The following is a 132,801-nucleotide window of genomic DNA, read 5'->3' as shown; positions in this document are numbered from 1 at the left end:
GGACTACATTAAAACTCCCACGCCTGCCCTATTAAAGGAAATATCAGTTCTTAGATCAACGTTGGACTCTCTCCTAACACAGGACGCTGAAAAGAAAATGGGATTTGTCAGACAAAAGCTATATGAACATGGCGATAAGCCAGGAAAGTATTTGGCGTACCTAGCTAAAAAGAGAGCTGACTCACAGTCAATTGCTACTATTACTGATTCGGATGGCAATCATTTATATGAAAATAAATTGATAAATGACTAATTTAAGAAATTTTATGCAAATCTTTATGCCTCAGAACTTCCAAATGACGCACCCAAATTAATGGAGAACTTATTTTCTAAGATTGAGCTCCCTACTATCTCAGAAGAACAGAGGTCTCTCCTTAATGCCCCTATTACCGAGGAAGAGATAATGTTCGCAATTAAGAATCTGCAAAACGGTAAGGCCCCAGGACCAGACGGGTTTGGTAGTGAATTCTATAAAGAGTTTCATGGCCTGATCCTTGAGCCATTGCGTGATATGTTTAACCACTCATTTTCAAATGACCAGCTCCTTCAAACGCTGAGGGAAGCCAACATATCACTTATTCTCAAAAAGGGAAAATGTCCAGAGTCTTGTTCCTCGTACAGACCAATTTCCCTTCTGAATGTGGATAGAAAATTACTTTCTAAAATTCTAGCCACAAGATTAGAGGACTCACTGCCACTAATTGTGAAAGGAGACCAAACTGGCTTCATTAAGGGCCGTAAGTCGTGCAACAATGTCAGGCGGCTTCTTAATGTAATTCAAGCCTACCAACAAAGTGCTAGGGATGGTCTTGTGCTCTCCCTAGATGCTGAGAAAGCATTTGATCGTGTGGAGTGGTCTTACCTACTCTTTGCTCTAAATAAATTTGGTCTAGGGGACAACTTTATAAAATGGGTGAAAGTTCTATATGAGGATCCTCAGGCTGCTGTCCTGGGCTAAGGTCAAATAGCTTCTCTATATACAGAGGTACCAGACAGGGCTGCCCTTTGTCCCCCCTCCTATTTGCACTCGCTATGGAGCCACTGGCCGAGGCCATCAGGGTAACGCCTGCTATACAGGGGCTGCTCATTGGTGATGTTCACCATAAAATAAGCTTGTATGCTGATGATGTCCTGATATTCATCTCTAATCCCGAGACCTCAACTACATCTCTTATTAATATTATTCAATTATTCAGCGAATTCTCAGGCTACAAGATTAACTTAACTAAATCAGAGGCTATGCCACTTGGTAGCCTTCACTCTGTACCTAATACTTCTCCCCCCTTCCCTTTTAAATGGTCTCCCTCAGGCTTTACGTATCTGGGTATATTTGTAACTCCTAAATTCCAGCAAATGTACAAAGCCAATTTTGTTCCCTTGTTTGATACAATAAGACAGGATCTGGAGCGCTGGAACTCTCTCCCGATTTCTTGGTTGGGTAGAATATCCCTCTTGAAAATGAACATTTTACCTAGACTACTTTACCCAATCCAAATGATCCCAGTATTACTCTCCAATAAGGTAATAAAGGATGTAAATGGATGGCTAAGCTCCTTCATATGGAGTAAACGCAAGCCAAGGCTTAAGATGGCAATATTGCAGCTGCCAAGTTCTATGGGGGGCTTGGATCTGCCCAATATCATGTTCTATCAGTGGTGTGCCCACCTATGTTATATTTCTGATTGGATCACAAACGATGACTCCTCTATTTGGTTAGACATTGAGACTTCTCTTTCAAAATACCCCTTAAAGGATCTTTTATTTTTCAGAAGTTTCAAGTCTGTAGAAGATCACTGCAATAATCCTATTACACTTAACACACTCAAGGTTTGGAGGTCAGTTCAGCGCTTCCTGGGAAGGTCCAAACTAACCTCTGCTCTTACCCCAATTCTTAACAACCCAGATTTTGGTCCAGGATTGCTGGATGCTGGCTTTAACTCTTGGCTTAATAAGGGCATACGCAGACTAAATGACTTATTTGCTGATAAGATTCTATTGTCATTTGAGCAGATGGTGGAGAAATACCGACTCCCAAAGCAGGACTTTTTCCGCTTCCTACAAGTAAGACATTATATTGTGAAGAGCACCACCTTAATTGGTAACCCTGATATGTCTGTCATTGAGAGAATGCTTTTTTTTCCACAAAGGAAAATGTCTGTAAGTCTGTTTTATGATGCTTTAAGGTCCTTTCCTGCTGTCGACACACAGAGGGTGAAACAAGTGTGGGAGAAAGAATTGTCTGTGACTATTGACGAAGAGATGTGGGAGGACATTTGGAGATATGCAAAAACAATATCTATATGTAATCGTACTAGAGCAATCCAATTAAGAATAATACACCGATTGCATATATCCCCAAATCGCAGACATGCCTTTAGCCCCTCTTCCTCTTCTCCTCAGTGTCTTAAATGCAAAACTGATACAGGCACCCTAACACATTGTTTATGGTCATGTACCAAAATACAAAGATACAGGTCTGGTGTTCTACAAGAAATTGAAAAGATCCTAGGGGTTGATCTAGAATTGGACCCAGTTTCTTTACTGTTGGGTCTCCCTAGTAGGCATGTTACTTCTGTGAGTAAGAGGAGGCTTTACAACATCCTTACCTTTGCTGCAAGGAAAAACATCCTTTTACGGTGGATTAGTGATAAGGTTCCTTCTATTAAAGATTGGCATAAGATACTTTTTGAATGGGTGCCTCTGGAATATCTGACATGTACATTGCATTCTAAAACAGATCAGTTCTACAAAGTGTGGGAACCCTATCTAAATTACCTAGAACCTGAGGTATCAGCTATTATGCTGCAAGGATTCTCTTAGAATGGTGGTGATCTATGTATTCAGAATTACACTGTATGTTCCATGTGTGGAACCTAACTTCTTAGTTTAAACCGAGCTTTTTTGTTTAATTTCTGTTTGTAAGTTTGTTTAAAATGTATGTATTGAGAGACGCAATGATGGGGATAGGGTGAGAGAAGCGGGGATAGGAAAATGGTGTGCGTATGTGTGTATATGTGTATGTATATATGTATGCGCAGGTATGTGTAGGCGAGTGCCGTTTTTTTTTTTTTTTTTTTTTGCCTTGTCTCTGTTGTTGTATCTCTTTAATATGGGTGAAAATTGTGAAACTCCAATAAAAATAGTGTTAAAAAAAAAGAAAGTATTTTTTATTTACCTCGAATCTGGAATCCCCCAACAAGCTAGCCAGCTCACTAGCTACTAACTAGTAGTCAGCTAATCATTGCTAGCGGTCACCAGCTAACCTTTAGCTCGGAAAGCTCTCGCCAGTTTGTACAACGCAACTCAAACCAGAGCATACCGGACCTATTTTCTCTCCATATCCCCGGATTCCTACCGCAAGCTCTGGACATTTTCACCTGGATCATCGCAGCTAGCTAGCTGCTATCCGAGTGACTATTCCGGCTAACGTTGGTCCCGAAGCAAGCACAACTTAGCCTAGAGCTAGCCCATGCTAGGCCCTTTCTCCCGGCTAGCTAAAGAGGCCCATCAGCCACTCCTGGGCTACAATACCCGGACCCCTTCTACTGCCGGTACGGGGCACGGAACCCCGCTGATCCTTCATGACTGGACTACTAGGTAATCTGCTCGAGGGAGTACTCAACTGGCCTCTACATCGCGACATCCCCTGAATGCCCATCTGCTAGCCATGGCCCGCTAGCCGTGGCCCGCTAGCTGTCTAGAGCATATTGGACTGTTAATTGTATAGATCCATCAGCCAATTTCTTGGGCCACTACACCTATTTTGCCAATTGGACCTGGACCCCTCTGCTACTCGGAACCCTACTAATCCATCACGACTGGTCTATCGACGTCATCGCACGCGGATGCTAAAACAGGCATTCATCCGTCGAGACGTCCCTCTAAGGCCCTCTGCTAGCTTGCCTCTCTCTAATATCAATATGCCTTGTCCATTACTGTCCTGGTTAGTGATTACTGTCTAATTTCACTGTAGAGCCTCTAGCCCTGCTCAATATGCCTTATACCACCATTTAGTTCCCACCTCCCACATATGCGGTGACATCACCTGGTTTAAATGTCTCCAGAGACAATATCTCTCTTATCATTACTCAATGCCTAGGTTTACTTCCAATGTACTCACATCCTACCATACATTATGCCTTGATCTATTCTATCATGCCCAGAAACCTGCTCCTTTTACTCTCTGTTCTGAATGTAATAGACAACCAGTTCTGATAGCCTTTAGCCTTTAGCCGTACCCTTATCCTCCTCCTCCTCCTCTGTTCCTCTGGTGACATTGAGGTTAATCCAGGCCCTGCAGTGCCTAGCTCCTCTCCTACTCCCCAGGTGCTCTCATTTGTTGACTTCTGTATCCGTAAAAGCCTTGGTTTCATGCATGTTAACATGAGAAGACTCCTCCCTAAGTTTGTTTTATTCACTGCTTTAGCACACTCTGCCAACCCGGATGTCCTAGCCATGTCTGAATCCTGGTTTAGGAAGACCACCAAAAACCCTGAAATTTCCATCCCTAACTATAAAATTTTCCAACAAGATAGAACTGCCAAAGGGGGCGGGGTTTCAATCTACTGCAGAGAGCCTGCAGAGTTCTGTCTTACTATCCAGGTCTGTACCCAAACAATTCGAGCATATACTTTTAAAAATCCACCTTTCCAGAAACAAGTCTCTCACTGTTGCCGCATGCTATAGACCACCCTCTGCCCCCAGCTGTGCCCTGGACACCATATGTGAATTGATTGCCCCCCATTTATCTTCAGAGCTCGTGCTGCTAGGAGACCTAAACTGTGACATGCTTAACACCCCGGCCATCCTACAATATAAGCTTGATGCCCTCAATCTCACACAAATTATCAATGAACCCACCAGGTACAACCTCAAATCGTAAACCCGGGCACCCTCATAGATATCATCCTAACCAACTTGCCCTCCAAATACACCTCTGCTGTTTTCAACCAAGATCTCAGCAATCACTGCCTCATTGCCTGCATCCGTAATGGGTCTGCGACCAAACGACCACCCATCATCACTGTCAAACGCTCCCTAAAACACTTCTGCGAGCAGGCCTTTACAATAACATCCTGTGGTGTTCTGCATTAGCATCGAACTGTGATATGCAACTTTAGAGGGAAGTTAGGAACAAATATACAGAGGCAGCTAAGGCTAGCTTTTTCAAGAAGAAATTTGCATCCTGTAGCACAAACTCAAAAAAGTTCTGAGACACTGTAAAGTCCGTGGAGAATAAGAGCACCTCCTCCCAGCAGCCCACTGCACTGAGGATAGGAAACACTGTCACCACCGATAAATCCACGATAATTGAGAACTTCAATAAGCATTTTTCTACGGCTGCCCATGCTTTCCACCTGGCTACCCCAACCCCGATCAACAGCCCTCCACCTCCCACAGCAACTCGCCCAAGCTTCCCCCATTTCTCCTTCACCCAAACCCAGATAGCTGATGTTCTGAAAGAGCTGCAAAATGTGGACCTCTCCAAATCAGCTGGGCTAGACAATCTGGACCCTTTCTTTCTAAAATTATCTGCAGAAATTCTTGCAACCCCTATTACTAGCCTATTCAACCTCTCTTTCGTATCGTCCGAGATCCCCAAAGATTGGAAAGCTGCTGCGGTCATCCCGCTCTTCAAAGGGGGAGACACTCTAGACCAAAACGATTATAGACCTACATCCATCTTGCACTGCCGTTCTAAAATCTTCGAAAGCCAAGTTAATAACCAGATCACCGACCATTTCGAATCCCAGTGTACCTTCTCCACTATGCAATCTGGTTTCTGATCTGGTCATGGGTGCACCTCAGCAACGCTCAAGGACCAAAAAGATATCATAACCGCCATCGATAAAAGACAGTACTGTGCAGTCGTCTTCATCAACCTGGCCAAGGCTTTCGACTCTGTCAATCACCGCATTCTTACCGGCAGACTCAACAGCGTTGGCTTCTCAAATGACTGCCTCGCCTGGTTCACCAACTACTTCTCAGAGTTCAATGTGTCAAATCGGAGGGCCTGTTGTCCGGACCTATAGCAGTCTCTATGGGAGTGCCACACGGTTCAATTCTCGGGCCGACTCTTTTCTCTGTATATATCAATGATGTCGCTCTTGATTTAGGTGATTCTCTGATCCACCTCTACGCAGACGACACCATTCTGTATACATCTGGCCCTTCTTTGGACACTGTGCTAACAAACCTCCAAACGAGCTTCAATGCCATACAACACTCCTTCCGTGGCCTCCAACTGCTTTTAAATGCTAGTAAAACTAAGTGCATGCTCTTCAACCGATTGCTGCCCGCACCCGCCCGCCTGTCCAGCATCACTATTCTGGACGGTTCTGACCTAGAATATGTGGACAACTACAAATATCTAGGTGTCTGGTTAGACTGTAAACTCTCCTTCCAGACTCATATTAAACATCTCATACTAAATCTAGAATAGGCTTCCTATTTCGCAACAAAGCATCCTTCACTCACGCTGCCAAACATATCCTCGTAAAACTGACCATCCTACCGATCCTCGACTTCAGCGATGTCATTTACAAAATAGCCTCCAACACTCTACTCAACAAATCGGGTGCAGTCTATCACAGTGCCACCCGTTTTGTCACCAAAGCCCCATATACTACCCACCACTGCGACCTGTACGCTCTCGTTGGCTGGCCCTAGCTTCATATTTGTTGCCAAACCTACTGGCTCCAGGTCATCTACAAGTCTCTGCCAGGTAAAGGCCCGCCTTATCTCAGCTCACTGGTCACCATAGCAGCACCCACCCGTAGCACGCGCTCCAGCAGGTCTATCTCACTGGTCATCCCCAGAGCCAATTCTTCCTTTGGCCGCCTCTCCTTCCAGTTCTCTGCTGCCAATGACTGGAATGAACTACAAAAATCTCTGAAACTGGAAACACTTATCTCCCTCACTAGCTTTACGCACCAGCTGTCAGAGCAGCTCACAGATTACTGCACCTGTACATAGCCCATCTATAATTTAGCCCAAACAGCTACCCCTTCCCCTACTGTATTTATTCATTTATTTATCTTGCTCCTTTGCACCCCAGTATCTCTACTTGCACATTCATCTCATGCACATTCTACCATTCCAGTGTTTAATTGCTATATTGTAATTACTTCGCCACCATGGCCTATTTATTGCCTTACCTCCCTTAACCTACCTCATTTGCACATGCTGTATATATACTTTTTCTACTGTATAATTGATTGTATGTTTGTTTTTTCCATGTGTAACTGTGTTTAATGCGTCGAACTGCTTTGCTTTATCTTGGCCAGGTCGCAGTTGCAAATGAGAACTTGTTCTCAACGAGCCTACCTGGTTAAATAAAGGTGAAATATATATTTAAAAATGTACTCCTCCTGCGTATGATAGTTTTTGCCTGCCTCACTAGTGACGCCTTTTGCCTATTCCCTGCCTGTACTTTAGCCTATTGCCTGATCTCCTGGACTACATTACTAGCCTTCTTCCTGCCTGTACTGTTGCCCTTTTGGACCCCCTGTGTAAGACCTTCTGCAGACAAAATAGAGTCGCAATTCAACAGCTCAGACACAAGAGGTATGTGGCAGGGTCTACAGTCAATCACGGATTACAAAAAGAAAACCAGCCCCGTCGCGGACCAGGATGTCTTGCTCCCAGACAGGCTAAATAACCTTTTTGCTCGCTTTGAGGACAATACAGTGCCACTGACACGGCCCGCTACCAAAACCTGCGGGCTCTCCTTCACTGCAGCCGAGGTGAGTAAAACATTTAAACGTGTTAACCCTCGCAAGGCTGCAGGCACAGACGGCATTCCCAGCCGCGTCCTCAGAGCATGCGCAGACCAGCTGGCTGGTGTGTTTACGGACATATTCAATCAACCCTTATCCCAGTCTGCTGTTCCCACATGCTTCAAGAGGGCCACCATTGTTCCTGTTCCCAAGAAAGCTAAGGTAACTGAGCTAAACGACTAACGCCCTGTAGCACTCACTTCCGTCATCATGAAGTGCTTTGAGAGACTAGTCAAGGACCATATCACCTCCACCCTACCGGACACCCTAGACCCACTCCAATTTGCTTACCGACCCAATAGGTCCACAGACGACGCAATCGCAACTACACTGCACACTGCCCTAACCCATCTGGACAAGAGGAATACCTATGTGAGAATGCTGTTCATCGACTACAGCTCAGCATTTAACACCATAGTACCCTCCAAACTCGTCATCAAGCTCGAGACCCGGGGTCTCGACCCCGCCCTGTGCAACTGGGTCCTGGACTTCCTGACGGGCCGCCCCCAGGTTGTGAGGGTAGGTAACAACATCTCCACCCCGCTGATCCTCAACACTGGGGCCCCACAAGGGTGCGTTCTGAGCCCTCTCCTGTACTCCCTGTTCACCCACGACTGCGTGGCCATGCACGCCTCCAACTCAATCATCAAGTTTGCGGATGACACTACAGTGGTAGGCTTGATTACCAACAACGACGAGACGGCCTACAGGGAGGAGGTGAGGGCCCTCGGAGTGTGGTGTCAGGAAAATAACCTCACACTCAACGTCAACAAAACAAAGTAGATGATTGTGGACTTCAGGAAACAGCAGAGGGAGCACCCCCCTATCCACATCGACGGGACAGTAGTGGAGAAGGTGGAAAGTTTTAAGTTCCTCGGTGTACACATCACGGACAAACTGAATTGGTCCACCCACACAGACAGCGTTGTGAAGAAGGCGCAGCAGCGCCTCTTCAACCTCAGGAGGCTGAAGAAATTCGGCTTGTCACCAAAAGCACTCACAAACTTCTACAGATGCACAATCAAGAGCATCCTGTCGGGCTGTATCACCGCCTGGTACGGCAACTGCTCCGCCCACAACCGTAAGGCTCTCCAGAGGGTAGTGAGGTCTGCACAACGCATCACCGGGGGCAAACTACCTGCCCTCCAGGACACCTACACCACCCGATGTCACAGGAAGGCCATAAAGATCATCAAGGACAACAACCACCCAAGCCACTGCCTGTTCACCCCGCTATCATCCAGAAGGCGAGGTCAGTACAGGTGCATCAAAGCAGGGACCGAGAGACTGAAAAACAGCTTCTATCTCAAGGCCATCAGACTGTTAAACAGCCACCACTAACATTTAGCGGCCGCTGCCAACATACTGACTCAACTCCAGCCACTTTAATAATGGGAATTGATGGAAATTATGTAAAAATGTATCACTAGCCACTTTAAACAATGCCACTTAATATAATGTTTACATACCCTACATTACTCATCTCATATGTATATGTATATACTGTACTCTAGATCATCTACTGCATCTTGCCATCTTTATGTAATACATGTATCACTAGCCACTTTAAACTATGCCACTTTATGTTTACATACCCTACATTACTCATCTCATATGTATATACTGTACTCTATACCATCTACTGCATCTTGCCTATGCCGTTCTGTACCATCACTCATTCATATATCTTTATGTACATATTCTTTATCCCTTTACACTTGTGTGTATAAGGTAGTAGTTGTGGAATTGTTAGGTTAGATTACTTGTTGGTTATTACTGCATTGTCGGAACTAGAAGCACAAGCATTTCGCTACACTCGCATTAACATCTGCTGACCAGATTTGCTTTGCCTGCCCCTGCCCCTGGACCCAGCTACCTGCCTCCTCCTGTGGTCCTTTGCCTCCTGTGGTCCTGCGCTTGAAACCAGCTCTCTGTCTCCCCTCGTGTTCATTATAGGTAGCTAGCTAACAGCCATGGAGGAGGGTGAAAGGATAGCCCCAACTGTCAAAGTGAGAGAGAAAGCTATTCTGGATAGTCCAGGTACTTTTGTGTAGTTCCAGTCCCTAGGAAATGAGGACGGAGATAATAGTAACATAATATTCAGTGTGGTCTAATTTGAGTATAATGAAGACGGAGATAATAGTAACATAATATTCAGTGTGGTCTAATTTGAGTATAATGAAGTATGTTTCTTGTGAGGTTTTCAGTCCTCAGATAAAGAGAGCTGTGAAAGCCTGTCTGCAGATTAAGAGGTTCCAATGAAGAGCAGTGGTTCTCAGTCCTGGTCCTGGGGACTCAAAGGGGTGCACATTTTTGTTTTGCCTTAGCACTACACAGCTGATTCAAATGATCAACTCATCATCAAGCTTCAAGTGGTATTTATGTATTCATTTGTGATGTGATCCTTGATATGATCCTGCTATTGTCACATCCTACACATGCACACATGCCTCTATCAATCCAATATTATCATGATGTGTTATAAGGGCTATTATAATTTAGTAATCCACCATGACCTGGTGATGTAAAATTCTAATAATGACATTATCTTCCATATCCTACAGATATCTAAACTGGAGATTCCTTCAAAATGATTGCCTACAGTTACCGTGTAGGGCACTGCAAGATTGGGTGACCAGGGCCATCTGGGACTGCCTCCTGGAGGAATTCTGGTGTGTAAAGGCTACTTGTGTCCTGCATAACTTCATGAGGATGGACACGAGGACCAGGAGTGGATCTGCAGCAAGAGGCAATCTGTGTGCGGGAGATCTTCACCTCCTACTTCTTTGAAGAGGGTGCTGTTCCCTGAAAACACCATAGACTACACTACGCACAACCAAAAGCTCTTTTAAGAGCCATCCACATTGTAATACGTGTATTCTTCCATTTACTTAGCTAGGTCAACTGCAGTTATTCAATTCTCAGTTTCTCTCCCTTTGATTTCTACTTCTCAGGTGAGAGTGCTGTTTAGGAACGTGTGTGATGTCTGTACAAAAACAAAACAGGCTATTTTAAGTCACCCATATTATTAAACAATTAGACAGCCGATATCAATCTGATTGATGGATTGTGTTGTCCAGTAAGCAGGTTCAGGTGTATAACTGTGGCTCCTTCCACCTTCAAAGAATGGGTAAGAGGGCCAACCATGGAGAATAGTAAGACACTTCATTATTTCTATAATTATGCTATATTGTTTGTCCTCATGTGTCTGCATGTTTATCAGCATAAAGGACTCTGCAGCCACTTAGTGTGGACACCAGGTGAGGCCACACACAAATTCCTGTTGAACACTCTCTTTAACTACCTTATTTTCTCAATAACAGTCTCTCTCCTTCACTTCATCCCTCTCTCCCCTTCTCCCTAAATCCTCTAGGTTATATCAGCTGTGTCGGTGAACCCCTCCCGCATCTGAACTGGCTACATAGAGGGCACAGCATGATCAAAAGTGAGAGATCACTTGGTCTGGTCAACAGGAAGTATTATTAAAGAGATGCTTGACAATGAAATGCAGATAGAGATGTAGAAGTCCAAGAGTTAATGATCCAAGTTCAGTTATGCATTTCATCTCCTGATGATTATGATGACTGACAGTGTTAGAATAAAAAAAATACAAGGTTTAAACATGGTATCTGTCTTTCGTCTGCAGGTATATTTTGATGTGAGAGAAGATGCCAACCCAAGTCTCCTCTTCTCTACCTCACCCGCTCTGAAGATAACCTTCGTGCCGACTGGGAGCCCAAGGCTGGTTAGGAGACACCGCTAGAGACACTATGTAATTCTGATGAACTGAGAGAATATTAGCATAGCACTGTGATTCATTAATCATATGCTGTCTTCCCTGCTCCTGTTCTTACCTCTTTCCCTTTTTGTCTTTAACACCTTTCGCCACCTCTTTCTTCCTCTGTTTTTATAATACATACCAAATGTGCAGTGAAGTACAGATTACAATTACAATATTATAATGCATGTATTATGTATTTATAGCACTTGGATAATGAACTTCTTTCAATAAAGTGTTTCACATTATCTACTGGTTGAAATTAAGTCTCTCATTTAATGAAATACTACACCTATCCTGTGTTTATCAGATCAATGCAGATGAAGGAAATTAGATATTGAGATGAACCGGTTTTAGAGTATTTACATGCATAGGAAGTGTAGGGTACTGTTTTCAATTATATTTCTGTATATATGAATTACAAATCAGCCTTTAACTAGTTAAAGCATGTATCTAGTCTACTGCATAGCTACAATGTGTAACCATTGATGTCCCAGGACCAAGATTGGTAAACAGTCACACTCTGATCTGTTTCACCTGTCTTTGTGCTTGTCTCCACCCCCACCAGCTGTCTCCCATCTCTCCTCATTATCATCTGTGTATTTATACCTGGGTTCTCTGTCTGTTGCCAGTTCGTTTTGTTCGTCAAGACTTCCAGCGGTTTTCCCCTTGCTACTGTCTTTTCTATAGTTCCTGTTTTCACATTTTGACCATTCTGCCTGCCTGCTGTCCTGTACCTTGCCCCACTACACTGGATTATTGACCGATACCTGCCCTGACCATTAGACTGCCTTCTGTTCTGTACCTTTTGGACTCTGATCTGGATTACTGACCTCTGCCTGCCCTTGACCTGTCGTTTTGCCTGCCCCTTGTTCTAGTAATAAACCTTTGTTACTTTGACACTGTCTGCATCTGGGTCTTCCCTAAAACGTTATACACTATTGAAGTGTATAATTGTACATGCAGACACAGCATCACTCAAAGACTGGAATTTGATACTCCTGGTATTGGATATGACACTGATGGAGGGATTGTGCGTTCCTGGTGTAACTTGGGCAGTTGTTGTTGCCATCCTGTACCTGTCCCGCAAGTGTGATGTTTGGACGTACCCATCCTGTGCAGGTGTTTTTACACGTGGTCTGCCACTGCGAGGACGATCAGCTGTCCGTCTTGTCTCCCTGTAGCTCTGTCTTAGGCATCTCACAGTACGGACAGTGCAATTTATTGCCCTGGCCACATCTGCAGTCCTCATGCCTCCTTGCAGCATGCCTAAGGCACGTTCACGCAGATGAGCAGGGACCCTGCGCATCTTTCTTTTGGTGTTTTTCAGAGTCAGTAGAAAGGCCTCTTTAGTGTCCTAAGTTTTCATAACTGTGACTTTAATTGCCTACCGTCTGTAAGTTGTTAGTGTCTTAACGACCATTCCACAGGTGCATGTTCATTAATTGTTTATGGTTCATTGAACAAGGATGGGAAACAGTGTTTAAACCCTTTACAATGAAGATGTGAAGTTATTTGGATTTTTACGAATTATCTTTGAAAGACAGGGTCCTGATAAAGGGACGTTTCTTTTTTTGCTGAGTTTATTAAATGTACAGTACAGGCTACAATTCGGGGATCTCATGCCTTGCAATAACTACATGTATATACAACTTGCATCCTTGGTTCAAAGTTATATTATATTCTACTCAATCCATAGGCTTCATTAATGTAATTCATACTGTTTTTAAGTTGATACAGCTGACTATGATAGTTGAGGTTCATAGCTAAATTCTGAATTAATATGTATACCAAACGTTTTAGGGTACATACACAGATCGGCTACATAGCTAGCTACACATCCATAGGCATACGGGTCTTTTTACCCTCCGCTGCACAATAAGCAAGAAAATAGTTAGCTAGCTAAAGTTACGTTACATTGCTTCATCTGCATTGCATGGCAAATATCAGCAAGGCAAGCTTACAAAATTGCACATTACATTTGCAGTAAATGCTTTAGCTGGCTAGATTCTTTACATCCACTGTTTCACAAGATGACAGCCTGGTTTGCTGGTTGTTTCAGGAGTCCCTAAAAAATTAAACAACCAGTTTAACAATTTCATACTCATGTCACAACACCCATAAGCTAGCCAGCTAGCTGGCCGCATGTTAGCTAGTCAGCTAGCTTGATAAATATCGATTTTCGGAAATGAACTTCATGACAAAAAAATATGCATAATCACTTGTCTCTACATTGAGTTTGAGTTTATTTTATTTTTACAGGGACTGTGCACATTAATCAACGTTTCAGTAAAAGTGCCGGTTTTAGCCAGCCGGCTAATTTTCAACCGCAGTCCCTGGGCAGGTTATTAAAAACAATTACAATATAGGCAATCATTGAGCAGTGAGCACACGCAGAGCAACATAGGACAAGCAAGACACAGCATACAGACAGAGCATACAGACAGAGCAACATAGAACAAAAAACAGCAAGACAAAATTCATAAAAGCAACAAAGTGTTTCCACACCTCACAAGCTACAGACAACAGACAACATGGAAAGCGGCAATACACAGCTAGGGATTATGTTCACAAATCTGATTGACCTTTAGCCATGTCTTAATGCATTTTGGGAAAGTGTGATATGTGGTGCAGTTATGTGTGTGCAGGCAGTGCATTCCAGACATGGGAAGCTCTCACAGAGAAAGCGGATTTACTAAAGGTGCTTTTCCTTAAGGGAACTATACAGTCACCTCTCATGGCAGACCTTGTGGATCTGCTGCCATATGTTTGGGTTTTCTGCTTAACAAAAATACGGAGTGGAGGGGGAGCCAGGCCATTTAGGATCTTGAATACAAGAAATGCGTCGGTGTATTGCACAAGATTTTCCCAACTCAGAAGCTCATGCTTTCTGAGGATGTAACAGTGATGATGGCTATTGGGCTTCCTATCAAGCACTTTGAGAGCCTGTTTGTAGACAGACTGAATAGGTTGTAATGTTGTACAGCAAGCTTGGGCCCAACTAGTCAAGCAGTATGTAAAGTGGGGGAGTATCATAGATTTTAAGTACAGTTTTGCTACCTCTGTAGTCAAACAATTTCGTATAAATCCGAAATTAGCTAGGTTGAATTTGGTTATCTGAATTACCTTTTTCACATGCTTTTTAAAAGAGAGGTTGTAATCAAGTATAAAATCAGATACCACCTGGAGCTTCTCCCCCTGACACATAGACATCTGGCTCAGTAGCATCTGTTTCCCTCTTTGTGAAGAACATGCAAGCAGTTTTTTTCACATTGAGATGCAAACACGAGTCACTGAGCCACTTTGTAACCTGGATCATTACAGTAGTGAGTTCTTGTGCAGCTTGTTGTTTGCTCTTTGCATGCACATATATCACTGTATCATCTGCATACATTTGAACTTCAGACCCAGTACAGACAGAAGGCAGATCATTAATGTACAGGCTGAACAGGAGGGGCCCCAGTATTGACCCTTGGGGCACGCCCACATCATAGCTAAGAGTGGGCGACAGCTCATTGCTCACTCTGACACTGAGTTCTGCCTTCAAGGTATGATTTCATCCATCTCAAGGCATCGGGGGAAAAGTTGAACTTGGACAATTTTGTGATGAGAATCTCATGGTTGACAGTATCAAACGCCTTCCTTATGTCCAGAAACACAGCCCAAACAACGCCCCCTTTGTCCCATCTTGGACTTCACATTTTCCAGAAGAAAGCAGTTGGCCGTTTCTCGGGAATGTTTCGCTCTGAAGCCAAACTGCATGGAGTGTAATGTGAAGGGGCTGTTGTTTAGGTGGGCAATCAGTTGTTCTGCTACACACTTTTCAACAACCTTTGACACCACAGGTAGTATACTAATGGGCCTGTAGTTATTCACGTCAGCAGGGTCGCCCGATTTAAAGAAGGCCGTTATTATGGCTGACTTCCATACCCTTGGAAACACCCCGAGACCAATAGATGTGTTGGTGACCTTAGTAATGGGGCCAATGAGTGACATTAACTAACATATTCCTCTCTACTGTAAAGTGTTGCATGATTCGTTATGACGTGATAATTACTTACATTTGCTTCCATCCTAGTATTTTTGTCAGCCATCTGTGCTGAAGAATGTCTCCCGCGTTGGGTCCCATCGCGTCAAATACGTCAAGGAATACACTTTAAATGATTGGTCATCGCCCAACTTTTGGTCAAAAGTTGAACTTTTTCACAGCTTCCCACCAAAGGTCCCCGCCCTCTCCGCTTTCCGTCCATTGAAATGAATGGGAAGTGGTGTTTTACCGCGCGACACTAAGTACTAGTGAACACGGCGCATTATAGTGCAAGTCCTGTATTGTTTTGTGTTGTGTTGTGTAGTGGCTTTGCTGGTGTAACGGCTCTCTTTCGGTGAGTGAGTAGACCAAGGCGCAGCGGGTGATGAATACATAATGACTTTATTTTAAGACGAAGACAGACACGAAATACACTTGACTAAATAAACAAAATAACAAAACGAACTAGACAGACCTAAACTACGAACTTACATGAAACGAAGAACACATGAACAGGAACGACCGAATGAACGAGACGAGACAGTACCGTGTGGTGCAACAAACACAGACACAGCGACAATCACCCACAAACAAACAGTGAGAACAACCTACCTTAATATGACTCTCAATTAGAGGAAAACGCAAAACACCTGCCTCTAATTAAGAGCCATACCAGGCAACCCAAAACCAACATAGAAACAGCAAACATAGACTGCCCACCCAAAACTCACGCCCTGACCATCACACACATACAAAACAACAGAAAACAGGTCAGGAACGTGACAGAACCCCCCCCTCAAGGTGAGAACGCCGGGCGCACCAGCACAAAGTCCAGGGGAGGGTCTGGGTGGGCATCTGACCACGGTGGTGGCTCAGGCTCCGGACGCTGTCCCCACACCACCATAGTCACTCCCCGCTTCTGTATCCCCCTCCCAATGACCACCCTCCAACTAAAACCACCTAAATGAATGGGCAGCACCGGGATAAGGGGCAGCACCGGGATAAGGGGCAGCACCGGGATAAGGGGCGGCAGGTCCTGGCTGAGGAACTCTGGCAGGTCCTGGCTGAGGGACTCTGGCAGGTCCGGGCTGAGGGACTCTGGCAGGTCCGGGCTGAGGGACTCTGGCAGGTCCGGGCTGAGGGACTCTGGCAGGTCCGGGCTGAGGGACTCTGGCAGGTCCGGGCTGAGGGACTCTGGCAGGTCCGGGCTGAGGGACTCTGGCAGGTCCGGGCTGAGGGACTCTGGCAGGTCCGGGCTGAGGGACTCTGGCAGGTCCGGGCTGTAGGGCAGCTCATGACTGTAGGGCAGCTCATGACTGTAGGGCAGCTCATGACTGTAGGGCAGCTCATGACTGTAGGGCAGCTCATGACTGTAGGGCAGCTCACGACTGTAGGGCAGCTCATGACTGTAAGGCAGCTCATGACTGTAGGGCAGCTCATGACTGTAGGGCAGCTCATGACTGTAGGGCAGCTCCTGACTGGCTGGCGGCTCTGGCAGCTCCAGACTGGCTGGCGGCTCTGGCAGCTCCTGACTGGCTGGCGGCTCTGGCAGCTCCTGACTGGCTGGCGGCTCTGGCAGCTCCTGACTGGCTGGCGGCTCTGGCGGTTCCTGACTGACGGACGGCTCTAGCGGCTCCTGACTGACGGACGGCTCTAATGGCTCGGGACAGACGGGCGGCTCTAATGGCTCGTGGCAGACGGATGGCTCAGAAGGCGCTGGGCAGACGGATGGCTCAGAAGGCGCTGGGCAGACGGATGGCTCAGAAGGCGCTGGACAGACGGATGGCTCAGACGGCGCTGGGCAGACAGATGGCTCAGACGGCGCTGGGCAGACAGATGGCTCAGACGGCGCTGGGCAGACAGATGGCTCAGACGGCGCTGGGCAGACAGATGGCTCAGACGGCGCTGGGCAGACAGATGGCTCAGACGGCGTTGGGCAGACAGATGGCTCAGACGGCGCTGGGCAGACAGATGGCTCAGACGGCGCTGGGCAGACAGATGGCTCAGACGGAGCTGGACAGACAGATGGCTCAGACGGCGCTGGGCAGACAGATGGCTCCGACGGCGCTGGGCAGACAGATGGCTCAGACGGCGCTGGGCAGACAGATGGCTCAGACGGAGCTGGGCAGACAGGCAGTGCAGAAGGCGTTGGGCAGACGGCCGACTCTGCCCTGCTGAGGTGCACAGTAGGCCTGGTGCGTGGTGCCGGAACTGGAGGTACCGGGATGACGGCACGCACTTCAAGGCTAGTGCGGGGAGCAGGGACAGGGCACACTGACCTCTCGAAGCGCACTATAGGCCTGGTGCGTGGTACCGGAACTGGAGGTACCGGGCTGAGGGCACGCACCTCAGGGCGAGTGCGGGGAGAAGGAACAGTGCGTACAGGGCTCTGGAGACGCACAGATGGCTTAGTGCGTGGTGCCGGAACTGGAGGCACTGGGCTGGAGACACGCACCATAGGGAGAGTGCGTGGAGGAGGAACAGGGCTCTGGAGACGCACAGGTGGCTTAGTGCGTGGTGCCGGAACTGGTGGTACTGAGCTGGGGCGAGGAGGTAGCGCCGGAAATACCGGACCGTGTAGGCGTACTGGCTCCCTTGAGCACCGAGCCTGCCCAACCTTACCTGGCTGAATGCTCCCCGTCGCCTGACCAGTGCGGGGAGGTGGAATAACCCGCACCGGGCTATGTACAGTGGGGAGAACAAGTATTTGATACACTGCCGATTTTGCAGGTTTTCCTACTTACAAAGCATGTAGAGGTCTGTAATTTTTATCATAGGTACACTTCAACTGTGAGAGACGGAATCTAAAACAAAAATCCAGAAAATCACATTGTATGATTTTTAAATAATTAATTTGCATTTTATTGCATGACATAAGTATTTGATCACCTACCAACCAGTAAGAATTCCGGCTCTCACAGACCTGTTAGTTTTTCTTTAAGAAGCCCTCCTGTTCTCCACTCATTACCTGTATTAACTGCACCTGTTTGAACTCGTTACCTGTATAAAAGACACCTGTCCACACACTCAATCAAACAGATTCCAACCTCTCCACAATGGCCAAGACCAGAGAGCTGTGTAAGGACATCAGGGGTAAAATTGTAGACCTGCACAAGGCTGGGATGGGCTACAGGACAATAGGCAAGCAGCTTGGTGAGAAGGAAACAACTGTTGGCGCAATTATTAGAAAATGGAAGAAGTTCAAGATGACGGTCAATCACCCTCGGTCTGGGGCTCCATGCAAGATTTCACCTCGTGGGGCATCAATGATCATGAGGAAGGTGAGGGATCAGCCCAGAACTACACGGCAGGACCTGGTCAATGACCTGAAGAGAGCTGGGACCACAGTCTCAAAGAAAACCATTAGTAACACACTACGCCGTCATGGATTAAAATCCTGCAGCGCACGCAAGGTCCCCCTGCTTAAGCCAGTGCATGTCCAGGCCTGTCTGAAGTTTGCCAATGACCATCTGGATGATCCAGAGGAGGAATGGGAGAAGGTCATGTGGTCTGATGAGACAAAAATAGAGCTTTTTGGTCTAACTCCACTCGCCGTGTTTGGAGGAAGAAGAAGTATGAGTACAACCCCAAGAACACCATCCCAACCGTGAAGCATGGAGGTGGAAACATCATTCTTTGGGGATGCTTTTCTGCAAAGGGGACAGGACGACTGCACCGTATTGAGGGGAGGATGGATGGGGCCATGTATCGCGAGATCTTGGCCAACAACCTCCTTCCCTCAGTAAGAGCATTGAAGATGGGTCGTGGCTGGGTCTTCCAGCATGACAACGACACAAAGCACACAGCCATGGCAACTAAGGAGTGGCTCCGTAAGAAGCATCTCAAGGTCCTGGAGTGGCCTAGCCAGTCTCCAGACCTGAACCCAATAGAAAATCTTTGGAGGGAGCTGAAAGTCCGTATTGCCCAGCGACAGCCCCGAAACCTGAAGGATCTGGAGAAGATCTGTAGGGAGGAGTGGGCCAAAATCCCTGCTGCAGTGTGTGCAAACCTAGTCAAGAACTACAGGAAACGTATGATCTCTGTAATTGCAAACAAAGGTTTCTGTACCAAATATTAAGTTCTGCTTTTCTGATGTATCAAATACTTATGTCATGCAATAAAATGCACATTAATTACTTAAAAATCATACAATGTGATTTTCTGGATTTTTGTTTTAGATTCCGTCTCTCATAGTTGAAGTGTACCTATGATAAAAATTACAGACCTCTACATGCTTTGTAAGTAGGAAAACCTGCAAAATCGGCAGTGTATCAAATACTTGTTCTCCCCACTGTAGGCGAACCGGGGACACCATGCGTAAGGCTGGTGCCATGTAAGCCGGCCCAAGGAGACGTACTGGTGGCCAGATATGTAGAGCCGGCCTCATGGCACTTGGCTCAATGCTCAATCTAGCCCTACCAGTGCGGGGAGGTGGAATAACCCGCACTGGGCTATGCACCCGTACAGGAGACACCGTGCGCTCTACTGCGTAACACGGCGTCTGCCCGTACTCCCGCTCTCCACGGTTAGCCTGGGAAGTGGGCGCAGGTCTCCTACCTGCCCTCGGCCCACTACCTCTTAACCTCCCCCCAAGAAATTTTAGGGTAGTACTTGCGGGCTTCCAGCCTTGCTTCCGTGCTGCCTCCTCATAACGTCGCCTCTCCGCTTTCGCTGCCTCCAGCTCCGCTTTGGGGCGGCGACACTCCACTGGCTCTGCCCAGGGTCCTTTACCGTCCAGGATCTCTTCCCATGTCCAATCCTCCTTTTCCCACTGCTGCTGTCGTGGCTGTCCGTTAACCCGCTGCTTGATCTGGGTTTGGTGGGTGATTCTGTAACGGCTCTCTTTCGGTGAGTGAGTAGACCAAGGCGCAGCGGGTGATGAATACATAATGACTTTATTTTAAGAAGAAGACAGACACGAAATACACTTGACTAAATAAACAAAATAACAAAACGAACTAGACAGACCTAAACTACGAACTTACATGAAACGAAGAACACATGAACAGGAACGACCGAATGAACGAGACGAGACAGTACCGTGTGGTGCAACAAACACAGACACAGCGACAATCACCCACAAACAAACAGTGAGAACAACCTACCTTAATATGACTCTCAATTAGAGGAAAACGCAAAACACCTGCCTCTAATTAAGAGCCATACCAGGCAACCCAAAACCAACATAGAAACAGCAAACATAGACTGCCCACCCAAAACTCACGCCCTGACCATCACACACATACAAAACAACAGAAAACAGGTCAGGAACGTGACAGCTGGCATGCATCCCACTTTTACATATATTTTTTTGCCCCACGAAGATTTACATGCTAAAATCGCCACTGCATGGCATGAACAATTATTTTCAATTTTTGCAATGTCAAAATTCTTATAAAAGTTCATTCGAGTTGCCTCTTCGTTAATTCTCCTGCACCCACAAAACAACGTCATGTGAAAAAGTAGATTTCAACCTGGGCCTATATTCTCAGAGTTGATTGGGGTTGGGCCGACCTGGTTAATCGTTTGTGCAACATTGTAACCTCCTGGATGTGAGAGACCAACCGTGGCTGTGTGAGAAGTGCTCCTGTATCTCTCACACAACTAGAATGAGATTCACTTTCTAAGATCTCTCACCCCCTCTGGTCTGATAGACATGAGCCTGCAACTTTCATCCCTCCAGCAATGCACTTTATCATTTATTTCCTTATAGAATCCTTTTAGACAAAATGTCCTTGAAGGATTAATACTACCAAGGACACCATCCAACCTGGAACTGAGACAGACCAGACACACCAGATACAACTTCAATTAGCACTGACTTCTGACGTGAGAGGTGTCGAAGCCTTTGAGCTCAACAAATGGCAGGCTACCTCACCCAAATCCAGAGGCCTTGAAGCCCCCTCCTGCTGTTCAGAGACATTCTACTCTACAAAAAATCTGCCTCCAGAAAAAAGCTTCTACCAACTTCCGTTGCCTGCTGCACTGCTGCTTGGATTCCATCTGGCGATCAGTTCACCGTCTTTTTTAAACTGTATTTTATTTCACCTTTATTTAACCAGGTAGGCCAGTTGAGTTCTCATTTACAACTGCGACCTGGCATAGATAAAGCAAAGCAGTGCGACAAAAACAACAACACAGAGTTACACATAAACAAACGTACTGTACAGTCAATAACACAAAATAAAATAAAAATAGAAAAATCTATGTACAGTGTGTGCAAATGTAGAAGAGTAGGGAGGTCGGCAATAAATAGGCCATAGAGGCGAAATAATTTAAATTTAGCATTAATACTGGAGTGATAGATGTGCAGATGATGATGTGCAAGTAAAGATACTCGGGTACAAAAGAGCAAGAGGGTAAGTAATAATATGAGGATGAGGTAGTTGGGTGTGCTATTTACAGATTGGCTGTGTACAGGTACAGTGATCGGTAAGCTGCTCTGACAGCTGATACTTAAAATCAGAGAGGGAGATATAAGACTCCAGCTTCAGAGATTTTTGCAATTAGTTCCAGTCATTGGCAGCAGAGAACTGGAAGGAAAGGCGGCCAAAACAAGTGTTGGTTTTGGGGATGACCATTACAATATACCGGCTGGAGCACATGCTACAGTGATGGTGACCAGCTATGGTGACCAGTGAGCTGAGATAAGGCGGGGCTTTACCTAGCAAATTCTTATAGATGACCTGGAGCCAGTGGGTTTGGCGACGGATATGTAGTGAGGGCCATCCAACGAGAGCATACAGGTCGCAGTGGTGGGTAGTATATGGGGCTTTGGTGAAAAAACAGATGGCACTGTGATAGACTACACCCAGTTTGCTGAGTAGAGTGTTGGGGGCTATTTTGTAAATGACATCGCCGAAGTCAAGGATCGGTAGGATACTCAATTTTATGAGGGTATGTTTGGCAGCGTGAGTGAAGGAGGCTTTGTTGCGAAATAGGAAGCCAATTCTAGATTTTATTTTGACTGGTTGCATCACTGCCTGGTACGGCAATTGCTCGGCCTCTGACCGCAAGGCACTAGAGAGGGTAGTGCGTACGGCCCAGTACATCACTGGGGCTAAGCTGCCTGCCATCCAGGACCTCTACACCAGGCGGTATCAGAGGAACGCCCTAAAAATGGTCAAAGACCTCAGCCACCCCATTCATAGACTGTTCTCTCTACTACCTTATGGCAAGCGGCACCGGAGTGCGAAGTCTAGGACAAAAAGGCTTCTCAACTGTTTTTTCCCCCAAGCCATAAGACTACTGAACAGGTAATCAAATGGCTACCCGGACTATTTGCATTGTGTGTCCCCCCAACCCCTATTTTTTACGCTGCTGCTACTCTCTGTTTATCATATATGCATAGTCACTTTAACTATACATTCATGTACATACTACCTCAATTGGGCCGACCAACCAGTGCTCCCGCACATTGGTTAACCGGGCTATCTGCATTGTGTCCCACCCACCACCCGCCAACCCCTCTTTTACGCTACTGCTACTCTCTGTTCATTATACTGTATATGCATAGTCACGTTAACCATATCTACATGTACATACTACCTCAATCAGGCTGACTAACCGGTGTCTGTATGTTGCATCGCTACTTTTATAGCCTCACTACTGTATATAGCCTGTCTTTTTTCTGTTTTATTTCTTTACCTACCTATTGTTCACCTAATACCTTTTTTGCACTATTGGTTAGAGCCTGTAAGTAAGCATTTCACTGTAAGGTCTACACCTGTTGTATTCGGCGCACGTGACAAATAAACTTTGATTTGAAAACAGTTTTTTGAAATTCTTGCAAAAAAACATTTATTTACATAAGTATTCAGACGCTTTGCTATGAGACTCGAAATTGAACTCAGGTGCATCCTGTTTCCATTGATCATCCTTGTTTGATCATCCTTGTTTCTAAAACTTGGAGTCCAGCTGTGGTAAATTACATTGATTGGACCATATTTGGAAAGGCACACACCTGTCTATATGTGACTCGTTTCAGGAAACTAGACATAAGTCGCGCATCACTACTTCACTGGAGAGACATTTTGAACATAAACATTTTTTTTCTCAAAACTTTTGGCAGAAATGCCTTCTGGGACATGTGAACTTTCATAATAACAACCGTGTATGCCATCTGTAAATACGAATACAATTGTTAAATTACAAGCCTAGATTGTTTTGCCACGGAAAAAGACAGGAATCTTCCCGTTAGCCATGATTGGCTGAGATAATGGGTAGGCTGGACATGCCGAGAGATGAGTTCAGATTGGTCTGTCATGCAGCACGCATCTGTCTATAACATGAGCTGGTCAGTATGTGTAGGTAATCCTTTCTAACGTGGCTTTTATGAAAGATATCATGTAGTAGAACTGCAAAAGAGTTACTCTCCACTTTCTGGAGGACTGTGTTTTGAAATCAGTGGAATGCCCGGTGTAAGTAGAGTATGATAGCTAAGCAGATGTAGAAAATTCTGGCGTTTGATTGCAAATATACACAGGGAGTCAAAAAGAGAACACACAGAAGGCTGTTGTATAAAACACCTGTCTCCGGATTACATCTTCAAACTAAAGGCAACCATGGCATCCGTGACAGAGAGGGAGAAGCGTTCATCCATATATAGGGGTGAGATAGTCTAGCTAACTACATTTTCAGATATTATACATTTCAAATTTAGTCAGAAAGTTGTTTTCATTGTTGTTTTCATTGTAAATGAAAGCGTATTGTTAGAGAGCTAGCTAACATTATCTGGCTAGCTCACTAGCTAACGTTACGTGTATGATCTGTGTAGTAATATTATTCGTATCTCAGAACCATTTGCATTGCTAGTTATTCCCAAATGTTAGCTAGCTAGCTAACATTGAACCTGGTTGGTTAGCTGCAGATTGACGGTGGTAATGCTATGAGTTGGGATTATGGTTTAGCTAGCTAGCTAGCAAGATAGCTAGCTACATGTCTAAACAAGACTCCACTATGCAAGTAACCATTTCACTACTTCTTATGTATCCTGTGCATGTGACAAATAAACTGTTTTATTTGATATATTATGTGTTTACCAGATATGGTAATATAGGATATAACGTTAGGCCAATGGTACAGGGTCCAAGTTCTAAAATTCTCTGGTAGAATGCCCTGCTTTTATTTCGTCACACTCAAAACCATAGGCTATTATCTGTAATTGGTCCAACATTAACTTGTAAATAATGATCTTGTTACTTTCTTGTAATAATGAAGAAAAATTAGCTAAAGTGAAGACGTTGTCATCTATATGATATGGTCATTATTTGAACTGGCTAGCCAGTTAATTTAACATTAGCTAGCTAACAAGCTAGAAATGAACCAAAACATTGTTTAGAAAGTTTATTTTAGTTTTCTGGTTTGCTAGATTGACATATGCTGAATTCATTTTTAAACAGGTGGGTTTATTGGTGTTAAAATACAGTAGTTATGTTATTTTGGACCACCAGGCTGCTGATGTCATGCTGGCTGTGTTTTTTGTGATTAGACTTTTTCATAATGACTAGTTTGATGTCAGACGAAAATAGAATGTTCATGATGTTACCGCGACAACTGTCGATAGACGTAGTATAAACCAGCCTTTAGTCTTGAAATCTTAGGTTGTTTAGTACATGGCCTCACATGAATCCTTAAAGAGATGGGTGAGGCTAAGGGTTAAGAGGGTGTGAACAATGCTGAATGAGTGTAGACATAGAAGAGCTCTCCAGTAGGTTTACCGAAACATTCAAGGGCCATTTTCTAAAAAATGAGGTTCCAAATGTATCAACTTTCAAAGCAGAATTACTATCCCATTGTTCCTCAACTGTAGTGTAAGATATACTATGTTCTAGCTACGAGTCTCTACTTTTATCCAGTGTAAAAAACACAATTTCAAATTTCACTACATATGACCGTATTGAGCCAGTCAGCCACATATTAGGTCCCACGGTTCACAGTGCATGTTTGAGCAAAAACTAAGCTATGAGGTAGAAAGAATTGTCCCTAGAGCTCAGAGACAGGGTTGTGTCGATGCACAGATCTGGGGAAGGGTACCAAAACATTTCTGCAGCATTGAAGGTCCCCAAGAACACAGTGGCCTCCATCATTCTTAAATGGAAGAAGTTTGGAACCACCAAGACTCTTCCTAGAGCTGGCCGCCCGGCCAAACTGAGCAGTCGGGGGAGAAGGGCCTTGGTCAGGAATGTAACCAAGAACCCGATGATCACTCTGACAGAGCTCCAGAGTTCCTCTGTGGAGGTAGAATAACCTTCCAGAGGACAACCAGCTATGCAGCACTCCACCAATCAGGCCTTTATTGTAGTGGCCAGGCAGAAGTCACTCCTCAGTAAAAGGCAAGTGACTGCCCGCTTGGAGTTTGCCAAAAAGCACCTAAAGACTCTCAGACCATGAGCAACAAGATTCTCTGGTCTGATGAAACGAAGATTGAACTCTTTGGCCTGAATGCCAAGCGTCACTTCTGGAGAAAACCTGGCACCATCCCTATGGTGAAGCATGGTGGTGGCAGCATCATGCTGTGGAGATGTTTTTCAGCGGACTAGTCAGGATTGAGGGAAAGATTAACGGAGCAAAGTAAAGAGAGATCTTTGATGAAAACCTACTCCAGAGAGCTCAGGACCTCCGACTGAGGCGAAGGTTCACCCTTCCAACAGGACAACGAACCTAAGCACGCAGCCAAGACAATGCAGGCTTTGGGACAAGTCTCTTAACCTGTCTCACTCCCCCGTTCCGCTAGCGGAACTCCTCCCACATTCCACTGAAAAGGCAGAGCGCGAAATTCAAAAAAATGTTTTTTAGAAATATTTAACTTTCACACATTAACAAGTCCAATACAGCATATGAAAGGTACACATCTTGTGAATCAAGCCAACATGTCCGATTTTTAAAATGTTTTACAGGGAAGACAAAATATGTAAATCTATTAGCTAACCACGTTAGCAAAAGACACCACTTTCTAACACCATCAGTTTTTTACTCCATCACCAGCTATCACTAATTCGACCAAATAAAGATATATATAGCCACTAACCAAGAAACAACTTCATAAGATGACAGTCTGATAACATATTTATTGTATAGCATATGTTTTTTTTGAAAAATGTGCATATTTATGGTATAAATCATAAATTACATTTCAGCTACAATCAGAAATTGCACCGAAAGCAGCCATAACATTTACAGACACCAACGTCAAATACCTAATTACTCCTCATAAAACATTTCTGAGAAATACATACTGTGCAGCAATTGAAAAACAGGATTCTTGTGATTCCAGACAATATTTCCAATTTATTAAATGTTTTACAGCGAAAACAAAATGTAGCGCTATATTAGCATAGCCACGCCAGCCAGACACACTTGGGCGCGCACGACCAGTTGACATGCACGACAGATATATGAAATAACATTATAAATTGGGTCTTACTTTTGCTGATCTTTCATCAGAATGTTGATCAAGGTGTCCTTAGTCCAGATGAGTCGTTCTTTCCATTCAGAATGGCAACTTTCCCTCTTCATTTAGCATGGGTACTAGTCGAGTGGCACGGATCTCTCCAACGTAAACAAAGTCACAGAACGGAACACGGCAAAACTCCCGAAAGAATTCAAATAATCTGATTAAACTATATTGAAAAAACATACATTACGATGATATGGTCTCATTTATCAAATCAAATCCGAGCCGGAGATAGTTGACGTCCGAAACGGCAGCAAAACAAAACACAATCTCTCTTCCAAGTCGCGCGCTTCAGACTTCCGGAAATGGACGGTCACGTCAAAGAAATAGGTCTTATTTCACGTCAGAACAAGATAAACACAAAATTTCTCCTCTGACGTCCTCTTGACACCCAGAGGAAGGCGTATGAGGTGTGTTTCGGGTCATACGTGGCATGACCATGTATAGGCAGAGCGTTGAAGCGAGCATAGACATCTTGCATTCTACTTCCTGGTCAGGGAAAGTGCTGCCAAATGACTTCTGTTCCACTCAGAGAAAAAATTCAAATGTTTTTAGAAACTAGAGGTTGTTTTCTATCCAATAGTAATAATAATATGCATATTGTACTAGCAAGAATTGAGTACGAGGCCATTTAAATTGCATACGATTTTTCCCCGAAGTGAAAACAGCACCCCCTGGTCCTCATCAGGTTTTAATGTCCAATCTAGAGCCCGGACTTGAACCCAATCGAACATCTCTGGAGAGACTCAAAAATAGCTGTGCAGCGACACTCTCCATCCAAGCTGACAGAGCTTGAGAGAATCTGCAGAGAAGAATGGGAGAGACTCCCCAAATACAGGTGTGCCACGAAGACTCGAGGCTGTTATCGCTGCCAAATGTGCTTCGACAAAGTACTGAGTAAAGGGGCTGAATAATTACGTAAATGTGATATGTAAATGTGAACATTTTCTAAAAAACAGTTTTTGCTTTGTCATTTAAGGGGTATTGTTTGTACATTGATGAGGGAAAAAAACAATATCACTCATTTTAGAATAAGGCTTTTGGAAAAAGTGAAGGGGTCTGAATACTTTTCTTATCCTTCCAGTGACTAATTTACTGTATTCTAATAGGCTTAAAGCTGCGCCAGTAAGCGGAAATACTCCCTTAAAATGCAAATGGCACAAACTGATATTTGGATTTGTTCCTTCGCTCAAAGTCTGCTCTACTATAATGATATGAGGATGTCCAAATATTGTTAAACTCCAAGCTCTTCCCGGGCAGATGATGCGCTCTGATAAGTAAGCAGAGAGGAAAGACGATTCACAGAACATACAGGCAGAGGTAGTCGAACACACCTGCACTCCTGCCCCTGGGAAGATGTTCAGACACATGAGAATTCAAAGCAGCATCAAATGTAGGCTTACTGTAGCATCTTATTCAGTAACATTTTATAGAAGATATCATAAATATAAATTTTACGCTTACATTTTTTTTTTTAAACAATCATACCACTTTTCTAAGCCAGTCTCCATTCAGTAATAAGAGACTCAAACTCTTGACCCAACTCAAACTCTTGACCCAATGAAGGCCGTTATTCACTATTCTGGACACATTAGCTGATGGTGTTTCGTTAAAGCCAACAGGTATAAAAACACAAATTGTAAAAAAATATATTAAAAAAAAGCTAAATGAAAGTAACGTATTAAAATACTTTTGATAATCTCAAAACAACATCAAGAATGGTATGGTTTGAATAATTTTGATAGTTTCAAAACAAAAATCAAGAAAAAAACGAATTATAAAGGCATCCCACCTGAGACCTAATCTTTCCACAGAGCCATCTCAGGAATCATCAGGTAAAGGACTTCCTGTCAGTGTCACGTTCCTGACCTTGTTTTCCTTTTGTATAGTTGTGTTTAGTGGGCCAGGACGTGAGCTGGGTGGGCAGTCTGTGTTTGTTCTATGTTAAGTGTCAGGTTTAATTGACCTTGTATGGCTCTCAATCAGAGGCAGGTGTTTTACGTTTTCCTCTGATTGAGAACCATATATAGGGAGGTTGTTTCACATTGTTTGTTGTGGGTGGTTGTATCGCGTGTCTGTATTCGTTACCACACGGGACTGTTTCGTTTGTCGTTCATGTATGTAGTCTGTTCCTGTTCGTGCGTTCTTCGTCTATTGTAAGTTCTCAAGTCAGGTCTGTCTACATCGTTTATTTGTTTTGTAGTCTGTTAAAGTGTTTGTGTTTCGTCTTACTTTATTAAAACTCATTATGTCATCATTCCTCGCTGCACATTGGTCTTCTGATCCCTCTCTCCTCGCCCGAGGAGGAGGAAGAGCTAGAGAATCGGTACAGAACCACCCACCAAACAAGGATCAAGCAGCGGGGAGAAGGGCAGCGACAGCAACTGCAGAAATCCCAGGACTCCTGGACATGGGAGGAGATCTTGAACGGAGAAGGACCCTGGGCACAGGCTGGGGAGTATCGCCGCCCCAAAGCTGAGCTGGAGAAAGCGAAAGCTGAGCTGCGGAGATATGAGGAGGCAGCAAGGCAGCGCGACAGGTACAAGAGGCAGCCCCATAATTTTTTGAGGGGGGGGCTAGAGAGGTGTGTGGCTAAGCCAGGTAGCAGACCTGAGCGCACTCCTCGTGCTTATTATAAGCAACGCGTCACTGGTCAGGCACCGTGTTAAGCGCACGGTGTCGCCAGTGCGTGCCCATAGCCCGGTGTGCTATAGGGCAGCCCCCCGAAAGTGTCGTGTGAGTGTGGGCATCCAGCCGGGGCGTATTGTGCCTGCTCAGCGTGTCTGGTCTCCGGTACGCAGTTTCGGTCCAGGGTATCCTGCGCCGGCTCTGCATACTGTGTCTCCGGGGCGCTGGGAGGGTGCAGTGCGTCCTATGCCTACGCTTCGCTCGTACCGGGCAAATGTGGGAGTGGAGCCTAAGGGAGAGGTGCGCGTAGTAGGCACTAGATCTCCAGTGCTCATCCACAGCCCGGTTCAACCTGTGCCTGCACTCTGGAGGGTACGGGCTGGAGTAGTTCTCCAGCCTGGGGGAGTGGTGCCAAGGCTGCGCACCAGAGCTCCAGTGCTCCCTCACAGCCCGGTCCTTCAGGTGCCTTTTAACATCAAGCCTCCTGTAGGTCTCTCCAGCCTGGTGGGTCCTGTGGCAGCCCCACGCACCAGGCTGTCTCTCCGTCTCCTCCCTACAGGTCTGCCAGTCTGCCCAGAACTGCCCGTCTGTCCCGAGCTGTCAGAGCTGCCCGTTTGTCCCGAGCCGTCAGAGCTGGCCGTCTGCCCAGCGGCGCCTGAACTGCCCGTCTGCCCAACGCCGTCTGAACTGTCCGTCTGCCAAGCGCCGCATGAACTGCCCGTCTGGACTGAGCCTTCAAAGCCGCCCGTCTGCCATGAGCCTGCAAAGCCGCCCGTCTGCCATGAGCCTTCAGAGCCGTCCGCCAGACAGGAGCCGCTAGAGCCTTCCGCCAGACAGGAGCCGCCAGAGCTTTCCGCCAGACAGGAGCAGCCAAAGCCTTCCGCCAGACAGGATCAGCCAGAGCCTTCCGCCAGACAGGATCAGCCAGAGCCTTCCGCCAGACAGGATCAGCCAGAGCCTTCCGCCAGACAGGATCAGCCAGAGCCTTCCGCCAGCCATGACCAGCCAGAGCCTTCCGCCAGCCATGACCAGCCAGAGCCTTCCGCCAGCCATGACCAGCCAGAGCCTTCCGCCAGCCATGACCAGCCAGAGCCTTCCGCCAGCCATGACCAGCCAGAGCCGTCATCCAGCCAGGATCCGCCAGAGCCGTCATCCAGCCAGGATCCGCCAGAGCCGTCATCCAGCCAGGATCCGCCAGAGCCGTCATCCAGCCAGGATCCGCCAGAGCCGTCAACCAGCCAGGATCCGCCAGAGCCGTCATCCAGCCAGGATCCGCCAGAGCCGTCATCCAGCCAGGATCCGCCAGAGCCGTCATCCAGCCAGGATCCGCCAGAGCCGTCATCCAGTCAGGATCCGCCAGAGCCAGCCAGTCAGGATCCGCCATCCAGTCCGGAGCTGCCGTCCCTCAGCCCGGAGCTGCCGTCCCTCAGCCCGGAGCTGCCGTCCCTCAGTCCGGTGCTGCCCCTTATTCCGGTGCTGCCCCTTATTCCGGTGCTGCCCCTTATTCCGGTGCTGCCCCTTATCCCGGTGATGCCCCTTAATTTAGGTGGGTTTAGTTGGAGGGTGGTCATTGGGAGGGGGATATGGAAGCGGGGAGTGACTATGGTGGGGTGGGGACAGCGTCCGGAGCCGGAGCCGCCACCGTGGACAGATGCCCACCCAAACCCTCCCCTTGAGGTTGAGTTTTGCGGCCGGAGTCCGCATCTTGGGGGGGGGGGGGTAAATGTCACGTTCCTGACCTTGTTTTCCTTTTGTATAGTTGTGTTTAGTGGGTCAGGACGTGAGCTGGGTGGGCAGTCTGTGTTTGTTCTATGTTAAGTGTCAGGTTTAATTGACCTTGTATGGCTCTCAATCAGAGGCAGGTGTTTTACGTTTTCCTCTGATTGAGAACCATATATAGGGAGGTTGTTTCACATTGTTTGTTGTGGGTGGTTGTATCGCGTGTCTGTATTCGTTACCACACGGGACTGTTTCGTTTGTCGTTCATGTATGTAGTCTGTTCCTGTTCGTGCGTTCTTCGTCTATTGTAAGTTCTCAAGTCAGGTCTGTCTACATCGTTTATTTGTTTTGTAGTCTGTTAAAGTGTTTGTTTCGTCTTACTTTATTAAAACTCATTATGTCATCATACCTCGCTGCACATTGGTCTTCTGATCCCTCTCTCCTCTCCTCGTCCGAGGAGGAGGAAGAGCTAGAGAATCGTTACAGTCAGGTCCACCCAGCAGGATGTGGGGTGCTCAGCAACATGGAATGCACACGGGCTTGGGCTGAGAGTGGTTCCATTCTCTACAATAGGCCAGTTAGCTAGCTGTCGCCCCCGCCCTTCCCCGCCCCTTCTTCTGTGGGTTTTATTGGCTGGCATCCAACGTTTTTTTGTGCATTAACGCCACCTATTGCACTGAAGCGCCCCCGCCTATCGGAATGGCAGACGAGACAGGCGAAAAGCTTGACCTGAGAGTGGACAAACTGATGTTGAGACAGTTATGGCTGTGGAAAATGCAAGTGATGATGTCATGATTGCTGAACAAAAATGTACAAAGCTGATTGGCTCTCGAAGAACTGAGCTTGGTGTATTGACAAGGAAAATCTATGAAATCAATTAACAAGGGTGGAGTGTGTTGGCCAAGTGGACAAAATGCAGAAATTATGCATTTCCTGAGTGGCGCAGCGGTCTTAAGCATTGCATCTTGCCTAGTTAAATAAAGGTTAATTAAAACATAAAAAAATACAAATTAAATGACAAACTCAGAGTTTCACAATTCTGTGCAAATGCTATTGTCTGAAGAGGAAAAGTTTAATGACCATGTTGATTGGTATGAGCCTAAAATATAGAGGTTACATTCATTCTCGAATATGTCCTGTACATACATGGAAATGGGCAGGTTTTATTCCTACTGAGTTCCCTGAAGATGTACAACAGTGTTTCATATGTATCACAAATGTCAAAGGGCTCTGCCTGGAGCATAGTATCCACAACCTCCTCCTGAGTAAGAGCTGATGCAGAGAATTCAGCCCTATAGCGGTACCAATGCACCAAGTCTGGAACCAACAGGAACCCAAACAGCTTCTACCCCCCATAATACATCGTAACAAGACTGCTAAATAGCTAACCAAATGGCAACCCTGACTGCCTGTATTGACCCTTCTTTGCACTAACTCTCTTGCAGTGACTCTATGCACACACAACACACTGGACTCTACCCACACACTCACACATACTTACACTGACACCACAACACACACATACACACACCCACCCACTAGATATATCAAGAGGGCATAGGGAAGCCTTGCTGTTTGGGGTTTTAGGCTGGGTTTCTTTACAGCGCTTTGAGATATCAGCTGATGTAAGAAGGGCTATATAAATACATTTGATTTGATAACATCCAGTGAAATTGCAGCTCGCCAAATTCAAAAACACAAATACTCATAATAAAAATTCACAAAACATACATGTATAATACTTCAAAATAAAGCTTAACTTCTTTGAGGGCGGAAGTTGAAGGCCCTTATAGGACAAAGATCAGTGATATATTGTAGGCACAGTATGTACGATTTACAGCTGCTCAATAGTTGTTTCGATTGATGATATATTTGGCTCATTGATTCTTGATACTGTCATTTATAATTGTCTTATCAGCCAGTAACCTTACCGTCACTGGTAACACTTTACTTGACCCCCAGTGTCATAACACATTATGACACGGTCATAATATGTCATAACAGCTGACATAACCTGTCATAATATGGTCGTAACACTGTCATTATGTCACACCTGATCCTGCCACACCCCCTAGTGGACATCTGATGTATCCTTGACCTGCAGCCATACCCCCAGTACACACTCTCTCTCCCTCTCCCTCTGTGCGTGTGATTGGAGACAGGTGTGCTGGAGTCAGAGCAGATCCCCACCAGCTGCAACCCGTTCCATAATCAAGACCTCTACAAATACTCAGTCCTGCCACTTCCACTCGGCCAGATCATAATCTCCGTTCAGTCAGTCACCACTACCTCATGACCGAGGTAGAGGTAGCAGTGCCCTCGGTCCAGGACCACATGCGCCGTTGTCATCGCACCTCGAGGAGGGCCCGAGCTGCTCTTCTTCGTGCCTCCACCAGGACCCAATCCCAAGCTGTGGAGGATGGAAGGATGGATACACCCTGTAGCCATTGAGTCGTCGATGTAGGTCTCCATAGCCTTGGTCTCCGGACCCGACAGAGTACAGTCTTCCCCGGGGTTAAGGCAATGAGCGAGTCGAGATCCGTCAGTAGGTTCCGGGCTGCTAGTTCGTCCTTAACCTCCTCCGATACGCCGTGTCGAACAGCGATTTCAGGTTCCAGGCACTTAGCTGTCAACATGCGGAAATCCACTGCATAGGCTACCACACTGTGGGAGGCTTCCTGAACCTGGAATAACTTCCGGGCAGCCTCTCTCCCAGACAATGGAAAATCAAAAACATTCACCTCTGCGTTCCGGGGGAGGTAAGCGGGGCTCTTGAAAAATGAGGGAGGCCGCGCTGCTAACAGCCGTGTTACTGAGAGGCTGGGAGGTTACTGTCGTGGTAGGCTGTCTGACAGACAACCCACGGAATTTCTCCGGCAAAGTGTTCAACGCGCGGTCATGGTGTTCGGCCAAGGTCTAGAACCCTTCCATAAGACCACGAAGCAACTCCATGCCTTCCAATGGTGGCTCCTTGGGAGGAGACGGCGTTGCGGAGCTGGTCCGAGTTTGCTGGGTCCGTCATGGCCAGTTCGTACTGTCAATGCTCAGGAGAAGACCCAGACAGTTTAGAATTCACAAAAGTTTATTAAAAAAACAGGGGGGGCAGGCAAACAACAGGTCAAGGGCAGGCAGCGGTCCAGAGAAGAGTCCGAAAGGTACAGAACGGCAGGCAGGCAGAGGTCAGTAATCCAGGGTGGTATAACAAGGTACAGAATGACAGGCAGGTTCAAGGCAGGCAGAACGGTCAAAAGCTATAAGCTAGAAAACAGGAACTAGCGACAGACAGATGCTCAGGAAAAGCCACTGGTAGGCATAACGAAACAAAACGAACTGGCGACAGACTAACAGAGAACACAGGGATAAGTAAAATGGGGAAGATGGGCGACACCTGGAGGGGGGTGGAGACAAGTACAACGACAGGTGAAACAGATCAGGGTGTGACAACTATAGGGGATATGGTGCGATTTGGGACGCAGATGTTTTTTTAATTATTGCAGTACACCCTTATTGTTACGGTAGTCCTCCTCCTCTTCAACCGAAGAGGAGGAGTAGTGATTGAACCAAGGCGCAGCTTTGTGAAATGACATGATTTAATAAAGACACGACCAAACAACTAAGACAGAAAACGAACTAGACTTGAATTAACTAACAAAATAACAAAACGAATGTGTAGACAAACCTAGACATACGAACTTACAATAAAACACGAAGAATGCACGAACAGGGAAAAATAGACTACACAAAAATGACGATGTACAAACATACCGAACAGTCCCGTATGGTGCGACAAACACTGAAACAGGAGACAACCACCCACAACGAACACTGTGAAACAACCTACCTAAATATGACTCTCAATTAGAGGAACGCCAAACACCTGCCTCTAATTGAGAGCCATACCAGGCAACCCTTAAACCAACATAGAAACAGACAACATAGAATGCCCACCCAAACTCACGTCCTGACCAACTAACACATACAACAAACTAACAGAAATAGGTCAGGAACGTGACACTTATATATATCTAATGACCTCCTAATGTTGATAATCTGTGACTTGTCACCCAATGCATTATTTCTGGACTACAAAACTGCAGCAATTTCAGAGGCTCTTCAATTCACTACACCTGTGTGCTGCTCTGAAGCCAGACGATGCATCTTGGTTTTGGTTTGTAGCCATTGCAGCACTCTTCAATTACTGGCCAGCCACTTACAATATTTGACTGATGCAGTGTATAAATGCTAAAATGTGGGACAGACAGACACACACACGCAAGTTAACAATCGAACATGCACACACACACGGGCGCAAGTTAACAATCGAACATGCACACACACACACGCGCGCAAGTTAACAATCGAACATGCACACACACACACACACACATGAATGAACGCACATACACACACACACCTCTGATATATTGTAGCCTACACTCATTGTAGATGTGCAAGTAGGCCTACTTGAGCCACAGTAAAATGTATCTTTTTCTACAGGATGTGTAATCAGGTGCATTTCTGTAAGTATTTAAAATATTAGGGTGAAGTGAGTATTTCTTATCTTGGCACACAGCTGTTGCCCTTCCATGTGTAGCCTATCTCACCACAATTCTCTTTCCTAGAATTACCCCTCAGCACCCCAACCCGATGCCTAGCCTACAATAAATGTTTTTGTCTTGGCAACGGAAGGCATGTGTGTGTGTGTGTGTGTGTGTGTAAGAGCGATTTATTGTTTTTCACTTTTGTTTATCTATTTCACTTGCTTTGACAATGTAAACATATGTTTCCCATGCCAGTTAAGCTCTTAAATGTAAATGTAATTGAGAGAGTGCAAGAGAGAGGAAGGGGTAGAAGGAGGGAGGGCGGGGTGATTGCGATCTTCCTTCTCGTTCATCCCCGGGTTAGCCGACTGCAGGCGTGAAAGGGCTTTTTCTCCCAACGATGGAACATTTTGCTGTAGGCCTACTCTGCTTGCTTTCGAGAGGCACTAGCTCTGGCATTAGGTAATGTTATGCTCTGGCGGGCACAGTCCATTGCGGTCCTAGAGCAACACGGATAGATATGTGTGAGAAAGGTTTAGTATATGTCCTTTTGTTGTTTGTTGTTCCGCAGGATTTGAGCGAGCGGGAGAGAGATGGCTACGCGACCCAGCCACTGGAATCGTCAACAGCAGTGGTAGAGAGTCTGTCGCGCTCGCCCCGCCGTCGATGTTGCTGTCTGTTGCACGATGAGCGTAGCTCTGCAAGATTTGCGGAACAACGTAAGTCTGGTAATGATCATGTTTGACCATCTTCTCAAACGTGATGTTGCTCTTCTCATAATGTATTAGGAGAGAGAGCGCCGCGAACTCGCGTACTGTATGTGATCGAAACCCATTGCAATCAATCAATCCCCATATGTATTTTATCGGGTTTCTTACAGCGAAAACAATTTCGCAGTCATGATTCGAATATGCCTTGTTTATATTCTGCACGTGTTGTAGGCTACGCGGACAATAATGCTCGAGCAGATTCCCCAGGTAGGCTTGGGGTCCTCCTCATATCCATCATATAAAATACCGTGTTCGGTGCTCACTGCACATGATGGAATGAGTGCGCTTGCTCTTTCCATACAAACGTCGGTATTTTTTCATAACTTATCAACATGGTTTCATAAGAGAAGGTGCAGCCTCGGACACTCATGCTTTTCCCCCAGCATAGGACTACATGTTATTACATGTAATAATGTGATTGAATATATTTGAAGTTGTTAGAGAGACATTGCTTAGTCCAAGGCCCATGGGCTGACACTACCAGTAAATAGTCAAAGAAAGGTTGAGGTTTTATTCCGTGTCATTTTGGTGTGGGGCCCTAGGCTTGATCAAACATTGATGGTGTCGGCTACCTCTGGCTACTTTATTTAGCCTAGATGAATTGTATTGTGGGCTATTGTAACAGAGATGTTTCAGAACCACACTTGCATGGGCTTCAGTTCTGCAGGCTCACACAGTTGTGGAGCTTAGGAGACCCTTGGTCTGAACCTCAGTCGGTTGCACTAGCTTATAACTAACCTAGGCCCGACTTGTTTATTTTGAACTTCGCCATTTTGCTTTTTCATTTGCGCTTGGTTTTGAATATAATGTTTAGCCTTTTTGTCCCGCTACGGGGTCTTTCTTCAGGTCTTGTATTTTGTTGACTGGGTGTGCCTTGCCCAGACACTGTTGCCTATGTAGGCATAAGGACATGATATGGAACTAGAGTAAAGCCATGTAGGCCGTCATTGTACATAATAATTTGTTCTTAGCTGACTTGCCCAGTTAAATAGAGGTTAAATAAATCAAATGTATTCTACCATGACAACCTATACACAGCTGTTGACCGGTAACACAGGATAGGTGTAAAGGTTTTCTTCCTGGGGTGAAGGAGAGGACCAAAATGCAGCGTAGCCAGTGCTCAACATGTTTAATTATAAGAACAAGTGAACATTTACATTTACATTTAAGTCATTTAGCAGACGCTCTTATCCAGAGCGACTTACAAATTGGACACTACAAACAACTTACAAAATAACAAACGTGCAAAACCGATACAGACCTATCTGGTGCAGAACACAAACACAGAGACAGGTAACAACCACCCACAACGAACACAGTGAAACAACCTACCTAAATATGACTCTTAATTAGAGGAACGCAAAACACCTGCCTCTAATTAAGAGCCATACCAGGCAACCCTAAACCAACATAGAAACATACAACATAGAATGCCCACCCAAAACTCACGCCCTGACCATCACACACATACAAAACAACAGAAAACAGGTCAGGAACGTGACAATAGGTTATGTAGAGATTCCAGTCTGACAGGCTGTACCTGTTGTTGGTGATGTTGCACTGTTGCGTCGTCACCGAAATATTATCGATGTAAAAATGCAAAAAAAATGAGCATCTGTTCAGTATTGAAACAGTATTATGATAACAAAGTGAGATGTGAAATGTGTGTTGTGATCCAACAGATAAGGCTATCGAGGTAAAATATGGGCTGGATAGGGCATGTGTGTGTGTGTGTGTGTGTGTGTGTGTGTGTGTGTGTGTGTGTGTTTGTCTGTCTGTTAACCATCAAACTGAGAACAGGTAAAGTAGGCCTACTGTATGGGCTCAGTATGGAGGCATATGGCTCTTTATAGGCCTGTCTGTAATGTAGGCCTAAGGAGCTGGAAGAGCGGTCCCCGACCACTGTCCAATATGCCTTGAATCAATTAGTAGCCTGTAGTCCCCAGGGGGCATTTCTGAATATCTTCATTATCTCGAATGAACATCATTAATAACACAATCTGTGCACCGGGTCACAGTCGAGCAGGCTGTCACCCGCTAGACACACTGTGCACTAACTCAAAATTAGCTGAAAAAACTGTTACGAGGCCTCTACTGTTCCCAGTACCCGTGTTACGAAGACCAATGGTATTTACACTGTCTCAAAGGGCTGATCTTATCACACTGTAGAATATAGGACATCAAAGCACCTCGGGTCTGTCCCGCATAGTAACATGCAGAGACATGCACACGTGTGTGTGTGTACGTCATGGTATGCTTACTCGCACAGGAGTGAGTAACGTACGTTTACGTACACTGAACAAAAATATAAACACAACATACAAAGTGTTTCATGGGCTGAAATAAAAGATCCCAGAAGTTTTCCATGCGCACAGAGAGCTTGTTTCTCTAAAACAATGTGCACAAATTTGTTAACATCCTTGTTCGTGAGCATTTCCCCTTTGCCAAGATAAATGCATCCACCTGACCGGCGTGTCATATCAATGAGCTGATTAAACAGCATGATCATTACAGAGGTGTATCTTGTGCTGTGGACAATAAAAGGCCGCCCATAATGTTTAGTTTTGTCAGACAACACAATGCCACAGATGTCTCAACTTTTGAGGGAGTGTGCAATTGGCATGCTGACTGCAGGAATGTCCTCCAGAGCTGTTGCCAGAGAATTGAATGTTAATTTCTCTCCCGTAAATTGGCTCCAACGTTGTTTTAGAGAATTTGGCAGTACGTCCAACCGGCCTCACAACCACAGACCACTTGTAACCACTCCAGCCCAGGACCTCCACATCCGGCTTCTTCACCTGCGGGATTGTCTGAGACCAGCCACCCAGACAGCTGATGAGACTGTCTCAGGGAAGCTCATCTGCATCCTCACAAGGGTGTGTCGTAACCAACTTCAGTGGGCAAATGCTCACCTTCGATGGCCACTGGCAGGCTGGAGAAGTGTGCTCTTTGCGGAAGAATTTCGGTTTTAGCTGTACTGGACAGATGGCAGACAGCGTGTATGCCGTCGTGTGGGTGAGCGGTTTGCTGATATCAATGTTGTGAACAGAGTGCCCCATGGTGGTGGTGGGGTTATGGTATGGGCAGGCATAAGCTAAGGACAATGACCACAATTGCATTTTATTGATGGCAATTTGAATGCACAGAGATACCGTGACGAGATCCTGAAGCCCGTTGTAGTGCCATTCATCCGCCGCCATCACCTCATGTTTCAGCATGATAATGCACGGCCCCATGTTGTAAGGATCTGTACCCAATTCCTGGAAGCTGAAAATGCCCCAATTCTTCCATGGCCTGCATTCTCACCAGACATTGAGCATGTTTGGGATGCTCTGGATCGACGTGTACAATAGTGTGTTCCAGTTCCCGCCAATGTCCAGCAGTTTCGCACAGCCGTTGAAGAGGAGAGGACAACATTCCACAGCCCACAATCAACAGCCTTATCAACTCTATGTCAAGGAGATGTGTCGCGCTGCATGAGGCAAATGGTGGTCACACCAGATACTGACTGGTTTTCTAATCCACACCCCTACCTTTTTTTGTTAACGTATTTGTGACCAACAGATGCATATCTGTATTTCCAGTCATGTGAAATCCCTAGACTAGGTCCTAATTTAAATTGACTGATTTCTTTATGAACTGTAACTCAGTGAATTCTTTGAAATTGTTGCATGTTCCATTTATATAACTCATTATAAGGCTTATGATAATAATATCTCTGTCTAGCAAATTTTCAACTGATTTAATTCAGGATCATTATGAGATGATGCTATACTATACATGCTTACAATGTGGAGGAAATGCACCTCAAAAAGCATTAAAGGGGACAGTCCAAGATTCGAAAAGCAACAAAGCCGTCACCCAACCACTTGTTTTGTTAAACAGCTGAGGGGGCTGGAGAAATGTTAGCACTCTGAAATTCATAGACAGATGTATAGATGCAAGGACTGACCATCCCTGTCATGAGATCAAAATTATAGTTTTTTAAAACCTTGTTTTTGAAGAAAAACGCGTATACATTGTCATACGTCTCTGTGTGGCCTCAGCCTCAAATAAAGTATTAGCATTTGCTTCGCTGTGGCAAGTTGAGGGCGTGTTGGGAAAGGCCAAGACTGAGTGATGGCTGGAGAAGGAGGCCCTTGAGTGACCTGAACCCGGGGTTTATCAGGGCTGGGCATCCTGTGTGTGCGTGTGTGAACTGCCTTAGGGCGGTGGGGTGAGCTCCTTCCTGTCTGAAGCGAGACTCTCCATCTGTCCTGGCTCCATCGGTAGGGCTGGGGAGGTCATTGGCCTTGTCCTAAATAGCACCCTATTTCCTACAAAGGGCTGGCCAAACGTAGTGCACTATCTAGAGAAAAGGGTGCCATAATTTGAGATTTTACAAAATAAATGTAATAACCCTATGCAGGCTCATCATCAAGACTTGCAAAACACTCCCCATTTGTCGCTGACTGTCATCCACTTAAGCATGTATCCTAAAGTGGGTTGGGGTCTGTTTTCATTTCCTTTGTTTACTGCTTTTTATTTACATTCTCTCTGACATATTTTAAGTCCTCTTCCTACTTCCCTCTCTTCCTCCATAACATCTCTCCTGGCAAATCTTACTCCTTCCTTGTCATCTGGCAACATGTCTCTCTGTCTCTCTGTGTTTTTCCTGATCTGGTTGTTTAACATTCTGCCAACTCTGCACTGTAGCACCTGAGATGGACAAGAGAGGAGGGGTGAATAGGCATGAGGGGGTATGAGCAGGGCCCAAAGTTTGATATTGACCACATGACCTGACCAGAAACAACTCTGGGCCTCAGTTATACACTATAACCTTAGGCCCCTGTAAGGTCACATGCTCAGGGAAAACTCAGGGCCCCATAGAAATGAGGTTAAGAAGTCCATTTTTTGTGGCCTGCGGTTTGTCTATGGCTAGTGGATAACACCATCGCCTTTTAGCACTTATCTGCTGGTCTGCATGGGATGGAATCTTCATCCCACCACAGCTTTGTCTCACAAATGTCTCCTCACTTCTTTGTCTATCTACACTATCCTGCCTGTGCAATATAATACCTAAGACATACCTAGGGGGAATTCCACTTTTCGCCTATGTGTGTTTTCAACCAAAATGTATTGTACATGCTACTAAGTATTTAATGTAAGTATATGTTCATACACTACCGTTCAAAAGTTTGGGGTCACCTAGAAATATCCTTGTTTTTAAAAGAAAATCAATTTTTTTTGTCCATTAAAATTACATCAAATTGATCAGAAATACATTGTAGACATTGTTAATCTTGAAAATGACTATTATAGTTGGAAAACGGATGATTTTTAATGGAATATCTACATAGGCGTACAGAGGCCCATTATCAGCAACCATCACTCCTGTGTTCCAATGGCACGTTGTGTTAGCTAATCCAAGTTTATCATTTTAAAAGGCTAATTGAGCATTAGAAAACCCTTTTGCAATTATGTTAGCACAGCTGAAAACTGTTGTTTTGATTGAAGAAGCAATAAAACTGGCCTTTTAGACTAGTTGAGTATCTGGAGCTTCAGCATTGCTGGCCTTCTAGGCAGAGTTGCAAAGAAAAGGCCATATCTCAGACTGGCCAATAAAAATAAAAGATTATAAGATGGGCAAAAGAACACAGACACTGGACAGAGGAACTCTGCCAAGAAGGCCAGCATCCCGGAGTCGCCTCTTCACTGTTGACGTTGAGACTGGTGTTTTGTGGGTACTATTTAATGAAGCTGCCAGTTGAGGACTTGTGAGGCTTCTGTTTCTCAAACTAGACACTAATGTACTTGTCCTCTTGCTCAGTTGTGCACCAGGGCCTCCCACTCCTCTTTCTATTCTGGTTAGAGCCAGTTTGAGCTGTATTTCTGATCATTTTGATGTTATTTTAATGGACAAAAAATGTGCTTTTCTTTCAAAAACAAGGACATTTCTAAGTGACCCCAAACTTTTGAACGGTGGTGTATATACAAAAGTATACCCCTTCAAATGAGTGGATTCGGCTATTTCAGCTATACCAGTTGCTGACAGATGTATAACATCAAGCACACAGCCATGCGATCTCCATAGACAAACATTGGCAGGAGAATGGCCTTACTGAAGAGCTCAGTGACTTTCAATGTGGCACCGTCATACGATGCCACCTTTCATACAAGTCAGTTAATCAAATTTCTGCCCTGCTAGAGCTGTCCCGGTCAACTGTAAGTGCTGTTATTGTGAAGTGGAAATGTCTAGGAGCAACAATGGCTCAGCCGCAAAGTGGCAGGCCACACAAGCTCACAGAATGGGACCGCCGAGTGCTGAAGAGCAAAATTGTCTGTCCTCAATTGCAACACTCACTACTGAGTTCCAAACTGTCTCTGGAATCAACGTCAGCATAAGAACTGTTCGTCGGGAGCTTCATGAAATGGGTTTCCATGGATGGATGAGCAGCTAAGATCACCATGCGCAATGTCAAGCATTGGCTGGAGTGGTGTAAAGCTCGCCGCCATTCGACTCTGGAGAAGTGGAAACACTTTCTCTGGAGTGATGAATCATGCTTCACCATCTGGCAGTCTGACGGACGAATCTGGGTTTGGCGGATGCCAAGAGAACCCTACCTGTCCAATGCATAATACCAACTAAAGTTTGGTGGAATGGAATAATGATCTGGGGCTGTTTTTCATGGTTCCGGCTAGGCCCCTTAGTTCCAGTGAAGGGAAATCTTAATGCTACAACATACAATGATGTTCTAGATTATTCTGTGCTTCCAATTATATGGCAACAGTTTGGGGAAGGCCCTTTCCTGTTGACAAAGCATGACAATGCCCCCGTGCACAAAGAGAGGTCCATACAGAAATGGTTTGTCGATATCGATATGGAAGAACTTGACTGGCCTGCACAGAGCCCTGACCTCCACCCCATCAAACACCTTTTGGATGAATTGGAATGCCGACTGCGAGCCAGGCCTAATCTCCCATTATCAGTGCCCGACCTCACTGATGCTCTTGTGGCTGAATGGAAGCACGTTCTCGCAGCAATGTTCCAACATCTAGTGGAAAACCTTCCCAGAAGAGTGGAAGCTGTTATTGCAGCAAAGGGCGGAACAACTCCATATTGATGCCCATGATTTTGGAATGAGATGTTCAACGAGCATGACTTTTGGTCATGTAGTGTATCTGCGTAGTTCCCTTGAAATCTTGTAGACTTGCGGACTGTGTACAGTGTGTTTGTACAAGACACTTGGAGAATTGAACACGGTTATTGCACTCACACAGTGGTGGAAAAAGTACTCAATTGTCATACTTGAGTAAAATTAAATGCTATACATCATAATGAGTAAAAGTAAAGATACCTTAACAGAAAATGACTCACGTAAAAGTCACCCAGTAAAATACTATTTGAGTAAAAATCTTAAAGTATCTGGTTTTAAATGTACTTAAATACAGTGGTGGAAAAAGTACTCAATTGTCATACTTGAATAAAATTAAATGCTATACATCAAATTCCTTATATTAAGCAAACCAGACAGCACCATTTTTTTTATTTCATATGTTTTACGGACAGACGGGCACCCTCCAACACTCAGACATAATTTGCAAACACAGTACCCCCCCCCCCCCACCAAAACTACTTAAGTAGTATTTTTATGAAGTACTTTACACCACTGTAAAGGGGCACGAGGGCCACATGTCCTATTAAAGGGGCCAAACAACGGGGGAAATCCTTGAAATTTCCTGAATATTCTTCTGATGTCCTCCCCTTTCTGTCTTTTTTTTGCTCTTTCCTCCAGCCTTCTCTCCTTCCTCCCTGTCGTCTTCCCTCCTTCCTCTCTAGAGGATAGAGAGAGAAGAGAAAGAGGAGTAACCTTGATGCCTAGATCAGTGACGTCATTCTCTCTCCATTGGGAGGACTCTACTGTCTCCCTCCCTCTCCCCGTCTGCCCCTCCCTCTCTTAAACTCTCTCACTCTGCTGTTCTCTTTAATTGATGACGCACTGAAGGGGACGTGTAGGGGTCAGGGGAGGAGAGAAACAGGAGAGAGAGATTAACAGAGAGAGCGTGTATTTTTTTCAGTGTACACACACTAACAAACAGAGGAATGACTCTAATCTGTAATGTGTGTTTGTTGGACTGAGACGGAAAGAGGGAAATGTGTACGTTTGTTTGTTTGAGCTTGTGTCTCTGTGTGTGCATGCGTGCATACACGTGTGCAAACGCACCAAAATTCGTCAGCCTTTTACAGATGCCCATCAATTAAAGCGTGATAAGCTTAGTGTTTCAACAATACTGGACTAGTGTTGCTTATGTAGGATTTACATAAGAGTTGTGGCAGCCTCCCTGGTTTTGTTTGTTGTGCTTGTTCATTTAAAGCGCTCGTAGTGTGCTCAAGTGGCTAGCTTAATTAGGGCAGCATTTTGTTGTCAGCAGAGAAGAGAATATCCTTTCTGTGTGCGAACAACAACAACAGTCATGCAGGCTTTGGCTAAAAGTAGTGCATTATATATGGAATAGCGTTCCATTTGGAATGCAACCTCTCTGTGGTGGCTGACTGTAACCTGGGAGGGGAGGGGGCGGAGGACGCCCTCTATGGGTAGAGGTATGGAAATGCAAGATGACTGGCCACTGAACAGATGAATGGCTTGGCACACTCTTAGAAAAAAGGGTTCCTAAAGGGTTCTTTGGCTGTTCACATAGGAAAAACCTTTTTGGTTCCAGGCAGAACCCTTTTGGGTTCCATGTAGAACCAAAGAAAAGGGCTCTACATGGAACCAAAAAGGGTTTTCCTATGTGGACAGCCGAAGAACCCTTTTAGGTTCTAGATAGCAGTTTTTTTCTAAGAGTGTTGCGCTCCATGAATGAATGGGTGTTATTATTGTCAGTACAGATACCAAATCTAGGTTTAATATGCTCCTCAATTTGTAAAATGATTGCAAGAACAGGAAAACACTGTGACGAAAATATGAAATAGCCTTTCTCTTGCCAGGCCTGTATGTATCTGTCTTTTGCTCTCTCTCTACCTGTCTGTCTCTCTCACTCTTGGAACTTTCTGTTATTTTTTAAATAATAATGCACACAGAGGCAAGCTTTCCAAAGAAAATGGACCCCCTCCCTTTCCCATCTATGGGCTAAAATGACCCATCTTTCTCTGCTTTCTCTACTTCACTTCTCTATCTCATCGTCAATGCTTGTTCTGTGTAATTCCCCTTTTCTTACACTTTTTCCTCTCCTTTTCTAAGAGGTATATCAAAATCAGTTTTACTCATCTCACACTGTCAATCCCTATCCTTTCTTTGTTTGTCCTCCACACCCCCACCTCCTTAGCAGAATCCCGCCTCTCTTCCTTCACTTTCTCCCTCTGTTTTTCATTCGCTCTGTCTCGCTCTTGCTGTCTGTCTGCTTTCTCTTACTCTGTAACTCGCCCTCTTTCACTCCCACTGTCTTCCTCCGACCCTCCCTCACTCTTCAATTGCTTTGTGCTCAGTGTTTATAGTCATTCACTAACTCTGCATAGAGAAGGAGAGAGTGAGAGAGGGAGACAGAGAGAACAAGTGTAAGGACTAACTCTTGAATACTTTATTAAAGGTAAGTAAAGCGGAAATGTTCTCATTTATCCCTCCATCTCTCTCTTTTTCTTTATTTTTCTCTCTCCTTCTATCTCCCTACTTCTTTCGTATGATCGTTCTAACCTGAGAGAATAAGCTTATTGCCCTTAAACCAGCTGTTGACAGCTATGCTGTGCCGTGCCGGGGTGTGTGTTAGGCTGTTGCTAGGGGCATTAAAAAGTGTGTGTTTGTGTGGGAGGGAGTTGGTGCGACTCTGTGGCTTGGACTCATTTTCAGAGAGAAGAGAGAAAGGTCACGAATTGAAGAAAAGAGGAAAGGGAGATTGCTGAACCCTGACTTCCGTTTCTAAGTCGCTAGTGAGCAGCATTCGGTGTGTGTGTGTGTGTGTGTGTGTGTGAGCAGCGCTCTGCCCTCCAGTCCAGGACACAGTGGGCTGATAGATATAGGGGTTTGAAAAGGTACAGGACATGGATCCTCACGCACGCACGTGCACACACACACACACACACACACATACATATATGCACATCCACACAGAAACGCACACTACCATTTGAGGGTCCAGTGTGAGTGTCTGTGAAGGTCAAACACTAAAGTGGTGAGAGAGGGACAGGGAGTGTGTTAGCTCTGAGATGTAAGCAAAGAGAGGGACATTATTTACTTACTGCTTCTAAGGACAAAATCGGCCCACAGCTGGCGGCACTCATTAGTGTGTGTGTGCATATATATTTATGCTGGTGATGCAAGGGACAGATGTGTTATAGGTGAAATTGTTTCGTGCTGATGTTTGTTGCATCAACTTGAAGTCGGGGCAAGAAATAATCGATCCTAAAGTTTAAGACAGATCCTAAAGCATTGTCGTTTATTTATGTTAAGAGTTCCTCTTTTGTGCTGCTTTGTTCCTGTCTGATGTCTTTGCCGTTCTCACCATTGACTTTAAACGTCATTTTTTTAGATAAGCTGAAAGAGACATTTTTGGCATGTTGTCATATAATGTGGGTTGTTACAGATCCTAAATCAGAGGTAAAAGGTCAGTTTCCTGACAGTGTTTCTAATTCAATGGCCCTGCCTGTTTCCTCTAGGTACAGATCAGCAACCGTTCAGATGTTCCCAGGGTGCAGTGTGTGTTTGGTTTGTTATCTCACTGTAGCAGAGGCTAGTGTGTGTGTGTGTGTGTGTGTTTTCCTATACTTGTGGAGACCCCACAAGAATAGTAAAAAAATACAAATTGGACCAGCTGGGGACATTTTGTTAGTCCCCACAAGGTCAAATGATATTTCTTAGGGTTAAGGTTAGAATTACAGTACCAGTCAAAAGTTTGGATACACCTACTCATTGGGCTCCCGAGTGGCGCAGCGGTCTAAGGCACTGCATCTCAGTGCTTGAGACGTCACTACAGAAACCCTGGTTCGATTCTAGGCTGTATCACAACCGGCTGTGATTGGGAGTCCCATAGGGCGGCACACGATTGGCCCAGCGTCAACTGGGTTTGGCTGGTGTAGGCTGTCATTGTAAATAAGAATTTGTTCTTAACTGACTTGCCTAGTTAAATAAAGGTTACAAAAAAAAAAATTGTAAAGACGTCAAAACTATGAAATAACACATGGAATACTGTAGTAACAAAAATGTGTTAAACATAAAAATATATTTTATATTTGAAATTCTTCAAAGTAGCCAACCTTTGTCTTGATGACAGCTTTGCACACTCTTAGCATTCTCTAAACCAGTTTCATTCATCGGGAATGCATTCCAACTAACAGGTGTGCCTTGTTAAAAGTACATTTGTGGAATTTCTTTATACAGCCATTTCTGTATACTCGTCGCAAGACCCACTGGTTGATGCGTATTTATAAAACCCTCTTAGGCCTCACTCCCCCCTATCTGAGATATCTACTGCATCCCTCATCCTCCACATACAACCCCCTGTTCTGCCAGTCACATTCTGTTAAAGGTCCCCAAAGCGCACACACCCCTGGGTTGCTCGTCTTTTCAGTCCGCTGCAGGTAGCGACTGGAAGGAGCTGCAACAAACATTCAAACTGGACAGTTTTATCCCAATCTCGTCATTCAAAGACTCAATCATGGACACTCTTACTAACAGTTGTGGCTGCTTTGCGTGATGTATTAATGTCTCTACCTTTTATTTATTTTTTATTTAACCTTTATTTAACTAGGCAAGTCAGTTAAGAACAAATTCTTATTTACAATGACGGCCAAACCCGGACGACGCTGGGCCAATTGTGCACCACCCTATGGGATTCCCAATCACGGCTGGATGTGATGCAGCCTGGATTGCCCTTTGTGCTGTTGTCTGTGCCCAACAATGTTTGTACTATGTTTTGTGCTGCTACCAAGTTGTGTTGCTACCATACTGTGTTGTCATGTGTTGCTGCCTTGCTAAGTTGTTGTCTTATGTCTCTCTCTATGTAGTGTTGTGTTGTCTCTCTTGTCATGATGTGTGTGTTGTCCTATATTTGTATATATTTTTTTTATCCAAGCCCCTGTACCCGCAAGGAGGCCTTTTGGTAGGCCATCATTGTAAATAAGAATGTGTTCTTAACTGACTTGCCTAATTAAATTAAATATAAAATAATATAAATTACCCGACCTCAACCCTATTGAAATGGTTTGGATGAGTTGGACCGCAGAGTGAAGGAAAAGCAGTGCTCAGCATATGTGGGAACTCCTTCAAGATTATTGGAAAAGCATTCCAGGTGAAGCTGGTTGAGAGAATGCCAAGAGTGTGCAAAGCTGTTAATGCAAATTTTGCTACTTTGAAGAATCTAAAATCTAAAATATATTTGGATTTGTTTAACACTTTTTTGGTCACTACATGATTCCATATGTGTTATTTCAGAGTTGTCTTCACTACTATTAGGATGTCTTCACTATTATTCGACATAGTAGAAAAACCCTTGAATTAGTAGCTGTGTCCACACTTTTGACTGGTACTGTAGGGTTAGAGTTAGGAGCTTGGGTTAAGGTTAGGTTTTCATTTTAACGTTAAGGTTAGGGCAAGGGTACGGGTTAGGGTTATGGAAAAATAGGATTTTGAATTGTGTGTCCCCACAAGGTTAGTTGGTCAAGACTTTGTGTGTGTGTGCATGCGCTGTGACCCCAGAGACCTAGGGTTGCATCCTAAATGACTACCTATTAGTGCGTGCTCTGGTCAAAAGTAGTGTACTATGTAGGGAATAGGGTGCCATTTGGGACGCATTCCCGGTCTCTGGTGATTAAGGAAGATCACATGACCTCTGATCTCAGCTTTCAAGACGCCTTCGAGGGACAATGAAGAATTCCTGTCACCAGGGTTTGTATCTGTGGACTTCTTTAACTATTCCTGTGGGGACCAGAAGTAAACGAACAAAAATCTGACCAGCTCAAGGTCAAATTCTATTTCTAGAGGGTTTAGGGTTAAAGTTAGAATTAGTGTTAGGGTTAGAATTACGTTAAGGTTTAGGAGCTAGGTTAGAGTTAAGGTTAGGTTTTTGGGTTAAGGCTAGGGTTAGCGGGGTTAGGAAAAATAGGATTTTGAATGGGATTGAATTGTGTGTCCCCCACAAGGTTAACTGTACAAGACCTGTGTGTGTGGGCACTGAGTAATCAACAAATGCAGCACTGACCCTCTCCATTCACAGCTGACAGGGATGAGCATCTGGAAAATGTCACTCACTACTTCCTTTAATGAGCAAACTGTGTCAATGTGGATCTGTGTGTGACTATTTTAACATTGTGTGCATGTGTGGGACTATATATCCTCTTAGATTTAAAGTCCCCTGTTTTGGGGACCATCAAGGTTCTGGTACCGGTTCTGACTTACATTTTCGCTTATAAACTGGAATTTGGATAGCATAGATCGAAATGGCTTGCATTGAGCGATAGCCCTGATTCTCACGGACACAGGAGTATGTATGTTCTGCCTGTGTGAAGCAGGATGTGAAATCTGACACCATTTTATGCTGGGATGTCCCTCCTAGCATTTCATTCGCTATTCTGACTGTCCATCAACTCCTGGCTGATCCATACATCACACCGACTAACAACGCATATGCCTGGAATCCTTACATCGTAACGCAGCAGGATAGAGTGGTTTCGACACTGTAGCACATTCAGAGATCGATTTGTAGCCAGTAATCAAAAATAATTAATACATTTTTAACAAATAGAAAGTGCTATGTGCCATAGATGGACAATGTTAATATGAGATGAAAGGTGAGTTCCTGTCGAGTTCAGGGATCCAAGCTAGAGCTCTGAGACATTCACAGCGATGGGGACAGATGTCTTGATCAAGAGGGACCTTTAGAAAATATGCACATTTTCTCGAAAGCAAAATATATAAATATGTATTTTACAGTTATAAGGAAGGTGACATCTTATAGTTAGTCATTTAGAAAAAATATAAGTCATTTCAAGCCGTATTCATATAGTATTTCATATTTGTACTGTGTTCTTGAGCTTGTGTCCTCAAAAGTGACTACTGACCTCAGCAGTTTAACAGTTTTTTACCAGAAAAGCTAGATTTGAACCTTACTAGTTGTTGTTTATGGCCCTCTCATGATAAATCATTACTTTTGGGGAATACGTTGATTACATTTAGTTACATTTAAGACTTTTGTGACTTCTATTGGTTCCATTTCCCCAGGCAACTTGGCAAGTCACAGTGAAACACAGCTTCAGTGTTTGTTTGTGTGTGTGTCTTTACTGTGTGTGTGCTTGAGAGTGATGCTGGTGATTATTTGTGTTTAGTGAGTTGGACCTCGCCCATGTCTCATGGCGTCTGCGTGTCTGAGCACCTACACTCTGGGGGGGATCAGGGTCCTGGAGTAAACGGCTCCCTCCCTCCCCTTCTCTCTTTCTCTCTGTCCATCTCTCTTTCCCCCCTTTCTGTCTGTCCCTCTCCCTTTTCTCTTTCTTTACTTCTCCCTCTCTCTCCTTCTCTCTCTCTGTCCCCCCGTTCTCTCTTTCTGTCTGTCCCTCTCTTTTTCTATACTTCTCTCTTTTGTGTGTCACCCTCTCTCCTCTCTCCCATAGTCCTCCTTATCTCTCTCTCACGCAGTCCCTCAGTCATTTTCTCTTGCTTAGTATTCTAGTCAGCAAGTCCTCCTCATCTCACCCAGTCAAAGAAGGTTTTGTTTCCGCGAGAGTATGTGTATAACATGATGTACTGTATATGTTTATACAACAGAATATGTATCATCTCTACGTGTGTGCATGTATATGTGTGTGGGGGACTGTGGTGGCCTCTGTGGCGATGCAGTGGTGAGACGGGGGGGGGGGAGGGAGTGACTGTATTTCCAGCTCTTGGGGGCAGAAGGCTGAGCTGTGCCAGGGTGAACTCCACCAACGTCGCTTTTCCTTCAAAAACACTCCTCAGGAAACCACTTCAAACAATCACATTCCGCACGGTGAAAGTACCGCACCACTCCTGCAGCTCGGGAAAACCTCTCCCTTCCCTTCGCCTCCCTCAGCACGGGTACTCCCTCCCTCTCTCTCTCTCACTCTTCTTCTCCCTCTCTCTCTGTCACACACACACACACACACACACACACACACACACACACATAGGCAGGCAAGCACGCATGCAGATTCACTCTTACCCATTTATGTACATAGACACACACACACGTGCAGATGTACACACAAATACGGAAACTTATACTCTCTGGATCCCGTTTAGGTATAGGTGGAAGAACACCCCGTGGATTTAGCCCCAAGGAGTAGGCCTGCTTGTGTCTGTGTACAGTACAAGTTTGGACACACCTACTCATTGCAGGGTTTTTCTTTATTTTTACTATTTTCTGCATTGTAGAATTATAGTGAAGACATCAAAACAATGAAATAACACATGGAATCATGTAGTAACCAAAACAAGTCTTAAACAAATCAAAACATTTTTAGATTCTTCAAAGTAGCCACCCTTTGCCTTGATGACAGCTTTGCACACTCTTGACCTTCTCTCAACCAGCTTCATGAGGTAGTCACCTGGAATGCATTTCAATTAACAGGTGTGCCTTGTTAAAAAGTTCCTTTTTTGCCATCTCACATCAAATCACATTTTATTTGTCACATGTGCCGAATACAACAGTGAAGTGCTTACTTTACAAGCCCTTTAACCAACAATGCAGTTTTAAGAAAAATACAAAAAAGTAACAAATAATGAAAGAGCAGCAGTAAAATAATAATAGCGAGGTAATTGAGGTAATATGTACATGTAGGTAGAGTTATTAAAGTGACTATGCATAGATAATGATAGAGTAGCAGCCGCGTAAGAAGGGGGAGGGTGGCAATGCAAATAGTCTGGGTAGCCATTTGATTAGGTGTTCAGGAGTCTTATGGCTTGGGGGTTAAAGCTGTTTTGAAGCCTCTTGGACCTAGACTTGGAACTCCGGTAATGCTTGCTGTGCGGTAGCAGAGAGAACAGTCTATGACTAGGGTGGCTGGAGTCTTTGACAATTTTTAGGGCCTTCCTCTGACACCACCTGGTATAGAGGTTGTGGATGGCAGCAAGCTTGGCCCCAGTGATGTACTGGGCCGTTCGCCCTACCTTGCCGTTGGAGGCCGAGCAGTTGCCATACCAGGCAGTGATGCAACCCGTCAGGATGCTCTCGTTGGTGCAGCTGTAGAACCTTCTGAGGACCCATGCCAAATCTTTTGAGTCTCCTGAGGGGGAATAGGTTTTGTCGTGCCCTCTTCACGACTGTCTTGGTGTCCTTGGACCATTTTAGTTTGTTGATTATGTGGACGCCAAGGAACTTGAAGCTCTCAACCTGTACCACTACAGCCCCGTCGATGAGAATGGGGGCGTGCTCAGACCTCCTTTTCCTGTAGTCCACAATCATCTCCTTTGTCTTGATCACGTTGAGGGAGAGGTTGTTGTCCTGGCACCACACTGTCAGGTCTCTGACCTCCTCCCTACAGGCTGTCTCGTCATTGTCAGTGATCAGGTTCTACCACTGTTGTGTCATCGGCAAACTTAATGATGTTGTTGGAGTCGTGCCTGGCCGTGCAGTCATAAGTGAGCAGGGAGTACAGGAGGGGACTGAGCACGCACCCCTGAGGGGTTTTCTTTCCTTCTTAATATGTTTGAGACAATCTGTTGTGTTGTGACAAGGTAGGGGTGGTATACAGACGATAGCACTATTTGGTAAAAGACCAAAGAGAAATGACAGTCCATTACTTTAAGACATAAAGTTCAGTCGATCCTGAACATTTCGAGAACTTTGAAAGTTTCTTGAAGTGCGGTCGCAAAAACCATCAAACACTGTGATGAAACTGGCTCTCATGACGACCGCCACAGGAAAGGAAGACCCAGAGTTACCTCTGCTTCAGAGGATAAGTTCATTAGAGTTACCAGCCTCAGAAATTGCAGCCCAAATAAATGCTTCACAGAGTTCAAGTAACAGAGTTCAAATCTCAACATCAACTGTTAAGAGGAGACTGCGTGAATCAGGCCTTCATGGTCAAATTGCTGCAAAGAAACCACTACTAAAGAACACCAATAATAAGAAGAGACTTGCTTGAATCAAGAAACACGAGCAATGGACATTAGACCAGAGGAAATCTGTCCTTTTGGTCTGATGAGTCCCAATTTGAGATTTTTGGTTCCAACGCATGATCTCTGCATGTGTGGTTCCCACTGTGAAGCATGGAGTCAGAGGTGTGTGGGTGCTTTGCTGGTGACACTGTCAATGACTTATTAAGAATTCAAAGTACACTTAAAAACAAGGCTACCACAGCATTGCCATCCCATCTGGTTTGCGCTTAGTGGGATTATCAATTGTTTTTCAACAAGACAATGAACATGAACACAATGAACAAGACCCAAAACATACATCCATGCTGTGTAAGAGCTATTTGACCAATAAGGAGAGTAATGGAGTGCTGCATCAGATGACCTGGCCTCCACAATCAACCGACCTCAACCCAATTGACTGGTACTGAATATGTGTGTGTGTGTGTGAACATTGCAACTCCTAAACGTAACTCTAACCTTTACCAAAGTAATTTGTTGCACATACTCTAACCAATGGAGGCTGCTGAGGGGAGGACGGACATTCACTCCATTCCAGACATTATTATGAGCAGTTCTCCCCTCAGCAGCTTCCACTGACTCCAATTGTTACCCAGCCCTGCAGTGCAGGCCTCTCTGTGTTGTTCAGCCTAACTTCACTTCACTGAGTTTCGGTTCTGTGTACTGGTTACTCCTCATACACTAGATTAGAATGTTAGTAAGTAAGCCATGTCCGAGCCAGAATTGCCCATAGGGCATTATATACAACATTCATCTCAGGGAAAATATCACCAACATTTTACTCGAATAACAAAATATAATAACAATAATTGGCTTTTACAACTTACATTTCTTCTGTATATACTGTACTTTCGACTAGTAAGGATCCTGCCTGGCTATCTCCTGTTTCTGCAGCGTGAGGTAGCTGGATATACAAGTATCCCCCCTGGACAGGTTGCTGGTCGATTACATAGTTACTCTGCATACAGAGTTCGGGAAATGTTTAGAAACTGTTTACTTCTCACACAGAGTTCTGGGGATTGTTTCTCAGGTGCTGTCCTACTGGCACCGTTGCGTTCTAATTTCCAGTAAAGCAGCCCCACGTGTTCAGTGTCATCCCCGTTCCTAGGACCCCACCTGAACCCTCTAGCTGTTCCCGCAACAGCCTATGCGATTGGCCGCTCCACATTCATGATTCATATTATAGCCTCGGTGAAAAGACTGCTTGTCCTCCCCGGCCATGGACCCATCCAGAAATAAATGGCGGTAATAATAATCACAAAACAGGATCACTCTTCACTACAAATGGCTGTGGGGATTTACTGCATTTCTTTGTTTGTGGATACTTCCAAAATGGTACCCTACTGTATATCTTACATAGTGTTTTGACCAGACTAGAGGTCGACCGATTAATCGGCACGGCCGATTTAATTCGGGCCGATTTCAAGTTTTCATAACAATCGGTAATCGGCCGATTACATTGCACTCCACGAGGAGACTGCGTGGTAGGCTGACTACCTGTTATGTGAGTGCAGCAAGGAGCCAAGGTAAGTTGCTAGCTAGCATTAAACTTATCTTATAAAAATCAATCAATCTTAACATAATCACTAGTTAACTACACATGGTTGATAATATTACTAGTTTAACTAGCTTGTCCTGTGTTGCAAATAGTCAATGCGGTGCCTGTTAATTTATCATCAAATCACAGCCTACTTCACCAAACGGGTGATGATTTAACAAGCGCATTTGCGAAAAAAGCCCTGTCGTTGCACCAATGTACCTAACCATAAACATCAATGCCTTTCTTAATAAAATCAACACACAAGTATATATTTTTTAAACCTGCATATTTAGTTCAAATAAATTCATGTTAGCAGGCAATATTAACTAGGGAAATTGTGTCACTTCTCTTGCGTTCTGTGCAAGCAGAGTCAGGTTATATGCAGCATTTTGGGCTGCCTGGTTCGTTACGAGTGTGAACTGTGTGAAGACCATTTCTTCCTAACAAAGACCGTAATTAATTTGCCAGAATTTTACATAATGATGACATAACATTGAAGGTTGTGCATTGTAACAGCAATATTTAGACTTATGGATGCCACCCGTTCGATAAAATACGTAACGGTTCTGTATTTCGCTGAAAGAATAAACATTTTGTTTTCGAAATGATAGTTTTCGGATTTGACCATATTAATGACCAAAGGCTCGTATTTCTGTGTGTTTATTATATTATAATTAAGTCTATGATTTGATATTTGATAGAGCAGTCTGACTGAGCGGTGGTTGGCAGCAGCAGGCTTGTAAGCATTCATTCAAACCGCACTTTCCTGCGTTTGTGTAACGGTTTTCCTCCTCCTCTTCATCCGAAGAGGAGGAGCAGGGATTGAACCAAGGCGCAGCGTTTTGAAATGACATGATATTTTATTAAACAAAAACAGACGAAGACGAAAACGAACTATACTTGATAACTAACAAAACAACAAACGATGTAGACAGACCTGAACGACGAACTTACATAATACACGAAGAACTCACGAACAGGAACAGACTACAAAAACCGAGACAGTCCCGTATGGTGCGACAAACACTGACACAGAAGACAACCACCCACAAACAAACAGTGTGAAAACACCTACCTTAATATGGCTCTCAATCAGAGGAAATGAAAACCACCTGCCTCTAATTGAGAGCCATATCAGGTCACCCTTAAACCAACATAGAAACAGAAAACATAGACTGCCCACCCAAACTCACGTCCTGACCAGCTAACACATACACAAACTAACAGAAAACAGGTCAGGAACGTGACAGTTTGCCAGCAGCTCTTCGCAATGCTTAAAGCACAGCGCTTTGCACTTTTACTTTCATCTCCAACACTGTGTTTTTTTCATTATTTAAACCAAATTGAACGTTTCATTATTTATTTGAGACTAAATAGATGTTATTTATGTATTATATTAAGTTAAATTCAGTATTGTTGTAATTGTCATTATTACAAATATATAAATAAAAATCGGCCGATTTTAATCGGTATCGGCTTTTTTTGGTCCTCCAATAATCGGTATCGGCGTTGAAAAATCATAATCAGTCGATCTCTAAACCAGACCCCTATGGGCTCTGGTCAAAGTAGTGCACTAAATAGATAAAAGGGTGTCATTTGGTACGTAGCCTGGGTCTTATACCAAGTCACAGTTTAAGATGTGATAACAATACACCCACTAGCAAGGGACATGAAGTGTGCTGAGTATCTATAGTATGGGGTTTTGTTTATGGACTCATAGATGAAGTGGCTGTTGGAAGAGACTAAGGTTTACCAGGCATACATCCTTTTCCTAGCTGGGTCGTGATCAGGAGAACGCAGCGTACTGAATATTGTAGATAGAAATGCCATGAATAGAGCTCACATGATTCCTAGAAAGATAGTCTATTTTGTGGTGATGGCTTTGGATTGGATAGGAGAAAATGAGTGGTGGGGGTGGTGTAAAGGAGAGAGGAACATGGTCAATGGGTGTGATGTGGGCGGATGGAAGGAAGATTTTGAGAGTAGACTATTAGAAAGGTCATACAGAGAGTACTTTGCGTGCAAGTGTGTGTGTGTGTGGGTAGATGTGTGTCTGTTAGTGTGCGTGTGTGTGTCTCAGGGGGTTTTCATAAAAGTATTGTACAAGGCACCATTTCTTGATTCAGTTGTACTCTTTTGAGGATGTGAGTGTTGTCAGAGAGAAAGAGGGAGCCAGAGTAAATATCAGTCACCTACTGCTCGCGTGCCTGTGTGTGTAAAGCCATTCACTTTAGAGAAGGGATGTTAGTCTCTGTCAGAATTTTTTTTTTTTTTTTTTTTACACAGATGGCTATCCACAAAGCTAACATCAGTGCCACGCTATTACATTTACATCAGGTCAATCAATAGCCAATAGCAGTTGACTTTAATGGGCTGTCATTGTTGTCTCCTCTGTATTGTGGCCATTGCCTTGGTGCGCATACACACACATACCGTTATCAATAGGCCATCATCGTCACTTTGGAAACCGTTGGTTTCCTTAGTAGCCTGAGCCGTTATCCTCACACATCAGTTTCCAACAAGAATAATCTCCACCCGGCACAGCCAGAAGAGGACTGGCCACCCCTCATAGCCTGGTTCCTCTCTAGGTTTCTTCCTAGGTTTTGGCCTTTCTAGGGAGTTTTTCCTAGCCACCGTGCTTCTACACCTGCATTGCTTGCTGTTTGGGGTTTTAGGCTGGGTTTCTGTACAGCACTTCGAGATATTAGCTGATGTACGAAGGGCTATATAAAATAAACTTGATTTGAATACTATAATAATACCCAGTCTTATCTACAACTCAGTCTCCGTGTCTTATCTACAGCGTACACACACTCTCTCTGTGTCTCACACACATGCACATACTCATATGCAGACATGCACGCATACACAGAGAGACACATTGTTAGACTTCAGTTGCGGCCTTATCGATCATAGTCTGCTGCTGGTAAAACGTATGTGTTATGGCTTTACACCCCCTGCTATATTGTGGATAAAGAGTTACCTGTCTAACAGAACACAGAGTGTGTTCTTTAATGGACGCCTCTCCAACATAATCCAGGTAGAATCAGGAATTCCCCAAGGCAGCTGTCTAGGCCCTTTGAAAAAACGAATCTTCACCAATGAATTGTCACTGGCTTTGAGGAAAGCCAGAGTGTCTATGTATGCGGATGACTCAACATTATGCATGACAGCTGTATATAGGTTTTTCTATTGTGTTATTGACTGTGTGTTTGTTTATCCCATGACACTGTGTGGTTTTTGTGGAACTGCTTTGCTTTATCTTGGCCAGTTCGCAGTTGTAAATGAGAACTTGTTCTCAACTGGCCTACCTGGTTAAATAAAGGTGAAAAAAATCAAAATAATCATAATTAAAAAAATACCCCAAGACATGCCACACGAGGTCTCTTCACAGTCCCCAAGTCCAGAAAGTCCAGAACAGACCATGGAAGGTGCACAGTACTAAATAGAGCCATGACTAACTCATGCAAGCAGTAAAGTTAGATTAAAAAAAAAAAAACAGATGAAAAAAACCTTATGGAACAGCGGGGACTGTGAAGAAACACACACATAGGCAGGCACACACACACACACACACACACGATAGCATACGCAGTATACACACACACATGCATTTTGTACTGTATATACAGTGGGGAGAACAAGTATTTGATACACTGCCGATTTTGCAGGTTTTCCTACTTACAAAGCATGTAGAGGTCTGTAATTTCTATCATGGGTACACTTCAACTATGAGAGACGGAATCTAAAACAAAAATCCAGAAAATCACATTGTATGATTTTTAAGTAATTAATTTGCATTTTATTGCATGACATAAGTATTTGATACATCAGAAAAGCAGATCTTAATATTTGGTACAGAAACCTTTGTTTGCAATTACAGAGATCATACGTTTCCTGTAGTTCTTGACCAGGTTTGCACACACTGCAGCAGGGATTTTGGCCCACTCCTCCATACAGATCTTCTCCAGATCCTTCAGGTTTCGGGGCTGTCTCTGGGCAATACGGACTTTCAGCTCCCTCCAAAGATTTTCTATTGGGTTCAGGTCTGGAGACTGGCTAGGCCACTCCAGGACCTTGAGATGCTTCTTACGGCGCCACTCCTTAGTTGCCCTGGCTGTGTGCTTCGGGTCGTTGTCATGCTGGAAGACCCAGCCACGACCCATCTTCAATGCTCTTACTGAGGGAAGGAGGTTGTTGGCCAAGATCTCGCGATACATGGCCCCATCCATCCTCCCCTCAATACGGTGCAGTCATCCTGTACCCTTTGCAGAAAAGCATCCCCAAAGAATGATGTTTCCACCTCCATGCTTCACGGTTGGGATGGTGTTCTTGGGGTTGTACTCATCCTTCTTCTTCCTCCAAACACGGCGAGTGGAGTTTAGACCAAAAAGCTCTATTTTTGTCTCATCAGACCACATGACCTTCTCCCATTCCTCCTCTGGATCATCCAGATGGTCATTGGCAAACTTCAGACGGGCCTGGACATGCGCTGGCTTGAGCAGGTGGACCTTGCGTGCGCTGCAGGATTTTAATCCATGACGGTGTAGTGTGTTACTAATGGTTTTCTTTGAGACTGTGGTCCCAGCTCTCTCCAGGTCATTGACCAGGTCCTGCAGTGTAGTTCTGGGCTGATAACTCACCTTCCTCGTGATCATTGATGCCCCACGAGGTGAGATCTTGCATGGAGCCCCAGACCGAGGGTGATTGACCGTCATCTTGAACTTCTTCCATTTTCTAATAATTGCGCCAACAGTTGTTGCCTTCTCACCAAGCTGCTTGCCTATTGTCCTGTAGCCCATCCCAGCCTGTTGCATGTCTACAATTTTATCCCTGATGTCCTTATACAGCTCTCTGGTCTTGGCCATTGTGGAGAGGTTGGAGTCTGTTTGATTGAGTGTGTGGACAGGTGTCTTTTATACAGGTAACGAGTTCAAACAGGTGCAGTTAATACAGGTAATAAGTGGAGAACAGGAGGGCTTCTTAAAGAAAAACTAACAGGTCTGTGAGAGCCGGAATTCTTACTGGTTGGTAGGTGATCAAATACTTATGTCATGCAATAAAATGCAAATTAATTATTTAAAAATCATACAATGGGATTTTCTGGATTTTTGTTTTAGATTCCGTCTCTCACAGTTGAAGTGTACCTATGATAAAAATTACAGACCTCTACATGCTTTGTAAGTAGGAAAACCTTCAAAATCGGCAGTGTATCAAATACTTGTTCTCCCCACTGTATGTGGTAGTGCTGTAGTAGGGGCCTGAGGGCACACGGTCTGTGAATGTATTGTGATGTATTAAAATTGTATAAACGTCCTTAATTTTGCTGGACCCCAGGAAGAGTAGCTGGGGGATCCATAGTAAAAACACAGACATGACAGACACACACACACACCACCAATTACGCACCACTAATACACTCTGTATTGCGGTTCCCCTATGTTAGTCATGTATTGGTTCCCTTCAGCCACCCACCACACCCGCATCATACAATGAATTCCTCCCTCCCTGACGGCCTTCTGCTTTATGATTCTAACTTATCTTCCTGTCGCATTCCTTATTAACCTGGAAGGGGAGCAAGGGAGGAACGTCATCGGGTGGGGACCATTGTGAGAATATGTACAAACAGCAAGTGTGTGTGTGTGTGTGTGTGACTGCTTCTGGTGAGGAACTGTTGTTGTTTTATGTCTCTTTAAGCTAGTGTGCTCCCCTTTTAGTTTGTTTTGTCTCGTTATACACGGGTTTGGGATTTGTTGTTTTTGTTTACGTGTGTTGTTTTTAGAGGATTCACTAGCTGGGGACATCCAGAACAACGTTAGGCAGAGGAAAATGTTCATTGTGTGTATGATTGAGAGAGAGGGGGGGGGGGGGGGCATGTCTAAGGAAAAACTTACTAAGCAGAATGTTCTCGTGTTGGTTGATCGTCATGTGACAGTACAGTATGATTACAGTGCGAAACTAACCGACATAGATGATCAGATACCGAGGAATCCAACAGAAATGTCCCCTAGACAAACCGACACAGGTGAGAGGGAGAGAAAGAAAAAAATAGGATATGGGGCGTAACGTGTCTGGTGAATCAGCGTAATATCCCAGGGGGCAAAACCAGTTGCAGTGACATTTTTTATGACGTCATCTGTTGGATTGGATACTAGTTGTATAAGGACATTTTGTTAACATCTTTTTCTGGTTTTATGACCTGATAACAACCAACATATGTATTTTCCATCCCACGTTGTTTATATGGTTTCTTTTCCAACCAGCAAATGTTGTCATGAAGACGTCACGTTCCAAATGCTGCCAGCTGGAATGGTTCTTACAGGGAAGGGTTTCCAAACTACCTTCAGAAGGGACACGTTGTGCTTATCTTAGTGTGCTCTTTCTGAGCCTTGTCGATGAGTAACGTTCTCATGGAGACAACGGCCCATTTACGACCCTCCCCACTGTAGGATCTAAAAGGGTTGGAACGGGTCACAGATGGAACCTAACATTTACCTTTCGAGAGAATGTTGTTGAGATGAGTCGGGAAGTTCATCGTTTGGAATGTCATCCCCGAGCTCATCTTCCGTACAAGCCAGTCTAGCACCAGGGCATTCTTAGACTTAGTGTCATACAGAGACTGTTATGGAGTTGTCTGTGTGATGAGGAGAGTGCTTTTAACTGGCGGAGGTATGTGGTCTGTTAAGGGCTTTGGTGCGGAGCGTGCTGGTGTTTCTATGCAACTATGTTTGTATTCACAGAAGACAGTTAATGTCATTGAGGGAAGGTAGAAGCACTGATTCTCTTTTCCATGGATCTAGGTTGAAAATACTGAAGGTTAACGCGACGTAATAATTCCATGCTGAGCATTCGGAAAATAAACACATTCATTAGACCAGCGCATTAGACCGTTCTACACATTTAAATAAATAGAATGTCAGTAAAACAGTTATGCTATGTGTTTGAGTAGTTAGCTGAAATACACTACGATTGTGTTTTTTTTCCTTCTACTTTGATGGCGAACTTTCTGTATGGCTCCCATTCACTCCGTCATTTTCGCTCCGGCGCTGGTCCAATGAATGTGTTTAATCTCTAACACTTCTGCTTTGAATTATTACGTTGTCTTAACTTTTGTTGTTTTTAACCTAACCAATGCATGAGAAAGTTATTTAGATTTGCCTGTGTAAATCAAATATTACTGTAGTTAACCATTGTTAAGTAAACACTGTGTGTGTGTGCAGTGCTTTCCTGTGTGTGGTATGTTATAACCTGAGAAGGTTAATTAAACACAAGGATTTGGATCCATCCCCTGACGCTCCTGTATTTAGCCTGCTGCTCTGTTCTGAGTGGGAGGTGTCTGGCTCAGCTCAGGGGCCACTCATAAGAGGGCCATGTTACAAAGAACCGGGTAGTCACTAGATGACCATGCTACAGAGGACGTAGTAGTCACATGAGGATCATTCCACAAAGGACAGAAATGACTATCATCAGCAAGTTTCACCGAACACATCAAGATCAGGACATACAAACACATACTCCTGTGTTCTGTTTTCCATCACTAAACACACACACACCTTAGTGTGTGAAGAGGGGGTAATGCAGTGTGACGGAATGGCCGGGATGAGAAACCGCAGGGGGATCTCTCCTTTTTCCATTCTTCTTCCTTTCTCTCATGGGTGGCCTGGTTGTTTTCTCTAATACATTCCTTCATTCCAAGTCGGTACTGATGTGAAGTCCTGTAACTTCTCTGCACTGCTTACTCTCTTTCTCTTATTTAAAAAAAAATTCTCTCCTATTATTACTGACGCTAACTCTCTGTTCTTCCTTTCTTCCCTATGCAGATGTCCAGCTACAAGCGCGCAACGTTTGAGGAGGAGGAGGCGGCAGACAACCCAGCCGATGGGGGCATGTCTCCGGACAGTGTGGAGGTCAGTCTGAGCTCATTGGTTGATGTGTGGGGGTCAGAGGTCAATGAAAATGGAGAGCCCACACAATGTCAGTGTGTTATTATAGAACTAGGGTGAATTCGACTTGTACGCCGATCAGGGGTCAGTTTTTCATTTCCCCCACTAATGGTTAAGGTACTTATGGGAAACTTCCCCCCGGAGCATAATTACACAGAATCTGGGCTTAAACTCCTGTTAGATTAGCCCAACAATGAGAAACAGAAAATACTTCATGAAAGTATGATGTTATGTGGGAAACCATAAAAAAGGAAGACTAGAAAGGGGAAAATAGTTGGAAAATATAGTTTTTTGTTGTTGTTGTTGTGAACAATGGATTTGTCATGTCTGCCTCTTGCTTTCTCTTGAATTTGGTCCTTGAAATGTCATTGTAAACAGTCAGAACTAAGTGTCATCATATATACGCCCAGTGACACATAGATGTACAGTACTGGTTTTTAAGAGGACATTATTGTCAGAGGAAAAGTGTGTAGAAGGTTCAGTTGATTATCACTGCAGATAAACAGTAGTAGTACATTACCTTTAGGTATGTAATGTGTGCAGAGCCTGTGGTTCAGCGGTAACGCTCCTGGCTAGTAACAGGGATTGCCATTAAGGGTTGCCTTATTGCCTATAGCAATTGAACTGAGCTGTTGAGCAAGTTGAGCCTGTTCTGTGGTTGCCCCATTGGGCAGGTAATAAAACAAGTTAAAACCAAACGGCAAAGAATTCCAATAGCCTAAAACTGACATTTCTGGTTCCTCCTCATTGTTTAAGTGAAACAATTTATAGCATTTATGGCAGTTGGGAAAGTTGAGTCTGCTCTGAGAATTGTTTTACTGATAACAACCAAAATACAAATAATTCCAAAACATTAGGAACACTGCTCTTTCCATGACATAGACTGACCAGGTGAATCAAGGTGACAGCTATAATCCCTTATTGATGTCACTTGTTAAATCCTCTTCAATCAGTGTCGATAAAGGGGAGGAGACAGGTTAAAGAAGGATTTTTAAGCCTTCAGACAATTGAGACATGGATTGTGTAACCCAATATTAGGAATGTGGTCTTAATGTTTGGTATACTCAGTGTATATGGCACTTCTGGGTGTAAATAGCTCATTGACATTTTCAGGCAAGTGATCATAATGTTCGTGCAAGCAAAACATACTCCTGGCTTATCCGATTAGGAAGTGTCTTTCAGACTTTAATGTCAGTCTGAGTCACATACTGTATACTACTCCCATTTTAAATTGACATTTTAGTAATTTAGCAGACGCTCTTATCCAGAGCAGCTTACAGTTAGTACATTCATCTTACGACGGCTAGGTTATCAGAACTCAGGTTAAGACCCAGATGCAGACAGCTAGAATCACAGATGGTTGTTGACCCAAACAGGGGGCAGGCAAAAGACAGGTCAAGGGCAGGCAGAGGTCTGTAATCCAGGGCAGAGTCAGTAAGGTACAGAACGGCAGGCAGGCTCGGGGTCAGGGCAGGCAGAATAGTCAGAACCGGGGAAACCAGGAAACAGAAACTTGAGAAACTTGAGAAAACGGGAAACATGCTGGTAAGACCTGACAAGACAAGACGAACTAGCAACAGACAAACAGAGAACACAGATATAAATGCAAAGGGGATAATGGGGAAGATGGGCGACACCTGGGGGGGTGGAGACAAGCACAAAGACAGGTGAAACCGATCAGGGTGTGACATAGGTGGGACAACTACATATCTCAGTTATAGTAAGTTAATTGTTCCTCAAAAAAGTAGCTATCAGCAAAGTTAGTGCTAGTCATTTCGTATTTATTTTTAATTCCCACCCAAGACCGGGGTTCAACCCCCACATCGACCCTTACTAAGTGCAAAACAATGTCATTGTTTAATTTTATTTTTTAAACTACACTAAATTGATACTTCATAGTAGTGCCTCGTGACAGAGTGAATGCCAAATCGAGAGCTGGCCAGTGATCATGCAAAATTGGGTTCTCGGTTCCGAGATTAACTTCATAGCGGTATTTCATTCATTAGAAAGTCACTCGGAAAGAGGAATGGAGGCTTAAAATGTATATATATATTTTTTTATATATTCAGGCAGGTGGGAAAAAACTGTAGGAAGGGTGAGGAATCAAACCCCGGTCTCCAACGGGGAGATTTGTATATGTGACATGTGCAGGGAGTGTTAGAACTCCACCACAGCTCTGCATGAATGGAGGCCCTCTTGCCTATGTCCGTGGTACTTGTGATGTCATCCCATCCCATCCTCTCTTCTGTCTCTGACTCATGTATTTCCACAGGTTGGCTTCCGGAAGGGCGGCATCCAGCTCCTCAGTCCCCTGGGCAGGAGGACGCAGATGGAGGTGGTGCTGGCTGGCGTGCTGCTTGCCTCTCTCCTCGCCCTGTTCGGATGTGCCGTCACACTGGGCATACGCTACAACAAAGGTGAGAGGCTTTTGGTTACACGCACTCACGCACGCATGAAAATACACACTCACACATAAGCACACACACACACGTGTTACGTCTTTATAATACGGCTTATAATATGTTATGGTCTCTCTGTGTATCAACATTTCATCTGGCTGGTGTTTAGCAGTATCGTTATGAATGATTATTAAGACATTATGGGGTCATACATGCTTGTGACAAAAGTCTTGTGACAATGCATTATAACAACATCATGAATCATTATACCAGCAGGCTTTATAAAGCATTACAGAATTCTGTTTTTCTACCTTGACACCAGACCCAGCGCGGAGCCTGTGTCTGACCGAGGCCTGTATTACGGTGGCCAGTAAGATCGTAGAGGCCCTGGACCGCAGCGCCGATCCCTGCCAAGACTTCTACCAGTATGCCTGCGGGGGCTGGGTCCGCAAGAACCCCCTCCCTGATGGACGCTCTCGCTGGAGCACCTTTAACAGCATCTGGGACCAGAACCAGGCTGTTCTTAAACACCTGCTCGGTGAGTTGGAACCAAACACATGTACACAATACACACATGCTCAAACATACCATATTACCATATCAAAATATGGAAGTCATCTGCTGATTAGGGGTACAATTTGGTGACAGTTGAGTGTCTAAACGTGTCTGAACAGTATTGTTGTCTGAAAAGCATCGAAACAATGTTTTGTACTGATGGGAAATGAAGGCGTGGTAATGTAAAAGATAAATGCGAACTTCATCATCTAAACATCACACAGAAAACATCTACAGCCAAACTCATTTCATAAACCAGTCAAAATAGCAGATTGTGCTGACAAAAAACAAAACGTAAGTTAGCGACCTAAGTTTAAAAGCTAAATATAAATAAAACTCCTGGAAAGGGGGTCTGAGCTGTCAACCCTGAGTAACGATAGTTACAATTTAAATCAGTTGAGTGAACTATCCCTTCACCTCGTTTTGTTATAACATATTTGGTCTGATAAATGTTTACATGACAACCAGAATGATGTCAACAAACATAGCTGGAATTTAGCTTAGCGAACCATCAAACAGGCAAAGTGTCAACACAGGACTAAGATCCGGCTCGGACGCTCATCGGACGTGGCAGGGCTTGCAAACCATTACAGATTACAAAGAAGCACAGCCGAGAGCAGCCCAGTGACACAAAACTACCGGACGAGCTAAACCACTTCTATGCTCGCTTCGAGGCAAATAACACTGAAATATGCATGAGAGCACCAGCTGTTACGGACGACTGTGTGATCACATTCTCTGCAGCCGATGCGAGTAAGACCTTTAAACAGGTCAACATTTTACAAGGCCGCAGGGCCAGACGGATTACCAGGACGTGTACTGCGAGCATGCGCTGACCAACTGGAAAGTGTCTTCACTGACATTTTCAACCTCTCCCTGTCCGAGTCTGTAATACCAACATGTTTTAAGCAGACCACCATAGTCCCTGTGCCCAAGAACACTAAGGTAACCTGTCGAAATGACTACCGACCCGTAGCACTTACGTCTGTAGCCATGAAGTGCTTTGAAAAGCTAATCATGGCACACATCTACACCATTATCCCGGAAAAACTAGACACACTCCAATTTGCATACCGCCCTAACAGATCCACAGATGATGCAATCTCTATTGCACTCCACTCTGCCCTTTCCCACCTGGACAAAAGGAACACCTATGTGAGAATGCTATTCATTGACTACAGCTCAGCGTTCAACACCATAGTGCCCTCAAAGCTCATCAATAAGCTAAGGACCCTGGGACTAAACACCTCCCTCTGCAACTGGATCCTGGACTTCCTGACAGGCTGCCCCCAGGTGGTAAGGGTAGGTAACAACACATCCGCCATGCTGATCCTCAACACGGGAGCCCCTCAGCATTGCATGCTCAGTTCTTTCCTGTACTCCCACGTCTCCAACACCATCATTAAGTTTGCCGATGACACAACAGCCTGATCACTGACAACAACGAGAAAGCCTATAGGGAGGAGGTCAGAGACCTGGCCGTGTGGTGCCAGGACAACAACTTCTCCCTCAATGTCATCAAGAAAAAGGAGATGATTGTGGACTACAGGAAAATGAGAACCGAGCATGCCCCCATTCTCATCGACAGGGCTGTATTGGAGCAGGTGGAGAGCTTCAAGTTCCTTGGTGTCCACATCACCAACAAACTAACATGGTCCAAGCACACCAAGACAGTCGTGAAGAGGGCACGACCAAACCTATTCCCCCTCAGGAAACTGAAAATATTTGGCATGGGTCCTCAGATCTTCAAAAGGTTCTACAGCTGCACCATCGAGAGCATCCTGACTGGTTGCATCACTGCCTGGAATGGCAACTGCTCGGCCTCCGACCGCAAGGCACTACAGGGGGTAGTGTGTATGGCCGAAGGCCATAAAAAGTGTCAAAGAATCCAGCCACCCTAGTCATAGACTGTTCGCCCTGCTACCGCACGGCAAGCGGTACCAGAGCTTGGTGCCGTAAGTCTAGGTCCAAGAGGCTTCTAAACAGCTTCTACCCACAAGCCTTAAGACTCCTGAACATCTAATCAAATGGCTACCCAGACTATTTGTATTGCCCCCCCCCCTTTACCCTTCTGCTACTCTCTGTTATTATCTATGCATCGTCACTTTAATAACTCTACCTACATGTATATATTACCTCAATTAATTTGTCAGTATCAGCAGATTAGGCCTACCCTGTAGTTTTTGTAGTATGCCTATTATTAAGGATTCTGATGATGATTCCATACATGTAATACGTCATAGAATTGCATGAAATGTGTTTATAAAAGGCATATTTTTTCCAGGATCCTCTTAAAATGTAAAAAAAAGTTTTCCTCTAGCTGGGGCTAAGCTGCTTCCCCAAACATGGAACTCACGCAACGTCTCTGATGTTGTGTAGCCTATTTCATTATGCTTGTTTAGTGTTTGACTCGGACAGTAAAGTTTCAAGTTTTAATGTCACATGCGCCAGTACAGTGAAATGCCTTTCTTGCAAACTCAGAAGGCAACAATGCAATAATCAATAACAATGTATTACTTGAAAAAAACACATGAGAAATAAGAAATATGAAATGCACATTAAAGTAAGTAAGTAAGCATACCATATACAGGAAATAGTCCGTTCCAATACATTTACATTTACATTTAAGTCATTTAGCAGACGCTCTTATCCAGAGCGACTTACAAGTTGGCAATACCATACTTACATGTGCAGGGATACTGGAGTGATGGAGGTAGGGGTAAGGGGACTAGGCAACAGGATATAAGATAAACAGAGTAGCAAGAGCTTGCATTTGAGTGGGTGTGCAGGTGTGTAGAGTATGTATAAATGTATTTGCATATTATGTGTGAGTGAGAAAAAATTATGGAGTGAGTGTTTGTGTGTGTTGGAGTGACAGTGAGTGTGTAGGGCCATGTGAGAGTGCATAGAGACAGTGCACATTTTGAAATTAAAGGTCAATAAAGATACAAGGTAATCTCGGTCCGTGTAGCTATTTTGTTAGCTATTTATCAGTTGTATTGCTTGGGGATAGAAGCTGTTCAAGAGCCTGTTGGTGTCAGACTTGATGCATCGGTACCAGTGGCGATTTTAGCATGTAAATGTTGGTGAGGCAAACTCCCCCAATTCTTGGGGGGATTAATGCCAGCAAAGTCACTAAACAACACAACACTAAACAATACATTCATTCCACTATAACGGTGACAAACGGTGCCCACAAACTGTTAGGGCCTACATAAAGCTGTCCCAACAGCAGAGCTTTCTTTTCAGAACATGGAGTGAATCCTACACCTGGCTACCTGCCTTTAAAAAAACATAGCTGATATGGTTGACTTGCTTAAACAAATGTGGTTTCGACTGACACTTGAGATGTACAAACGATGGCATAAGGGAATGGCGAGCGGATAAGAGGCACTCCTTAATTTCGATTTAAGACATTAATGGGTGAGATAGGACGGACGTAGTCAATATAACTATTTGTTCAGCATTTTTGAAATCTACAGCGACAGAACATTCAGAACATGGGCCGTTCTTACATTATTCTACCTGTACACCAAGTCAGAACCGTAGGATAATTAAAGGGGGCATATAAGCAGACAATGAAAGCTCTTACAAAATTCAATGATTACCTTTCTCTAAAACAGACTATAGGCTACATGTGCACCACCATGTCAGGAAAGTAGGCGAGGGGAAGGGGGGAGGGGAAAAAGGGACCAAATTGTTAAGTTGAGGCACATGGGCTACTAACAGCTTACTACACAACATACACTTAGTATTACTTTCTTAGCTACAGTATACATATCTCCCTGGCATATTACGTGATTATGCAGCAGCATACAATACATTTTTGGACGCGGCAGTCCTTCTTGTGGGCAAATGTTGTCATCAAACTTTGTCATCAAAGTCTGTCATTCTCTGGATTTATGGTGCTGGGAACTTTGGAAAAAAACTATGTTGAATCATGATGTTAGTGATCTTCAGGTCGCAGCTCTAGAAAGAGGTCCGAGTTCCCGACTTGGAATTCCGAGTTGGATGACTGTTCAAAATGTATTTTCCCAGTCGGAGCTCGTTTTTTTCTGAGATTACTGAGATTTCCCATTTCAGAGTTTCCAGTTGTTTTGAACGTGGCAGAAGTCATGCTGAATTAACTGCATTGTCCAATGTATTCAACCTTTTCTGGCCCATGGTGTTGTATGTGAATGTTTAGCCTTTTAAGCTTGAAAAAAAAGAGACCCTTAAACCCAGACTTGGACCACACACCCACTCCACTGAAGCAGGCTAGTGATTGCTTTGCAAAGCTTACAGTTAGCCACCGATTCCTTCATTGTTGAATTTGTGATTTCCTTGTTGTGTAATGTTAATGGCCAATGAGCGCTGATACATTTTATCTAGAATTTCTCTTCATATGACAAGGATTGAACAAGGATTTGCCAGTAAATTGTCGACATGATTCATGATGACGACTGCTTTTCTAGTTTGCTAGCTAAGGTTTAGAGAGTATGATGTTGACATGATTAGTCCAATCTATGCTATGGTAGGTATAACGTGATTTCACATAATTGTATCTGTTGCCAATGACCTTGAGCCTTCTTGGATGGGCACTTCTAATGTAACTCTGGCAGCACCCAAGGGGCTTGAATTTTCGAGCTCTCCCCGGAGCTGTTGCCGTTACGTAGTGACAGAACACTGATCCAATCACGGCGCAACTAGAGAACATTACCAACCCATATGCTCCGTATTTTCCGCTGCCTGCCCAACCACCACAGAAAGCACTGAGCTAGGCTGAAACACCTGCATTTTGGAGCTCCCTTACTCCAGAAAACAAAAAAAGAGACCATGTTTGTATTGTATTAACTTTAATAACTCAATAAATCTTTTTTTTTTTTACATTGTTTGCAAACTAATGTGACACACATTAATGCCAAGACGGACAACAAAGAAACAAACAAAACCAATTATATTGTTTTATTTATATTTAGCTAAACAGATGGGGCCCAAAACAGGCCCTGGATGACAGGTCACCACTGACCGGTACTTCTTGCTGTGTGGCAGCACAGAAAATAGTGTGCGGTTGGGGTCTTTGACAATTTTCTGGGCCTTCTTTTCACACCGCCTGATATAGAGGTCCTGGATGGCAGGGAACTCGGCCCCAGTGATGTACTAGGCTGACCGCACAACCCTCTGTAGCGTAGCGCCATGCGATCGAGGGCAGTGCTATTGCCATACCAAGCAGTGATGCAGCCAGTCAATATGCTCTGTGGTACAGCTGTAGAACCTTTTCAGGATTTGAGGGACCATGACAAACTTTTTCAACCTCCTGAGGGGGAGAGGCCCTGTCGAGCGTTCTTCACGACTGTGCGTGTGTATTTGGATCATTTTAAGTCTTTAGTGATTTGGACACAGAGGAACTTGAAGCTGTCTACCTGCTCCACTGCCACCCTGTTGATGTGGATGGGGACGTGCTCGCCCCCCGTTTCCTGTAGTCCACGATCAGCTCCTTGGTCTTGCTGATGTTGAGGGAGAAGTTGTTGCTCTGGCACCACACTGCTAGGTCACAGACCTCCCTGTAGGCTGACTCACCATTGCCGGTGATCAGGCCTACCACCGTCGTGTCGTCAGTAAACTTGATGATGATGTTGGAGTCGTGCATGTCCACACAGTCGTGAACAGGTAGTACAGGAGGGGACTAAGAACACACCCCTGTGGGGCCCTTGTGTTAAGGGTCAGCATGGTGGAGGTGATGTTGCCTACCTTCACCACCTGGGGTCGAAGCAAAGAATATTGCAGTTCCGAGAGTCCCGTTGGTAGAAAATCTACGATCGGAGGTCATCCATCTTGTTATCAAGTGACTGTACAGTACATTAGCCAGTAGAATGGAGGGAAGAGGTGGCCGGTTTTCCCTTTGCCTTAATCTCACCAGGATCCCCCTCTTGCCTGTGTAACGCCGGCATTTCCTCTTGGTAGCCCGAAAATTGGGTTGGAATTACAGAAAGAGCCCAGGGCAGATGAGTTTAAGTAGAAGCCGGAATTGGGGTAAGTAACTGACGATCTGATGGTCAAGATTTGTTGTTGGTTGTAAGAAATATTAGCGTATACATTTTGTGAAAAAATAGTAAAAATAAAGAACAAAATAATCACAAAATAGCAAAGTTGGGTCTGAGCTTGCAAAATGGAAACCATCCAGTTTTGACAGAGGGGTTGTAAGCGGTTGTAACTTGTATAGTTGTGCTGCCCACTTGGCAAATGGCCTAATAACGGGCTTGTTTCCCAAGGGAAATTTGTGGTGTTTCTTGGTCGCATTTATTCTGTGTTATGTGTTAAATGATGCAATGTGATTACACAAATTTTCACTTGCCACACAGCAATTTTTGCCTACGCCACTGGAGCAGGCTAGTCAGCATTTACAGTACTTTGTGGTTTTTTAGGCCAGCTGATTCAGCTTGTCTTGCTAAGTGGGCAGAACAGGGATGTATACCAAATGGCACCCTTTTCCCTGTATAGTCTTTTTTACTAGGGTCCTTGTGCACTATAAATGGAATAGAGTGCCATTTGGGACACAACCCAGACCTGGGACTGCAGGCCACTCACAGTGCAGTTCTGATGAATACCTGGCTACATCCGGTGCATGTAAATTTTCACTTGTCTGACCGCTTGCATGCTGACGAGTTTCTCACACAATTGGCCTATCTGGGTGATGTTTTTTCTCACTTGAATGATCTGAATCTAGGATTACAGGGACTCTCCGCAACTATATTTAATGTGTGGGACAATATTGAGGCTATGATTAAGAAGACTTTTACTGCCTCAGAAACCCGGATCCGGGAGCACCCCCCCCCCCCCCCCCCACTGACTAGCATAGCTAGCATAGCGTCACAAGTAAATTGTAGCATCTAAATATCATTAAATCACAAGTCCAAGACACCAGATGAAAGATACACTTCTTGTGAATCTAGCCACCATTTCTGATTTTTAAAATGTTTTACAGGGAAGACACAATATGTAAATCTATTAGCTAACCACGTTAGCAAAAGACACCATTTTTTTTACTCCACTATTTTTCCACTCCATCACTAGCTATCACCAATTCGACCAAATAAAGAAATAAATAGCCACTAACCAAGAAAAAACCTCATCAGATGACAGTCTGATAACATATTTATTGTATAGCATAGGTTTTGTTAGAAAAATGTGCATATTTCAGGTATAAATCATAGTTTGCCATTGCAGCCACCATCACAAATCTCCCCAAAGCGACTAGAATTACTACAGAGAGCAACGTGTATTACCAATTTACTCATCATAAAACATTTCATAAAAATAAACAAAGCATAGCAATGGAAAGACACAGATCTTGTGAATTCAGACAATATTTCAGATTTTCTAAGCGTTTTACAGCGAAAACACAATAAATCGTTATATTAGCATACCACATGTGCAAACGTTACCCAGCATGAATTCAAGGCAACGGGAGCGATAACGTTATCATCACCAAAATATATTAATTTTTTCACTAACCTTCTCAGAATTCTTCCGATGACACTCCTGTAACATCATATTACAACATACATATAGAGTTTGTTCGAAAATGTGCATATTTAGCCACAAAAAAACGTGGTTATACAATGAGAATAGTAGCAAAACTGGCCTGAAAATGTCGGGCGCCATCTTTGAGAGTGATCTAGTCTAATCGATAACTAATCATAAACTTGACTAAAAAATACAGGGTTGACAGGAATCTAAAGACAAATTAGTTCTTAATGCAATCGCTGAATTACATTTCTAAAATTATCCTTACTGTGCAATACCGGGTCCGCCAAAGCGAAGCTACACAAAACAAAATGGCGATATATGCGTTTAACATTTTTCAACAGAACAGCGATTTATCATCATAAATAGTTCTTACTATGAGCTGTTCTTCCATCAGAATCTTGGGCAATGTATCCTTTCTCCGGTCTAATCGTCTTTTGGTCGAAAGATGTCCTCTTGTCCCGTCGAAATGGCCACTAACGTTCGGTATGTACAGGAAAAGTGCCCAGCTCATGGAAGGGCGTCACAAATAAATGCCTCAAAATCGCACTAAACGGATATAAATTGCTATAAAACGGTTTAAATTAACTACCTTATGATGTTTTTAACACCTATAACGAGTAAAAACATGACCGGCGATATATTACTGGCTAAACCAAGGCTTGGAAAGAGGCCAGTCCGACGTCCATCGTGCGTCGAGCGCAGGGTCCAAAAGAAAGCTACTTCCGGTCTTTGGTGTTTTATACAGGCCCTGATTGCGCAATCGACTCCATTCAAATTGTCACCACTTACTGACATCTAGAGGAAGGCGTAGGCAGTGTTTGTATCCTCATAGCATTCACAGGGACATTAAAACTGACCTGGGACCAGAGGCCAAGATTTCTGAAATCTCACTCCCTGTCAGGAAAAGTTCTGTAGAATGAGTTCTGTTCCACTCAGAGACATAATTCCAACGGTTATAGAAACTAGAGAGTGTTTTCTATCCAATAATAACAATAATATGCATATTGTACGAGCAAGAATTGAGTACTAGGCAGTTTAATTTGGCAATGTCAAAAAAAAAAAGTGCTAACAGCTCCCCCTATTGACAAAAGGTTTTAAGAAGATGGAGCTCCCCTCTGTCTGCATTAAGAAGGACAACACAGAGGTCCTTCCATCGTTGTATGATTTTTTGTGTGCAAATGAACTCAAGATTACAGACAATGTCAAATGTGATATAGCGAAGCACCTGAGTGAGTTGGGTGTGCAATTACGCAGGTACCTTCCTGAAATTGATGACCCAAACAACTGGATTTGTTATCCCTTCCATGCCCTGCCTCCAGTCCACTTAACGATTTCTGAAAAAGAGAGCCTCATTGAAATTGCAACTCATTGAAATTTTATTTAATCAGAAGCCACTGCCAGATTTCTGGATCGGACTGCACTCGGAGTATCCTACCCTTGGCAAATCGCGCTGTTAATACACTGATGCCCTTTGCAACCACGTACCTACACTACCGTTCAAAAGTTTGGGGTCACTTAGAAATGTCCTTGTTTTTGAAAGAAAATATACATTTTTGTTCATTAAAATAACATCAAATTGATCAGAAATACAGTGTACACATTATTAATATTGTAAATGACTATTGTAGCTGGAAACGGCAAAAAAAAAATCTGGAATATCTACATATTCCAGAGGCCCATTATCAGCAACCATCACTCCTGTGTTCCAATGGCACGTTGTGTTAGCTAATCGAAGTTTATCATTTTAAAAGGCTAATTGATCATCAGAAAACCCTTTTGCAATTATATTAGCACAGCTGAAACTGTCGTGCTGATTAAAGAAGCAATGGAACTGTCTTTCTTTAGACTGGTTCAGTATCAGCTGATAATGGGCCTCTGTACACCTATGTAGATATTCCATTAAAAATCAGCTGTTTCCATCTACAATAGTCATTTACATCATTAACAATGTCTACACTGTATTTCTGATCCATTTGATGTTATTTTAATGGATAATAAAGGACATTTCTAAGTGACACCAAACTTTTGAACGGTAGTGTATGTGAGAGTCTATTCTCGACTTTCACTGGCATGAAAACTAAATACAGGCACAGACTGTGTGTGGAAAATGATTTAAGACTGAGAATCTCCCCAATACAACCCAACATTGCAGAGTTATGTGCATCCTTCCAAACACACCCTTCTCATTAACCCGTGGTGATTTATTCACAATTTTAAATAAATAGCAAAATTATTGATTATTATTATTTGTGCCCTGGTCCTATAAGAGCTCTTTGTCACGTCCCACAAGCCAGATTGTGACAAAAACTCACACTCATTCTTATGTTTAATAAATGTATAGTGTGTGTGTGGCAAGCTTACAATGATGGCAAAAAACAACATTTGAGAGTGCTAGAGGGGGTACGCAGCTGGAGGTTGAATGTTTGAAGGGGTACGGGACTATAAAACATTTGGGAACCACTGCTCCAGACCACCGCAAGGGGGAGTTAGAGGGATGATTATGCTTTTGGGTCCCAAGGCGCTAATGTGTCTTTACCTAAATGAATGAATTGTGCACGACTTCAAGCCGAACAATTATTATTATTATTATTATTAACCCTGCATTATAATGATATAAAGGCCTCTTAGGGGCTTACATTTTACATGTAAGGTTTTACATTTCTAACTCAATATCACAGAGCAGATTTGCCCCAACGAAAAATGCATCAACCCCTACAAATATATTCATTAATTATTAAATCTGCAATATCATTGTATAAAAGTCCCTTTAGATATTAATTTAGAATCCTCCAATCCTCTAAATTTTTATTAGATCCGCAGGGACATTTTATTGATCTGCAAGTATTTGCATTTAGTGAGTTCCGAGAGCCGTGTCATACCAATTATTATTGGATTGTTCACCATGGCAACCACCTGTTAGTATAAAATTGAAAGGTATGTGTTAAAAAAAAAAAAAGAATTCAATCATATATTTGTATTTGTACAGATGCTTTATTATTTACAGTAGGGATGGACAGCTGGAGGCATTTTGTTTTTCACAAGCGTAGCAGGCTGTGAATTCTGCAAACAAGGTTTCCATGATGGGCTATTTACAAGACAATAGACTCTTCATACCTCCATTTATTTAAAAAAGGATAGTCTAATAGCTCGGCTAGGTGTAACACAAAAAATACCCCCAACTGGCAATGTATCAAGTGCTCTAAAGTAACATTTCTAGCTCCGAACCGCTTGCAACCGCACAATGTCGGATAAGCATATACTGTACAGTATTTGTTCATCAACATCTTTATGCTTTTGTTAATAAAATAATGATAAAAATACTCTTTCAAAATGCAGATGTTTATTTCAACTACTGTACATCTCTGCTACATTTTAGTTCCACTTCCCCCCCAGCTCCACGATCACGGGTAAAACCTTGCTGAGATGATCAATGTATTTGTTGCATTGTTGTATCTTCCCTGGAATACACAGGCATTGAGCATGTTGCTCTACCAAGGAGAGGAGGTAGCATCGAGACCAGAGAATGTCCCAAAACCTTGTACCATGTCCAAGAGAGAGGGTATAAAATCCACAGGGTTAGAGATGTATAAAAGAAGATTGTCTGCATATAAGGACACCTTGTGAGTTATGTTGCCCCTTAATCCTCTCCTCCGCCCACAGGGCGATAGCAAGAGGCTCAATAGCCATATCAAACAGGAAAGGGGATAAATAGCAACCCTGCCTGGCCCCCCTGTGGAGAGGGAAGTAGCTGGAGGTAACATTGTTGGTGCGAACAGAAGCCACTGGGGACGAGTACAACATCTTAATCCAGGAAAGGAATGACGTGCCAAACCCAAAGCTCTCTAGTACTGTAAATGGGTATTCCCACTCAACCCGGTCGAAAGCCTTTTCAGCATCAAGAGAGATGACAACCTCTGACTGTAGAGTTGAGTGGGTAGAATAAAGAATATTAAATAGCCGGCGCATATTATATAAAGATTGCCTACTTGAGATAAATCCGGTTTAGTCAGAGCTAATTATATTTGGCATCACTGTCTCTAAAGGGTGCAAGAGGACCTTATTGAGAATTTTATAATCGCAGCACAAAAGGCTTTTACGGCGGTGTGAGCCACAGTCTAGGGATTCTTGTCTTTTTTTAAGCAAAACCGAAATAGTCGCATGAGTAAGTGTCTGTGGCAGTTCCTGACTAGCAGAGGATAGGGGATAATTTAGAGGAGAATGCTTTATAAAATTCAATAGGGAAGCCATCAGGCCCAGGTGCTTTTACCGCTCTGCATGGACTGGATTACCAGAGTAGGTTCATTATCACTTATTGAGGCATCCGTTTTGGTTTGTTCATCTGAGTTGAGACCTGGGATGTCCAGATTGTCTAGAAATGCATGCATACGAGATGTGTCAGGAAGAGCCTCTGACGAGTAAAGAGCAGAATAGAATTGCTTAAATTGATTGTTGATTTCTTTGGGATTAGTAGAAGTTAAATCAGCTGCAACACATATTTCAGGTATGGTGCTGTTAGCAGCGGATTGTCGAAGCTGGTGAGATAACAACTTGCCAGCTTTCTCTCCGTGTTCATAGAATTTTCGCCTCGACTTAAACAGAAGCTGCTCCGTTTGTTTGGTGGAAAGATTGTCAAATTCCGATTGGTGCATCAGTAGTCGGAGAAGAGGCATATCTGTTGTCCACATCTAGAATGAGTTGAGGTACACTGCCGTTCCATAGTTTGGGGCCACTTAGAACTGTCCTTGTTTTTTAAAGAAAATACATTTAGGCCCGTTAAAATAATATCAAATTGATCAGGAATACAGTGTCGACATTGTTAATGTTGTAAATGACTATTGTACCTGGAAACGGCTGATTTATAATGGAATATCTACACAGGCGTACAGAGGCCCATTATCAGCAACCATCACTCCTGTGTTCCAATGGCACGTTGTGTTAGCTAATCCACGTTTATCATTTCAAAAGGCTAATTGATCATTAGAAAACCCTTTTGCAATTATGTTAGCACAGCTGAAATGGTTTTTCTGATTAACGAAGCAATAAAACTGGCCTTCTTTAGACTAGTTGAGTATCTGGAGCATCAGCATTTGTGGGTTCGATTACAGGATGGACAGAAACAAAGCCCTTTCTTCTGAAACTCGTCAGTCTATTTTTGTTCTGAGAAATGAAAGCTATTCCATGCGGGAAATTGCCAAGAAACTGAAGATCTCGGACAACGCTGTGTACTACTCCCCTCAAAGAACAGCGCAAACTGGATGGACAAAGAATGTGCTTTTCTTTCAAAAACAAGGACATTTCTAAGTGACGGCAAACTTTTGAACGGTAGTGTGGCTCCGATAAGTGTAGGTGTGCTGTTTGTTGTCATACGCTGTGTATGAAATAATTAGTCCCCTTAGAAATGCTTTTAACGACTACCACACAGTAGAGTGAGACACGTCAGAGGTGCAGTTGATCTGATATGTATTTTTTAAAGGCACTACAGGATAGTAGTTTGTCAAGTCGCCACGCGCATTGTGACACAGTTCTCTCCGGAAAGCGAATATCTAGCTGGACAGGGCTATGGTCTGAGATAACGATGCTGTGATATTGGCTATTAGTTACAAAAGGAATTATTCTATTGTCCAGCAGGAAAAAGTCAATCCTAGAGTATGAGCGGTGTACTGGAGAGAAAAAGGAGTACTGTTTAGCAGTGGGATTGCTCCTCCTGCATTGATCAGAAAAATTATAGGATTCTAGAAATGAGTTGATTACTGCTCCTGATTTTGAAATCATATTGTTGGGCTTCGGTCTGGATCTGTCTAGACTTGGATGCAATACACAATTGAACTCTCCGCCCAATATCAAATGATGAGAGTTAAGGTCGGGAGGTGTTGCGATGAGGTCAGAGTAAAATTGAGCTTCATCCCAATTAGGGCCATAGAGGTTAGTCAGAATAACCAGTGTGCTAAACAATTCCCCCATCACTATAATATATCTGCCATTAGTATCTGAAATTTCTTTGGAGGAGACAAACGGGGTGCCTTTCCTGATAAAGATGGCTGCCCCTCTGGCCTTAGCACCAAAGTTGGAGTGAACTATTTGGTCTACCCATCCTCTCTTTAGTTTATCATGGCTACACTTGACCACCTGGTTAATTCCTTTCACGTTCCAGCTGATAAAGCATGTGGAGCCTAGAGTATTTGAATTAGTCATAGTAATCAGAAATGAATGTTAGTACGATCACATGGCTAGTGTGCTGAAAGGTCAGAGTAATAAAATATAAAGAAAATAAAAAACTGCTAAAAACAACAAAATACCCAGAAGAAAACCTTGGACCCCTATGCTGGCCTTCCCCCTGTTGGAAGGCTGCATTTACCTCTCCTAGACTAGAGCAAAATGCTACCATGTTAAACTGAACCTCTGTAGAGCTCTATCCAGGGCGAACGTAATCAAGTTTAAACCGACGGAAGGGATTCTGGAGGGAACCACCTCCGTTATCTAAGATAACTTATGCATATTTAAAGTATAATAAAGCAATATATATATATAAAATGTGGTATATGTCGCCCCCCTAGGGGTATATGTCGTCGTCCCCCTTAGGTAGCAACTTGGCTAATTATTACCCTGCCACCTAGCACCGTTGCAGTACAGCACCAGCTAGTTGGTAAAAGCTAATTGTGCCATGTATTGTAAATAAAATGCTATTTAAACTATATTGTCCTTGTCAGAATATGTCACCCTATACATACCATCCTTGTTCATAGCGTTAAGTTACTGGATTCATTTTTTGGGGGGGCAGCAGGGTGGAGGCACGTTTCTAATCAAGATATGAATTCACTAGTTGGTCCTTGGTCGCGTTAGCATGGCTAGAGTAGTGTTGCCTGTCCTCCTGTGGATGTAGGTGCGCGACAATGTATTCTTTGGCCTTGGTTGGGTCTAAGAAGGGAGTAGTGATCTTCAGTACAGCTGGGTAAAGAATGCCGAACTTGGTGTCCAGACAGCGATGTAGGAGCCCCCTCACCTCGTTGACTGACCTCTTCTTCATGACTGCCGCCGTGTAGTCCGGGTAAATGTGAATATTCTGGCTGTCGTGGGTGATGGGAGCCGCTCGCACTGCCTTACGGAAGACATCCTCCTTCTCCTGAAGGTAGTGGAATTGAACTACTATGGGTCTGGGCGGATACCCATTCTTTGGTGCAGACTGTATGCTTTTGTGCGCACGGTCAAGGGTGGGGGCGTAATCGAGGCCAAGAATTTCCTGTAGCAGTTTAGCTATGGACAGGGTAGGCCGCATTCCGCCTACGGTCTCGAGTCCATCTCTCACGCCGAAAATGCGACCGTTCCACCGGCGCTGTCCGTTCTGAAGGTCCTCGACCTTGGAAGTGAGTTTGACGACATCTGATGATAGCTGGGTGACTTGCTCTTCCAGTGTCACCACTTTGTCTGAGTAAATATTTGCGCCATCTACCACGCTATTCAGACGGGTGTCATGTCGCGCCAAGTCTTTGTTAACGGAGTCGAACTTTATGTTGACCTCGGTGGCAAGAATAGCTATTTGTGCGGATAGGTCAGTGGATAATGACTCCACCTTAGCCAGCACAGTCTGTTCAGATGTAATGATAGCCGCATTACCATGGCTAGTTCGGGGGGATCAGAGTCCGTGTCAGCTGAGCCCGAGGCATCAGCAGAGGCCTGCTCCTTTGTGGCCCACGGCCTGTTATTGTCTCGACATTTTACGATTAGAAGGCCAAATATTTCAGGGAAAAAAAGACAGATTAGAAAATTGGGTTTGATTCCAAATTGTTACAAAATTAACATGGTGGGGAGGTATTAATAGTAAATTGTTCGCCCTGGATCGGAGCACCGAGAAAACGCGTCTTTACATGTTGCTGCTCACCAGCTCCCCCCGGTTTACCGTTTTATCTGTGGATTAATTGTTGGAGTAGAGGACATTGTGCATTTCAGTTAAAATACCAACCCAATGTTTATATCCCAGGACAAATTAGCTAGCAACAGCAAGCTAGCTAGCTAAATTGCAATAAATGTTTAATGCTTTTCAACTTGTCCCCAAATGAATATAATTGGTTCAGAGTTTGTTTTTGATATTTCAACCTGCGTGTCCTGATCGTGTCTGGTGTGGGGGTACAAAATCAACATGCATGCGTCCGGTTTGGTCAGCATGTCACACAATCACATTAGCCTCTGTTCTCCTCCTCCTCATCCAACTTTTCATCTTCTTCCCTCCCCCTCTTTTTTTCTACTTCTTTAGAGAACGGCACGTTCAACTCCAGCAGTGACGCCGAGAAGAAGACTCAGTTCTACTACCTGTCCTGTCTCAACGAGCAGCGCATCGAGGAGCTGGGAGCCACGCCCCTCATTGACCTCATCGCAAAGGTCAGCGTTGCTTCAGACCCCGCCCCCTTCACACACACACACACACACACACACACACACACACACACACACACACACACACACACACACACACACACACACACACACACACACACACACACACACACACACACAGGTTGCATCCCAATAATCTCTAATTTCTCCAAAAGTTTGTATCCTTCAAGGATTTGAAAGGGAATGGCTTGTATATGGAAACTCCCTCTAGGACAGTGGCCACCAACCTTTTCTGAGTCAAGATCCCTTTCTAAGTCAAAATGCAAGCCTATGCAACATTAATAAATGAAAAACAGTTCTGTAGCAATGAGGTTTGTGTAGTAGGCTATAGACACAGTAAATTATCACTGCATATTGGCTATGCTTGAATTGCCCTGCCAATATTGATCTTCTCAGACCACTGTATATGATCACACTGGTAACAGATAATTTGTTGTACTACTTGTGAGGCACAGCTAAGTGAGCATAATATATATCTATATATACAGTTGAAGTCGGAAGTTTACATACACCTTACCAAAATACATTTAAACTCAGTTTTTCATAATTCCTGACATTTAATCCTAGTAAATCCTAGTAAAAATTTCCTGTTTTAGATCAGTTAGGATCACCACTTTATTTTAAGAATGTGAAATGTCGGAATAATAGTAGAGAGAATTATTTATTTCATCACATTCCCAGTGGGTCAGAAGTTTACATACAATCAATTAGTATTTGGTAGCATTGCCTTTAAATTGTTTAACTTAGGTCAAACATTTCAGGTAGCCTTCCACACGGTTCCCACAATAAATTGTGTAGATTTTGGCCCATTCCTCCTGACAGAGCTGGTGTAACGGAGTCAGGTTTGTAGACCTCTTTGCTCATACATGCTTTTTCAGTTCTGCCCACAAATTTTTTATAGGATTGAGGTCAGGGCTTTGTGATGGCCACTCCAATACCTTGACTTGGTTGTCCTTGAGCCATTTTGCCACAACTTTGGAAGTATGCTAGGGGTCATTGTCCATTTGGAAGACCCATTTGCGACCAAGCTTTAACTTCCTGACTGATGTCTTGAGATGTTGCTTCAATATATCCACATAATTTTCCATCCTCATAAAGCCATCTATTTTGTGAAGTGCACCTGCAGCAAAGCAACCCCCACAACATGATGCTGCCACCCCCGTGCTTCACGGTTGGGATGGTGGTCTTCAGCTTGCAAGCGTCCCCCTTTTCCCTCCAAACATAATGATGGTCATTATGGCCAAACAGTTCTATTTTTGTTTCATCAGACGAGAGGACATTTCTCCAAAAAGTACGATCTTTGTCCCCATGTGCAATTGCAAACCGTAGTCTGGCTTTTTTATGGCGGTTTTGGAGCAGTGGCTTCTTCCTTGCTGAGCAGCGTTTCAGGTTATGGTTATCGATATAGGACTCATTTTACTGTGGATATAGATGCGTTTGTACCTGTTTCCTTCAGCATCTTCAGAATGCTGTTGTTCTGGGATTGATTTGCACTTTTCGCACCAAAGTACGTTCATCTCTAGGAGACAGAAAGCGTCTCCTTCCTGAGCGGTTTGACGGCTGCGTGGTCCCATGGTGTTTATACTTGCGTACTATTGTTTGTACAGATGAACGTGGTACCCTCAGGCGTTTGGAAATTGCTCCCAAAAATGAAAATGAGGTCTTGGCTGATTTCTTTTGATTTCCCCATGATGTCAAACAGTGGCACAGAGTTTGAAGGTAGACCTTGAAATACATTCACAGGTACACCTCCAATTGACTCAAATTATGTCAATTAGCCTATCAGAAGCTTCTAAAGCCATGACATAATTTTCTGGAATTTTCTAAGCTGTTTAATTAATGGCACAGTCAACTTAGTGTATGTAATCGTCTGACCCACTGGAATTGAGATACAGTGAAATAATCTGTCTGTAAACAATTGTTGGAAAAATGACTTGTGTCATGCACAAAGTAGATGTCCTAACTGACTTGCCAAAACTATAGTTTGATAAGAAGAAATGTGTGGAGTTGTTGAAAAATGAGAAAAACGAGACTACAACCTAAGTGTATGTATACTTCCGACTTCAACTGTATGTATGTATGTATGTATATATATATATATATAATATTTCATTTTATTGGCATCTTATGGTCTGTCTGAGAGGAGGGAGGGAGCAGCGGTGCGGCTGTGTCTCACCCCGACTTACAGTCCCTTCGCTCTCCCTCCGTCCGCTGAGAAAAGGGGACACAGTCTTCCAGCTGATGGCGAAACTCAAGTACCACTCATGCACCAATTCATGTTGTTACTCCTATGACCACAGAACGTGAAATATACCTTTTTTTTTAAAGGAACAAGCCGCTAATAATAACAGTGCAAGCTTATCGGAAACACTTTGCAATACTCATTCATTGCAGCTGCAGTGCTGGTTGTCGTGTGAGTGGAAGTAAGAAGAACACACATTTTTGTTGGCTTATAAAGGTGTTGAACAAAGTGTTGCCATAAAAATAGCAGCTCTTTTCTGTATTCGTTGAGTCTCTCTAGCGTGTGTGTCTGTATGTGTGTGTTTGCAGACAGGTGGCTGGAACATCACAGGGCCCTGGGAGAAGGACAACTTCATGGAGGTGCTGAAGACAGTGTCGGGCCCCTACCGTGCCCAGCCCTTCTTCACCATCGGAGTCAGCGTGGACCCCAAGAACTCCAACAGTAACGTCATCCAGGTCAGCTGCTCTGGCTCTTTTGAAATGAAAACACATGTTCTAGCATACACAAACAAACATATAGGCATGCATGCATAGACACAGACAGACACACGCGGGCACACGTAGACAGACGTACGCATGCACGTGCACATGCGCACACACACACACACACATTTTAAGCTTTTGTATAATAACAGGTGCCGAATATGATAGTGAATGGACTCCGCACACTGCAATTCATTCTCCCTTATGATTGGTTTGTTTGCTCACCTCTTGATGCATTTCTGCCAGGTGGATCAATCGGGGCTGTTCCTCCCCTCGCGGGACTATTACCTCAACAAGACAGCCAATGAGAAGGTGAGTAAAGATCAGGTGGCTGGGGGCCAGCCAGTACATGTGTGGTCTTTTCCTACCTATGGCTGTCAACATGAGGTACCATAATAAATTAAAATACAGTAAATTACTGTCACAGGAAGCTGCTGAGTGGAGGACGGCTCAAAATAATGTCTGGAATTGGAAACCATGTGTTTGATTTGTTGGATACCATTCCATTAATTCTGTTCCAGCGATTACTATGAGCCTGTCTTCCCCAGTTTATTTATTTTCCAAAGCTTAGGAATTTCGTTCAGCATTTCAAGCTTCACAACATCATTAAAACACAAAATATCATCATGTCACCATACATGTACTGTCTGCAGAAGATGGCGGCTTCCCCTCCGTATGTATCTGCACAGGATTCTGTGGAGGGGGTCATCCATTATCTGTTTATCTAAACGTTGACGTGTATCTTGTTGTTCCATTCTAATTTACCCTCCTAATTTACCCTATAGCCTGTCACAAATCTCTCTGACCCAACCCAGCATATTTTAGCAGGGTGGTGGTCACTTTACAACAAACTAGAAAGAATTGACAACAAAACATCATTGTCAATTCATAGTCAACATAGCTACTAGAACTAACGCGTTAGTAAACCCGCTACAATCATGCAGTACAGTGTAGTCCGCAGCAATCAGTTTAGCAGTTACATGAGCGAGCCCCGGTGGCAATACATTAATCCACCAAAAGCTTACCTTGACAGTGTTGGATAGCCATAGCCAGCTAGCTAACACAGCATCACTCTCTGTTTGAGCCAGGTGTTTAAGTAGGCTAAACTAGCTAGCTACATTTGACACTAGCTAAGTAAATGAAAATGAAGAAAAAAATACTATGAAATATAGATAACTCTCACTCTCTCTTTGTTCAAACTGTTCAACTATTGTCTTTCTCTCTTTTTGAGCTAACTACTCACCACATTTTATGCACTCCAGTGCTAGCTAGCGGAAGCTTATGCTTTCAGTACTAGATGCATTATCTGATCCTTTTATTGGGTGGACAACATATCAGTTCATGCTGCAAGAGCTCTGAGAGGTTGGAGGAAGTCCTCCGGAAGATGTCATAATTACTGTAGCAGGCCTAAAACAAAATCCAGGTGGAGGATTTGCAATGAAAAACGAAAACGGGCGTTTCTCATTGAGCAAATTCAGATTGTACCTCCCCGTTTCACTCTGCTTTGCACCGTTGTCTTCCATTTGGTGGCAAGTGAACACGACCCTGAGCTTAATCCTGTGTCCCCTCCCAGGTGTTGAAGGCATATCTGGACTACATGGTGGAGCTGAGCCTGCTATTGGGGGGGGATAAGAACTCCACACAAAGCCAGATGCAGCAGATCCTAGACTTTGAAACGGCGCTCGCCAACATCACCGTACCGCCGGACGAACTTCGCGATGAGGAGAAGATCTACCACAAGATCACCATCGCCGAACTGCAGGTGTGTATGTGTCTGTTAGGTGGGGGATTACAGAGAGAACATGTGCACTTCCATGTGCAAGCAGTTACTTGGATGTGAGTATGTATGAGAGAGAGAGGTACATATGTGAGGTGGATTTTTTGTGAGGTGGATTTTGAGTGGATCAGAACCCCATGCCATCAGATCAGGCTGTAAAGTTTGTTCTTAATCAAATACAGTCTGTTCCCACATTTTCTTCTGTCTCCATTACAGTGTCAAAACATGCATGGCTTTTTCTCACAGCCTATCCCACACCAACTCACCACCACCTTCTGAAAGCATCTTCACACCTTAGTCTGTGTTGTATCCCTCCTCCGAGGACTATTCTACTCTGTCTCTCCTGCAGTCCTCTTTTTTTGTTTTTGAATGTTCCCCTGGTTGCCAAGGTGACTGTTGCCAAGAGCTGTTGCTAAGCCCTTCTATCTCCAAGGCAGCAGCAGAACTGCAGAGAGACGGTGGAGGGAATGCTAGTGGTTGGTGGACATGGAGGAGCTTTTCATCAACAAACAGAGATTGAATGAATGGAGAGACAGTTGAGATGGTTCTCTGTTTCATAGGAATTGAAAGTCATCATTTGTAGAATGGGTTGAATCAGTGTAATGGGTAGATGGTGTATTCCTCTGAGATTTGAATGTAATAACTCTAGAAAATCAGTCTGTTAATCTTAAGCCTGCAAACACAGTCGAGTTGATAAGGCATGACTTTGAATGGCAATGTCGTAGATCCTTTGTTCTGTTTCTGATGGTTCTAAACACTGGATCATTACATTACATCTCCAGGGTCATGTTCATTTGGCACCAAACAGAAGCAAATGGATTAAAACAGGAAAGACTAGCAGGACTTGTCCAATAAGAAACACACATTTTCGTTGTCTGTTGCAAAAAACAACTTAAATGGGGAGTAAGCGATCGATGAGCAAAGCTTTTAATGATGACACGACAGGCCCCTAACCTTTTCTACTACAACTCCGGAATACATAGACATACTGTAAATTAATGGGAGCTACTATGATCCTATCCTTACTAGTGTTGCACATTACACCGAAACGGTTCTTCTATCAAATGTGTCTCACGTTTGCAAGTCAACTAAATGTATTGAACTTATTAGAAAAATGTATTTGTCAAAGTTTATCATAAGACATTAACAGAATGCATTGTATTCCCTGCAACTTTCTGAAGAGGCAACCATACTGGAATGCCCCTTTCTGTGAGGGTGCGGTGCGCATATGTTTACCACTTTGTGTAACCGTTAGCGATGATAATGACAACCGTCTTCGGGTAGATGGAAAGGCCCTAAACCTCAATTAAAAGTTAAGTACAAAGTAGCATATGCCTACATGGCAGAATAAGGATTATTTGTATCAATACAGTGGCCACATGATCTGGAAACTCCATCACATCGCTAAATACCGATAATCAAAAAATCAAAAAACGGTGTTAAGTGCAAGGACACTTGAATTAAAGGGTATATTTCGGACCTCAAAAGTGGACCCAAATATCAAATCATTTCTGGGTAACAATTCAAGTCGAACTGACAGCGTTCTAACTACTTTGCAGACAATCATAACATCAGTAAATAATATCAAATTCCCAGTTCATGCTTAAAAACAGGTTTTAAAAAATAGCTTCTATTTAACTCCAAATTCCATGATGTGAAGTAAAACATTTATTGGCAGAATAGATGGATGCAGTTCAATGCATGATTCATATAATTCACCAATACATTTCTTGGTAGTCCAAAAATATTTTTATCAGGTTGTAAATCACAGCTGGCCTGGTACATTGTTTGCTGCCTCCATTCTGGATGCACTGTTTCAGGTTCAATGACTCAATATTTTGAACAAAAACGGACGACTTTAGCTAAGGCTGGGAATGTCAATACAATCAAGCTAGCAAGGGCTAGCGCAGGCTAACAGGCTAGCGCACGTGTCAAACACAAGGGCCGGGGGCCAAATAGGACACACAAGCGAGTACAAATGAGTCAACAGTTGAGTCATCTACTATACGATATTACAGCCTGATGCGCTCGCATCGGTGTGTCCCATTTACAGTCCGCAGTGGATGGGAAAGTGTACAGACACATGCCAACGTCCTAGCTAGGCTACTGTCCAGTTTGGGTCGCAGTTGCATGTTTAAAAAAAAAATCTGTCCCGTGAATTCATTGTGTTTTTTCAATATGGACCATGTGTTGAGTTTGACACCCCTGGGCTAGCGTATTTATTTAGCAAGCTAAAAACACCGAACTTAGCTAGCTAGCTGCTGGGAGGATGGCATGTCATTGGAGGAGTGAGTGAGTGACCAACTTTTGGTCATTCGTCATTCGACGATGTCGCAGCACCTGGATCAGAGAGTGATCCTCCTTGCTCTTCTCATCTGCCTGACACCAACACCAGGCAAACTGACACCAAAGGCCTGTACAGGCTCCTCTGACCTGGTCAACAAGTGTGGCTCTCCACCCGTGTTCTTCCCTTAAAGGTGGACTTGCGGAAGCTCGCTCCACGCTACATAGGACCATTCAAGATCCTGAGTTGCATCAACCCAGTCACCTATCGTCTCCAGCCTCCCAGGTCTATGAGGGTCTGTCCATCCTTCCATGTCTCCCGTCTCAAGCTGGTAAGGACCAGTCTCTTCTCTCCCCCCACACCTGCCCCTCCGCCCCCTCGACTTGTTGATGGACGGCGGGCCTACACTGTCCTGCGTCTGTTGGAGGCTCGTCGGGTCCGAGGCACCCTGCAGTACCTGGTGGACTGGGAGGGCTACGGCCCCAAGGATCGAGCGTGGGTGCCTGACCTAGACATCCTGGATCCGGGACTCATGGTGGTAGCCCTGGCTCCGCGGCTGGAGCCGCTCCTAGAAGGGGGGGTACTGTCATGGTTCCACCTGTCACCAGAGGGCGGCGCTAAGAGTGTGCAAAGCTGTCATCAAGGCAAAGGGTGGCTACTTTGAAGAATCTCAAATATAAAATATATTTTGATTTGTTTAACACTTTTTTGGTTAGTACATTATTCCATGTGTGTTATTTCATAGTTTTGATGTCTTCACTATTATTATACAATGTAGAAAATAGTAAAAAATAAAGAAAAACCCTTGAATGACTAGGTGTGTCTGAACTTTTGACTGGTACTGTATGTGTAGAATCATTTTTTATTTAGAGTGGGCCATAATCATACATCCGACAACGCTTTTCCCACTGTTCATTTTCATGCCAGCCAGGTAGGTAATGTGCTTTATTTTAGGAAAGTTGAGAAATAAATATAGTATGCCTAGGCTATAGAAAACTAGTGGGATCCTCCTCTTTTTAATAGAGGCCATCAAAACTCTGTTTTCTCACATAATTGCATAGCATAACCTATAGAAATGTTGGCAACATGGGTTAATAGGAACACTTATTTCATTCCATGCATCAAGCAGCTTTGAGAAGCTGGCTCTCGTTGCCCAACAGGTGATCCTATCCCGCTTAAACTCTGAATGCCAGGGCTCTCATGAAGTGTTTGATTTAATTTTCGATTGCATTTGCATTGATGTCAGAGGGAATAGACAATAGAGCGTTGAGTTCCAGGCCATTAGCTACCCGCATCAGAATGCAGTTTTGGAGATGCTTAGTTACGGTCACATGGAATCTGACGGCAGTCATGGCTCGTGACTGTTGTTGTGGCGGTAATATATATTGTGTCAAAATTCTGGTATTGTGACAACACTAATTCTTAAACATGTTACAATGCATCATAAGGATTGTCAGAAAAAACAGGTAGTCATACTATATTTGTACAATTTTATTTAACCTTTATTTAACTAGGCAAGTTAGTATTTACTGTACTTTTTTTGTGCATTAAAGACCAAACAACTAGACAACAGCCTCCATCCCATCATCTTTCTCCCTCCCTGCTCTGTGCTCGGCTCCCACGTTCTGGATTAAAGCAGTGGGATGTGGGTCTGAGGATGAGGGCTGAGGATTTTACTGTAATACCCCTACAGACCCTCCAGGATAGGGGCGGCTGTGATTGCGTCTGGGACCTGGAATGCAAATATATGAGGGCTGCAGGGTCCTCACTGTTTTGTCTCTCTCTCTCGCTCTCGCTCTCTCTCTGTCTAAATATTATGGATCATTTGGTTCAGTTTGAAGGAATAGTTTACAAATCAAAGGTTGCGTTCAGATTCTCTACCCTTCTCCAAAAGTGTGCACTTGTTCACTCCCACTAATGCATTTAAAATCATTGGATTGGATCAAGCATGGCTGGAGGGAATGTCCACCATATTCCTTACACCAGTGTATTAGTGCAAACTTCGGGAGAAGTGTAGAGAATTGGAATGTAGCCTAAATCACACAAAAAAATGTAAGTTTGTCAGACTGTTTCAGTCTGAAATGCAGTCTACTGTTCTTGCCAGATGGTATTGTGGTTAGTCCACCATCTATATGGAGGGAATTCCCACTGCTTAAAAAACAAAACAATGTTGAGATCTGTTGTGTGGATCCAACAATATGCCTCGTGAATTGAATAGATACAAAATTGTGTCTAAATGAAAAGATGCAGTTATGTGGGACACTTTTGACTTCTGAAAATGTCTAAAAACATTGTTTTTGTGTTGAACTGTCTTTTTCATAAGGTTGACCCCTGACCTCTAACCTCTCTCGTCCTCAGCTGTTGGCTCCGGCAGTGGACTGGCTGGACTACCTGTCCTCTGCCCTGTCCCCTCTGGAACTGAACGACACAGAGCCTGTTGTGCTATATGCCAAAGAGTACTTGCAGCAGGTGTCTGACCTGATCAACAAGACCGAGCGCAGGTAAGGACCTGGACGGAACTCAACCTGGTCATACTTATCCCCCGTCAGCCAAAGGTCAGGTCACGTGGTCAGGAAATACTCCAAGGTCCATCCGTAACACATTGTGACATAGCTGAATCGGCAGCCATGCACCATATTAAGGGACAGAGGTTTTTCCTGACCGGATGACCTGACAAGGAAAAACTCCTGCACTCCCGTTTTTTTGTCATGTCTTGTCCTGGAGGCAGAACTGTGCGATTTTTGCTACACAAGGTTAGGTTTAAAATGTACTGACTTTGTGGCTGCGCCAGCAACTGACAATTCCGCAGAGCTGCCTCCAGAACAAGATTCAGGACAAAAAACACGAACCTGCTATAATAGGAGAACATTTGGCAAGTCTTTATCTCGTGATTTTCTGATTGTAAACTCGTTTTCTGATTAACAAGACTTCATATAACCAGATTACAATTAAGGGGTCTCTTTTACAACCATGTAAATAAAATTAAATCAAATTTGCGCCGAATACAACAGTGAAATGCTTACTTACAAGCCCTTAACCAACAATGCAGTTTAAGAAAAATAAATACAAAAAAATAAAATAAAAGTAACCAATAATTAAAGAGCAGCAGTAAAATAACAATAGCGAGGCTATATACAGGGGGGTACCGGTACAGAGTCAATGTGCGGGGGCACCGGTTAGTTGAGGTAATATGTACATGTACAGTGGTTGCTCAACTAAAAGTTTTGCGATATCTTCTATTATTCTACAATGTAGAAAATAGTAAAAATAAAGAAAACCATTGAAAGAAAAGGTGTGTCAACTTTTGACTGGTACTGAATATTGCTGTGTATTTAAAAAAAATGTAACCTTTATTTAACTAGGCAAGTAAGTTAAGAACAAATTCTTATTTACAATGACGGCCTACATTATGCATATGGCCTTCATAGAAAGTGTTACCAAAATTCCTTATACAACCTGACCTGACCATAACATCATGAAATATTTCATAATAACGTCCCTGCAACCCGTTTTGGCCATAAGGAAACACAGTCATTGGATTGCCCCAACCATTGACTGTAGTTGCTTTTTCTTTTCTTATCCTTGTCACCAACTTGTCCTCATGTTGCCTCTTCCTCCCATCTCTCCCTGTTTCTCTCTGTCTCTTCTGTCTCTCCCCGCCCTCAGCCTGCTCAACAACTACATGATCTGGAACCTGGTGCAGAAAGGAGCGTCCAGTCTGGACCAGCGCTTTGAGAACGCCCAGGACAAGCTGCTGGAGAGCCTGTATGGAACCAAGAAGGTGTGTTTTTAGGCTGAGTCCTACTTTTTGGCTCCGGTTAAAAGTAGTGCCCTAGGGATAACCTTGCTTCAGGAAATGCCTTGTTAAGGGCCAGTTTCCCAAACACAGATAAAGCCTAGTCCTCGACTCAAAAGGAATTTCAATGGAGATTCTCTGTCGAGCATGCTTTTTAGTCCAGGACTAGGCTTAATCTGTGTCAGGGTAACGAGACCTGGTGATTTTTATGTGAGACTGTTTGGGCTCATAGCAAGGAATGCGTGCTGCCTCAGCACAGTAAACAGCTGGTGAGAAACTTATCACGGTTGTGTGTGTGTGTGTGTGTGTTTGTGTGTGTGTGTGTTCGCTCAGTCCTGCACACCTCGATGGCAGACCTGCATTGGGAACACAGATGACACGCTCGGCTTTGCCCTGGGAGCACTCTTTGTCAAAGCGACGTTTGATAAACACAGCAAAGAGATTGTGAGTATAATAGGCGCACAACTGCATTTGAGTCGATTCAAGTGTTTTACCATGGTGAACAATCCATGACTGTCCCCTAGTGGTTACCATGTGTAGGCCTAATGAAAGGTAATCATATCATCTTATATTTGCTAGGATATTATTAAATGTTCATGACTAATCTATTTTAAATGCTTATAAATGTTTATGAATACTTATAAATGCTTTGTATAATGTTATAAATGCTTATGAATTGTACAGATTATAATGTTCATATATTTCCTGTAAATTATTATAAATGTTTACAATGAATTAAATACTAATTTAGTAATAGTTCCCTGTCCTGCAGAGGGGAGAGACAAATATAGAGAGAGTAGAGACTGGATGAAAGGAGAGAAAAAACATGCTATTAAATTGGAGAGATTGTTATTGGGTAGAGAAAAGAGGGGCAAGTAGAAGAGAGAGACATGGAAGGGGAGAGAGAGGAGGCACAGACGAAGGACTGGTAGTTTTATGCAGGTTGGAAATAGACTGTCACGTGCAAGTGTTCTTGGTTTTATTATAATTCGCGAGGGATGGGCTGGTTCAGATTGCCGCGGGTATTTAGTCCATATCTAAGTGTAATTGTAAAAGAAGGATCTACATCATCTTTCCCTCTTTCTTGCATTTAATGTCTGTCTCTCACCCCACAATAAGGCAGAGGGGATGATCAATGAAATCCGTACTACCTTCAAAGATGCTCTTGATCACCTCAAGTGGATGGACAAACAAACGCGTCAGGCAGCCAAAGACAAGGTCAGAGATGATGTCACCTACTGGATAGGCTATGTATGGGTGCCAGAGGCTATCTATGTCTGTGAAAGAATGTGTTTGTGTGTGCGCGCGCCCGCACGTGCATACCTGTGCACACCTGTTGCACATGTAAGAGAGAGAGGACAGGGAGGGAGTAATATGTGTTTACAGGTTACAATACAGTAGTTAGCTCTCTTTTTCCAGACCTCCAAATGTTGAAACCAGGAGGTTTCTTGTCCCCTTCCTCCATCTTGCCCTCTCTTATCCCTTTTGCTCTCTTGGTCTTCAGGCAGACGCCATCTACGACATGATTGGATTCCCTGACTTCATCCTGGAACCCAAAGAACTGGATGATGTTTATGACGGGGTGAGTTAGTACCTTTTGTTGAGATGTGTCATGATTGAACACCATACATTGAACCCCATACATTGAACCCTGTGATTTCTTCAAACAAGTTGAAGGTGAAATGACAAGGACACCTTTTAATGTTTCTAATCAGTGAGTCATTCTTTATTGCCCGTCTTTCTGTCTATGTCTGTCTCTCTCCACAGTATGACGTCTCGGAAGAAAACTTCTTCCAGAACGCACTCAACTTCTACAATTTCTCCGCCAGGGTGATGGCCGATCAGCTCCGCAAGCCGCCCAACAGAGACCAGTGAGTCTTCATCAGCCGCACTCATCATCATTATCAACATCACCATCGTCATTTGATCTGGAATTGCGCTCTATTCCCTATAAAGTGCACAAATTTGACTCTGGTCAAACACTACATTAATTTGGATGCGTTTTGCTCCAGTGTTGTCTGGTGTCACGGAGGACAGGCTCATTGTATTGGCTTGAACACAATAAATGGAACGGTATCAAACACATACTATTCCATTAAGCCCATTTCAGAATGACAATTAGTCATCCTATTCTCACCAGCATTCACAGGTTTGCTATTTTATACACATCTCTGCCACCTTCCTTCTAGATGGAGTATGACCCCTCCCACAGTCAACGCCTACTACATGCCCACCAAGAATGGCATTGTCTTCCCAGCTGGAATCCTTCAGGCACCCTTTTATGCTCAGGATCACCCCAAGTGAGTGTGTGTGTGTGTGTGTATGTGCACGTATGTGTGCTCGCTTGCTTTTCTGACCCCATGTGAATTCTCTGCAGAGCACTGAACTTCGGGGGGATCGGAGTGGTGATGGGACACGAGCTCACTCATGCCTTTGATGACCAAGGTTGGTGTCCACATTTAACAGATTCCACAGAACTCATGGACTCATCCTCACAAAAACACCAACTGACCAACGCACACTAGCATGTATGCACAGACATGATTACTAGGTGTGCATGTTTGTAAAGATGTTGCATTTTTTAAAGATGATTTTTCCTTAATCAGGCAGGGAATACGACAAAGACGGGAACCTTCGACCGTGGTGGCAAAATTCCTCTGTGGAAGCATTTAAGAACCGCACGGAATGCATGGTAGAGCAGTACAACGGGTTTACAATCAATGGGGAGCATATAAATGGCAAGCAGACGCTGGGAGAGAACATTGCTGACAACGGAGGCCTAAAGGCAGCCTATAAGGTGAGTAGGTCTCCCTACTTGATAATGCGTTACATTTAGTTGCTCACATACTGTCTATGTAGTAACTTATTCATCACTGTAATAATTATTAACTGTAGTAAAGTTCAGTTATTTTGTAACAGTAATGGGGTTGAGCAGTTATAGCTCAACCCATTACTGCCAAATCCATTGCTATGTATTTATAAAGCAATTGCATAGTTGCTACTATGTAACAACATGTTACTATGATGTTTTTACTACAGTTATTACGGTGTTATTTCACATGGTGTCAGTGGTGGGATCCTGGACAGCGTGACTCTTATTATACTATACAATAGTCTTACTTTACTTCACCTCAGGGCCATCAGAGTGGCGGATAATGTTATTATTATTTAAAAAAATGTCCTGTTGTGTTCAGGCGTACCAGGCGTGGGTGCAGGAGAACGGTGAGGAGAAGAGGCTGCCAGCGGTCAACCTGACCAATGACCAACTATTCTTTGTGGGATTTGCCCAGGTAGGTGATGGGAGTGTCAACTAGATGTGTTACACACATCCTGATAAAGTTCACGTATCAAATACTCATGATTAGGGCTCAGGGTTTGCATGACAACATCATAAGCTATAAAACTAGGGGCCCGAGTTTTTCTAGTCAGGTCACGCTCTCAGGATGAACTCCTGGTCCTACATCATGATATAAGACAAGGGGGTGAAATGAGAGGGAATTCACATGCATTTGGGTGTGAAAGTAAGAGTGGAATATTATTACTACTGTTGGAGAAGTGGATGTACAAACGTGAGTACAAACGAATAAAACACCATTTTGGAAACAGAATGAGTATAATATGCAACAGTTGGGAAGATAGAGAGGAGAATAATCTAGCTGCTGCCTGTTTTATTTATCGGGAGACCCTTTCTTCTTCTCTCAGGTGTGGTGTTCCGTGCGAACCCCGGAGAGTGCCCACGAAGGACTCATGACGGACCCCCACAGCCCCCCAAAATACCGTGTCATCGGGACCCTTTCCAACTCGCCAGACTTTGCTGAGCACTTCCAATGCCCCACTGGCTCCCCTATGAACTCGGGTCACCGCTGCGTGGTGTGGTAGGGCCTTAGAGAACCAGTGGGGGGTGCTGTCTGTGGAAGCTGCTTGGAGAATCAAGAGGAGGAGGAAGAGAACCTCGAACTAATCATCTGACGTTTTTTCTCCTAGTTTTCTTTTCTTTGTACATGATGCTGGATTACTAGCGGTTTGTAGGTAGAGCAGGACAGACTCAGGTGAGCGAGAGGGAGGAACGTGGAGAGAAATGTTGTAATCTGCTGATGTGTGTGTAATTCCAGTGTTATGTTTTTTTTTCCTCTTTCCCCACCCCCCCTCCACCGGTGAGGCACAAAGGCACGTTTTATTTATTATTTGCTGGACTTGGTAGGGGGCCGGGAAGGAGGAGCCACTATAGACTGTCTATCCCCTCCCCTTTCTCTATGCTACTGTGTTGTCGCTGTACTCGCTGTGTGTCCTGTTTACAATTTAAACCAGAGCCCTCTATCGACTGAGGGCTCTCACTGAAACCACTGTAACATCACAGGATGCGTTCAGCTGCCTTTGTGACATCGCAGGAAGCGCAGGAACTTGGCTGTGGCATCACAGGATGGGTTCAGCTGCCTCTATGACCTCACAGGAAGTGCAGAAACTTCACTGTGATTGAACATTTGTATATGGCTATATCTCAAATGTCATCCCTATTCCCTATATTACTTACTTGCCTTGAGGCACATAAGGCTTCCACAAGAGAGCACCACTGCTTCCGGCCTGCATTCCTTATATAGTATACACACAGTCCAATGTGGCTGATGGAGCCATATAGACTCAGCTCTCCCTCTATCTCTGTTGCTTCACAGGAAGTGCACTGGCATCTGTGGGTCCTCACAGACACCACTCGGCTCCCTCTGTGACATCACAATGAATCCGCAGAATGTGCTTCACTGTGACCTCATAGCAGGGGTGAGGATCTTAATATTCAAAATATACAAAATCAAAATCATCATATACAAAATCAATGGACAGGTGAAAGCAATATTGAAGCCTACTGATAGGCCTTGCCACCATATTGCGTATAGCTATCCCATTTCTTAAAGATTGGTGGAGAGCAGTTTGAGTACATAGAAAGGATACATAGGAAAGCCACTTAACAATGTTGATCCAACCAGGAGTAGGGTGACGTTGCCCCTAGATGCTGATCTTGGTTCAATTTAGCATTTTCCACAATAATGGTTAAGATTAGGAATAGGGGAGGGAGAGCTGATCGTAGATCTGTATTTAAGGGAAACGTCACACTGAAGCATCCAACCACAAGATGAGCAGAGGTCCACCTGGGACCTAGAGACAGTGCTGGACTGGCTGTGACTCCAGTTGTCGGGACACTCACCACTCGCTTACCTGTGTGTTTTAGTTGTTGTTTTTTTATTTTTTTTTATTGGCATATTCTGAAGTTGACAAAGTTAAAATGACATTCTCATTTTTAAAACTGCTTTTTGCCAAAGATATTATTATTATTATTATTTTATTTTTTCCTAGTGTCCAGTTGATTCTTTGTTTCTCTGTACGCTAAGGGAGTGAAGTTCCGTATGTGTGTATGAACAGCCTTCGAAGCTTGTTTGATGTTTACTGTGTTTAAGCTGTCGGCTTCATTGCAAAAGGACAGTTTGTGCATGTGTGTGTGTATGCTTGTGGTTGTGTGGGCGTGTGTGTGTGTATGTGAGCTTGTATGTATATGTACACGTGTGCATATGTTTGCAGATTGCTTTGATACTTCATCCCCACTTACGTTAGAATATCAACAATGTCGAGACAGCTGCAGTGATTTCACCTCACATTCCAAAAAAACACTCATTTGAAATGACTGGATATGTCGAAGAAGAGATATGTTCCTAAAGAACTCCTTGTTTGTACATCCTCTACTCCAAAGTGCTGCAGACTGTCTTTTCGTGAGGTAGGGTGGGCACAGGATACCTTTGTTCATCTGGATATTGTTGGACTCTCGTTCAATCGAGCTACGTTACTGTTTTATCTCGACTTGCTCCTGTCTGCACTTTGCAAAGTTGTTTCACTAGAAGACGTGGAGACGTGTCATTACTCACGAGCATACTAGTACTGCACCCCGCCACACTATACACCAAATCCTAACCCCATACAGGACAATCCCATTGTATCACGACAGGTGGAGCCACTCCAATGCTACACTAGTCCTTCAATGTAGACGGAGTTGTGCTATCTAATGTAAGACAATGAGGTTTAACCAATCACAGTCAGTTGATATTGGCTGCAATCAGAAGCCCTCCTGTTAGGTGAACTGCTCTGGAAAGATCTGCCATTCAATTTCACAACAATAAAGGAGGCTGATGATTCATCCTCCCAGTTCATTATAACGGTCAATATCGTACATTTTGTGGAATCAAATATCTAACACAGAGAGTTAGCTATGTCTATTATGCACTACACATTTAGAATTGAGCGTTGTGCCCTTCAAATCAAATCAAATCAAATCAAATTTTATTAGTCACATACACATGGTTAGCAGATGTTAATGCGAGTGTAGCGAAATGCTTGTGCTTCTAGTTCCGACAATGCAGTAATAACCAACAGTAATCTAACCTAACAATTCCACACTACTACCTTACACACACACACAAGTGTAAAGGGATAAAGAATATGTACATAAAGATATATGAATGAGTGGTGGTACAGAACGGCATGGCAGATGCAGTAGATGGTATAGAGTACGGTATATACGTATGAGATGAGTACTGTAGGGTATGTAAACATAAAGTGGCATAGTTTAAAGTGGCTAGTGGTACATGTATTGCATAAAGATGGCAAGATGCAGTAGATGATATAGAGTACAGTATATATACATAAGAGATGGGTAATGTAGGGTATGTAAACATTGTATTAAGTGGCATTGCTTAAAGTGGCTAGTGGTACATTTTTACATAATTTCCATCAATTCCCATTTTTAAAGTGGCTGGAGTTGAGTCAGTATGTTGGCAGCGGCCGCTAAATGTTAGTGGTGGCTGTTTAACAGTCTGATGGCCTTGAGATAGAAGCTGTTTTTCAGTCTCTCGGTCCCTGCTTTGATGCACCTGTACTGACCTCGCCTTCTGGATGATAGCGGGGTGAACAGGCAGTGGCTTGGGTGGTTGTTGTCCTTGATGATCTTTATGGCCTTCCTGTGACATCGGGTGGTGTAGGTGTCCTGGAGGGCAGGTAGTTTGCCCCTGGTGATGCGTTCTGCAGACCTCACTACCCTCTGGAGAGCCTTACGGTTGTGGGCGGAGCAGTTGCCGTACCAGGCGGTGATACAGCCCGACAGGATCCTCTCGATTGTGCATCTGTAGAAGTTTGTGAGTGCTTTTGGTGACAAGCCGAATTTCTTCAGCCTCCTGAGGTTGAAGAGGCGCTGCTGCGCCTTCTTCACAACGCTGTCTGTGTGGGTGGACCAATTCAGTTTGTCCGTGATGTGAACACCGAGGAACTTAAAACTTTCCACCTTCTCCACTACTGACCCGTCGATGTGGATAGGGGGGTGCTCCCTCTGCTGTTTCCTGAAGTCCACAATCATCTCCTTTGTTTTGTTGACGTTGAGTATGAGGTTATTTTCCTGACACCACACTCCGAGGGCCCTCACCTCCTCCCTGTAGGCCGTCTCGTCGTTGTTGGTGATCAAGCCTACCACTGTAGTGTCATCCGCAAACTTGATGATTGAGTTGGAGGCGTGCATGGCCACGCAGTCGTGGGTGAACAGGGAGTACAGGAGAGGGCTCAGAACGCACCCTTGTGGGGCCCCAGTGTTGAGGATCAGCGGGGTGGAGATGTTGTTACCTACCCTCACCACCTGGGGGCGGCCCGTCAGGAAGTCCAGGACCCAGTTGCACAGGGCGGGGTCGAGACCCAGGGTCTCGAGCTTGATGACGAGTTTGGAGGGTACTATGGTGTTAAATGCTGAGCTGTAATCGATGAACAGCATTCTCACATGGGTATTCCTCTTGTCCAGATGGGTTAGGGCAGTGTGCAGTGTGGTTGCGATTGCGTCGTCTGTGGACCTATTGGGTCGGTAAGCAAATTGGAGTGGGTCTAGGGTGTCCGGTAGGGTGGAGGTGATATGGTCCTTGACTAGTCTCTCAAAGCACTTCATGATGACGGAAGTGAGTGCTACGGGGCGGTAGTCGTTTAGCTCAGTTACCTTAGCTTTCTTGGGGACAGGAACAATGGTGGCCCTCTTGAAGCATGTGGGAACAGCAGACTGGGATAAGGATTGATTGAATATGTCCGTAAACACACCAGCCAGCTGGTCTGCGCATGCTCTGAGGACGCGGCTGGGAATGCCGTCTGGGCCTGCAGCCTTGCGAGGGTTAACACGTTTAAATGTTTTACTCACCTCGGCTGCAGTGAAGGAGAGCCCGCAGGTTTTGGTAGGGGGCCGTGTCAGTGGCACTGTATTGTCCTCAAAGCGGGCAAAAAAGTTGTTTAGCCTGTGTGGGAGCAAGACATCCTGGTCCTCGACGGGGCTGGTTTTCTTTTTGTAATCCGTGATTGACTGTAGACCCTGCCACATACCTCTTGTGTCTGAGCTGTTGAATTTCGACTCGATTTTGTCTCTGTACTGAGACTTAGCCTGTTTGATTGCCTTGCGGAGAGAATAGCTACACTGTTTGTATTCGGTCATGCTTCCGGTCACCTTGCCCTGGTTAAAAGCAGTGGTTCGCGCTTTCAGTTTCACGCGAATGCTGCCGTCAATCCACGGTTTCTGGTTTGGGAATGTTTTTATCGTTGCTGTGGGTACGACATCGTCAATGCACTTCCTAATGAACTCGCTCACCGAATCAGCATATTCGTCAATATTGTTGTTGGACGCGATGCGGAACATATTCCAATCCGCGTGATTGAAGCAGTCTTGAAGCGTGGATTCAGATTGGTCGGACCAGCGTTGAACAGACCTGAGCGCGGGAGCTTGTTGTTTGAGTTTTTGTTTGTAGGCTGGAATCAACAAAATGGAGTCGTGGTCAGCTTTTCCGAAAGGGGGGCGGGGGAGGGCCTTATAAGCGTCGCGGAAATTAGTATAACAATGGTCTAGTGTTTTTCCAGCCCTGGTAGCACAATCGATATGCTGATAGAATTTAGGGAGTTTTGTTTTTAGATTAGCCTTGTTAAAATCCCCAGCTACGATGAATGCAGCCTCAGGGTGTGTGGTTTCCAGTTTACAAAGAGTCAGATAAAGTTCGTTCAGGGCCATCGATGTGTCTGCTTGGGGGGGAATGTATACGGCTGTGATTATGATTGACGAGAATTCCCTTGGTAGATAATGCGGTCGACATTTGATTGTGAGGAGTTCTAGATCAGGTGAACAGAACGACTTGAGTTCTTGTGTGTTGTTATGATGATCACACCACTTCTCGTTAATCATAAGGCATACCCCCCCGCCCCTCTTCTTACCGGAAAGATGTTTGTTTCTGTCGGCGCGATGCATGAAGAAACCAGCTGGCTGCACCGACTCCGTTAGCGTCCCTTGAGTTAGCCATGTTTCCGTGAAGCAGAGCACGTTGCAATCCCTGATGTCTCTCTGGAATGCTACCCGTGCTCGGATTTCATCAACCTTATTGTCAAGAGACTGGACATTGGCGAGTAGTATGCTAGGGAGTGGAGCGCGATGTGCCCGTCTCCGAAGCCTGACCACGAGACCGCCACGTTTTCCCCTTTTTCGGCGTCGCACAGGGTCGCCGGCTGGGATCAGATCCATTGTATTGTGTGGAAGGCAAAACACTGGATCCGTTTCGGGAAAGTCATATTCCTGGTAGGAACGATGATGAGTTGACGTTAATCGTATATTCAGTAGTTCCTCCCGACTGTATGTAATGAAACCTAAGATTACCCGGGGTACCGATGTAAGAAATAACACGTAAAAAAACAAAATACTGCATATTTTCCAAGGAACACGAAGCGAGGCAGCCATCTCTTTTCGGCGCCGGAAGAACAACCTTCAAACTCCATGACGAGGTACACACGGCCAGGGGTTAGAAGTCAGGGGGAAGTGCTTACACATAGATGGTTGGTCCGGGTTAGCCTTAAATATTTACTTCATGAAATACACAGGTCTATATTTAAAGTGCAAGCAAAAATTATAACTTGAAAGTGTGTGAAAGCCTTTAATTAGCCAGCTAATGCCATTAAGTGTTCTCTATTTGGTCTGATGTGCTGTGTACCTGTCTGTCTCTGTCACTCCACAATTCTCTTCTTTCTTCAGACATCTAGTCATATACTTTTCACACTATCTGAACTGTATTAAAGCCTGGTGAAGAGAAAGCTATCATTTTACTTATTTACTTACTTAGGCTGTTTTATTCCTATGTGGAACATTATGCTATAAGCTACTGGCCCGCATTTCTAGGAGATGAGTTGTTGAAATTAAAAACTGAAGTCAAAATAACCTCACTTTAGTGACTTTTAAGGTCCATTTTGAGCTTTGATTGTAGAAACAGGGCTGCCAGCGAGACTAGACTATACCACCAGGGTTGTGTTCATTAGGGGATGCAACGGAAAACATAAAAAAATGTTTTGCAATGTAAAAATGAAAATGAGCATTTGTTATTGGAACAAGTCCAGGCGGTTCCTCACTGTTTCAGTCCATTTTCTTCTGTTTGGTGCCTAATGAACACTGTCCTGTCAGTCAGCACCTGCCTAGCGACTTGCTACTGCCTCTTTCCATCTCTCAGTGAGAAACAACAAAGCCAGTCTGCTGTCAAGCGATCACGGTCTGAAAAAAACCTGTCTCAGGACAGGGAACATACATACATACAGCAGGCAGTCACTTCTGTGTCTTAAGTATGTCCCAACTGTATCTGGCATGGGAAGACTTGTGCGAGCGCTGGTGTGCCATCCTGAACAAATGCTCTATGGATTTAATGACATTACCTGTTGAGCAGTTGACGAAGGATTGTATTGAAATGGATAACACGATTGAAGAGAATCGCACAGCTCTGCAAGGAGATGTAAATGATGGCATATTCAATGAACTGATGAAAAATAATCAACGACTCCAGGACAAGTTGTCTACAGAAATAAAGGAGCATAAAATCAAGAAATTCACCCAAGACAAAGTTTACTTCTGGGGAAACCCTGATGAAAGAGGTCCTGCTCCTCCTCTCCATGACAGACGTAGGAGGGTGTCCACTTACTTCTATCCACCCCCGTCTGACCAACGCTCTACAACCAGCGCCTCATCCGCTTCCAGTGCCAGTTTGAGCCCTGCCCATGTCTCCTTGCTTAATAAAGGGTTATCTTTTGTGCCTACAACTCATGGCAACGATTACAATGTTATGGTAGACATGTTTAAGTTTTTTAGAGACATCCGTTTTAAGGGAATAATTTAGCTCCCCTAATCGTGGTATTTCTACTGAACATGTAGGTTCCTCACATGCACATACTCTGACACCTTTTAGAAGTAATTAGTTATTTGTTATTTTGTACCTCCATTTTGTAGTTATTTTGTACCTCCAGCCAATCACAATCACGCTATGGAGACATATTGCAGACTTGTTGAAAAAGATGTTGTTCATCTCCTTAAGAACAAACAGGAATACATAAACTCAGCTGTGTTTATTTTCAGCAAACTTGACATATGTTCATACAAATATTTACACAACAAGATTCAACAACTGAGACATAAACTGAACAAGTTCCACAGACAGAAATGGAATAATGTGTCCCTGAACAAAGGGCTGGTCAAAATCAAAAGTAACAGTCAGTGTCTGGTGTGGCCACTAGCTACATTAAGTACTGCAGTGACTCTCCTAATGGACTGCACCAGATTTGCCAGTACTTGCTGTGAGATGTTACCCCACTCTTCCACGAAGGCACCTGCAAGTTCCCGGACATTTCTTGGGGGGAATGGCCCTAGCCCTCACCCTCCGATCCAAAAGGTCCCAGACATGCTCAATGGGATTGAGATCCGGGCTCTTCGCTGGCCATGGCAGAACACTGACATTCCTGTCTTGCAGGAAATCACGCACAGAATGAGCAGTATGGCTGGTGGCATTGTCATGCTGGAGGGTCATGTCAGGATGAGCCTGCAGGAAGGGTACCACATAAGGGAGGAGGATGTCTTCCCTGTAACGCACAGCGTTGAGATTGCCTGCAATGACAACAAGCTCAGTCCGATGATGCTGTGACACACCGCCCCAGACCATGACGGACCCTCCACCTCCAAATCGATCCCGCTCCAGAGTACAGGCCTCGGTGTACGCTCATTCCTTCGACGATAAACGTGAATCCGACCATCCCCCCTGGTGAGACAAAACCGCTACTCGTCAGTGAAGAGCCCTTTTTGCCTGTCCTGTCTGGTCCAGCGACAGTGGGTTTGTGCCCATAGGCGGCGTTGTTGCCGGTGATGTCTGGTGAGGACCTGCCTTACAACAGGCCTACAAGCCCTCAGTCCAGCCTCTCTCAGCCTATTGCGAACAGTCTGAGCACTGATGGAGGGATTGTGCGTTCCTGGTGTAACTCGGGCAGTTGTTGTTGCCATCCTGTACCTGTCCCGCAGGTGTGATGTTCGGATGTACCGATCCTGTGCAGGTGTTGTTACACATGGTCTGCCACTGCGAGGACGATCAGCTGTCTGTCCTGTCTCCCTGTAGTGCTGTCTTAGGCATCTCACAGTACAGACATTGCAATTTATTGCCCTGGCCACATCTGCAGTCCTCATGCCTCCTTGCAGCATGCCTAAGGCATGTTCACGCAGATGAGCAGGGACCCTGCACATCTTTCTTTTTGTGTTTTTCAGAGTCAGTAGAAAGGCCTCTTTCGTGTCCTAAATTTTCATAACTGTGACTTTAATTGCATACCGTCTGTAAGTTGTTAGTGTCTTAACGACCGTTCCACAGGTGCATGTTCATTAATTGTTTATGGTTCATTGAACAAGCATGGGAAACAGTGTTTAAACCCTTTACAATGGAGATCTGTGAATTTATTTGGATTTTTATGAATTATCTTTGAAAGACAGGGTCCTGAAAAAGGGACGTTTCTTTTTTATCTTTCCATAATTTACCTAAGGATGAAAAAAAGCTTTGCTTGATTTACAATCTGAAACATCAGTCCTTACCCTCCCTGCTGATAAGGGTGGGTCGGTTATACTCATGGAAAGGAACGTTTATGTGAATGAACGTCATAGACAACTGTTTGACAACACCTTTTACAAGAAACTCAGAAGTGACCCCACTGCCCAATTTCAGAACACGATCTGTACTGTCCTAGATGGGTATATATGTTCTGGTCAGATAGCCAAAAAATAACACAACTGTTTGGCTATTTAACACCCTAAAATTTTAAAAATGTTACAAAACCTCCAGTAAGCCCTATTGTAGCGGGCATTGATGCAGTAATGGCCCCTCTATCGACTTTTGTTGACCTTTTTATTGTACCACTTGCAGAACATCTCACCTCCTTTGTAAAGGACACCAGCAGTATGATCAATATTATTGAATCTCTTAATCCTCTCCCTGAGAATACTTTGTTAGTTACTTTTGATGTTGAGTCATTATACACAAATATTCCACACGAGGGCGGTATTGAAGCTATGGAACATTTTCTTCTGCAACGTTACCCTAATGACCTACCTTCCAGTGCATGCATTATAACATTGGCTGAAATGGTACTCACACACAACTATTTCATGTTTCTAAATTATTTATTTATTCAGACGAAGGGTACTGCTATGGGATCCCCCATGGCTCCTAACTATGCTAATTTGTATGTGGGCTACAATCCAAAAATATTTTCTTGCCTAACATCATTATTTGGAAACGGTATATTGATGATATTTTTGCTCTATGTGATGGTGATGCAAAACAGCTCCAGGCATTCCATGCTTTTCTTAACTCTTGTTCTGAGCATCTGAGATTTACTATGCAATCTGACACACGTCAAATCAGTTTCCTTGATCTTCTGATCTTGTGTGAGGATAATGTTCTATACACTGATCTTTACAGGAAACCTACTGATGTCTGTAGGCCTATGTAGCCAAATTGTATCTATCATCGTATGATATCCATTCATGTTTTTGGTATGTTATTATTTTTTTTATCTGAGAATTAACCAATGATATCAGGCCACACCCGGCCATGATTACAGACAACTGTGTGTGTCCTTTGACACTATATAAACTAGTCACCCCGCAGTGTTTGTCATTATACCCTGATTAAGACAGCTTGTCCATTGAAACGTTGGATATTAGGTTATTCAATCATGTCATCTGAGCTCCTAGAATTTTTCAAGTTTTTCAAGCACCTCGCCTAAATAGGTGTGCGTTTCTTTCGCCTCAAGACTATATTATATATATTATATTATAAAAGTGGTCATTTTCTTATGTCTCCGTGATTGTTTAACATAAGTATAAAAGTATCTTACCCTAACTTATTCACTACAGCATATAGACTGAAAACATCATATTCATTATACTGTTAGGGCATGGAAATGAGGTGATGTTAACATATGTTAGTAACATTTCAAAAAGGCTCATACATGCTTATAACAAGTAGTAAGGCAGTATACCTGCAGAGAACACATTTTTATTGGAATTTCAGTTATGTCCTGGATTAACTGAATGGATATGGACTTGCCCCTGACCTGGTCAGTCAGCAGAACCAATATATTCCACAATGTCTCCTTCATCAGTGGCATCCCTCATGTCTAGATTGGGAACGTACAAATGAGGAGCCTTCACCACTAGGGTGCAATAGAGTGATGTAGTTAGTATATTGATGTGACATTTAGGAATATTGCCTAGTCATCAGCATTGGGGTCAATTGCATTTTATTGAATTCAATTCAGGAAGTAAACTGAAATTCTAATTCCAGTTATATTTTTTTCCATTGCCACACACCAACAGTAACTCTGGAAGTTCGCATTTGACCATGTAGAATAACAGTCAAAATAATGTTTTAAAAATAATGTTTAAAAGTATATAAATCAAAAGTATTACAAATGTAAAGACAAAATCAATCAACTTGACCAATACACATTTCTGTATTTCCTCATCAAAAACGTATCATTTTGAAAAGATCAACTATTGCATTATTGCATGAGTGCATGCATTTGGTGTGTTTGTCTTTGTGTGTGTCAGAGTCTATCTAAAAGATAGCGAAGGAGTCAGGCGCAGGACACAGGTAAGAGTAACAATCACTGATTTACTCAATCCAAAATGTAACAAAATCCCGTTCCAAACAAGGACAAAACAGGACTCAAAATACAACACACCGGAATACACGAAAGACAATCACGCACAAAACAGAAAGGGAAACCAGAGGGTTAAATAAGGAACATAATTATGAGATGGGAACCAGGTGTGTAAACAGACAAAACAAAAGGAAAAATGAAACATGGATCGGTGGCGGCTAGAAAGCCGGTGACTTCAACCACCGAACACCGCCCGAACAAGGAGAGGGAACAACTTCGGTGGAAGTCGTGACAGTGTGTGCGTATGTGCGTGCCTGCACGTATGTCTCAGAGGTTATAAGCGTAAAATTAGGTAAAGGTAGCTCCACCTTCAAAGCAAACAGAGCCTCTCCTCCCTCCCTCTCTTCCTGTCTCTCTCCTTGCTAACTTTTCTTCCCTCCTTCCTTCCCTCGTCTCTTATCTGTCCTGTCAGGATGTGTTAGTCTGATTGCTATATCCTTAGTGCCTCTGGCAGTAGCGACAGTTAGTGACAGTTAGGGCAGTTAGTAACAACTACTACAGTAGAGGAGTACAGAACAGTAGTGCTGGAGCGACACCACAGGGTACAAACCTTTTAGTCTGGGAGACCACAAACAGAGTAGGACTGCTGAGGAGATACTTTTTTCCCCATCTATAATATCTGGACTGAGGAGGGACTCCACCTGTAACGTTGTGATAGTGATTGAGTGAAGGTTCTAACCTGGGTGTACCCGCAAAACACCAGTCTCAAAGTCAACAGTGAAGAGGCGACTCCGGGATGCTGGCCTTCTTGGCAGAGTTCCTCTGTCCAGTGTCTGTGTTCTTTTGCCCATCTAAATATTAAATTTTTATTGGCCAGTCTGAGATATGGCTTTTTCTTTGCAACTCTGCCTAGAAGGCCAGCATATGTTTTTCTTTCAAAAACAAGGACATTTCTAAGTGACCCCAAACTTTTGAACGGTAGTGTACAATTGGGGACTCCCTTACATTTACATTTACATTTAAGTCATTTAGCAGACGCTCTTATCCAGAGCGACTTACAAGTTGGTGCATTCACCTTATGATGTCCAGTGGAACAACCACTTTACAATAGTGCATCTAACTCTAAGGGGGGGATGGGGGGGGGGTTAGAAGGATTACTTTATCCTATCCTAGGTATTCCTTAAAGAGGTGGGGTTTCAGGTGTCGCCGGAAGGTGGTGATTGATTCCGCTGACCTGGCGTCGTGGGGGAGTTTGTTCCACCATTGGGGTGCCAGAGCAGCGAACAGTTTTGACTGGGCTGAGCGGGAGCTGTACTTCCTCAGAGGTAGGGAGGCGAGCAGGCCAGAGGTGGATGAACGCAGTGCCCTTGTTTGGGTGTAGGGCCTGATCAGAGCCTGAAGGTACGGAGGTGCCGTTCCCCTCACAGCTCCGTAGGCAAGCACCATGGTCTTGTAGCGGATGCGAGCTTCAACTGGAAGCCAGTGGAGAGAGCGGAGGAGCGGGGTGACGTGAGAGAACTTGGGAAGGTTGAACACCAGACGGGCTGCGGCGTTCTGGATGAGTTGTAGGGGTTTAATCGCACAGGCAGGGAGCCCAGCCAACAGCGAGTTGCAGTAATCCAGACGGGAGATGACAAGTGCCTGGATTAGGACCTGCGCCGCTTCCTGTGTGAGGCAGGGTCGTACTCTGCGAATGTTGTAGAGCATGAACCTACAGGAACGGGTCACCGCCTTGATGTTGGTTGAGAACGACAGGGTGTTGTCCAGGATCACGCCAAGGTTCTTAGCGCTCTGGGAGGAGGACACAATGGAGTTGTCAACCGTGATGGCAAGATCATGGAACGGGCAGTCCTTCCCCGGGAGGAAGAGCAGCTCCGTCTTACCGAGGTTCAGCTTGAGGTGGTGGTCCGTCATCCACATTGATATGTCTGCCAGACATGCAGAGATGCGATTCGCCACCTGGTTATCAGAAGGGGGAAAGGAGAAGATTAATTGTGTGTCGTCTGCATAGCAATGATAGGAGAGACCATGTGAGGATATGACAGAGCCAAGTGACTTGGTGTATAGCGAGAATAGGAGAGGGCCTAGAACAGAGCCCTGGGGGACACCAGTGGTGAGAGCACGTGGTGCGGAGACAGATTCTCGCCACGCCACCTGGTAGGAGCGACCTGTCAGGTAGGACGCAATCCAAGCGTGGGCCGCGCCGGAGATGCCCAACTCGGAGAGGGTGGAGAGGAGGATCTGATGGTTCACAGTATCAAAGGCAGCCGATAGGTCTAGAAGGATGAGAGCAGAGGAGAGAGAGTTAGCTTTAGCAGTGCGGAGCGCCTCCGTGACACAGAGAAGAGCAGTCTCAGTTGAATGACTAGTCTTGAAACCTGACTGATTTGGATCAAGAAGGTCATTCTGAGAGAGATAGCAGGAGAGCTGGCCAAGGACGGCACGTTCAAGAGTTTTGGAGAGAAAAGAAAGAAGGGATACTGGTCTGTAGTTGTTGACATCAGAGGGATCGAGTGTAGGTTTTTTCAGAAGGGGTGCAACTCTCGCTCTCTTGAAGGCGGAAGGGACGTAGCCAGCGGTCAAGGATGAGTTGATGAGCGAGGTGAGGTAAGGGAGAAGGTCTCCGGAAATGGTCTGGAGAAGAGAGGAGGGGATAGGGTCAAGCGGGCAGGTTGTTGGGCGGCCGGCCGTCACAAGACGCGAGATTTCATCTGGAGAGAGATGGAAGAAAGAGGTCAAAGCACAGGGTAGGGCAGTGTGAGCAGAACCAGCGGTGTCGTTTGACTTAGCAAACGAGGATCGGATGTCGTCGACCTTCTTTTCAAAATGGTTGACGAAGTCATCCGCAGAGAGGGAGGAGGGGGGGGAGGGGGAGGAGGATTCAGGAGGGAGGAGAAGGTGGCAAAGAGCTTCCTAGGGTTAGAGGCAGATGCTTGGAATTTAGAGTGGTAGAAAGTGGCTTTAGCAGCAGAGACAGAAGAGGGGAATGTAGAGAGGAGGGAGTGAAAGGATGCCAGGTCCGCAGGGAGGCGAGTTTTCCTCCATTTCCGCTCGGCTGCCCGGAGCCCTGTTCTGTGAGCTCGCAATGAGTCGTCGAGCCACGGAGCAGGAGGGGAGGACCGAGCCGGCCTGGAGGATAGGGGACATAGAGAGTCAAAGGATGCAGAAAGGGAGGAGAGGAGGGTTGAGGAGGCAGAATCAGGAGATAGGTTGGAGAAGGTTTGAGCAGAGGGAAGAGATGATAGGATGGAAGAGGAGAGAGTAGCGGGGGAGAGAGAGCGAAGGTTGGGACGGCGCGATACCATCCGAGTAGGGGCAGTGTGGGAAGTGTTAGATGAGAGCGAGAGGGAAAAGGATACAAGGTAGTGGTCGGAGACTTGGAGGGGAGTTGCAATGAGATTAGTGGAAGAACAGCATCTAGTAAAGATGAGGTCAAGCGTATTGCCTGCCTTGTGAGTAGGGGGGGAAGGTGAGAGGGTGAGGTCAAAAGAGGAGAGGAGTGGAAAGAAGGAGGCAGAGAGGAATGAGTCAAAGGTAGACGTGGGGAGGTTAAAGTCACCCAGAACTGTGAGAGGTGAGCCATCCTCAGGAAAGGAGCTTATCAAGGCGTCAAGCTCATTGATGAACTCTCCAAGGGAACCTGGGGGGCGATAAATGATAAGGATGTTAAGCTTGAAAGGGCTGGTAACTGTGACAGCATGGAATTCAAAGGAGGCAATAGACAGATGGGTCAGGGGAGAAAGAGAGAATGTCCACTTGGGAGAGATGAGGATCCCAGTGCCACCACCCCGCTGACCAGAAGCTCTCGGGGTGTGCGAGAACACGTGGGCAGACGAGGAGAGAGCAGTAGGAGTAGCAGTGTTATCGGTGGTAATCCATGTTTCCGTCAGTGCCAAGAAGTCGAGGGACTGGAGGGAAGCATAGGCTGAGATGAACTCTGCCTTGTTGGCCGCAGATCGGCAGTTCCAGAGGCTGCCGGAGACCTGGAACTCCACGTGGGTCGTGCGCGCTGGGACCACCAGGCAGCGGCCACGCGGTGTGAAGCGTTTGTGTGGTCTGTGCAGAGAGGAGAGAAGAGGGATAGACAGACACATAGTTGACAGGCTACAGAAGAGGCTACGCTAATGCAAAGGAGATTGGAATGACAAGTGGACTACACGTCTCGAATGTTCAGAAAGTTAAACTTACGTTGCAAGAAATCTTATTGACTGAAATGATACAGTGCTGCTGAAGTAGGCTAGCTAGCAGTGGCTGCGTTGTTGACTTAGTTTGAAAGTGTAGCTGGCTAGGTAGCCTCGGTAACTGGCTAGGTAACCTCGACAATTACTGAAAACTACACAATTATCTTGACAGCAAAGACAACTATGTAGCTAGCTAACACTACACTAACCAAGTCGTTCCGTTGTAATGTAATAGTCTCTACAGTGCTGCTATTCGGTAGACGGTAGACGTTGGCTAGCTAGCTGGCTAGCTGCTGGCTAGCTGCTGGCTAGCTAGCAGTGTTTCCTACGTTAAGAGGGACGACAAATAGCTGGCTAGCTGGCTAGCTAACCTCGGTAAATTACGATAACCACTCTAAACTAAACTACACGCTCTAAACTACACAATTATCTTGGAAACGAGGACAGCAAAGACAACTATGTAGCTAGCTAACACTACACTAATCAAGTCGTTCCGTTGAATATAATAGTTTCTACAGTGCTGCTATTCGGTAGACGGTGGACGTTGGCTAGCTGGCTAGCTGCTGGCCAGATAGCAGTGTTGACTACGTTAGGACGACGAATTACGATAATTACGCGAAACTACACAATTATCTTTGATACAAAGACGGCTATGTAGCTAGCTAAAAAGAATTGCTAAGATCAGACAAATCAAACCGTTGTACAGACAAATCAAACCGTTGTACTGGTCACCCTCCCGGCGTGACCAATTTCAACGCTATAACGGTTCTTATCGTGCTCGGGTAGTCGGGGAGTCTTTTTGTGGTGCCTTTCAATGTGACAACACCACTGCCATAAAAGGCAGCAATTATCAGGTCCACTTTGTGGGGGTGTTAAGTTTACGCCATTTGGATCTGGCTGTGCTCTGTAAGAGTGGCTGCTGGGATGGAGAGGTGATGTCCGGCTGAGGAGCGAGTCAGGGTGTCCGACTGTCCGACTGTCCCTTGCTGCAGTATTCATCCGTGCATCGACTACAAGACCCTGCGCCCATGCATCGACTACCGGTGTCTCAACGACATAACGGTGAAGAACCACTACCACTCATCTCCTCTGCCTTTGAGCTGCTCCAGGGGGCCACCGTGATTTCCAAGCTGGATCTACGGAACGCCTACCACCTGGTGCAGATACGGGAAGGGGACGAGTGGAAGACCGCCTTCAACACGGCCAGCGGTCACTACGAGTATCTGGTCATGCCATTTGGCCTTACCAACGCCCCTGCTGTGTTTAGGACTCTGGTCAATAATGTTCTCCGTGACATGTTGATCCGGAAAGAAAGTAAATAGATTACAGTCACAGGATAGAGTTGTTCAGTGCCTAAGGCTGGAATTCGGTCAAACCTGCATATGTTTAGGCAGTGTCTACATGTGCAAACTACTGTCTGAACGCACAACAGCAGCAGCAGCAGTAGTAGTCGTAGTAGGTTTTCATAGCACCCAAAACCAATTTGTGATTTTATTTAACCATAGGGGGAAAGCAACTGCATAAACACCGTAATGGGGGTTAGATTGAATTGAGCCCTTTACAAGTGCATGATACCATTTGCCCTATAGCTGGCCCTCTATAGAGCCACTGCTGTGGGTCAGAGCCTGAATGGAGTGCTTGGTGTATGACTGATATCCCACAGTGTGATGTAAAACATGCTGCCACACTCCAGTGCCACATTGCAGACCTCCTGACCAGTTTATTTTACTAGATTGTGAATAGACAAGTTAGAGGCCTCAGGGTTTTCTCATTACTCAATGTCCGTTGGTCCTCTCTGACTGGAGGAATTATGTGACATTTGTGGTGAGAGGTTGCTGTTAAGAGGCCATGTTCTCTGGACACCAACTTAATTTGCTACTCTTAATGGCCTCCATTGAGTTCATGTGAAAACAACATGATTTTGTCCCAAATGGCACCTTATTCCTTATATAGTGCACTGCTTTTGACCAGGGCTCTGGTCAAAGGTAATGCGCTATATAGGGGCTAGGGTGCCATTAGGGACACAACCCATGAATGAGATGTTTGAGTTGTACACATTCAAAGGGTCACTGTCTAGCTACTGAGGCAAATTCCTCTGCTACTGTACATTTAATGCAGCTAATGATGGCATAATCAGACATAATCGTGTTACTTACAGACATGCAATAACTTGGGACGTAAAGGCATTTAAATTGGACATACAGTGATGGGTACAATTAGGACGTGCCTGTTTTGCTGTATGAGTTTCATGTAGTGTGTTTTGATGAGAGGGCACATTGTACGGAGTGTGGCGTGAGTCCCCTGTAATCTTGCTTTTTCTGGGAGCTTGTTCACACCAGGGGGACATGAGGGTACTTTATGTGCTCTCGGGCTACAGTGGGGAGCAGGCCTACAGCCAGACAGCCTACTGAGGGACCATTATGCGGATGGGAGAGGAGCGAGAGAACATCACCACTCTCTTCGCCATGACTAACACTGCAGACCAGAAATACAAGAGCATGGATACTGGGGTAATCATAAATATATTGTTTGATCATATTTAAACCATATTTAAACATTCATAGTTATGGACTGTGTGTTCGTGTAGTAAAAATAATTATGTCAACACCCGCCCATGCTAGTCTCTTGTTATGGGTTTAGGACATTAATCAGTGACTCTGATTACAAAGACAGGAAGTCAGAGAGCATTAGTCCAACCACGACAACTTTGTACCACCCCTCTGAACCAACTCTACTATAACTAAGGGGAGAGTGGATCAAATCAAATCAAATTGAATTGGTCACATGCGCCGAATACCACAGATGTACACCTTACAGTGAAATGCTTACTTACGAGCCCCTAACCAACAGTACAGTTAAAAAAAAATATATGGGTAAGAATAAGAGAAAGTAACAAGTAATTTAAAAGCAGCAGTAAAATAGCAATATCGAGACTATATACAGGGGGGTACTGATACAGAGTCAATGTGTGGGGGCACCAGTTAGTTGAGGTAGTATGTACATGTAGGTAGAGTTATTAAAGTATGCATAGATGACAACAGAGAGTAGCAGTGGTGTAAAGAGAGGGGGGGGGGGGTGCAAATAGTCTGGGTAGCCATTTGACTAGATGTTCAAAGACCAGTTGGTAGGGAGTGTGGTCTGTAGTGCTTTGAAAGGCTGGTCATGGCTCACATCAACACCATCATCCCAGAAACCCTAGACCCACTCCAATTTGCATACCGCCCCAACAGATCCACATATGATGCAATCTCTATTGCACTCCACACTGCCCTTTCCCACCTGGACAAAAGGAACACCTATGTGAGAATGCTATTCATTGACTACAGCTCAGCGCTCAGCGTTCAACACCATAGTGCCCTCAAAGCTCCACACTAAGCTAAGGACCCTGGGACTAAACACCTCCCTCTGCAACTGGATCCTGACAGGCCACCCCCAGGTGGTAAGGGTAGGTAACAACACATCTGCCATGCTGATCCTCAACACAGGGGCCCCTCAGGGGTGCATGCTCAGTCCCCTACTGTACTCCCTGTTCACCCATGACTGCATGGCCAAGCACGACTCCAATACCATCATTAAGTTTGCAGACGACACAACAGTGGTAGGCCTGATCACCGACAAAGATCAGACAGCCTATAGGAAGGAGGTCAGAGACCTGGCCGTGTGGTGCCAGGATAACAACCTCTCCCTCAATGTGATCATGACAAAGGAGATGATTGTGGACTACAGGAACATCCTTCGGAAACACTGTATTTGAATTGTATGTCATATTGTTAGAAACGGGACATAAATGTTGTGATGTCTCATGTCCCTGAATGTCAAGTCACAATGTGCATGGCACCTTTGACTCTGACTGTAACCCCAAACCTGAATAGTTAGCCACCGTCTGCCTCTGTCTTCTGATGTCCCTGCAGGGTCCATTTGAGATGCCAGAGGGGGAGGCGGTGGACTCCCAGTCCTTGAGCATGAGGCAGATCCTCCACCAGTACTGGGCTCGCTGGGCCAGCTGGAAGAACTTCCAGCCCTCTGGACCACATTCGAGAGTACTATCGAGAGAAGATAGCGCTGTACTTTGCCTGGCTGGGTAAGCATCGGCACTGGCAGTGTCTTGTTGGCTTGAAGTAGACAGTATTCCATCTATCGTCATGACCACCATTGTGGCTGACGGAACCCATTGTTCCAAAGTCCCTTTATTGCATGTTTAATGTTCTGAGGCTGGTTCTCCATAGTGAGAGGACAAAGGAATGTGGTCTGTTGCCTAAGATTTACCATGGGCATGAGGGGTCATAAAACCCCCACATCTTCAGACTCCTAGATCTCTCCTTCTCTGTTGGGGGTGAGAGATAATCTGTAGGGTTGTGGTCTCCTGTAACCTGACCTGATCAGGACAGTCATGACAACATGATTTTTGAACGTCTATCTCATCTCTTTACCCCACACATACAATCATCTGTAAGGTCCCTCAGTCGAGCAGTGAATTACAAACAAAGACCAGGGAGGTTTTCAAATGCCTTTCAAAGAAGGGCACCTGTTGGTAGATGGGTAAATAGAAAGAAAGCAGACATTGAAAATCCCTTTGAGCATGGTGAAGTTATTAATTATACTTTGGATTCTGTATCAATACATCCAGTCACTACAAAGATACAGGTGTCCTTCCTACAGTGGCTGCTCAACTAAAAGTTTTGAGATTATGTTGCAGGATTTAGAGGTAATTTGTGATTTAGTACGGTACCCTGCGTCACTGCTTCACTGCTCCAGACCAGCGCAAGGGGAAGATAGAGCACGATTATGCTTACTGGAAAATACTCATTCAAAATTAATGGAAGAAAAAAGGTCTACTTACTCTGCTGGTGTCTTGACCTAGTTTATGCCCTCATTTGCAATGCAAACCATAACGAATTACTATGTGAATAAATGGAAGAGGCAAGTGGAAGGGGGGAAAAGTAAGGATCTTCTCTGTCAGCCCACAAGGGCTAATAGACAATAGACACGATGTGGTCCCAAAAACACCTCTCTGACATAGGGTCCAGCATATCTCTTGATGATGATCGGGCTCAGGCCGACACGGGCTGCTTTATATATTTAACATTTCATTATTTATTTATTTATTTATATTTTCTCACTGTTTCTGTGATCAAAAACTAAAATGTACATTTAAATAAAATTCTTTCAGAGTCCTGTTTAAGTAGTATTTTAGTATTTTGATACTTTGTGCAAGGCAATTGATCAGCATTAAAAACTTTGTGGATGGGGCCTCCCGAGTGGCGCAGTGGTCTAAGACCGGGAGACCCATGAGGCGATGCACAATTGGCCCAGCGTCGTCTGGGTTAGTGGAGGATTTGGTTTCTCTCCCTCTATAAACAGGGAGAGAAAACAAGCGTTGCAGGATGTGAATTCTGCAAACGTTTCTAGGATGGGTTATTAGCGGGACTTTTCCCTTTTTTTCAGATTTCATCCTCTCACTTTCAGTTATTTGAAAACAAAATCTCAAATACCATTATTTTTTAAACAAGGACTTGAAAATGAGATCGTGAACTCTGCAGACAACGTTTCCAGTCCGAGAATGAGAATGGTAAATTACTGTAATTAATTAATTTGTTCAATACATTGGAATACAAAATAAGCCATCCGTCCACCCATTATGGGCTATTAGCAGGACAATATAATCTTGCCAAGAAGGAGGGTAGGGGGAGAATTGTATCATTACGGATGAATATTTTCAGTTGATGCCAAACGAGTTAGATCGGGTTTAATTCAGGAGAATTACAGTGGTTACTCATTTAAAAGTAGCGCCACACTGCAGCACACCTTGCGGGCTGCCGCAGAATTCTATGGCAGGTTATTTAATTGTCAGCCATTGTTACCATTAATGCTAGTTAGTGCTAGTTTGACCACCAGAGGGATTCTTTGAGAAGCATTTGATAGCCTTCAATAGAGTGGCTGTACTAGAGAATTTAAAACCTTTTTTTGTCAGAACACAGTATATGGGATTGATCAAATAAAATACAAATCTTAATTAATTTGATTAATATTATGGTGTTTCTATTTCAAGAAAAATGAAAAACGAAACCCTCAGGGTTTCCGTTAGGATGGAATGGAAAATATGGCGCTGTAAGAGCAGTACTAACTTCAATATGCTTTTTAAATAAGACCTTTTAACAGCACCTCATGTCGCCTCCGGTAGGCCTACACTATATCTAAAAATATATATTTTTCTATGACGTGACTCTCCATCAATAATTACATTTAGAGGTTTGGAGGATTCTAAATTAATATCTAAGGGGCATTTTATGTTAGGGTAAATCTGATCTTTGAGAATATCTAAGGGTCTTTTATATAATTCAAAAAAATAATAATAACTATTTTGGAGATGATTTCATTTTCATATAACCTAGAGAAAAAAAAAAGGTAATTCTTGAACATGGGGTGAGACATTCTCACTAATTTGTAAATAAAGCCAGTTTCTTATTTAGGAGGGAGCGAAACCAAAAGCCGCCTCATGGATCAACCGTTGGCGGCCAGCATGGGTATCGAACCAGCATCTGCAGCGATGCAGTTTGCACTGCGATGCAGTGTCTAAGACCTCTGCGCTACTCAGGAGGCCCCATCAAATTGTTATTGCTGATCAATTGCCTTGCACAAAGTATCAGTCTATATATAACGATATTTTGGAAATACATTTTTTTTCTCAAAAAAATTAAAGTGAGCGATTGTAATATTTATAAAGGACCAAAATATTTATTTCTGTTTTTGGAGGGAGAGAAACCATTAACCCACATTGCCTAGTTTTTGGACAAGGACATCCCAGTGCCGACCGTGTGTGTTTGAAGAGTGTTTTCCAGTAAACAACAATTTGTTTACCTTCATTGTTTACCTTCATTGTTTACCTTCACTGCTTTGTTCCAATATTTCTGTCATTCAGTGGTATTTATTCCCATAGTAAATCATTATTGATCCATAACTAAATAAACATCTGCATTTTAGGAGAGTATTTTTATCATTATTTTAATAATAAAAGCATTAAGATGCTGATGAAGAAATACGGTACTGGTCGTGGAACTGGGTGGAAGTGCAAATAGAATGTCGTTTAAATAAACATCTGCATTTTTAATGTCTTTCTCGTTATTTTACTAACGAAAGCATAAAGATGTCGATGAAGAAATACAAAATGCCTCCAGCTGTCATCACTACTGCAAATAAAAACACAGCATTTTGTTTACATCTTGTTTACATTCTTTATTGTAACCACAATGTCACAAATAACTTGGATCTACCTTTCCAATTACTTTTAGAGTTTGGGATTTACAAATGTACGCTTTTCAAGTCATTTTTCGTTAAATCCAGACCGGATTTAAGTACAACTTTTGACTGACGCCTTTAGTGAGAGGTCTAATGCTTTAATATTTAGTGGGAGAGAAACCAAAAGCCTGCTGTCTCCTCATGGGTCTCCCAGTCACAGCCGGCACAGGTATTGAACCAGCATCTGTAGTAACGCAGTATTCACTGCGATGCAGTGTCTTAGACCGCTGCGCCACTCAGGCACTGTTCAATGTGATTGGTCGGGAGTGGACTACACTACCACGGTAAGAGCAAAATAATCCTAACATTTCCACACCCTAATTGTAGTCTAAGTTTCTCTTAGAATAAAAACCTTAGTGTAACAACAGTTTTAGTGAGTATTACTGACGAGTAGTAACAAAAAAATAAGTGTATTTCTCCGGGTGTGCAGGACAGAGGAATAGCAGTTCTTACACTATTGTTCTAAATTCAATCATCTTCATCCTCATCATTCAGTTCATTGAAATTCATTTTTGATGTTGTGCACAATTATCAGTTTCTATTTGGTTTATGTAGCCAATTCATTGTCAATTCATTGCTTTTGGGACCCAAAAACATAATCAGTGCTCAAACTCCCCCATGCGCTAGTATGGAGCAATGAAATCGTGACGCAGAGTACTGTAGGTCTACAGTAGGTTTTGTAGGTCTTTTATTTATTTTGGTGCTATCTGTTCCAGGGTTAGGACTGTAACCACCAGAGGACTTGAAAATGAGTCGGAGCTGAGAGGATCAAAACTAAAGGTATTTTGGTTTCGGTGCATTTTCTTTAAAACAAATGTACAGCTGAAGTCAGAAGTTTACATACACCTTAGCCAAATACATTTATACTCAGTCTTTCAAAATTCCTGACATTTAATTTAGGTAAAAATTCCCTGTCTTAGGTCAGTTAGGATCACCACTTATTTTAAGAATGTGAAATGTCAGAATAATAGTAGAGAGAATGATTTATTTCAGCTTTTATTTCTTTCATCACATTCCAAGTAGGTCAGAAGTTAAACTTATTTTGACTAGGGGGCAGCATTTTCAGAGTAAACTGCCTGCTTCTCATATTATTAGTAGATTTGGATAGAAAACACTCTGAAGTTTCTAAAACTGTTTGAATGATGTATGTGAGTATAACAGAACTCATATGGCAGGCGAAAACCTGAGAAAAATCCAACCAGGAAGTGGGAAATCTGAGGTTTGTAGGTTTTCAACTCTTGGCCTATCGAATACACAGTGTCTATGGGGTCATTTTGCACTTCCCAAGGCTTCCACTAGATGTCAACAGTCTTTAGAACCTTGTTTGATGCTTCTACTATGAAGGAGGGGGGAATGAGAGGGGATTGAGTCAGAGGTCTGGCAGAGTGTCATGAGCTGGTCACGCGCATTCACATGAAAGGTAGCTTGCGTTTCATTGCATTTCTGAAGACAAAGGAATTCTCCGGTTGGAACATTATTAAAGATTGATTCTATACTATGTTTCTATGAACTGTAATATGACTTTTCGTCTGAACTTTTGCCTGGACCTGCCCACGCGTCGTGAGTTTAGATTGTGTACTGAACGTGTGAACCAAAAGGAGTTATTTGGACATAAATGATGGACTTTATGGATCAAATCAAACATTTATTGTGGAACTGGGATTCCTGGGAGTGCATTCTGATGAAGATCATCAAAGGGAAGTGAATATTTATAATGCTATTTCTGACTTATGTTGACTCCAACATGGCGGATATATTTTGGGGTTGTGTTGTTCTCTGAGCGCCGTACTCAGATTATTGCATGGTTTGCTTTTTCCGTAAAGTTTTTTTGAAATCTGACACAGCGGTTGCATTAAGGAGAAGTATATCTTTAAATCTGTGAATAACACTTGTATCTTTTATCAATGATTATTATGAGTATTTCTGTAAATTGATGTGGCTCTGTGCAAATTCACAGGATGTTTTGGAGGCAAAGCCAAATGTAAATTGAGGTTTTTGGATATAAATATGAACTTGATCAAACAAAACATACATGTATTGTGTAACATGTTGTCCCGGGTGTGTCATCTGATGAAGAATATCAAAGGTTAGTGATTCATTTTATCTCTACTTCTGCTTTTTGTGACTCCTTTCTTTGGTGGAAAATCGCTGTATGCTTTCTGTGACTAGTTGCTGACCTAACATAATGATATGTTCTGCTTTCGCCGAAAAGCTTTTTTGAAATCGGACACTGTAGTTGGATTAACAAGAATGTTATCTTTAAAATGGTGTCTAATACTTGTATGTTTGAGAATTTTGAATTATGAGATTTCTGTTGATTGAATTTGGCGCCCTGCAATTTCATTGAACGGGGTTGTGGAACGGGGTTTCTGAGATATTGGCTGATTTCTTTTGATTTTCCCATGAGGGAACATGGGAAAAGGCACTGAGTTTGAAGGTAGGCCTTGAAATACATCCACAGGTACACCTCCAATTGACTCAAATGATGTCAATTAGCCTATAAGAAGCTTCTAAAGCCATGACATAATTTTCTGGAATTTTCCAAGCTGTTTAAAGGCACAGTCAACTTAGTCTATGTAAACTTCTGACCCAGTGGAATTGTGATACAATGAATTATAATTGAAGTAATCTGTCTGTAAACAATTGTTGGAATAATGACTTGTGTCATGCACAAAGTAGATGTCTTAACCGATTTGCCAAAACTATAGTTTGTTAACAAGAAATTTGTGGAGTGGTTGAAAAACGAGTTTTAATAACTCCAACCTAAGTGTATGTAAACTTCCGACTTCAACTGTATATAGCCTAACAACGTGTAGGCATACTGTGTAATAGAATCGATAATTGTGTACTAAAAACGTGAATGTGTTTTTGCAGAGCATACAACCATGCTGACAACCATCCGTGGATATCAGTGGACAAAGGGCCGCCCCGAAAAAAATGCATGGTTCCACAGAATACCAACTGGCATGGATCCCGAGTTAAATGTATCTTATTCGTCAACATCTTTATGCTTTCGTTAATAAAATAATGATACAAATACTCTCGCCAGTTTTGATCCATTCCTGGGCCTGCAGGACACAAATTTCTTTGTTTGTCAGACGAATCAAACTACAGAACTCACATGGTTAATGTGTGGGTGCAGTGAATTTTCCAAGCTGTTTAAAATAAAGTGGTGATCCTACCTGACCTAAGACAGGGAATTTTTACTAGGATTAAATGTCAGGAATTGTGAAAAACTGAGTTTAACTTTTTATGGCTGCAGGGGCAGTATTGAGTAGCTTGGATGAAAGGTGCCCATTTCAAACGGCCTCGTACTCAATTCTTGCTCGTACAATATGCATATTATTATTACTATTGGATAGAAAACACTCTCAAGTTTCTAAAACCGTTTGAATTATATCTGTGAGTAAAACAGAACTCATTTTGCAGCAAACTTCCTGTCAGAAAGTGAAAAATCTGAAATCGAGGCTCTGTTCCAGGGCCTCCCTAATCATTTGCTTGAAATCTATTAGTATACATGCACTTCATACGCCTTCCACTAGATGTCAATAGGCTGTGAGAGGTGAAATGGAGTGTATAGCTATTTCTATGGTCAAAAGAGAGAGCTTGGAATGACATGACCCCAAATTCCTTTGTTCAGGAAGGTGCAGGAAGTACATCAGCATTGGCTTCTGAAAAGCTTTTGTTATAGACGGCTAATACCTCCAGCTTTGATTTTATTTGATAAATGTGACAATATCATCGTAAAGTATGTTTTTTCAATATAGTTTTATCAGATTATTGAAATTTTTCCGGGAGTTTTGGCGTGTTTCGTTCTCTGCGTTTGTTCACGATGGACAGCTTCGCGCCACTTGGCAAGTTTTGCTTGCTAATTCGAGAGGGAAAAAGGACATTCTCGCTATAACGTAAGCTGCATGTCGTACTAAAGTTATTTTTAGAATTCTAACACGGCGATTGCATTAAGAACTAGTGTATCTATCATTTGCTGTACAACAAGTATTTTTTAGTAACGTTTATGATTAGTTATTTGGTCAGAATAGGTGAGTGTCAGAAATATATCCGGAGATTCTGGAAAATATTTGCTACGTTTTCACAATGTATAACCACGGATTTCAGCTCTAAATATGCACATTTTCGAACAAACCATATATGTATTGTGTAATATGATGTTATAGGACTGTCATCTGATGAAGTTTATGAAGGTTAGTGAAATAATTAATATCTTTTGCTGGTTTTGTCGCTATCGCTACTGTTGCCTTGAATCAATGTAGTTGTGTGGTTGGCTATTGTAGTAAGCTAATATAATGCTATATTGTGTTTTCGCTGTAAAACACTTAAAGAATTGGAAATATTGGCTGGATTCACAAGATGTTTGTCTTTCATTTGCTGTACACCATGTATTTTTCATAAATGTTTTATGATGAGTATTTAGGTATTTCAATTTGGTCTCTGTAATTGTTCTAGCTGCTTCGGTGCTATTTCCGATTGTAGCTGCAATGTAAAACTATGATTTATACCTCAAATATGCACATTTTTCGAACAAAACATAGATTTATTGTATAACATGTTATAAGACTGTCATCTGATGAAGTTGTTTCTTGGTTAGTTTGGTTGGTTCTTGGTTAGTTTGGTTGGTTTTGTGCAAGCTACCTGTGCTGTGAAAAATGTCTGTGCTTTTTTGTATTTGGTGGTGAGCTAACATAAATATACGTGGTGTTTTCGCTGTAAAACATTTAAAAAATCGGACATGTTGGCTGGATTCACAAGATGTTTATCTTTCATTTGCTGTATTGGACTTGTTAATGTGTGAAAGTTAAATATTTCTAAAAAATATCTTTTGAATTTCGCGCCCTGCACTTGGACTGGCTGTTGTCATATGTGTACCGACACCGGGCTTGCAGCCATATTAAAAGTATTTGGCTAAAGTGAATGTAAACTTCCGACTTCAACTGTGTATACACAGTACCAGTCAAAGGTTTGGACACACCTACTCATTCCAGGTCGACTTTTGTCCTATGGGGGATAGTAAATTGACATATTTGTCAAGGCCAACTCATTTTATAGGCTGAGGAAATGCCTTGGTTGCCCTTAGTTTGAATACGTAATCCGGAGGCAGGTGTTTGTATTTGTATTTATTATGGATCTCCATTAACTGCTGCCAAGGCAGAATTAAGGCATTTATACAATTTTAAATCATTACAATACATTTATTACAGAATTCACATCACACTAATTGTGTGCCCTCAGGCCCATACTCAACAACCACATATCTACAACTCAAAGTCCATGTGAACGTGTATGTGTATAGTGCGTATGTTATCATGTGTGTGTATGCATGCGTCTGTGCCTATGTTTGTGTTACTTCACCAAGGTGTATTTTTAATTGCTTTTTAAATCTGATTCTACTGCTTGCATCAGATACCTGATGTGGAGTAGAGTTCCATGTAGTCATGGCTCTATGTAGTACTGTGTGCCTCCCATCGTCTGTTCTGGACTTGGGGACTGTGAAGAGAGACCTGGTGGCATGTCTTGTGGAGTATGCATGGGTGTTCAGCTTGTCAACACCTCTTACAAAAACAAATAATGAGGAAGTCAATCACTCTTCCACTTTGAGCCATGAGAGATTGACATGCATGTCATTAATGTTAGCTCTCCGTGTACTTTTAAGGGCCAGCCGTGCTGCCCTGTTCTGAGCCAACGGAACACTAGTCCAGGTGCGACAAAACCAGGGTCTGTAGGACCTGTCTTTTTGATAGTGTTGTTAAGAAGGCAGAGCAGTGCTTTATTATGGACAGACTTCTCCCCATCTTAGCTACTGTTGTATCAATATGTTTTGACCATGACAGTTTTCATTCCAGGGTTACTCCAAGCAGTTTAGTCACCTCAATTTGCTAATTTTCCACATTATTCATTACAAGATGTAGTTGAGATTTAGGGTTTAGTGAATAATTTGTCCCAAATACAATGCTTTTAGTTTTGGAAATATTTAGGACTAACTTATTCCTTGCTACCCATTCCGAAACTAACTGCAGCTCTTTGTTAAGTGTTGCAGTCATTTCCGTCGCAGTAGTAGTTGACGTGTAAAGTGTTGAGTCATCTGCATACATAGACACACTGGCCTTACTCAAATCCAGTGGCATGTCGTTAGTAAAGATTGTAAAAAGCAAGGGACCTAAACAGCTACCCTGGGGAATTCCTGATTCTGCCTGGATTATGTTTTAGAGGCTTCCATTAAAGAACACCCTCTGTGTTCTGTTAGAGAAGTAACTCTTTATCCCCATTATAGCAGGGGATGTAAAGCCATAACACACAAGTTTTTCCAGCAGCAGACTATGATTGATAATGTAAAAAGCTGCACTGCAGTCTAACAAGACAGCCTCCACAATCATTTGTTGTTTCCCGATTCAGGAAACTAGGTGTATGTCAAAAGTCACGACTTCACAGGAGAGCAGTTTGAACATAACACTTTTTTTTTCTCAAAATGCGTTTTTTGGCAGAAATGCCTTCTCGAACATGTAAACTTTCATGTGCCTTAATAAAAAAATGTGCATGCCATCTGTAAATACAAATAAAATTGTTAAATTACGAGCCTTGTTTGTTAAGCCACAGAAAAGACAGCAACCATGATTGGCTGAGATAATGAGTGGGCTGGACATGCCAAGAGATGAGTTCGGATTTGTCTGCTATGTAGAAGGCTTCTGTCTATTTGAGCTCGTCAGTCTGTGTTGGTAATCATGTTGAAAGCTGCTTTTAAAAAAATGTATTGTTGTGTGGAGCTGCATAAGTGCTGCTCTCCACTTTCTGGAGGATCACGTTTTGAAATCAGTGGAATTAGAGTATAATAGCTAAAGAGATGGAGAATACACCTATCTCCAGGTTACATCTTCAATCTAAGGGCAACCGTGGTATGGCATTCCTGACAGGGAGACACGTCCATCATGCATACCACGGTTGCCCTTAAATTGAAGATGTAACCCGGAGATAGGTGTATTCTCCATCTCGCTGCATGATGATGCATACAGGTAAGATAGTCTAGCGTTAGCTAGCTACATTGGAAAGAAAACAATTTGAAGTTTGTAGAAATGTTAAAATAATTTAGGAGAATATAACACAATAGATATGGTAGTAGAAAATCCAAAGAAACACCAAATTGATTTTTTTTTGGAGACACCATCCTCTTAGAAATGCAAGAGAAAGCTCATATTGTAAAACAGCTCCCTAAAATAGCTCAAATTCCTATGGCTTCCACAGGGTGTCAGCAGTCTATGTTCAAAGTTGCATGCTTGTAACTTCAAAAACGAATAAGAAATACGTTTTTGTATGAGGACACAGTCTTCAAAATCCGTGTCATCGTGCGCCATGATGAAGTTGCGCACCTGCTAAAATCGGTTTCCTATTGAACGTATTCTTTCCGAAAGATGTATTATAGTTTGATTACATTTTAGGGTGTCTGAGGAGTAAATACAAACGTATTTTGACTTGTTGAAACAAAGTTTAGGGGTAGATTTTCGGATTCCTTTCTCTGTTGAACTAGTGGATAACTCAAATCGATGGGGCCAACTATACAGACTTTTTGGGATAAAAAAAGATTTTATCTAACAAAACGACATTACATGTTATCTCTGGGAACCTTTGGTTGACAAAATCAGAGGAAGATTTTCAAAAAGTAAGTGAATATTTAATCTTTATATGTGAATGTATGAAACCTGTGCCGGTGGAAAAAATATTTTGATGTGGGGCGCCGTCCTCAAACAATCGCATGGCATGTTTTTGCTGTAATAGCTACTGTAAATTAGACAGTGCAGTTAGATTAAGAATAATTTAAGCTTTCAGCTGATATAAGACACTTATATGTACCTAAATGTTTAACCACTATAATAACTATTCGAATTTATTTGAATTATGCACCCTCCAGTTTAACCGGAAGTTGATCCGCAAGCGGGACACTGATCCCTAAGAAGTTTTAACTAGCTAACGTTAGCTGGCTGCCTCGTTAGCTAATGTTACGTGACGTTTGTGATCTTAAACATTGTTTACCTATCTAGGTTCATTGTTTACCTAGCTAGCTAGCTACATGTCTTTAGCTAAAGTGGCAACTAGGCAACGTTAGCTGGCTGGCTCCCTAGCTGACGTTACTATTTATATCCAAGAGCCATTTCATTTTCTAGTTAGAGCCTAATGTTAGCTAGTTAACATTGAACCTGGTTGGTTAGCTTCCAACACTGTGGCATTGTTGGCACTGTCTTCATTGTTGTTTAACTAGCTAACGTTAGCTGGCTGGCTCGTTAGATAACGTTACTTGATGTTTGTGATCTTACACTTTATTTACCTACCTTGGTTCATTGTTTACCTAGCTAGCTATATGTCTTAAGCTAATGTGGACTGTTAGCAAGCTAGCTAACGTTACCTGGCTGGTTCCCTAGCTGACGTTATTATTCGTATCCCAGAGCCGTGCTTTTCTAGTTAGAGCCAAATCAAAGTTTATTTGTCACGTGCGCAGAATACAACAGGTGTAGACCTTACAGTGAAATGCTTACTTACAACCCCTAACCAACAGTGCAATTTTAAAGTAAAAATAGGTATTAGGTAAACAATAGATAAGTAAAGATTTTTTTTTTTAACTGTAAAATGATAGTGAAAATAACAGTAGCGAGGCTATATACAGGTGGTACCGGTACAGAGTCAATGTGCGGGGATATTTCTACTGAACATGTAGGTTGCTCACCTGCACATACTCCGACTCCTTTTAGAAGTAAGATTTATTTTGTACCTCCAGCCAATCACAATCACTCTATGGAGACATATTGCAGACTTGTTGAAAAAGATGATGTTCATCTCCTTAAGAACAAACAGGAGTACATATCTTTCCATAATTTACAGAAGAATGGAAAAAAGCTTTGCTTGATTTACAATCTGATACGTCAGTTCTTACTGCTGACAAGGGTGGGTAGGTTGTACTCATGGATAGAACAGTTTATGTAAATGAGTGTCATAGACAACTGTTTGACAACACCTTTTACAAGAAACTCAGAAGTGACCCCACTGCCCAATTTCAGAACACTATCTGTACTGTCCTAGATGGGTATATATGTTCTGGTCAGATAGCCAAAAAATAACAAAACCTTTTGGCTATTCAAAACCCTAAAATTGCCACTTTTTATACTGAAAATTACCGAAATTACACAAAATGTTACAAAACCTGTTACAAAGCCCGCGCCCTATTGTAGCGGGCATTTGATGCAGTAATGGCCCCTCTATCAACTTTTGTTGACTTTTTTATTGGACCACTTGCAGAACAGCTCCCCTCCTTTGTAAAGGACATCAGCAGTATAATCTCTATTATTGAATCTCTTGATCCTCTCCCTGAGAATACTTTGTTAGTTACTTTTGATGTTGAGTCGTTATACCCGAATATTCCACACGAGGGCGGTATTGAAGCTATGGAACATTTTCTTCTGCAACGTGACCCTAATGACCTACCTTCCAGTGCATGCATTATAACATTGGCTGAAATAGTACTCACACACAACTACTTAATGTTTCTAAATGATTTCTTTATTCAGAAGATGGATACTGCTATGGGATCCCCCATGGCTCCTAACTATGCTAATATGTATGTGGGTTACGTGGAGAAACAGTCTATTTTCAATCCTCTCAAAAAAGGTTTTCTTGCCTAACATCATTATTTGGAAACGGTATATTGATTATATTTTTGTTTGTTCTATGGAGGGGTGATGCAAAACAGCTTCAAGCGTTCCATGCTTTCTAATCCACTAATTCAATCATTTGGCTTTTGGTCAGGGAAGCGATATAATGGAAAGATCCTGTTCTGAGCATCTGAGATTTACTATGCAATCTGATACACGTCAAATCAGTTTTCTTGATCTTCTGATCTTGTGTGAAGATAATGTTCTATACACTGATCTTTACAGGAAACCTACTGATCGTAACAGTTTGTTGAGGGCTGATAGATGTCACCCACTTCCCTTGAAAAACAGTATAACCTACAGCCAATTCTGTCGAATCAAAAGAATTTGTAAAAAACAATCAGATTTCGACAGAAATATGGCTGAGCCGCAAAGATAATTCAAGGAGAGGGGGGTACAAAAATGGTCAGATTAATACTGCCATTGAGAAAATTCAAAACCAAACATGACCTTGTTCAAGGTCAGTCTCGTAAAAATAAGCATTCTTGCGTTCTATGTACCCGCTATTCAAAGTGCTCTGAACAAATTAAGGGAATCGTTCACAAACATTGGCACATTCTAAGATCTGATGATAAGTATCGGTAATGTGTTTTCTGGACCTTCCCTTGGTCGTATTCTCGCGGGGCAGAAACCTCAGAGATCAAATGGTAAACTCTGATTTTCCACCCCAGGATATTCTTGCACAACGTGTATTTGCAGCCCTACTGGATGGAATCTACAAATGTAATGGCTGTGCTCAATGCAATGCACTTATAAATGTAGATCCTTCGAACACCCCCAAACAGGGAAACGGATCCCAATCAAAAGGTGTTATCACCTGCTCCACTAAGGCAGTAATTTATCTTATAACGTGTTCTTGTAGTAAAAATTATGTGGGTAAAACAAAGTGCGAACTAAAAGTACGAATCTCGGAGCATCGTACAAAATTTACCCAGTTGCGGCCCACTTTTTGGAAGAAAACCACTCGATTTCATCTCTACGTTATAATGGCATCAAACATGTCCCCCTCCCTAGGAGAGGGATTGACCTCGACAATTTATTGTTAAAACGAGAGGCTGCCTGGATCTTTAACTTAAAGACCCTTGCTCCCTTCGGTCTCAACGTAGACTTTGATCTGAAGCCATTCTTGTGATTATTGTGATTTTTCTATTGTAAATGTTTGTAGGCTTATGTAGCCAAATTGTATCTATGATCATACGCTATAATTTATGTTTTTTGTATGCTATTTTAATATATGAGAATTAACTTCTACTTGCTACGCATCCCGGATCCGGGAGCACCCCCATCAGTAAAAAAAGCTGACTAGCATAGCCTAGCATAGCGCCACAAGTAAATACTAGCATCTAAATATCATTAAATCACAAGTCCAAGACACCAGATGAAAGATACAGATCTTGTGAATCCAGCCATCATTTCTGATTTTTTAAATGTTTTACAGGGAAGACACAATATGTAAATCTATTAGCTAACCACGATAGCAAAAGACACAACTTTTTTTTCTCCACCATTTTTTTCCTGCATAGGTAGCTATCACAATTTCGACCAAATAAAGATATAAATAGCCACTAACCAAGAAACAACTTCATCAAATGACAGTCTGATAACATATTTATTGTATAGCATATGTTTTGTTAGAAAAATGTGCATATTTCAGGTATAAATCACAGTTCTACATTGCAGCTGCAATCTGAAATAGCGTCGATGCAGCCAGAATAATTACAGAGACCAACGTCAAATACCTAATTACTCATCATAAATCATTTCTGAAAAATAAACAGCATACAGCAAATGAAAGCCCAACATCTTGTGAATCCAGCCAATATGTCAGATTTTTTAAGTGTTTTACAGCGAAAACACAATATAGCATTATATTAGCTTACCACAATAGCCAGAAACACAACCGCATTTACCAGCAGCAAATGTTAGCGATCGTAACAATCCAGCAAAAGATATATAATTGGACTAACCTTGATAAACCTCATCAGATGACAGTCCTGTAACATCATATTACACAATGCATATAGGTTTTGTTCGAAAATGTGCATATTTAGCAGCACAAATCGTGGTTATACAATGTGATCAGTAGCAGCATTTCATGCATTCTGGCCGGCGCCATCTTGGAGAGGCACCTAATCTAATCGATAAATAATCGTAAACTTGACTAAAATGTAATGTTGTAAAGTGGTTGTTCCTTTACTAATTGTAAAGTGGTTGTTCCACTGGAAATCATAAGGTGAATGCACCAACTTGTAAGTCGCTCTGGATTAGAGCGTCTGCTAAATGACTTAAATGTAATGTAAATGTAAAAAATACAGGTTGGACAGCAAATGAAAGATGCATTAGTTATTAATGCAACCGCTGTGTTAGATTTTTAAAATTAACGTTACTAGACATACAGTGTGCGTTACAGCCAGACCAGTGCCGCAATAATGGCGGACAAATCCTTTTACATTTTTCCACATAAATACGGAATAACATCATAAATAGCTCTTACTTTTGGACGAGCTTCCATCAGAATCTTGTTCAAGTTGTCCTTTGTCCAAAATAATCGTTGCTCGGTTGTAAAACGTCCTCTTCAACTTTGGAACTAGCAGCTAACAATAGCTATGTGGCGCAGACATGCCCAAATGTTCAAAACGCAATACTAAGGAAATTCCGAAAATCACAATATACTCGCATAAACTGATATAACTCGGTTTAAAATAACTTCGTTATGATGTTTCTAACACCTATATCGAATTAAATTACAGACGGATATATCTTAGGCCTATAACGAGAGCTTTTGAGCATGCCATCCTGAGGTCCTCCTTTGCGTCTTGACGAAAGTCGAAAAGAGCGCACCCCCCATGCCAGGCCCTTTTATAAGGTCTGAGATCTACGTAGAAACTCCATTCCAATTCTCATTGGTTACTGACATCCAGGGGAAGGCGCGTGCAGTTCATGTCGACCCATAGGATACATACAGAGCTTTAAACTGATCTGAGAACAGAGCCTCGTTTTCAGACCTTCGCAGTTCCTGTCATGAATTTCGCTGCAGAAAGAGTTCTGTTTCACTCACAGACATAATTCAAATGGTTTTAGAAACTAGAGATTAATATGCATATTGTACGAGCAAGAATTGAGTACGAGGCAGTTTAATTTGGGAACGATAAATGGTAACGTTGAAACAGCACCCCCTATATTGAGAAAAGGTTAACTAACGATATCAGGCCACACCCGGCCTGATTACAGACACCTGTGTGTGTCTTTTGACACTACATAAATGAGTCATCCTTCAGTGTTTGTCATTATACCCTGATGAAGACAGCTTGACTGTCGAAACGTTGGACATACATTTTTTGGGATCTGAGCTCCTAGAGTGTGCGGCTCTCCTTAATTTTTTTCAGTGTTCCACTCCGCTAGCCAGCACCTCGCCTAAATAGGTGTGCGTTTCTTTCGCCTCTAAGATAGTTGGCCAGCCAGTTCAAATAATGACCATATCATATAGCTGACAGCGTCTTTACTTTAGCTCATGTGTCTTCATTATTGCGGCGGCAGGTAGCCTAGTGGTTAGTGTTGGACTTGTAAACGAAAGGTTGCAAGATTGAATCCTTGAGCTGACAAGGTAAAACTCTGTCATTCTGCCCCTGAACAAGGCAGTTAACCCACTGTTTCTAGTCATTGAAAATAAGAATTTGTTCTTAACTGACTTGCCTAGTTAAATTAAGGTAAAAAACATGTTATACAAATATTGTAGGAAAATAAACTCAAGTCCATGATTTACAAGTGAATGCCGAGCCAATTACAGAAAATAGCTGATGATTGTGAGCGTGATTAAATACAAACAGGGCATTCTACCAGAGAATTTTAGATCTTGGACAATGTCTCGTTGGCCTAACGTTATATCCTAATTTCACTTTGGTGAAGGTCATGCTCGTCACATTACCGTCTCTGG

At 43.6% G+C, this 132,801-nt stretch overlaps 1 protein-coding gene and 1 long non-coding RNA gene across 3 annotated transcripts; one reads left to right on the top strand and one right to left on the bottom strand.

The window, feature by feature from the left end:
* Positions 1-36,263: 36,263 nt before the first annotated feature.
* On the top strand, positions 36,264-98,004 carry LOC139549277 (endothelin-converting enzyme 2-like). 2 transcript variants are annotated; one of them, XM_071359547.1, is made up of 20 exons: positions 36,264-36,388; positions 36,498-36,645; positions 63,135-63,221; positions 65,530-65,674; positions 65,979-66,194; positions 81,969-82,093; positions 84,659-84,805; positions 85,079-85,144; positions 86,406-86,594; positions 91,252-91,394; positions 92,560-92,674; positions 93,023-93,133; positions 93,809-93,907; positions 94,194-94,271; positions 94,457-94,560; positions 94,879-94,989; positions 95,067-95,134; positions 95,296-95,486; positions 95,884-95,979; positions 96,392-98,004. In XM_071359547.1, exons 2-20 carry the CDS (start codon positions 36,613-36,615, stop codon positions 96,566-96,568), a joined length of 2,301 nt encoding a protein of 766 aa, XP_071215648.1. In that variant the 5' UTR covers positions 36,264-36,388; positions 36,498-36,612; the 3' UTR covers positions 96,569-98,004. The 2 variants fall into 2 exon arrangements, with proteins under 2 accessions (XP_071215648.1, XP_071215649.1); XM_071359548.1 differs by lacking the exons at positions 36,264-36,388; positions 36,498-36,645 and adding an exon at positions 46,110-46,263.
* Positions 98,005-98,817: 813 nt separating this feature from the next.
* LOC139549278 (uncharacterized) lies at positions 98,818-102,935 on the bottom strand. The gene is made up of 2 exons (XR_011669857.1): positions 102,493-102,935; positions 98,818-98,981 (listed from the first exon to the last, which is right to left on the bottom strand). It is a non-coding gene; the product is annotated as an uncharacterized lncRNA (long non-coding RNA).
* Between the last annotated feature and the right edge of the window lie 29,866 nt (positions 102,936-132,801).

This window comes from Salvelinus alpinus, chromosome 22 (genome assembly GCF_045679555.1).
Source record: "Salvelinus alpinus chromosome 22, SLU_Salpinus.1, whole genome shotgun sequence".
In the NCBI taxonomy this organism is placed as follows: Eukaryota; Metazoa; Chordata; class Actinopteri; order Salmoniformes; family Salmonidae; genus Salvelinus; species Salvelinus alpinus.
This window is presented reverse-complemented; position numbering and strand designations above follow the sequence as displayed.

What these genes read in the sequence shown, in the direction of transcription:
- LOC139549277 (XM_071359547.1), top strand. Translation starts at nt 36,613, where the DNA reads ATGAGCGTAGCTCTGCAAGATTTGCGGAACAAC. An exon ending in GGGCATACGCTACAACAAAG is followed by an intron (nt 65,675 to 65,978) that starts GTGAGAGGCTTT and finishes CCTTGACACCAG; the next exon opens with ACCCAGCGCGGAGCCTGTGT. An exon ending in CCAACAGTAACGTCATCCAG is followed by an intron (nt 84,806 to 85,078) that starts GTCAGCTGCTCT and finishes CATTTCTGCCAG; the next exon opens with GTGGATCAATCGGGGCTGTT.